Source organism: Pongo abelii, chromosome 21, assembly GCF_028885655.2.
Source record: "Pongo abelii isolate AG06213 chromosome 21, NHGRI_mPonAbe1-v2.0_pri, whole genome shotgun sequence".
NCBI lineage: Eukaryota > Metazoa > Chordata > Mammalia > Primates > Hominidae > Pongo > Pongo abelii.
Window position 1 is genome coordinate 527146 of NC_072006.2, and position 144179 is coordinate 671324.

Sequence of the window (144179 nt, forward strand, 5' to 3'; positions counted from 1 at the left end):
GTTTGCACACGTCAGCTAGGAGATCAAGCAGAGGAAGATCCGTCAGCCATGGGCTAGCTTGGGAGTGGCAAAGACACCATTAACCAGGCCGTGGCCATGAGGTCACTGCTCCATATCCCTCATCACTGCAGATGTGTATTCCTGCCCCAGCTCTCTGTGCTGACCAGTAGATCTCTGAGTCACCACCCAGGCTCCAGGGGAAGGGTCTCTCTATTACTAGCTGGGGATGAAGGCAGTGAGAAAGATCCTGGAACCTGAAGTCAGGAGCGTGTGCATCCAGCAGTGTGTCATGCTTACCTGGAAGTGGTCCTTTTGGAGTGTGGCTCCTCTGGATGCACCTCTGAAGTTCTCAGTTTTGTTTTATAGATTCTAGGGACCACTGATTTGGACAGCAACTCAGCTATGAACTCCAGAGGGAGGCCTGTCTTCCAGCTGCCTCTCTCCCACAATCCACTGAGAAGGCCTGAGATACTCCAGTCTTTCCCATTGCTCCTCCTTTCCCATCAAGATGCTGTTGTCTTTAGCCAACACCCTCATTGCTCAGCTCCCTCCTCTCCTGCTAGGGCCTGCCCCTGGCCCTTTCCAGGCCTGGCACCTCCTCCTAGCCCTCCCCATCTTTACCTCTCGGAACACTACCTTTCCCAGGCTGGAGAAATGAAAGGAGTCAGCGGTGAGGGCTAGTGGAGTGCAGTGAGGCAGAGCAGCGCTGTCACCTCTTAGGAATTTGATCCTTCCTGCCAGGTGGCTCCCATTTTCTGGGATGGCTGGAAGACAATTCTCCCAAAGGAAGGAAGGAATCCGAGTCTAGAGGAAGCTTGCAGGGATTTCCAGGAAAAAGTGGCAGGAGAGAGGATCTTCAGAAGGGTCTTGGGCAGGAACAGGCTCAAACCAGACCCAAGAGGCCCCGAGGAGAGTTTGTTTGGTGGCTCTGGGACCCCACTCAATGACAGTGTGGACATTTGTCTCTCGTAAGGAGTGAGAATAAACAGAGGGCAGAAATGCAGAAAGAACATTCCCGCTGCATGCCTGGGAGAACGGGTCCTGATTACCAGCCCCAGGTCTCTCAAAGATGTGATGCTTGAGTGAGCTTTGTTTAGAGCACTTTTGTTTAGAGCAGACAGCACCTCTCTCCCCCAGAGTCCCAAGGCAGAGCTCGGTCATTTCCTCTGAGGGCCTTTGATCTGCATCCTCCCCCAATCCCGCCTAGCCTGGTCTGAGAGTTCATCAGGGTTAATGAGCCGCAGCTTTGCGTGACAGACCCTGAGACCAGAACTTTACGTATTTTTCCTCCTGTCAGTCCTTATCTGGGCAGCTCTGAGGAACTCCAGGATACCTCAGAAACTGGCCTATTAGGATTGATTGGTTAATTGGAAGTTCCCGAGGATCTCCACTGAGGGCTTCTCCACTCACAGCCTGAAGAAGACCTTCCAGTCTCAGTGCCAGCTAGGACCCTGCTGCTCAGAAGCATTGCTCCCCTTCCCGAGCGGGGCAGGGAGAGGCCGCTCTGTGCTCCCCAGCCTGGGGCTCATGCAGTCACCTCCCAGGGAGCCTGGGCCCAGGCTCCAGAGGTAGAAACACATGCCATGGAGACACAGGAGGCCAGGTGGGAAGAAGTCAGAGAGAGGTGGGTTCAGCTTAGAGGTGGGGTCAGCGTGCAGACCAGTGGGCAGCCTGCTTCCTCTTTGCCTTTGCACGGAGAGCTCCACGCCCAAGAATTAAAACATTCAGCCAGGCATGGTGGCTTACGCCCGTAATCCCAGCATGTTGGGAGGCTGAGGCAGGAGGGCAGGAGTTCAAGACAGACCTGGGCGACATAGCAAGACCTCGTCTCTATCAAACAAACAAACAAAAAGAATTAGAACATCATGTTTCCCTCAGAGTTAAACCAGCCAGGTCCACCCATGTAAGGCGACTGACCATGCTGAGGCCAGCAGGGGTTTGGGGAGTCCAGGCAGGGCCTTCCCAGATGAGAGGGAGCCAAATCCATGGAAACACGCCTGGATTGAACAGAGACCCTGAGGAAGAAGGGAGCTGGTTCACCACGGAGGCCTATAAAACAGGACCTTGGGGAGCCATGTCGGGGCGCTACTCCTCTGTGCACCAGTAGGCAAGGGTTCTGGAGTGGGCCTGGCTGAGGAATCCCCTTGAGGGCATCATCCTGTGGTTGCCTGGAGCCCCAGGCCCTCTGAGTCAACTTCTTGCCACTGCTGCTTGATGGCCAGTTTGCTAGTGGTGGCAAGGGCCTGGCCTGGCCAGGCTGACCTGAAGTTGGCCCTCTGGACTGTCCTGTTTCCCTGGTCATACTCAGCCCTAGCACACACGTGCTTGGCAGGCTGTCCCGTGCGGCTTCTGAGCTGGGGAGGCTGATGGCAGACCGTACATGGTAGGGTTTGCTTATCGGTCTTTCTGGGGCAGTGGGTTGGCCTTGCCCCAGTGGGTAGTACACTCTGCTTGGCATCATCATCCCCTTTTTAAAAACTGAGCAGTTACTATAGTCAGAGCCTAATGCCATATGCATAGTCTCATCTAATCCTCCCCAGGTACTTACTATTATACTTATATTACAGACGAAGAAACTGAGGCTCACAAAGGTTTTTGTGCTCTAGATTCTGGAGCACATATGGAGTGAGCTATGTGATTTAACCATGTCTTTTTTTTTTTTTTTTTTTGAGACAGAGTCTCCCTCTGTCACCCGGGCTGGAGTGCAGTGGCGCAGTTGTGGCTCACTGCAACCTCCACCTCCCAGGTTCAAGTGATTCTCATGCCTCAGCCTCCCAAGTAGCTGGGATTACAGGCATGCGCCATCACGCCCGGCTAATTTTAGGGGCTATTTTTACTAGAGACGGGGTTTTGCCATGTCGACCAGGCTGATCTTGAACTCCTGGCCTCAAGTGATCCACCTGCCTTGGCCTCCCAAAGTGCTGGGATTACAGGCGTGAGCCACCACGCCCGGCCAAACCACTGTCTTATATTGCCTTCCACAGACCTCAGCATCTGATACTATAATATGCCCTTAAGCACAAGAGAATCTTCTCCAAATACTTAGACCCAAATTGTGTGAGAAGCCAAGACACTGGGAAATTTCCTTCCATAGTTGAGCAGCTCATTCTCAAAATACACAGGGCTGACTTCTTGGGTCACTATGGACCCAAGACTGAGGAGGATGACTGGGTAGGGCCTACCAGGCACCTCTCAGGGAGGCTCAGCCCTCTTTTCCAGCCTTTTCTCCTCTTCTAGCACTTCTTGGAGGTCAGGACAAGAGGACTAAAGTGTTTGTCCTCTCCAGAGAAGAATGCTAAGGTCTTGCATCACAATCCTGGAACCAACAAATATGCGTCCTTCAAATGCCACACCAAGTGCTGTGCCATGCTTGCCCTCCATGGCTTTACTGTAGCTGTTCCTCTACCTGGATGCCCCCCACTTAATTGCCTTAGTCTCCATTTCAGCTAATTTTTTTTTATAACTAGCGTGGGTCCTCTTGAAAGGAGACCCTGAAATACAGACCTGGGTGCCATACCCATAATTTATTTGGGAGGCGATCTCAAGGAGTGTGGAGATGGAATAAGGAAGTGAGACGGAAGGAAAGGCGCTGATGATGTGTTGATGAGCAGAGACTGCCGTGGACAACTGGGGCTCCATCTTGCTGGGGGGCCTCTGCGAGACTGTGTAGAGCATATCTCAGGATTGTTCCATTAAGTGGCAAGGAAGAGGGGATATCTATCCGCCAGCTTCTGCTTTTTGTTTTTTTGAGTGTTCTTTCTGTGGCTTTTAACTTCCTGGCGCATAGATCAAGCAACTCCACGAAGGGCTAAGGGGATAGAGTGGGCACTGACAGCACCTGCTACAGCATCCTTCAAGATTTCACCCAAGCGAATGCTCCCAAGCGAATTAAGTGCCTTCCTTGGTGTTCTTTCCTAGGTAACATTGGCTACCTGTCATCAAGCAGATTGACGTAGCTCTTCTGTAGTTTAGGACTAAACTTGCTGATAACAGAGCCGCATGGTTTATTTCCTAGCCCTAGTGCCTGGGGTGGCGTCTGGCACACAGGAGAAATGTTCTGACAAATTAATGGGAAAAGGTATGACAGTGTACCAGGAGGATCATGGTGTTCTTCACAATTCCCAGGGGTGGATGGGGCAGGACTCAAAACAGTAAAAATCAAATTCAAATTCCTGAAATTCACAGCTCAAGTCCTCCAGCATCCCAGCATTGAGAAGGGCTAAGGTGAGAGTTGAGACGGAGAAGTGAGCAGAAGTGGAGGTAGAAAATTGAGCCCCAGAAAACCTTCCAATTCAGATTCCCCACACTCTTAGGATCTTTGAGAGAAAAAATCTGTTGGAAGAAGATTACAAGGTTAGACAGTAAAACTATAGCAGCAGGGGGAAAAAAAGAGCCAGTAATTATATACTTGGCCACACTTTTATGGATTTAGATAAAAATCAGAGTCATGGATCTTTGGCCTTAGAAGGAACTTTAGAACTTGTCTGGTCCCATCCCTCCTTGTCCATTTTAGGAGAAAACTGAGCTCCAGAGAGAGAAATTGGCTTGTCTGAGGTCACACAGTGTTGAGTTCCTAATTACCCAGTGAAAAGGAAAGGTGATCTAATTCTCACTGTTTCACTCTGGCTCTGGGCTTATTTGCACAGCTGACCAGGTCTCACCTGCCCTGATAGCAATGTGAGTCTTTCCCTGAAGGTATGGCTAAGTAAACACACCTGGTAAGCATCAAGCCACTGAGCAGTTTCAGGGGCTGTGACTCCAGCTGTTCCCATCTTACCCCCAGAACTCCAGGAATAATTATTCCCAATACAGACTGCCCCAGAGACCCAGAATTGGTATCTTCTAAGTGAGTCCTGTCCAGCTCTCTTTACAACTCTTGCAGCCTGCAATGGGGTGATGAGGGCTGGCCCAGGTGACAGGTGACTGCTCAGCCAGCTGCCCCTGCCCTGCCCTCCAGATGCCAGTCAGCTACGCTGAGGGGTCTTCCTCAAAATATGGGAGTCAGAATGTACAAGCCTAAAGATTACATTCTTCTCTGACACCAGAGATAAGCCAGAAGAATGGGAGGGTGATTGTGGGAGGAGACGGTACCAGGTTGTCAAGTCTCCGGGAAGAGCCAGCTCTCCCGAAATGGAATGTAGAAAAGAGGCTTCCAAGTGGTAGAAACCAAGATATCTGAGTGGGCTCACTGACGTGGCTGACCTGCCTGTGAGGAAATGATCTGGAGGAAATAAAGTAGTAATGGGTTGAGACTCATGTTTATTTTCTTTTTGAAGTGTCACTCACCAAGTCAGATTTCAGCATGAGGATTGATAGAATGCTTAGAATTTTAGAAGATACCATTTGAGATCCTTTTAAAATCCATAGTGGAAAAGATTCAAACAGAAATGCGAGGTCAGACTCTAATCTGCCACTTTATTTCGCATGTGACTTTAGGAAGTGGGATGGGACAGTGGATAGGAAAATTTACAAATTATATTCTGGAATTTACCACAGCCAGAGGCCGCATACTAAGGGAAAAGGACCTTAACTGGGACACAAGACGCTGGATTCTTATTCCAACACCACTACCATCTTTCTGGGTACAGTGTCTGTGTTCTTAAGCTTCTGTCTATCTTATATTTTTCATCTGTAAAGTAAATGAATTGGCTTAGCAGTTCAGCACATGTATCTTGAGACCATGCTAGTGCATGACCCAGGTGCTCAGTATATAACACGAGGGCTCAGAGATGAACAAGGCTTGGACCCTTCCCTCAAGCAGTTCCCAGCCTAGAAGGGATGGAAGACAGAAAGAAATCATGCACAGTGTGAGCACACTATCACATCACAAAAAGTTGAACTGTGAACTCTGTTCATCCAGGAATTATGTCTAGCTTGTTCACTGCTGCATCTAAGTATCTGGCAGCAACAGCACACAATAGATGCTTAAGAGAGATTTACTGGGCTGGGCACGGTGGCTCACACCTGCAATCCTAGCACTTTGGGAGGCCGAGGCGGGTAGATCACCTGATGTCAGGAGTTGGAGACGAGCCTGGCCAGCATGGTGAAACCTCATCTCTACTAAAATGCAAAAAATTGGCTGGGTGTGGTGGCACACACCTGTAATCCCAGCTACTCAGGAGGCTGAGGCAGGAGAATCACTTGAACCCAGGAGGTGGAGGTTGCAGTGAGCTGAGATTGCGCCGTTGCACTCCAGCCGGATAACAAGAGCAAAACTCCGTCTCACACACACACAAAAAAAAAAAAAAAAGAGAGAGAGAGAGAGACAGATTTACTGAATGAATGAGTGTGACTGTGCCCTCTCCTTCTCCTGTTTCTGATCAGTTACATTTCCTTATTTGGAGTTTTCTTCGGAAGAGCAGTCGGGGTTTGTCTGTGCATTTATTTAGATTTCTAATATGTTAAAGAAAATTCTTTCAAAAATAGAAGTGCTTGACAAACAAAGCAATGATTTGGAATCTTGTGCAGCTCGAGTGTTATTTATTCCCCATTGCTATAGAAACATGCAGATGCATTGTGGATGTTGAGTAACATTTTGTTGAATGAAAAAATGCATGGTGTTCAGTAAGTATAGGAGCATATGCTCAACATCATTATTTACCACTGAAATGCAAATTTAAGCCACAATGAGATACTATATTGCACCCACCAGAATGGCCAAAATTCAAAAGATTGACAATATCAAGTGTTGCCAAGGTTGTGGAGCAAATGTAACTTTTTTTGAGATGGGGTCCCACTATGTTGTCCAGGCTAAGCTCAAACTCCTGGGCTTAAATGATGCCTGGCTAGAACTCATATGCTGCTAGTGGGAATGTCAAATGGTATAGCTACTTTGGAAAACTTCTTGGCAGTATCTATGAATGCTAGGCATATGTCTACCCTATTACTCAGAAATTACACTCCTGGGTTTATACTCAAGAAAAATGAGTGTGTATAGCCACCAAAAGAATGTTTATAGCAACTTTATAAACGCTCCAAAATGGAAACAACCCAAAAGGCTATCAATAGAAAAACTGATACATAAATCATGGTATAGTCATACAACGGGTTACTATACAGCCACAAAAAAGAATGAACTGTGCCATGCTTAACAACACAGATGAATCTCTTAGCCAAACACAAAAGAGTACATACTATATGGGTTTATTTTTATGAAATTCAAGAACAGGCAAAACTAATCAATGGTCAGAATAAAGGTTACCTCTTAACAGCATCCCAGGCAGAGGGAATTCCCGTTCTGAATCAATGGTCAGAATAATGGTTCTCTTTTAAGAGCATCCCAGGCAGAGGGCCCAGTGTGTGAAAGAAATGGAGGCTTGACAAGGCGTGGTGTGTTGAGCAAATAGGTAGTTCAGTATGGTGGGAGGGTGGGAGGATGGTAGGGGCCATGGAGGAGGAGTGTAAGGAGGAGAGATTGGAAAGGGTATTTGGGGTCATTTTGTGGAAGGCTCTGTGGTAGTCATCAGGGCTATTGCCCATATAGTTCAGGTTTTGCCTCATTTGGCTACTGGTAGGATTGTACTGCCTGGCCCTTTGTGGGTGGGTGGGGCCATGTTTCCACGTTTTGTTCTGGCCAACGATTTGCAACAGGAAGTGATGTGCGTCACTTCCAGACAATGCCATCCAATTGTTAGTATGAGGCCCTCCAGAGCTCTTTCTTCCTCACTGGCATGCCAGTTGCCACTATTTGATGGTGGCCTCTCCATCAGCCCCGATCCCTAGAAAGACCCGAGCTCCCCCAGGGCTGATCACATTGCATAGATAGTATGAGAAATAAACCTTTGTGGTTTTAGGTTGCTTGTTACCACAGCATAACCTGTTTATTTGGACTGACACAGGCCTTGATTACAGTGTCACGTTCATTAGTTCATTCATTCATTCACTCATCATGTTGAATGCCACTCTGTGCTAGATACTGTTCTAAATGCCAGAGCAGGCATAGTCCCTCCTCTCAAGGAGCTTTCATTCTGTTGGGGAACACAGACAATATGCAAATAAATGAACAAGGTCATTATGGATTTTAAAATTTTTATTTATTTTAAATTTTTTAATTTCTGTGGGTGCATAGTACATAATTATAGATTGCAATAGGAGTTATAAAGGAAATAAACAGGGTGATGTGACGTAAAGGAATTGGAAAGGAGAGTGGAGATGGTCATCAAGAAGGGTGACTTTATTTGAACTGAGACCTGAGGATGAGAGGGAGCTGTCATGCACAGGGCCATGGGAATTATGTTCCAGGCAATAGCAAGAAAGAGCCTGCTATATTTGAGATGCCCTTGTTGCTGTGTGGATTGCAGGCAAAAGCAAAGCTGGAGAGTTACATTAGGAAGCTGTTGAAAATGCCCATGGGGGAGGTGGTGATGTTGCCCTGAGAGTAATGACAGTAAAGGCGAAGACAAGTACACAGATTTGAAATATGTTTTGAAAGTAGAATCAATAGGATCTGTTGGTGGATTGGAAGTGAGGTGTGTTAGGCTGAATAATAGTCCCCAAAGATATCCATGTGTTAGTCCCTGGAACACGTAAATGTTCTCTTATATAGTAAAAGGAACTTTGTGTATATGATTAAAGTAAAGACCTTGAGATAAGGTGATTATCCCTGTGGGGCCTGAATGTAATCACTACCGTTCTTTTTTTTTTTTTTTTTTTTGAGACAGAGTTTTGCTCTTGTTGCCCAGGCTGGAGTGCAATGGCGCAATCTCGGCTCACCACAACCTCCACCTTCCAGGTTCAAGCGATTCTCCTGCCACAGCCGCCTGAGTAGCTGGGATTACAGGCATACACCACCACACCCAGCTAATTTTGTATTTTTAATAGAGACAGAGCTTCTCCATGTTGGTCAGGCTGGTCTTGAACTCCTGACCTCAGGTGATCCGCCCACATCAGCCTCCCAAAGTGCTGGGATTACAGGTGTGAGCCACCCCGCCTGTCCTATAATCACTGCTATTCTTATAAGAGGGAGGAAGAGGGAGAACTTACTACAGAGAAGGCAATGTGAAGACAGAAGGAAGGCCAGGCATGGTAGCTCATGCCTGTAATCCCAATACTTGGGGAGGCCAAAGTGGGAGGATCACTTGAGTCCAGGAGTTTAAGACCAGCCTGGGTAAGATAGTGAGACCCTGTCTGTACAAAAAGTTTAAAAATCAGCCAGGCATGGTGGTACATGCCTGTGGTTTCAGCTACTTGGGGGGCTGAGGTGGGAGGTTGAAGCTGCAGCGAGCTGTGATTGTACTGCACTCCCAGCCTGGGTGATGCAGCGAGACCCTGTCTCAGAAAAGCAAAACAACAACAACAACAACAAACCAAAGGAAGACATTACGTGGATGACTTTGAAGATAGAGAAAAGGACCACAGAATGCAAGGAATGCAGTTCTCAAACTGGAAAAAGCAAGGAAGTGGATGGGGTCCTCCGGAGGATGTGTGGTCCTGGTGACACCTTGACTTTGGTCCAGTGACACTGATTTCAGGATTCTCCCCTCCAGAACTTAGAGACAATAAATGTGTATGTTGTTGTTGTTACTTTTATTGTGGTAAAATATATATGACATAATATTTATCATTTAAACCATTTGTCAAGTGTGCACTCCAGTGGCATTAAATATATTCACAATGATATTGGGTAACCATCACCACTATCTATACCTGAAACATTTTCATCATCCCCAACAAAATCTCTGTACCCGTGAAACAATAACTCCCTCTTCCCCCAACCCTTCGTAACCTCTGTTCTACTTTCTGTCTCTATATTTGCCTATTCTAGGTAACTCCTATAAGTGGAATCATACAATATTTGTCCTTTGGTCTCTGGCTTGACTAAGCATAATTTTCAAGGTTGATCCATGTGGCAGCACGTATCAAGATGTTATTCCTTTTTAAGGCTCAACAATATTGTGTTGGTTCATTCTCACACTGCTATAAAGACATACCTGAGACTGGGTAATTTACGAAAAAAAGAGGTTTAGTGGCTCATGGTTCCACAGGCTGTACAGGAAGCATGACTGAGGAGACCTCAGAGAGCTTTTACTCAAGATGGAAGGCAAAGGCGGAGCAACCATCTTCACACGGCTGGAGCAGGAGGAAGAGAGAGAGCGGGGAGGTGTCATACACCTCCAAACAACCAGATCTCGTGAGAACTCGATCATGAGAACAGCACCAAAGAGGGAAATCCGCTCCCATGATCCAATCACCTCCCACCAGGTCCCACCTCCAATATTAAGGATTACAACTTGACATGAGATTTGGGTGGGGACACAAATCCAAACCATATCAAATATTGTGGGTTGGTTTCAGCCACCAAATTTGTGATAATTTGTTACAGCAGCCACATGAGGGATGAGAGGAAAGAAGGTATGAAAGAGGATCCCCAGGCTTTTGGCTGAGAACTGGCTGGATTGAGATGCCATTTCCTGGGATAGAGGGATCTGAGAGAGCAACCTATGAGGGGTAGGGAAACCACAGGCTCGTTCTGGCCATGTGAAGTTTGAGATGTCTGTCAGGCCTCCAAAGGAAATGTTGAGGAGACAATTGGCCATCCAGCTCTGGAATTCAGGGGAGAGCTGGGGCTACATTTGGGAGGCATCAGCGTGAGATGGTGCTTAGAGCCAATAGATGGGTTGAGGTCACCTAGGGAACATGAGTAGAGACAGAAGAGGTGATTAAGCTATCATTCTATCCTTTGAAGGTGGGCAGAGGAGGAGGAATGAGCTGAGGGGGATGAGACAGAGCAGTCAGGGAGGTAGAAGAAAACTGACGAAAGTTTGGTATCGCGAAAGGGGAGAGGCCTGTGTTTCATTGAGGAGAGCATGGCTGATCAGGTTTTTAGAGACTAAATAAGAGGAGACATTTATGACCTGGACAAGGGCAGGGTCTACTGAGGGGCTGAAACTGAAGCAGGAGAGGAGTGAGTTAGAACACGGGAAAGTGTGTGTTAGCCTTCTTAACTCTCTGGAGAAGTTTTACGGTGAGATGGAGCAGAAAAATAGGGCAAGGTAGAGTTTAAAAACTGGTTAAGGTGGGGGATGTTGTTGTGGTTATTTCTTGCTGACAAGTATCCCAAAACTTAGTGGCTTGAAACAAGTCATTATTCAGTACATCGTCACTTAACGTTGTTGATAGGTTCTTGGAAACTGTGACTTTAAATGAAGCCAGGTATCATGAAACCAATTTTACTATAGGTGAATTGATATAAACAAGAGTTAAGTTCCTGTGGCATACTTATGGTCACAAAAACATTACCAAGCCTTATAAATAAAGACCAAAACACTTCTAATGTTAAATATTAAAATAAATGGCCTGGTGTGGTGGTTCACGCCTGTAATCCCAGCACTTTGGGAGGCCGAGGTGGGCAGATCATGAGGTCAGGAGTTTGAGACCAGCCCGGTCAACATAGTGAAACCCCATCTCTACTAAAAATACAAGAAATTACCTGGGTGTGGTGGCATGCACCTGTAATCCTGGCTACTTGGGAGGCTGAGGCAGGAGAATCACTTGAACCTGGGAGGCGGAGGTTGCAGTGAGCCAAGATCGTGCCACTGCACTCCAGCTCGGGTGACAGGGCGAGACTCTGTCTCACAATAAATAAATAAAATAAAATAAATGTGAGCTATACATATATTTTATATTTAAGAAAGATTAATAAAAACAAGTAAGATCATTATTTACCTGCTTATTCCAGTTCAGGGTAGCAGGTGGCCGGAGTCTATCCTAGCAGCTCAGGGTGCAAGTCTGGAACCAGCCCTGGGCCGGACACCATCCCATTGCAGGGTGTGTTCACACATGCATACACACTCACTCAGACTTGAACCATGTAGACACACCAATGAACTTGATATACACAGCTTTGAGATGTGGAAGGAAACCAGAATGCCTGGAGAAAACCCACGTAAACATGGGGAGAACCTGCAAACTTCACAGAGACAGTAGACCAATTTTTTTTTTCTCATCAACATTATAAGAAAATGATATTGAATAAAACAATATGATTTGAGGACCTGCTGTATTTGATTCCATTATTTCGTGGGTTAGGCATTTGGTTAGCGCCCCCCTAGATGATTGTTTTGCTCCAAGCAGCATTGACTGGGGTCATTGGTGGTATTCAGCTGTTGAAAGGGCTGGTTTTGAGGGTTCAAGGTGGCTTCACTCACATGCCTGGCACCTTGATGGGGACGACCAGAAGGCTAGGCTCCACCAGGACTATCGACTGGAGTGCAGACATGTGACTTCTTTAGCATGGCGGCCTCAGAGTAATTGAAGTTCTTGCAAAGTGGTCTCAGGGCTCTGCGAGGGAGTGCTCCAGCACAGGACAGAGGCTGCTTGGCCCTTCATGACCTATGCATGGAGGTCACATAGTATCCCTTTTGCTGTACTCTATTGGTCAATCTAGCCACAAACCTCCCCCCAGATTTAATTAGTGGGGACGTAGATACCTCCTTTTTTTTTGACAGAGTCTTGCTCTGTCACCCAGTCTGGAGTGCAGTGGTGCAATCTCGGCTCACTGCAACATCAGCCTCCCGGGTTCAAACGATTCTCCCACCTAAGCCTCCCTCGTAGCTGGGATTACAGGTGCACGCCACCATGCCCAGCTAATTTTTTGTATTTTTAGTAGAGACGGGGTATTGCCATGTTGGCCAGGCTGGGCTCGAAATCCTGACCTCAAGTGATCCACCTGCCTCGGCCTCCCAAAGTGCTGGCTTTACAGGCATGAGCCACCGTGCCCTGCCAGATCCTTCCTCTTGATGGGAAGACTGTCAAGGAATTTGCAGCCGTGTTTAAACTCCCCACAGATAAAGAACATGTTTACAGATTAGATGAGAAGGCACCGGGGAGTAGGGAGAGGTGAATGATGCAGAAGAGAGAAGAGGAAACTGCAGGAATAAAGTCCTTCAGAGGCCACAAGGGGACAATACTCTGAAGGCACTCCTCACTGGGACAGGAGGAAATAAGGTATGGTGAGGACAGGTGCACAGTGAAAAGATGAGGCTGTTCCCATATGATGACTTCACGTTGCTCGATAATGTGCAGGTGAGCTCAACAGCTGAGGGGCGGATGTGCAGGGTTGAGAAGAAAAGAGGGTAGGACAGTAATCTCGGAGAATTGGAACATTAGGTATTTTTTTGAAGCAGATTTTAATAGTGATGACATTTTGTCATTTCTGGAAAGATTATAATACATGATTATTAATCCTCAATAATATATTAATAACACAATCTCTTTACTAGCAATTATTAATTATGCCAAGTATTTATGGAACCCATGAGAGATACTCCAAATTCTAGGTGTTGCTGACCAACTCTTGTTCACCACATTTCTTTAGGAGGGAGGCAAATGCTATTATTTCCATTTTATTGCTGCAGAAATTATATTCAATTTCATAAAGTAAATCTGATAAAGGACCCAAGATGAGAACTCTGAGACCATTTTTGACAGAGGAGTATTGAGAACATGGAGGACACTTGCTTGTTTTACTTGAGAGAATGTTTGGATTGCCAACTCTTAAGAGAGATAAAAAAGATTATTTGGCAAAAGTGAGTCTTCAGCAAAATTACTCAGTAAGTGAAATCTTTTTGCAAATGATGCTTCCAGTGTTAAAAACATGTTTGTAATTCATGTTCTAGAATTGCTTTCAGGAGGAGTTTCTGATACACGCACACACACACACACTCTACAATTATCAGGATTATGTTTATTTATTAAATCACTCACCCAAATATTTTATTTATCCTAATCTCATAATGCACCTTACTTAGTCTCAGATATTTCCAAAAATCAAACCCCCATGAAACTACTGAAAAATCATCGACAGTGAGGAAATTACAGAGGTGAATCAGGCTTTGCTGAGAATTTCCAAAGGGGGGTTCCAAGGATGTTCTGAGCAGCTCCATTGCAAAGGTCCACACATATACATCACAGAATCCCATTACGTCAGGCATGACTGAGGTCGTAGAGTCACCCAAATAAAACTTATCTATGTGCTCTGACCTCTCCTCCTTCTGACATTCTTTATATTTACCTACCAATTGGGTTTCCAGTCATTCAATTAGTCAGACTAAAGATTGCAGGGTCAAGTTGACCCTCTGCTCCATTACTCTAAAATTCACTTGATCATTGCTCACCATGATCAGTTAGAAATGCGTTCAGCTATAAGGTACAGAAACCCCACCTAACGATGGCTTAAATACATTCATTTATTTTTCTTACATAACAAAAAGCCACATCCACATTCAAGGCAGGAAGAATAGGAAGGTGAAGGGTGAAGCCAGCTGACTTTCCCTTTTGTTGGGATAGAAAAAGCTTTCCCAGAAATCTCCACAGCATACTTCCCCTTAGGCCTCATTGGTCAGAGTTGGATCCCATGGCCCCTCCCCGGCCCCGCCAACCTACAAAGGAAGCTGATAAGTTAGGGAATAAGATTGTCATAATTGGCCTAGACCAGTGTAGATCTATCACTGATCTGGACACATTGATTCAGCCCAAATCAAGTTCTGTTAGCAAGAAAGATGGGAAAATGGTTTTGGGTAAAAAATGGTGTTGGCCACAATTGCAATCTGCTCATTTTAGTTCTGAGGCAGCTGATTTTAGGTATGGCATAGTGGCTTATGCCATATATAAATGGCCGGGTGCGGTGACTCACGCCTGTAACCCTAGCACCTTGGGAGGCTGAGGCCAGTGGATTGCCTGAGCTCAGGAGTTCAAGACCAGTCTGGGCAACATGGCAAAACCCTGTCTCCACCAAAAACACAAAAAATTAGCTGGGTGTGGTGGTGCGTGCCTGTGGTCTCAGCTACTTGGGAGGCTGAGGTGGGAGGATCGCTTGAGCCTAGGAGGTGGAGGTTGCAGTGAGCTGAGATGGCACTACTGCACTCCAGCCTGGGTGACAGAGTGGGACTCCATCTCAAACAAAACAAAACAAAACAAAACAAAAACCATAATCACGAATACTAAGGGCATGCCTCACAAATCCCTGTGGTCTCATATCTGACCAACTGTGCCCATGTATGTTTCTCGCCCCCACACAGAGTAACATGTGCAGCCCCTTATCTTAAAAGGGTGAACTTTGCTTGAGTTACATGCAATGGATTCAGCAGGTTCTTGCCAAGTGTTGGCTGCCTGTTTGCTCTCCTGATGTCTACCTGATTAAAAGAACCTTATAAAAGGAGGAAAAGGTCAGGGTAAAAATATTTCATGCAGCCTCTAGAAACAGAACTCAGTCTCTAAGGAAAAGTCACCTCTCTCTGGTAGGACTTGGCACCAACGATTGCCATGCACTAGTGAGAGTTGGGCCAACCAGTTGTAGGGGTGGAAAGGTCTCTGGTTTGGTGTTGTCTTTGTCGGGAAAAAGGCAGAACTCTTCCCTCCCCTTCTTAACTCCACCTCTCACCCAGATTTGCAAGCAAAGGTCGTATTGGACCAACAGTGGGAATCTGAGAACTTTTTAGCAGAAATTTTCACTATTTTGGCATTTGAAACCTAGTGTAAAGTAATTGGAAGAAAAAAGTGTCTATGGAGTTCTGTAGGTCTTACTGAAACATGTTCTGAGAAAAATCAACTCAAGGACATTGTCACGAGTAAAGACTATCTATGGTCCTTGGCTCGGGAGGCCTTGCCATTCTCATGGGAAATCAAGAGTAGTGCTAAGGAGCATGCTCAAGTCAGAAGATTTTCATACAAATCCTTGCTTCCCACATACTAGCTGAGTGACTTTGACAAGTTGCTTGACCTCTCTATGCACAGTTCCGGTGTGTGCTGTAGCTGGTTTATCCCCACTGGAAAGACAGATGTTTCCATCTCTTCCCAACTCCGTGTTCACTGACATCATGTTGGCTGTGGTGGGAATCTTTACACCATGAGAATTGGCAAATCAGTGTTTCCCCAGTCCACAGAGTTGTAAACATTTACCGGTGCACCACTGCATGTTTCCTTCTTTGTACAGTGGGCTGATAATATCTTCCTCACCTGGGGGATGAATTGAGAGAACTCATAGGAGACAAAAGTGATAGCCCTTAATACACACGAGCTTTCTAATTCTTTTAGCCATGTGAATGTTTGCTATATTATTGTCGAGACTGCTTTTTGGAGAGGTGGGAGCTGATTTCACTTGCTCTATCATTGGTTTGCAAAGCCACTTACCCTTTTGGTATCCCTGTTGCTCCTGGGGCCTATTTGACTGCTATGGCAACCTGTCAACCTACCCTGAAATTCAGCAAATTATTTAACTTGATGGTCTGGCCAGAATAATGGCGTTGTGTTGGCAGAGAGACACTGGAGTCTCTGAAGGAAAGCAGATACATGGTACAAAGGTCCCAGATTATTACACCTGAGTGGGGGATATATCTTGACCTGATTGTGGTGGAGATGGACTATAATCAATGGAAGACTGCAATGGCGTGATCTCGGCTCACTGCAACCTCCGCCTCCCAGGTTCAAGTGATTCTCCTGTCTTAGCCTCCCAAGTAGCTGGAATTACAGGCGTGCTCCACTTCGCCCAGCTAATTTTTGTATTTTTAGTAGAGATGGGGTTTCTCCATGTTGGTCAGGCTGGTCTCGAACTCCTGACCTCAGGTGATCCACCTTCCTTGGCCTCCGAAAGTGCTGGGATTACAGGCGTGAGCCACCGCACCTGGCCAATTTCCATGAATTTCAAATGGCTTAATAGATAGCTTATTAAAATATAAAAACAAAAACCAGGAGACAGGATGGTATAAAGATGAGAAAGACACACTGAAATGCCATCAGCTGTGTCTCAGGACACTGCTAGAATGGGATAGATTTCTTATTCTCCTTTTTGGGGATATCTCATCCTGCATTAGTCAGCTATTCCACAATGATGCTGCTTAACACACTGCTCCAGAACTTAGTGGCTTACAATAACAAGAACTTGTTCCCACACAAATTGTCTGTGGGTCAGCTGATCTAACTCGGCTTGGCTCCAGGCTGTGGACTCCACTTAGATCTGCTGCATGGATTCCATTCAGTGGCTCAGGTGATGACCTGGGGAATCCTGTTCTCACAGTGGAGGCAGGAGTGCAAAAGGATTGCAAAAGCACAGTGGCAGACTCTGCTCACATCACGCCCGCTAACATCCCATTGGCCAAAGGAAGTCAAACGGCCAAGCCCAACAGCAAGCGGGCAGGTAGTATATGCTACCCATGGTGGGAGAGGAGAGGGGAGAAAATATTTGTTGAACAATGATCCAAACTGTCACACAAACCATCACACTTATTTGAAAATAAGCTGATAAACTATTTTTCTAATTAAAAATATGTTCTTGTTAAAAATAACACTTTACATTTGTATTGCATATTATGGTTTTAAAAGCATTTTTGCATCATTCTCTCATACATTTCTTCCAGTGATAGAGTGGAAATGTAGCATCCCCATTTTTAAAGATGTGAAGATTCTGGCTGCATTATTTTCCTAGAACTGGTGTAACAAAATTACCATAAGCCTTGTGGGTTGAAACAGAAATTTATTCTCCCACAGTTCTGGAGCCTGGAAGTCCAAAATCAAGATGGCGGCAGGGCCATGCTGTCTCTGAAGGGCGCAGGAAGGAATCTGTCCTTGCCTCTTCCTGGCTTCTGGTGTTTGCTGGCAGTCTTTGGGACTCCTTGGCCTGCGCCTGCATCACCCCTGTCTCTGTCTCCATCATCACATGGCCTTTCCTGCTCTTTTCCTTTGTTAGTTAGTTTGTTTGTTTAAGACAGAGTTCTGTTCTTGTTGCCCAGGCTGGAGTGCAATGGCACGGTCTTGGGTCACTGCAACCTCTGCCTCCCAGGTTCAAGCGATTCCTCTGCCTCAGCCTCCCAGTAGCTGGGATTACAAGCGCCCATCACCACGCCTGGCTAAGTTTTGTACTTTTAGTAGAGATGGGGTTTCACCATGTTGGTCAGGCTGGCCTCTAACTCCTGACCTCAGGTGCTCTGCCTGCCTCAGCCTCCCAAAGTGCTGGGATTACAGGCGTGAGCCACTGCGCCCAGCCTACCTTTTCCTTTTTTTAAGGACACCAGTCATATTGAATTTAGGACTCACCTTAATCCAGTATGACCTCATCTTTACTTGATTACATCTGCAAAGACCCTATTTTATAAGGTCACATTCACAGGTTCTGCGCAGATGTGAATGTGGGGGGACACCATTAACTCAGTACACTGGCTCGCAGAATTTATGGCATCTACACTCTTTCTTGACAATTCCTCTGGTGTCTGGTATCCTCCCTGCCAAATCCATGCCACATCTCTAAGGCCAGAGCTTCTTAAACTTCTCTGGGCATACATATCGCTGAAAGTCTTGTTAAAGGGCAGACTCTGACTCAGAAAGTTCTGGGTGGACCTCGGAGCTGGGACTAGGGTGAGCCGAGGAGGTGCCCTGTACGACCCTGACAGTGAGGGCCTCCTTAAATGCTGTGCCCGGGATGCCTCACCTGTGCCACCCTAGTCCTGGCCCTGTGAGATTCTGCCTTTCTGACAAATGCTGCTGGGCCAAGGACCACACTTTGAGTTGCAGTCCACGTGGGTTTCATGCGTGGTATCTCACCCTCAACAGCAATGAGGGTGTTTCCATTTTGAAGTTGGATGTCTGTAACTCCTAGAAAGGTAACAGTGGTTCTGCTACAATTTTCTTTTTTTTTTTTTTAAATAACATTGGGTCACATGGGCTGGGCTGGCTGCCAATAATGTTGGTTCTTTAGTGACATTTCAGGAAATTAAGTTGGTAGCACAGAGATTCAGGGCCCCTTTGTAAGCACCTGGTCAGATCTTCATCCCCAACCCTCCTGGCTTCCCAGAATATCCCACCGTTAGTTCTGCCTCCTGACCTCTGTAGCACTGCCTGGAAGAGGTCTTTGCTCTCTTCCGATAGCCTCCCCTACCAGCCAGGGGCTGGGCCCAAACCAGCTACCCCATCACCAGCAATAGAGCCTGTGCACTGAGCCCTGACCCAGGCCTTGCTGCAAGCCCTACTCTTTCCTTACAGTTTTATATACATGTATTTTTTATTTATATTATATATATATTTATATATTTATTTTAAAAATTTATTTTTAGAGAATAAAATTATCTCAGGGTCGTGCTTTGTCACCTGGGCTGGAGTGCAGTGGTGCAGTCATAGCTGTCTATATTTTTGAACTTCATTTGCCTTCCCTGTTACCGGCCCCATTTATGTCCATCAACACATCTCTTGAGTCAGAGGGCATAGGCTTGGGGTGTTGGGCCCTCCCCTCCCCCAGGTCTCCTGCTCCTCTCACACAGGACTCTGCCTTCTCCCCACAGCCCACTTTTGCAACTGAGGGATGTCAGAGAGCAGCCAGAGGCCTCCCTGCCCAACTTCCATGGGTGAAGAAGAGAGACACTATCCTGTTAAGTCCCCATGCAGCGTTTGTCATTTGCAGTGGCTGGGGAGAAGCGGTTATAGGATTTTTCCTCTGTGATGACTGAAGACACTGCGGCACATGGGGAATTATGGGTGTTTTTGGAGCTCACAGAGTAAGTTGGAGAAAGGAGGTATATCCTTTTAGTGGAAAGAATCTTTCCCACAGATGTTAGTCAGGAGCATTCTCATTCAGGTTTTTTTAAAATTGGGACTCCTCTGAGATAACTGAGCCTTTACAAAAATTATTATGATTATTTTAAATAGAGACAGGGTCTTGCTATTGCCCAGGCTGGTTTTGAACTCTCAGGCTCAAGCAATCCTCCCGCCTTGGCTTCCCAAAATGCTGGGATTATAGATGTGAGCCACCACACCCGGCCAATCACTGAGTCTTGATGCAACATGAGATGTGTGTGCAAATGTCAGGATAGCTTTTTCTTTTCTTTTTGTTTGTTTGGTTTTTGTTTGTTTGGTTTTTGTTTTTTTGAGATGGAGTCTCACTCTTTCGCCCAAACTGGAGTGCAATGGTGTGATCTCGGCTCACCGCAACCTCTGCCTCCTGGGCTCAAGTGATTCTCCTGCCTCAGCCTCCCGAGCAGCTAGGATTACAGGCAGGTGCCAGAACACCTGGCTAATTTTGTATTTTTGGTAGAGATGGGGTTTTCCATTTTGGTCAGGCTGGTCTCGAAGTCCTGACCTAATGTGATCGGCCTGCCTCAGCCTCCCAAAGTGCTGGGATTACAGGCGTGAGCCACCGTGCCCAGCCTCCCCTCTTTCTGATAGCACTCAATATTTCCACACAACTCCAGTGAGGTTCAAGGAATTGGAAAAACTTCGACGCAAATGAGGGCCAAGGGCTTCACTTTTTCAGCTTTTCAGATTTTCCAGCTATGACTTCCTGGACTCAAGAGTCCTTGGCTGTAGGGTGCATGAGAAGGAAAGATGGGTAAAATAACAAAGAGGAATGCTCCCCTTCTTTCCCCTACCACTGAGAGATTCTGGGGTGACAGGGTGGAAAGGGAGGAGGCAGGAAAGTCACGCTGTGTGAGAAAATAATGAAAATGAATATAGAGATACTAAATGTAGAAGCCAATTTTTTTTTTTTTTTTTGAGACAGGGTCACTGAGGCTGGAGTGTGATGTCATGATCATAGCTCACTGCCACCTTGAACTCCTGGGGCTCAAGGGATCCTCTCATCTCAGCTTCCCAAGTAGCTGGGACTACAGGCATGTGCCACCACGCCCAGCTAATTTTTAAAAATCTTTGTAGAGATGGGGTCTTGCTATGTTGCCCAAGCTGGTCTTGAACTCCTGGTCTCGGGTGAGCCTCCTGCCTTGGCCTCCCAAAGTGCTGGGATTACAAGGTGAGCCACTATGGCCAGCCCCAAAAAAGAAATCTTAGAAGTTAAAAAAAAATTTTAAAGTGATTTTAGAAGACAGATATTACAAAATATCTTGACTTCTTGTATTAAATGAGTTTTCCAATTAAAGCTTCCTCATTTCCTTACTTTTCTGACCGTGGGACTAAAAATGAAACTTTCCCAAAATTAAGCATGGTGGCTCACCCCTGTAATCCCAGCATTTTGGGAGGCCAAGGCCGGAGGATCATCTGAGGTCAGGAGTTCAAGACTAGCTGACCAACATGGAGAAACCTTGTCTCTACTAAAAAAAATAGAAAATTAGCCAGGCGTGGTGGTGCATGCCTGTAGTCCCAGCTACTCGGGAGGCTGAGGCAGGAGAATCGCTTGAACCTGTGAGGTGGAGGTTGTGGTTAGCTGAGATCATGCCATTGTTCTCCAGCCTGGGCAACAAGAGCGAAACTCCATCTCAAAAAACAAAAACAAAAATCAAAACAAAGAAAAAAAAAACAACACTCTAAGCACCTCATTTCTCTGGCTCCCAGACCTTTTTGGTCCAGCCTCTCCTCCCACAACTAACTGCTCTTAATGCCCCTGGTTCTCTCTTACTGGTGTGAGCCTGAGCTCAGGAACCCCTGCTCTGGAGCTGGGGTAAGGGGCATTTCAAGGCTGAGCAAGGCTGGGGAAGGAAGGGTGGGGTTTGCTGGGTTAAGCTTAGTGGCTTCTGGAGTCAAGACAAACACTGCTCATTGGCAGTGTGACCCTGGGCAAGTTCACCTTCTGAGCCTTTCTCCTTTGTGGAGGAAGCCATTTCTACCCTCTATGGGCTGACGTGAGAATTGCACAAAGGGATATCTATAAACTGCATGTCACTAAAGCAAAGTGCCCTCAACACTCAGCCATCAGAATCAGAGGCTTCTGCTGTTCTATTGCCGCTGGGGATCTTTGCTTGCTGGTGTGTGTGTGTGTGTGTGTGTGTGTGTGTTTTAATATAGAACTGGAAAGAGACAAAAGAGCTCACGATAAGGCAGGATATGCCAGGAAATCTGTGACCAAGTCAGTGAGAAAGGAGTTGAAACCAGTGGGTAAGTGAGGTTTCTAAGGGGCTCTCTGAGGACCCCTGGAATCTGCCACTCCCCACACCATGGGAGGGAATGACCTGGAATCTTGGCGCTGTGAGGAGAGACACATGTTAGACCTCAGAGTTGCAGTCCCTTTTAATAATAGAGGAAACAGTCACCTTTTTGGAGACAGTAGGTTGGAGAGGACACAACAGGACCGTACTCAAATTCATATAAATCTTTTACTTAAAAGCCATATAAAAGAATAAAAAATGCAGATTTCTGAATCAACTGTAGATAAGGAAGCAAATGATGTTGAAAGATGCCCATTAATTTAAAATTTCATCATAGGAAGTTGGGTGACCTTTTGCACTCAATATTAAAAAAAAAACATCAAGTTGCTCTTTGGAACAGTAGCATTTAGGGTTTTTTTTTTTTTTGGTCACACTTGTTTATTTCTTTGGGATGTTGCTGTGTGTCACGGAAGAAATGCTCCCCTGAAAACTGTAACCAAACAAAGTTTGGTTAAAACCAGTTAGTTCCTTTGTTTTCATGGAAATGTCAGACAACTATGAAAAGCTAAGGAAGCATGTTGAACTGAAGGTCTGGCTTTGGTAAATTAGGCAGAGATGTTCTCAGCAGCAAACAGGTAAAATATGACATCAAGAAGCATTATTTTAATGTAGGACCAGTTATAATCTTAAAGAACTGACTAGGTTCTAAAATAATAGAATTGAGAAATAGGACTGAGAAATGACCAACATCAAGTGTAATACAGTACACTTAGCACTTGTTTCTATAGAAAACATTTCAAATCAAGTTCTTTATGATGTGAACCAGATTTTCCAAATGCCTAAACCACTTCCGAGCTTTAAGCAAGGCCTCAGAAATTCAGCGGGTGCCTGGGAGGCTTCATTCACATTCACCTCTAAGGAGAGGCTAAAAGAGGAATTTCCAGATGGCAGCTACTGGCTCAGAACCAGGGGGGTCCCTTGCCAAGTCTGTCTCCATGTGGCTCCCGGAATTGCTGAGGTCTCACTTCTCAGAGGGCTTTGATGGAAAATAAAGCAACAGCTGACGCTCACGGGCCTCGGAACTCTGGCCAGGCTCCCTGAGGGGTGCATCCTAGGAGAACTGAAAAATGGGATTGGAGCTTTTGCTTATGCTTGCAGCCCAAGTTCTTTGTGTGGCAGAACATCTATGAAAAAATGATAAAATATTGTCTGATATTTCCTTTTATTTCTGGTATTGCTTTTGACCTTCTCAAAACCCACCCCTCCCACCTCTAACAAACCAAAATGGAAAATGACAATTCAGGCAGCTGTTAATTGGCTCACTCTCTCAAGGCGAGCACTGTCTCAAGGCAGTCTTAAGGCAGAGATGACACAGCAAAAAACAGAAGGGGAGAAAAAAGTCTATTATTGGCTTGTGATTTACAAAAGCCAAAGGCCTTTAGAGAAAAGGCCAGGAGTCATACCAACATAGATACCAAATCCAGGAGAACATAGACCAGCAGTAAGAGGGACGCTTCCCCACGACCCAGACCAGCCTAAAGCCCCTGTGGGGGCAGCCAGTGGGGAGCCGTCAGACCTTGGACATGGTGGTCTTTGAGAAAAGGTCTGCCCTTCTCTCCCTGACCAGTTGGGATAGAGACCTGACTGGAATCCTTGATGCCGGCAGGTGTTTCTACGGACAGAGAGGACTGTGCCTGTCTTCCGGAATCCCAACCCAGAGTAGAAGCAGTGGAGACATGGATCTGGGTTGAGAAATGGGTTTTCCTGTCCCCCTGTGTCACCCACGTCTTCACAAAGGACTTACAGGTGGCTGAGAGATCTGTAGGAATGGAATGGGGCTTGCAGGTGGCCCCAGAAATCTGAGGAGACCAATGACTAAGACCAGATGTGGGTCAGTGGTCATCTTGGCAGGTATCACTGTGGACAGATGACACTGAGGGCCACTCCTCTGACCTTGGGTCATCAACTGCTACCTGGTAGCCCCACCCCTCCCCTTTCTACCCCTAGACCTTGGCCTCCAGGGAAAAAGTGTGTGTAGGAACTCCCTCTGTCATTTTGAAAAGACAGGAGCTAAAAGCAGTTCCATGAAGGATAGGCGTTTCGTTTCATACCTGAGTTTGTGAAATAAGAGTTGTTCTTGCTACATGTGATTTTTACCTTTCTGTCTTCTCCATTGACTTAGTAATGAGAGATCAGCACAAGGATAACTTGCAGCCATACACCTGGCAGGTTCTGCAAGTCACAGAACTGTAACCACATGTTGGGCCTTAGAGCAATGTTAGGGTACCTCCTTTTCTCCTGCTCACCCATTTTATAGAAAAAACGAGAGGCTCCTTCCATGGCTGGTAGCACAGGGCAAAGTAAGGAAAGGGATATGCCAGCAGTGGGTTTGAATGAAGTGAGGGTCTGGGTGACCAACGGTGAATGTATGTTGTCTGTTAGTCCAGAATCTACATGCTGGGCAAGTTATGGATCCCTCTGGGGAGGGGCGCCTTTGGCTTGCCCTGTTGGTGTGAGCCGAGCACATGTGCTTGTTTCAATCCTGACCGCCGGTCAATTTGTGGAACAAGTCCTCGTCGAGTGTTTCATTCTGGTCCTTGGAACGGGTGGACAAGAAAATGTAGCCGCCAATGTACTCGTGCACAATCTTGCAATCTGCACTCAGGCAGGTGAAAGCAGTAAAGACGTTTTGGTCAAACTCGATGACCACCTGGAAGAGGAAGGCACAGAGAAGCTTAAACTCTGAAAAGGAATGATGAGATAGAAGTGCTTTGCTGGACTGGCCCCTGGAGCTGAGGGCTGCTGAGGTGGATGACAGATGGATATCCTTCTAAAACACACAGAAAACCATCACTTCCATTAAACACTTCCAGAAAACATCTTTGCTCTCTTTGCGCCCTCTGGTGGTGTCGACTTTGCTGCATGTCTGGTTAAAAAAACTCCCAACACATTTTCTGTCTATAGTTTAGATATAAGGATTTTGCCCAAGCACTCCCTGTCTCCCTGTGTTGAGGGGCAGGGTGCTTCGCAGGCACTTTATTTTTATTTTATTTTTTTTTGAGATGGAGTCTCTCTTTGTCACCCAGGCTGGGGTACAGTGGCACGATCTCAGGCCACTGCAACCTCTGCCTCCCAGGTTCAAGCGATTCTCATGCCTCAGCCTCCCAAGTAGTTGGGATTACAGGTATGTGCTACCACACCTGGCTAATTTTTGTATTTTCAGTAGAGAAGGGGGTTTCACCATGTTGGCCAGGCTGGTCTTGAACGCCTGACCTCAAGTGATCCATGCCTCAGACTCCCAAAGTGTTGGGATTATAGACGTGAGCCAGTGCACCCAGCCTGCAGGCTCTTTAATGAATAAAAGTCTGCCTGAATTTTCCTACAGCCACTGCCCGGAACCCCTTCCTAGCTGAAAGTCATAAACTCTAAGCACTAGAAGAAAGACTTAGAGACTTTGCTGGTTCACAGCCTTGGCTGCCCATTGAAATCACTTGTGGACCTTTAAAAATTACTAATGGTTCGCTCCTCCTCCCAGAGATTCAGATTTAACTGGCCTTGGGTGTGGTCTAGGCAGTGGTGTTTTAAAGCTCCCCAGGTGATCCTAATATGCATCAAGGCTTTAGAGCTGCCGCCTTAGAGGTCATCTAATCTCTGAACTTGATTTTACAAATAAGCACCCAGATGATTATCAACACTGCTGAGAGGAAGTCAGGGTTCTTAACAAATGTGTGGGTCTCTTACCATCCCTCTACGTCAATGACTTTCTATTGGAAAATGAGAATGCCAAAGGAATGAGGGAAGGCTGAGTCTGTATCAGCAACATCGGAATGTTTTAATTAATTCAAGAATGAATGAAACAGGGTCTTGCTTTGTTACCCAGGCTGGAGTACAGTGGCACAATCATAGCTCACTGTAACCTCGAACCTCAACTGATCATCCCTGGCTGCGTAGCTAAAACTACAGGTGCACACCATCACACCTGGCTAGTTCAGCTTTTTTTTTTTTTTTTTTTTTTTTTTTTTTAAATTTTCTGTAGAGACAGGTTCTCATTATGTTGCCCAGGCTGGTCTCGAACTCCCGGCCTCAAGTGATCCTCCCACCTCGGCCTCCCAAAGCACTGGGCAGAATGTTTTAAATTAGCGGCAGGATGCTAAGGTGCCTCTAACTTCATCTAGAATTTTCCATGATACAGGCTTGGCCTGAACTTAGCTCCTAGGATGGGAGATGATGGGAGGCTGTAACATAGGCTAAGGGTTTGAGGGCTCCTGGTTTTAAGAGGTGAAGCTTTTCTCAGTCATCACTATGGACCTCACTTGCTTCTTCAGCAGTTTTTCCCTTTTGGGCCTGGAATGCTCTCCAGGTGAGCGACTGAATCTTCGAGTCCTCAATCGGGTTTCTTGGCAGCCAGTCAGATGAGGCCTTTTTTGGATTTATTTTGCATAGCAGTTACATCTCCAGTAGTTTCTGGTAAGTAAGTATCAAGCTAAATCCTATATAATCCTATGCTGAGTCAATGAAAATTAATGAAACTGCTCAGCAATTTTAGAACCTGTCTATATTGAAAGTCTGCATGGAGACTAAGCCAACTTGCAGTGCTAATGCAAGAGCATTTGGCCTGAGCTTGTTAGGAAGCTGCCCAGAATTGCATATGATTATTTTAGCAGACAGTTACCACATGCTTGTGGTTTCTTAGCTCTAAATAGAAGAACACCTTTTAAAAATCAGAATAATCTGCAATTCTGAGGGAACACACATTTATAGGCTCAACACCGAAGAGCAAAAACTTTCACTTTACCTGCCGGGTTTCCCAGTTTACATTCCACTGTTTGATATTTGTGAATCTCCATGTTGTCACTGGAATCCCAGTGGCTGCATCAATTTTAATCAACCTGTTATATGAAACTCCCAGAATGTCATCTTTCTTGCTTCCTTTAAATCTGAAAAGAATCATAATATTAGTTGAGAAGCAACTGCTTCCTATAATACAATGTTCACTCACATATAACTTCTTAAAAATACTACCAGTATTTCTAAATCATTTCAGAGGAATGGACAATGAAGAATTAACTTTCTGCAGGGGGGCATTTTTATTGGGATATAGACAGCATGAAAAAAGAATGAAGGCTATCCTGCAGATGGTCTTTAAGTAAAACTGACATCAGAGAGAAGAAAAATAAGACGGAATCAAATAAATTTATTCAAAATGCTTACTGACTCTGTGTTGGGCACCCTTCTAGGCACGGGAGATATAGTAGTAAACTAAATGGATGGAAAATTTCTGACTGTGGGAGGGAGAAGATCATAAGTATGAGGTACATATGCCAGATAAGATGAAGGAAAATAAAGTTGGAAGGGCTACAGGGAATCCTGGCAATGAGGTGGTTACAGTTTAAAACAGGGAGGTCAGTGAAAAGGTGATATTTGATCAAAAAATGGATATGCGTGCGGATGTGAGCCACGTGGATATCTGGGGAAAGAGTATTCCAGGCAGAGGGCACAGCCACTTAAAAAAATTTTTTTTTAACGTGCTTAAGGACTTGCCAGGAGGCCCACGTGGCTGACACAGTGAAGGAGGGGAGAGAAATGTGAGTTCAAGAGCAAAGGTCTTGTAGGCCACTGTAAGGATCTGGCTTTTACTCTGAGTGAGATAAGAAATCCTTCAGATTTTGTGTGTGTGTGTGTCTTGTAGAGACAGGGTCTTGTTATGTTGCCCAGGCTAGTCTTGAACTCCCGAACTCAGGCAATCCTCCTGCCTTTGCCTCTCAAAGTGCTGGGATTACAGGCATGAGCCACCACACCTGTGCCAGATGGTTTTGAGCAGAGGCTTCACAAAATCTGATTTAGATTTTAAAAGGATCCCTGTGGCTGCTAAGTTGAAAACTTAGTGGGACTAGGGTAGAGGCAGGAACAACAAGCAGGATCACTCTGGACCGGCTCTGTGATGGTGGTGGAGGAGGAGGCGGAAGAAGTGGTCGGATTCTGTGTGTACTTTGAAGGTACAGTCACTAGGAGTTGCCTATGGGCAGGATGTTGGTGTAAGAGAAAGAGCAGAGTCAAGAGTGACTCCAAAGGATTTGGCCTGAACATCTAGGGGGAGGAGTTGCCTTCTACTGAGACGAAGAAGAATGTAGTGGGGAGCCAGTTTAGGGGGAAGATCTGGAACTTCGGACATGTTAAGATGAGATGCTCATTAGATATCCAAGGATCACTGGATTTATGAATCTCCAGTTCAAGAGACAGTTCTGGGCTCAAGATATACATTTCAAAGTAATTGGCATATAAATGAAGTCAAAAGAATGGCTGAACCCAAGAGGGTGAGTAGAGATTGAGAAGAGGAATGTTTTAAGAACTGAGGCCTGGCTGGGTGCAGTGGTTCACATCTGAAATCCCAGCACTCTGGGAGGCCGAGGCAAGAGGATTACTTGAAGCCAAGAGATTGAGAGCAGCCTGGGTAACACAGTGAGATCCCATCTCCTAAAAGAAAGCTAGGTGTGGTGGCTCACAGGTCACAGCTACTTGGGAGGCTGGGGTGAGAGGATCACAGGAGCCCAGGAGTTTGAGGTTACAGTGAGCCATGATTGTGCCACTGTGACAGAGTGAGATCCTGCCTCTAATTAAAAAAAAAAAAAAAAACCAAAAAACTGTGGACTGTGCACTCCGGTATTATAAGAGATTGGAAAGATAAGAAAGAACCAGCCAAGGAGACCAAAAGAACTGGTCAGTGAGGGAGGAGAAAAGCCAGGAAAGTCAGCTGTGTTGGAAGGCAAGTGATGCAAGTTGGCAAAGGGTAAGGGGTGACTCACTGTGTCAAATGCTGCGGAGAGGGTAGCTGGTGCAAGGACTGAGAGTCGACCATGGACTCAGCAATGTGAAGGTCATGGGTGGCCAAGAGGTGACCTTGATGACAGAAAGTAGCAGGGGCAGTGGGGTAGGGAGGGAGAGAAAACCTAACTGGAGTGGTTTCAAGAGAGAATGGAAGCAAGGAATTGGAGGTAGTAGGTACGTACAACACATTCAAAAAGTTTTACTGCAAAGTAGGGCAGAGAATGGGGAGAGCAGCTGGAGGGGGATGCAAGAAGGGGAAACTGATGTGAAAATTGATGTTGCAGGAGACAGAAAAGCATAATTTTAAAAGAATTCCTAGCTGAATATGCCACTTTTCACATCATTCTTATCTTCTGCATGTCACCCTTGGTTAAAATTTACTCCACTTTTCTGGAATGTTTTCCACATTATTCCTTCATTTCACCACCTTAATGCTTAATATCACAAGTTAACCCACTTACTCCACCCGCTTCTCTCTAACCTATGGGAATTCTCTGGGCTGCTCTCCATCATCCAGGGATCGGTGAAGCAAAGACCTAGGTTTCTCGGGTGTGGGCAGATCCCGATTCTGCCAGCCATCCTACACACAGCATGGCTGCTCCAGGCTTTGACTCTGACTGGCCTTGGAAAAAGCAGATCTTTGCTACACCTGGGCCGGCTGCTGCAAAGCCTCACCTCCATAAACAGGTGTTAGAGATAGAGGGAGGTGAAGGGGGAAATAGCTGGTAAAGGAGGAGTTGTCACCGGAAACTTGTTCAGGCCCACACCACGCTTCAGCACGTATCAGGCACTTTGCTTGCAGGCTGCACTGGACTATCTCAACACAGTAGGTTTGGAGTGCCCACTAAACACATGGAGAAGCTGCGGCTTGGGGAGGGCAACAAAAACGCCCGGGTCACAGAGCTAGCAGAGGCAGAGATGGGACTGAAAGCTGGGCCTGGTCAGTTCAAGTATTTATGTGGTTTTCACTATGCGGGGTTGACTTCAGGGTTACAGGTGAGTGTGTGTGTGTCTGCACATGGACACGTATGCACACACATAGTGGGTATCCAGTACAACTCCGCCCTTCCTCACTCCTTTGTTGGGGTAAGTAAAGCAGAAGGAGTTACTTGTTTGGGACAAGTGTTGGGGACTGATGATGTTCAATGAGATATTTCAGTGAATAGGAAAGTCTGTTTTTTCTGTTGTTTTGCTTTTGTTTTAGATACAGTCTCACTGTGTCACCTAGGCTGGAGGGCAGTGGCGCGATCTCAGCTCGCTGCAACCTCCACCTCCCAGATTCAAGTAATTCTAGTGCCTCAGCCTCCTGAGTAGCTGGGACTACAGCTGCACACCACCACGCCCAGCTAATTTTTTTTGTATTTTTAGTAGAGATGGGGTTTCGCTACGTTGCCCGGGGTGGTCTTGAACTCTTGAGCTCAGGCAATCTGTCCACTTTGGCCTCCCAAAGTGCTAGGATTACAGGTGTGAGCCACCGCGCCCAGCTGGAAAGTCTTAATAGCCTCCCCTGTTAGAAATAATGGAGAAATGGATCTTTGGAAAGGGCCAAGAAAACAAAAACTGTCAATGCTTAAAAATACAAACCAATTTTCCCACCCCCAAATTATAAGATGAGAAAGTAACAGTACTTGCTGTACTGCAGGATTGGGTGTAGATTTTGCTTAAGCATCAGTCTCCTTTAATGAACTGAAGAATGTAATTTGATTTACAAGCATGCTTGTGGATATGTTTTGGGAAACCATCCATTGTATACAGTGGGGCAGAGCCATAGTGCTAGGCGGGGATAACAAATGAGGACACAAGGCTTTATGCCAAGTGTGCCCTGGACTAGGGGGTGAACTTGGACAAGTCACTTAAGCTGTCTTTCTGGGGGCAATAGATGGGCCTCCTGTGCATCCTTCAGATCCAGAAATCTTCAGAGACCAGTGAGAACAGGGTTGCTACCTGATAAAGCTGGGTAGAAATAAAACAGAGCTTGCTGGGACCTCTCTAAAAACCTAAAAATTCTGCAAAGCCACACCATGAGACAGTATGAGACACACAAAGGAGGAAGCTGACATGAAAGAAAGTCGTAGCCAGGTGTGGTGGCTCATGCCTGTAAACTCAGCACTTTGGGAGGCTGAGGTGGGAGGATTGCTTGAGATCAGGAGTTCGAGACCAGCCTGGGCGGCAAAGTGAGACACCTCGCCCCCAACCCTCCCCGCACCTGATCTCTTAAAAAAAAACACACACACACACAAAAAGAAAAGAAGTTACAGATTTCATAAAATCAATATGTGATGTTTACCCTCTGGTTTTGGAAATGTAGTTATCCTAAAAAAAACCCTCCTTTTAAAATTTCCTTTCCCATATTTAGCTGAGTTTCAGGGGTGTCGGAACTTAGAAGGTATGGAAAATGTTTATGAGCAGCCCAAAGTGTCAGGGCTATTTATAAAAGGGCAATATTCTCAAAAACCATTCCATATTCTATGCTAAATGAGAAAACTGGGGCTCTCCAAAAGCCACTTAAAATTGAATGGAAAGTGTGAGAAACAAGTGAACGTTGTAATCACCTGACAAGGTAGTAGGTGAGGCCGAACTCAGGCAGTGACTGCCATGCCTGGATGAACCGCAGCTTGGCTTCGACCAGGGGCATCTGGGCCACGTTCTGGTGCGCCTCCAGGATCCGGGCGGCCAGCTGAACAGAAACAGACATCAACCTCTCCTCACATGCACCGGCTGCTCTGTGATCACCCTGTTAGCTCCAGATCCCCGTAAGAACAATATACTCAAGGCCCGACTGCAGCTCTACAAAGACAATCCATTTTCATCCATTCATTCTCTCTCTTTTTCTACAAGATACAACAATCACTGGAAGAAGCAGGAAAAGGGTCACCCAACACATAAACTTCTAAACTTGGTGCAGTTGGAGAGCTCTGGGGTCCCTCTTTCTGAGGTCCATGGAGTGTCCACAGACAATGGTTCTACATGAATCAGCTCATCTGTGCAACTTTTAACCTTCTCCTATAGAAGCATAATTTTAATTATTAATTTGTGAGAACTAAACAATTAAGTTCAATCTGGGAATACCTACATGTTTAGTCAGCAGTACAGTCACCTCTAACAAAATTAACAATAATTTCATAACATCATCTAATATTCAGGACGTAGTTAAATTTCACCATCAACTGATTTTTTCATGATGATACTCTTAATCAGATGGAATTACTCCTTTTTTTTTTTTGAGACAGAGTCTTTCTTTGTCGCCCTGGCTAGAGTGCAGTGGTGCAATCTCAGCTCACTGCAGCCTCTACCTCCCGGGCTCGAGCAATTCTCCTGCCTTAGCCTCCCAAGTAGCTGGGATTACAGGTGTGCACCACCACGTCTGACTAATTTTGTATTTTTAGTATAGAAGGGATTTTACCATGTTGGCCAGGCTGGTCTCGAACTCCTGACTTCAAGTGATCCACCCACCTTGGCCTCCCAAAGTTCTGGGATTACAGGTGTGAGCCACCATGCCCAGCCGGAAATCCTCCTTTTATTTTTGTTTGCGTAAAGAATTTACTGTAAACAATTGCCCTAAGAAGATTAACAGTACCTGTTTGGATTTGTGTTTTTTTGCACACCGTGGTGACACAAAACATTCTGGGTTCATATCCATGTTTTCAGGACTGGAAGCCACCTGAGATGCAGAGTTCCTGTTTTTCATCCTCAGAAATGAAAGGATGTTGAGGACCTCTGGCTGGTAGGAGCTGTCTGCCATGGTTTTGCCCTTCGATGCCAACATGCAGGCAGCCATCCATTGGGCGTATTGATTCTCCTGCAGCAAACAGAAGGTTGAGAAGCAAGCTCAAGTGCAAAGCCCTGTGCTGCACACAGAGAGGGACTTGGGCTTTCTTCCCCGTTACAGTGCAAAACCATCACCTTCCATGCAAGATGTGAAGTGGCACACGTTTTGAGTGGCTGCTCATCAGCTAATGTAACAACTGACAGTAGTTTTTGAGTCCTGTGTTGAGTTTCTAGATGCTGGGAGGCTAGAGGATAGGAATGTCAACTTTGATAAATTGCATGCAGGGAATTTTGCATTTAAAGATGATCCAAGGGCCGGGTGCGGTGGCTCATGCCTGTAATCCTCAACTTTGGGAGGTTGAGGCGGGTGGATCACCTGAGGTCAGGAGTTCGAGACCAGTCTGGCCAACATGGTGAAACCCTGTGTCTATTAAAAATACAAAAATTAGCTGTGCGTAGTGGCAGATGCCTGCTACTCGGGAGGCTGAAGCAGGAGATCTCTTGAACTCAGGGGATGGAGGTTGCAGTGAGCCAAGATTGCACCAACACACTCGAGCCCGGGCAACAGAAAATACTTTGTCAAAAAAAAAAAAAAAAAAAACAACCAGGTGTGGTGGCTCACACTTGTAATTCCAGCACTTTGGGAGGCCGAGGTGGGTGGATGACGAGGTCAGGAGATCAAGACCATCCTGGCTAACATGGTGAAACCCCATCTCTACCAAAAAATACAAAAAAATTAGCCAGGCGTGGTGGCAGGCACTTGTAGTCCCAGCTACTTGGGAGGCTGAGGCAGGAGAATCACTTGAACCTGAGAGGTGGAGGTTACAGTGAGTCGAGATTGCACCACTGCACTCCAGCCTGGTGACAGAGCGAGACTCCATCTCAAAAAAAAAAAAAAAAAAAAAAAGATCCAAGGACACAAAGAAGTGCCATGGGGGCACAGATAGGTGGTGAAACCGTAAACTGTCAGAGAGCTTTCCTTGATATCTATTTCTGTTTTCATATCACATCTGGTCTCTATGACAAAAGAAAATGATGAAAAAAATTAGCTGATTTCCTATATTATTTGTACCCTGGTCTATCCTTGGTAAAGACTCTAACTCTAAGGTAGCAATCATGGCCATTATGGGATCTTAACAAGTCAGTGGTGGGTTCTATTGCTGTTTAATGTCTGTGTTTTATTTCTGACTTCAGGGAGTGAACAGGGGTGGTCCTCAGAAGTGCAAGGGATGCAGTTAAAGAGGGGCATTCTTCAGTGCAACAGTGGGTGAGGAACGTTGAATTACTGGCCTCAATCTTCACTGTCCTTGATAAGGTTTGGCTCTGTGTCCCCACCCAAATCTCATGTTGAACCAAGTGCTGGGGGAGGGACTTGGTGGGAAGTCATTGGATCATGGGAGCAGATACACCTCTTGCTGTTCTTGTGATATTGAGTGAGTTCTCATGAGATCTGACGGTTTAAAAGTGTATGGCACTTCCCCCTTCACTCTCTCCCTCTCCTGTCACAATGTGAAGATGTGCTTGCTTCCCCTTCACCTTCCACTAATATTGTAAGTTTCCTGAGGCCTCCCCAGCCATGCCTCCTGTATAGCCTGTGGAACTAGGAGTCAATTAAACCTCTTTTCTCTCCCAGTCTCAGGTAGTTCTTTATAGCAATGTGAGAATGGACTAATACACCCCCCACCACTGCCATCCCACAACCTTCGCCATATAACTTTACTGTTCCTCTCACCAGGGACAGTGCAATTCCCATCCCTTGACTGCAGGCTCAGTCATGTCATCTGCTTTGGCCAATGGAATGTGGGTGGAAGTGACAGTGTGCCAACTTCATGCCTAAGCTTCAGGAGGTGCATGTGTTGTCACGTGCCCTCTCACACTTCTGCCCTCACCTAGAGGAGACCTTCCCTAGGCAGCCTGGGACCCAGAATAAATAAAATCAGCTCAACCAGAGGCACAGTCCCACCAAACCTGTGTCTCCAAACCCATATGACCAGCTGACACCATCCTGGATCATCCAATCCCCAGCCTACCTTCCAGCACATCTTTCAGAAAACAATGTTTATTGTTTTTATTTTTCTGGGGGAACAGAGTCTCGCTCTGTCACCCAGGCTGGAGTGCGGTGGTGCCATCTCGACTCACTGCAAATTCTGCATCCTGGATTCAAGTGATTCTCCTACCTCAGCCTCCCAAGTAGCTGGGATTACAGGGACCCGCGACCATGCCTGGCTAATTTTTGTATTTTTAGTAGGGATGGGGTTTCACCATGTTGGCCAGGCTGGTCTTGAACTCTTGACCTCAGGTTATCTGCCCGCCTTGGCCTCCCAAAGTGCTGGGATTACAGGCGTGAGCCACCGCATGGCAAATGTTTATTGTTGAATGTCATTGTGATTTTGTTACACTGTGATTGTTTGTTACAAAGCAATAGCTGAGTGACACAATAGTGCTCTAAATTTGTGAAAACATTTTTGGGTTTTGCTCTTAGGCTTAGTAGAGGTGAAGTGACTTAACATTTTTGGGGTTTTACTCACATGGTCACATCTCAAATACATTTCATTCATACCATCGGCAACAGGGATTAGTAACTTGATTCCAAATTTTCTCTCTGCTACATTTACATTGGGCACAACTTCGCAGCCTGAAGGACAAAGATCAGAGACAAAACTGAGTTCTGAGGCATCTGTTAGATAAACATCAGGTGTGTATCTGAAATAAAGACTTTGAATACAAGCCCCTCAGATTTGGTTTGGTTTTGAAAAATGGAGGAGCAAGCTGATAACATTAATTAATGCATAATTAGATACATCTTATGAACAATTAACATAGATAAAGAAAAATGCTTTTCTTTTACAGTTTTCTTAAATCAAAAAGTCAATTTAGTTCATTTACAGGTTAATGTTGGCTCTCCAAACTCATAGAAAAAATTGTGTATATGAACTTTAAAATAAATCAAAGCAGAAGGAATTCTCTGATTGCCACAATAATGTGAGTTGAGTGTACTGGTTAATTAAATATTTCAATTAATAGATGGTTATCAGGACGCTCACAGTGACCTTCAGAAATTAGAATAGGCATTAAAGTGACACTGAATTAAATATAACTTTCTAGAATACAGAAAGCTTTTCAGGATCTTACAGCACCTCAGGTGCTATACTCTTGGACATGAATTACCACCACATCATAAACTCTGGACACACTGAGAAAGATGGAACAGCAGAATGCAAATAACCATGTTTACTAGACCGCATTCAAGGCCCATGCTCTGAAGAGCAGCTGCAGCCAGGCTGTCATTTGGAAAACAGTGACATTTGTTCTGGTGGTTCCTCTAGAAGTAAGTAAACCATGCCTCATTGTGTAGAAACCCTGACTTTAATCTGCTCATCCCCCTTTTTTTTTTTTTTTTTTGAGACAGAGTCTCACTCTATCACCCAGGCTGGAGTGCAGTGGCATGATCTCGGCTCACTGCAGCCTTCACCTCTTCAAGTGATCCTCCTGCCTCAGCCTCCCAAGTAGCTGGGACTACAGGCGTGTGCCACCACGCCTGGCTAATTTTGGTATTTTTAGTAGAGACGGGGTTTCACCATGTTGGCCAGGCTGGTCTTGAACTCCTGACCTCAGGTGATCTGCCCGCCTCAACCTCCCAAAGTGCTGGGATTACAGGTTTGAGCCACCGCGTCTGCCCTGACTTATGATGAGCCACAGCAAGATATAGGGTACTCTTACCTCTAAGATTTAGTTTTTCTAGTGGTTCTCCTTGTTCAAGTTCCTTATTTTTAAAGTAGGCTATGGATGTGTCTTTAAACACAAACCAATATTGTTTGAAAGCTTTTAGTAGTAACTTCTTGGGCCTGCAAATTAAAAGATAGTGAATGTTTAAACCACCACCCAGAAATGTGGAACACACTGCGAATTTCAAGCAGATCAGATCAGACGTTTGTGTCAAACAAAACACACTTTGTTTTTTCAAAAATAATTCCAAATTGCTAATTTCTAAACACTGGAAATGAAATGCTGATAGGAGATGTAGATTTTAACACCAAGGCTCCACCTGGGGCCACACCTGGCTCTGCTACTGTCTACACGTGTGTCCTGGGAAAGATCCTGCACTTACCTGGGCTGCATGCACTGCCTCTGTGTGATGGGGACAGCCGTAGTCTGGGAACCCAGGGCTTTTGTGAGGACAGAATGAGTTCATCTACATGAAGAGCTTATCACAGCGTCTGACTCAACTGAAGTGCTAAACTGTGATGGTGTATGTGAGAAACCGACATGAATCTGGTGACATTTGGAATCTTGGCATACTTTTTGCATTTGAAAAAGCTGTCGATATGGACAGCCCAAGCTTCAGGTTATCATACGTACAAGTCAGATATAAACATGAGCAGCATTTTCTGTAGTTTCCTCTTGACTCTTAAGAGAAACTATGGGAGAATTCTCAGTGAGCCATGGAAATCAGCGATATCTACAGCTAGTCAATATAGACTCTAATGTTATTAAAAACTATTTTGCAGGAAGGTATCCAACTGTGGTGTTGGTATCTGTTGGGGCCAGAAAACTACACAGTGGACTAGACAAGGTTGGTGGTGCCAATGGCAGGCCTAAAGGTTGGGTCATTCAAACTAGGAAACGTGAGAATGAGCTAGTGGGAGGACGGGGGTTGGAGATAGGCAGAGAAAAGAAATTATTAGTATGTGGTTCCATGGAAGAAACCTGGCCTTGGGGGCAGATCAGGGTATCTCATGCCAGAGGGGTGGACTTCTGCATCAAGAATGGGAGAAGAAAGGAACCTTGGTGTTCCTCTTGGAGAAGAGAGGAACCATTCATATGTAATTTGGGGCAATTTTTTTTAACATGTCAGTACTAGTCTTTCCTTAGCTAAACATATGTTATCCTTAACACAAAGATATGAAAGAAGGTGCACATTAAAAAAAAAAAGTATATGTCGGGTGCAGTGCCATCATCTCAGCACTTTGGGAAGCGGAAGTGAGAGAACTACCTGAGGCCAGGAGTTTAGGACCAGCCTGGGCAACACAGCAAGATCACATCTCTACACAAAAAGAAAAATCAGCCAGGTGTGGTGGTGTGTCTATAGTCCCAGCTACGTGGGAGGATTGCTTAAGCCTGGGAGGTTGAGGCTGCAGTGAGCTATGATCACACTGGGTGACAGAGTGAGGACTTGTTTCTAAAAAATAAATAAAACTTAAAAACCCAACAAAACCCCCTCAGTGTATTACAGAAGAATATTACATTACAATTTATAAAATAAATTTGAAAAACATTATATGAAGTTAACATTTCCAGGATTAAGAAAAAACACTGTATTAAAATAGTATTTATTTGCTGGGTGTGGTGGCTTGTGTTTGTAATCCAGCACTTTGGGAGGCCGAGGAGGGCAGATCACTTGAGCTCAGGAGGTTGAGACCAGTCTGGCCAACATGGTGAAACCCTGGCTCTACTAAAAATACAAAAATTAGCTGGCTGTGGTGGCGTGCACCTGTAGTCCCAGCTACCTGGGAGGCTGAGGCACAAGGATTGCTTGAATCCGGGAGGCAGAGGCTGCAGTGAGCCTAGATCATGCCACTGCGCTCCAGCCTGGGTGACAGAACAAGACTTTGTCTCAAAAAAAAACAAAAAACAAAAAAAAAACACCAACCAAACAAAAAAAACTAGTATTTATCATGTTGAGAGCTGTAGGCTGGAGCGCAGTGGCACGATCTTGGCTCACTGCAGCCTCTGCCTCCTGGGTTCAAGCAGTCCTCATGCCTCAGCCTCCCAGGTAGCTGGGATTACAGGCGCGTGCCACCACAGCTGGCTAATTTTTGTATTTTTAGTAGAGCTGGGGGTTTCATCATGTTGGCTAGACTGGTCTTGAACTCCTGAGAGCTCAAGTGATCCGCCCGCCTTGGCCCCAAAGTGCTGGGTTTACAGGCATGAGCCTCCATGCTTAGGCAGTTCTAAGGAACATATTGTTTAATACTCAGATTCTCCAAAATGAATAGTATTTTCAGAACAATAAAGACACCACCTTTAACCAAAAGATACAGGTAATAAGGTCTTGGTTTAATCTTCAGCATCTAAATATTTCTCTTTAGGATTAAGAATGAGGCCCTACTTCTGTTTTACCTGGACCTTAAGAATATCAAGAGATCTCAAGTTCCTCCTTCTATCTCCTGCCTGGAAGTTTGGTTCATCTTTCAGGATGCTTCTGACATATTAACAAAGCTAATCATTGCTGCTGTTCTATGCATCAAAGCCTGGGGCAGGGTAGGGGAAGGGGGAGTGGAGGCGATGCTGGGTGGTGAATGATGTGCATAAGAACGAGCGAGACAGGCTCTCTAGGCTCTCATTAGAATTTTTTTTTTTTTTTTTTTTTGACAGGGTTTCACTCTGTTGCCCAGACTGGGTGGAGTGCAGTGGTGCAATCTCGGCTCACTGCAACCTCTGCTTCCCAGGCTCAAGCGATTCTCCTGCCTCAGCCTCCCCAGTAGCTGGGATTACAGGCATGTGCCACTACCACCTGGCTAATTTTTGTAGGTGGTTGTGGATATTCCCCTGTAGGTATTTTTGCAACTACATACATTAGGGCTTCATAGGTTTTGTCATCCCGGATCAGTTTCTATTTTATGTTTTCAGGATTCCCTTATTACATAAACACATAAGACATTTAAATTTGTATCTAGGCTGGGCATGGTGGCTCATGCCTGTAATCCCAGGACTTTGGGAGGCCAAGAAGGGCAGATCTTGAGTCCAGGAGTTTGAGACCAGCTTGGGCAACATGGTGAAACTGTCTCTACAAAAAATACAAAAATTAACCAGGCGTGGTGGCACATGCCTGTAGTCCCAGCTACTCAGAGGGTTGAGGTGGGAGGACCGCTGGAGCCTGTGAGGTCGATGCTGCAGTGAGCTGTGATCACATCACTGCACTCCATCTTAGGTGACAGAACGAGACTTTGTCTCAAAAAAAAAAAAAAAATTATATCTACATCTGTGTGTGACACAGCCTTGGCTCTGATTTCTTAAGAGAGACTTTTCATTTCCACACAGAACCCCATGCAAGGATGAACTTCCTTACTGCTTTCTTTGGCTAATGGGTAGTTTTTCTATTTTTCATTCAACAGAAGGGCAGCCTTTGCACATTTCCACCTTTAGGCAGGCGCTTCAGTTCTCACTTCCTGCTTCACACAGGTCTGAAAGGTTCATCTTCTATCCCTACATGGGAATTAAAATCCTAGCCTCAAACCATGACAACCTGTCTCTATTCCCTAAATCCCTCTGTGTGGCTGATGCTGTGTTTGTAGAACTAGATTCCTGCCTCATTTCCTGTAAGTTGGCATTTCTGTTTCACTTCATGATTAATTCTGTATTTATAATTCTTTTACTTTATCTAGCATGCATATGTATTCATAGTAAGATAAGAGTTTGCATTAGAGCTGATACCCTGTTGCTAGAAACTGAAGTCCACTATTTACATAATAAATTTAATAGATTTTTTTTTAAAAGAGCTTCACTGTAAAAGAAAAAACTTAAAAATCAAAAGATTAGTTCAATGCTCTCGTACTGATGAGGAAAGGAGGTCTAGGGAAATGAAGGGCCTATTAGAGGTCCCACCATACCAGGAATAGAGTTCCACTCTCAAATCTCTCTCCCCTCTTCCCTCCTACGTGCACTCTCTCCTTCCTTCATTTGTTTCTTCCTTCCATGAACTATATTATATATTCAATGCAACATCTTGAGACCTTAGATAGTATCCATTGGCCAAATATGAGGGCAATTTTGAGAGTATAAGTCACACCAAAAGCCTGTGACAGTTCAGGGTAGCATAAGTGATGTGGATTCAACTCCAGAATCACTTTCTTCATCAGAAACATCTAAAGGAAGGCTACAGTCACCATTTGGTTTGTGAAGGGCTTGATTTGCCCTCTACAGAGAATGTGGCAACTCATTTTTTTGTGGAACAATTATGAATACTTTATTAAGATGTATTGGTGGATTCAAATCGTTACTTTTTTCCTGTAGCTCTGACTATAACAATATGAGTGAAAAGTGGTTACAACCATTTATGCCAGGGAAATTAAATGAATGACTCTGACCGGGCGTGGTGGCTCACGCCTGTAATCCCAGCACTTTGGGAGGCCGAGGCAGGCGGATCACCTGAGGTCAGGAGTTCAAAACCACCCTGGCCAACATGGTGAAACTCTGTCTCTACAAAAATACAAAATTTAGCCAGGCATGATGATAGGCACCTGTAATCCCAGCTACTCGGGAGGCTGAGGAGGGAGAATTGCTTCAACCCAGGAGGTGGAGGTTGCAGTGAGCTGAGATCATGCCATTGCACTCTAGCCTGGGTAACAGAGTGAGACTCTGTCTCAAAAAAAGAAGAAGAAGAAAAAAGAATGACTCTATTGTTTGTGACCACATCCTACAATCACAGTAAGAAACCCCCAAAACCAAACCTGTAGAAACTCAGTGACAAATATTGTTACCTTTGGACACTTGTTTGTCATTTATACCTGCTTCATTGTTCATTCTTTCTAATTCTTTCTTTGCATCATGTGTTATCAAAAGTGACTTGTGTTTCCTTTAAAACCAACTGCCCAGTGAAGTGCCCGTTGGTTAAGAGAAGTCAACAAACCATAAAGTGAAATAAGGAACTGACGGGACTTCAAAGAGCCTTGTTTCTTTCATCCTAACATACCCTGGCACCATTGCAGAGGTGGCAGTCCATTATTTCCATGAAAAAAAAACTCCTTCTCTGCCTTTTTAGCAGTTTCAGGTCAACCTGAGGTGATAGGGGAGTTTATCGGAAGTACTTAAACAGGTAGATAAACTAAGGTGACTACTCTCTGTAAGCCCAGGATCAAAGTTCTAGAGAGAAGTGACTTTTAAATTATAAGAGAGCCATCAAATGGTATCAGCATACTGAGCCTCTCAGACGGAACCTACTAGAAGCTCTAGTATGGCAGATGTGTTTATTATTGCTGACGTGAACCCAGCCATTCACTGAGGGTTCACGCTGCCATTCACTGAGCATGTACTATGAACCAGGTACCACGCTCAGTGCTTCATAGGCATTATTTCATCGAATCCTCCCAACAAGCCCAAGGGGAGGTATATTCCCATTGTATAGATTGGAAAATGGAGGCTCAGAGACATAATATATTGCTCAAGGTCACCTAGCTGGTGTGTGTGGTAGAGCTAGGACTCAACCCCCATTGTCTGTCTGATGGCAAAGCGCACATTTTACCTTTGAACCATGAACCTGCCTCAGGGATACACAATTTAAACTCCTGCACTCTTTATCTTCAAGACTTTGTTATGAGTAACTTCTTTTCCCCATGAAAGGTTACTTACCTAAATAATTTGAGATTATCTGCAAGTTTAGGGATATCAGTAATGTCCTCCTAAGAAAAAACAAATAATGTTTCAAAAGCAGGAACTTCATAAGTGATGCTGATACTCAACCTGCACTGTCTAATATGGCAGTCCCTTGCTATATGTGCCTATTTAAATTTGAATTAATTCAAATTAAATAAAATGAAAAACTCAGTTCTTCAGTTACACTCGCCACATTTCCGATAGTTAACTGGGTGTGGGGGTAAGGAGGGTTGGGAGGAGAATGGGGGCCCTATTGAGGTCCCCTAGGTGGCTGGCAAAGTTCTGTTTCTTGATTTCGGTGGTGACTTGAGTGACAATTGAATACCAATTTGTTAAGCTGTACATATGTGTATTTTTCACTTTTCTGTTTGTGTCATAGATTACAAAAATGAAAAACGAGAGATGAAAAAAATGAAAAAATGGATCAAGTACTCCCTACAACTATCATTCAAGTTAAAAATCTGAATTAGAAATGACTACTATATGCAAACAAAAGATTTTATAATTTTTATATTAGAGTGGGTAACTCCTGCTACACCTAGGTCACTGATTAAACTTTCAAAGTGAACCTCGTTCAAAGTTCATTCTGTAATGTAGGCTGGTGCCTGTTTTCAAACTGAAAAGCCTATTGTTAGCATCATGTAAAACTATTAAGGGAGGGAGGACATAACTTTTTATTTATTCAAAAAAGAATTACTTTCCTGTTGTATTTATTCAGTGGAGAAAGTAGACAACAGAGAACTCCAAGTTCATGGGGCCTATGTCTTCTATAAACACAGGGCCCTGCATCTCTACAGAATCTTGGTGTTTAGTTTGCATTAAGTATTTGCTCCTGAATGAGACCAGTTTCTTATTTTAGGACATTTAATGATAAGAGAACATACATTGAACGCAGAAGAATATAGTAACTAATTCTAATCCATGATTACGGCTTACATCCAATTATGGTGGACCCACCTCTCTGATTCAATGTGATTAATAATTATTCCCATGGCCGAAGTTAAACAAAAGCGTGGCACCTCATGAGTGAATTAAACAGGAGGGGCATTTCTGTTATAAAGCTGACATTCACCTTTCATGGATAAGGAGAAAGAGATGACAAAATAGTTTTCTTTGTTTTATTGGAGGGTTTTTGTTTATCTCCTGAAGTCAAAAGCATTCAGAAACTTTTTGCGATGTTCCAGAAAAAGCCACAACTTTGGTCAAGCTTGTCTAGTTGAAATGGATGACAAAGTAAATAGAAATAAGGTTTTTATCTATAAAGAATTTTCTTGGCCGGTCACAGTGGCTCATGCCTGTAATCTCAACATTTTGGGATGCTGAGGTGGGACAGTCACTTGAGCCCTGGAGTCAGAGACCAGCCTGGGGAATATGGCAAACCTTGTCTCTACAAAAAATACAAAAATTAGCCAGGCACGGTAGTGTGTGTCTGTAGTCCCAGCTACTCAGGAGGCTGAGATGGGAGGACTGCTTGAGCCCAGGAGGCTGAGGCTGCAGTGAGCCTTGATTGCACTACTGCACTTCAGCTTGTCTCAGAAAAAAGAAAAAAAGAAACAATTTTCTCTATTCTATTCTCACAGCTGCTCCATGTAATAGACAGGGTGTTTTCTAGACTTAAGTTTCTAGACTTAAGTTTAGGGACCAAGTCCACATTCCATGCTAGTGAAGTGGAGCCCTCAGCAGTGGCTCCTTCACACCATGCCAACTTATCTCTAGGAAGAAATATAACACAAAGTATTGTCTTTAGTAGAAATGAAAATATAGTCCCTTACGGAGCTAACCTGTGAAAAGTTAGTTAGTTCACTAGGTTGAAGCTTGTTAGGCGAAGAGCATCTTTTTTTTTTTTTCAAAATCAGATGAAATATTCTGTTACTTCTAATAAAGAAAAGTTCATTTATACTTGCCAATCAGTTAGAAGAAAGCCACAGTTCTAGGTGATCAGAAAAAGTGCATACCAAAAGGCTGTCTGCTTTTCCACCTTCTAGGGTTACTTCCAAATTAGAAAGCGCTGCTTCTATTTCATCAACCTCGGACTCGCTGGTAAAATCCTGTGTTTCAGCAGACAGCGACAGTTTGCTAATGTGGTACTAAAATGAAAACAGAGGTTTTAGAAATGTTATAAACAGAAACGTTATAAATATAAATGAATCCATTAGCCATTTTTTTCTTTGAGGACTATTCCCTTGGAATACTGAACATCTCCTAAAAGGAGGTCTCCTTCCTGTGTGGGGAAAATGACATTTTAACCTGAATCGTTCTGAGGTTCATGGTTAGTCATGTTACAACTGGTTCTTTCTCATCACTGATTGTGCTTTCAGTAGGGAAGGGATAATAATTGCAAGACTAGTGTCTTACATAGGATGTGAGCATGTGTGGATTATGAGGAGCATTTTAAATTAAAAATTTGTTCTGGTCTGAAGAAGAAGGCAAAATAAAAAATAGAGAAAAAATTGCTCTCCTTATTTTCAGATATTTCTTCAAAGAAAAAAAAAACTAGTATGAAGCATATGAAACTTTAAGCAGAACAAACTTGGTTTGTCTCCTTCCAGAGAAAAGGTACTGAAGTTCCCATACCTGTAGAGCTGCAAAGATCAACATTTCTTCCTCTGTGCAATCAATTTCTTCTAAGAGAATGGCCCACCTGGCTTGTTCATAGAGTTGGTTTATTCGGACAGCATCATACTAGAGACAAAAACAGAAGTGTGTGTGTAATGAGTTATATTTATATCCCACAATACAAAAATTCTGAAACAACTGAGGCCATTCTCTGTCAATCAGATGCAGCAAACTTCAGCTCAGGTAAATGAAAGGAATACTTCTATTGTGCCATATACTCAGCCCTTTTTTTCTTTAAGTTTTTTTTTTTATATTTTTTTGAGACAGGGTCTCACTCTGTCGCCTAGGCTGGAGTACAGTGGTGCAATCAAAGCTCACTGCAATGTCCGCCTCCTGGGTTCATGCAATTCTTGTGCCCCAGCCTCCCAAGTAGCTGGGACTACAGGCGTGTGCCACCACACCTGGCTAATGTTTGTATTTTTTTGTAGAGACAGGGTTTCGCCATGTTGCCCAGGCTGGTCTCGAACTCCTGTGATCAAACGATCTACCCATCTCAGCCCCAGAAAGTGCTGGGATTACCGGCGTGAGCCACTGCGCCTGGCCCTCCAGCCCATTTTACTTCTGAATTCAGAACTAACTTTTTCCAAATATTTTCCACAGCTGCTGCTGCTTCTTCACAACCCAACTTTGATTCCATTATTTTGTCTCTCTTTTATTACTACATATTGGTAGTAATAGATAGTAAAAATGGTTTATATGATAAACAGTGTAATAGGTAAACAGTGTAATAGAAGGGATCCCCATGCTGATCTGCAAGCCCAGTGCAATCCCAAGCAGAATCTGATAGGATTTTTTAAATGAAACTTTATACAAGCGGATTCTTAAGTTAAGTTGGAAGACACAATGTTCAAACATTGCCAAGAAATTGAGAAAGAACAATGTTGAGTAAAACACTTGTTGTCCCAGACATTAAAACCTATTATAAAGTTACAGTAATTAAAATGGTATGGTACTGGTGTAGTGATTGATAAAGTGTCAATAAAACCTTATCTAGAAAGGCATTTTTATATTAAAATATAAAAGTGACATTTTATATCAGCAGGAGAAGGAAGAATCCAACACTATAAACAGTGTTGAAAATGCCTAGCCACTTGGAACACAAATTAAAAAAATAACTTTACACTATCCAAAAATATAAATTACAGATGGATTAAATAATCTAAACATATAAAACCACAATAAGATACTACTTCACATGTACTAGAATGGCTCTTATCTAAAAGACAGGTAATAACCAGTGTTGGTGAGGCTGTGGAGAAATTGGAACCCTTGTGCACTGCTAGGTGTAAAATGATGCAGCCTCTGTAGAAAAGTTTTGCAGTTCTTTAAAAAGTTAAACATAGAATATAATCCATCAATCCTACTCCTAGGTGTACACCCAAACAAACTGAAAGTGGCATCCAAACATGTACTTGTACAACAATGTTTACAGCAACAATATTCATAATAGCCAAGAGGTAGAAACAGCCCAGATGTACATCAACAGCTGAATGGATAAATAAAATGTGCTGTACACATACAATAGAACACTATTCAGCCTTAAAAAGGAATGAAATTCTGACTGGGCACGGTGGCTCACACCTGTAATCCCAGCACTTTGGGAGGCAGAGGTGGGCAGATCACTTGAGGTCAGAGACCTGCCTGGCCAACATGGTGAAACCCCATCTCTACTAAAAATACAAAAATTAGCCAGGCATGGTGGCAGGCACATGTAATCCCAGCTACTTGGGAGGCTGAGGTGGGAGAATCACTTGAACCTGGGAAGCAGAGGTTGCAGTGAGCCGAGATTGCACCACTGCACTCTAGCCTGGGCAACAAGAGTGAGACTGTCTTGAGGAAAAAAAAAAAAAAAAAAAAAGGAATGAAATTCTGATATGTGATATAATGTGAATGAAGCTTGAAGATTTGAAGATACTATGCTAAGTGAAATAAGCCAAATACAAAAAAACAAATACTGGATGACTTCACTTATATGAAGTATCTAGAATAGGCAAATTCATAGAGACAGAAAGTAGAATAGAGGGGCAGAGAGAGAAGGCAATGGAGAATTATTGTTTAATGGGTACAGACTTTCCTTTTGGGATGATAAGAAAGTTTTGAAAATGGACAGTGGCCCAACCTGGGCAACGTAGCAAGACTCTTGTCTCTATATTTTTTTTAAAAGTGGCTCTTGCCTATAGTCCCAGTTACTTGGGAAGTTGAGGCAGGAGGATTGCCTGAGGCCAGGAATTCAAGACCACCCTAGGCAACATGATGAGTCCCTGTTTCTACAAAAAAAAAGAAAAGAAAAAAAAAATTATCCAGGCATGGTGGCATGCACCTGTTCCAGCTACTCAGGAGGCTGAGGTGGGAGGATTGCTTGAGCCCGGGAGTTTGAGGCTGCAGGGAGCTATGATCACAGCTTGGGTGACAGAGAGAGACTCTATCTCAAAAAAAAAAAAAAAAAAAAGAGAGAGAGAAAATGGATGGTGGTAATAGTTGCACAAAACTGTGAATATCCTTAATGCTACTGAATTGTACATCTAAAAATGGTTAAAATGATAAATATTATGTATGTTTTACAATAAAAATCCCAAATGTATACATGAATATTCATGGCAGTATTATTCATAATAGTCAAACCATGAAAACAATCCAAATGTTCATTAATTGATGAATGAATATAGTCTACATAAACAAGGAAATATTAGTTAGCATTAAAAAGATATAAAATATGATACATGCTACAATAGGAACGAATGCATGAATTCTGAAAATACTACGCTAAGTGAAAAAAATTATTCCTAAAGTACCACATTTTGTGTAATTCCACTTATAGGAAGTTTCCAGAATAGGCAGATCCACAGAGACAGAAAACAGACTGATGATTACCCAGGGCTGGGAGGGTAGGAGGGAACTGGGGAGTGATCGCTAATGGGTGTGGAGTTTCTTACTGCGGTGATGAAAATGTTCTGAAATTAGATGGTGGTTAATGGTTGCACAACTCTGTGAATATACTAAAAACCACTGAATTGTACATGTTAAACAGGTAAATGTATGGCATGTAAATTGTATCTCAAAAAGCTATTATAAAACAGCTAAACAGAAAAACCATGACTATTATTAGATGGACACATGAGGGAATACTTTCTGTAATCTTTAAATGGGGAAGTCTATTCTAAGCAAGACGAGAGGCCTAAAAGTTATGATGCATAAGGCTGACTTGACAACCTAAAATTAAACATTTTTAATGGTAAAAAATATCCTAAAGAAGGTTACAAATTTATAAAATATAGGATACAGATTGAAAAAATATTTGAAATATTTGAATAATTTAAAAAATTTGTAATAAATATAAAAAATGATGTCCATCATATGCAAAGTACTCTTATAAATCATATGAAAAATATAAATAATTTAATAGAGTTTGTGGCAAATATATAAACAGGCAATTCACAGAAGAAAGCAAAATGGCCATAAAAACATTGGAAAAGATGCTCAATCTCACTAATTACTAGAGAATTCAAACTAAAACAAGATGACCTAATTTCCATTTTCCTATCACATCTACCTACATTACAAATACTGATAATGTTTGATGTTGGTGAGGATGTGGGGCTATCAGCCCTTTCACAGATGCTGTTAGTAGAAAGGTAATTTGGTGATATAAAGTTTTTAGTATCATTTTGCTCTTTGATAAGCACATCCAGTGTTACCGTTCCAAAGAAATGCAAGCACTTGTGAGATACTTTTACAAGAATGTTCAGCACATTTAAGTCCTGATAAACTATAGTTTAGCCTTTCCTTTGATTTTTTTTCAGTGGTTAAAAAAAGTGAGTCTGACTTAATTATACTGACATGAAAGACAGCCATGATATGTTATGAAGTAAAAAGAAGCAAGCTACAGAGAAAACAAATGATCCTACTTATCTAGGGAACACAAAGTCTTGAAAATCTATTAAAAAATATGTTTGTAAACATGTCTAAAAAAGTTTGCAAGGATGGTTGGTCATGAAGCTGTTAACTGTGGCTGCCTCTTAGGAGAATGGTCATGATACAGAACTGTTTTCCATTTTTACTCTAACTAATTTCTTTCTTATTATGTTTGTTTGTTTATTTATTTTTGAGATGGAGTCTTGCTCTGTTGCCCAGGCTGGAGTGCAATGGCACGATCTCAGCTCACTGCAACCTCTGCCTCCCAGGTTCAAGTGATTCTCCTGCCTCAGCTTCCCAAGTAGCTGGGATAACACGAGCCCGCCTCCATGCTCCGCTAATTTTTTTTTGTATTTTTAGTAGAGACAGGATTTCACCATTGCTGCCAAGGCTGGTCTCAAACTCCCGACCTCAGGCAATCCACCCACCTCAGGCTCCCAAAGTGCTGGGATTACAGGCGTGAGCCACTGTGCCTGCCCTATGTTTGAGTTTTAAAAAATTAATTGTGGTAAAATATATGTAACATAATATTTACCATCTTAACCATCCCCCCACTGTTTTTTAGAGATAGGGTCTCACCCTGTCATGCAGGGTGTAGTGCAGTGGTGCAATCATAGCTCACTGCAGCCTCGAACTCCTGGGCTCCAGCAATATTCCTGCCTCAGCCTCCCTAGTAGCTGGGAGTTTCCTCTCTGGAGGCCTGTTCCCATTTCTCCAGAGACAATGCTGCATCACAATGTTCCAGATCTTTCACGGGTCATTAACATGCATCCTATAGGACTTCTCCCCGACACCCCCGCCCTGAGAACTCTTTCAGTGGGTTCTCCAGTGACTTAGAAACCAATATTTTCCTTGGTGGGGTTGGCTACTCATACCCTCTCCTTGGCCCTTTTCTTTGCTTAATTGAAGATAGAGACGGGCACGGTGGCTCACGCCTGTAATCCCAGCACTTTGGGAGGCTGAGGTGGGAGGATATCTTGAGGTCAGGAGTTCGGGACCAGCCTGGCCAACATGGTGAAACCCCATCTCTACTAAAAATACAAAAATTAGCTGGGCGTGGTAGTGCGTGCCTGCAGTCCCAGCTACTCGGGAGGCTGAGGCAGGAGAATCGCTTGAACCTGGGAGGCAGAGGTTGCAGTGAGCCAAGATCGTGCCACTGTACCCTAGCCTGGGCGACAGAGTGAAACTGTATCTCAGGAAAAAAAAAAAAAAGAAAAGAAAATAGAAACCCCAAGCTGGAATCCACATGGGTTCTGCCACCTCTCCACTCCTTGAATCCCTGTTTCTCCCTGTCTAGTCAGTTCAGTAAACCCTCCACCCTTGTCCGTCATTCCAACAACCAACAATAAAAATAAATAACAAAACCTACTTATCATAGTTTTCCTGCTCTTTCTTAAGAAGGGGTTACTATTTAGATCTAATTACTTAAGATTCTCTATTGGCCTAGGAGCAGCTTTCAGTATCCTCCAGGCCTCTTTTTAGAACAGATGTGCTTTTCCTGTACTGAACACTAAAATACTATGAACTATCAGGGTTCTAAAATGTGTGTTTTTTTAATTCACAAATTTTGAACACATTTAAAAAGGGGCAAAAGAGTATATGATAAATGAATTCATTATGAATGAATTTGAAAGGGACAAAAGAGTGTTCAATAAAAAGTTAGTCCCCCTCTCTACCTTGTCCCCGGAAATGGTAGCTTCTCTATGGGCTATTTTGCATCTTTTAATAATACACCTGGAGTCTGTTTCATATCAAAAAAGAGCTGATTAATTCTTTTTAAAAACAATATGGTGTGAATGTATTGTAATGTATTTAACCAAATCTCTAGCTATGGACATTTAGGTGGTTTCCAATCTTTTCCTAAAACAATATAATAACCGCCCTTGTATACCTACATGTCAGTTTGCATGTGTGAGTATAACTGTGCTATAAACACCTAGGAGTGGATTTGCTGAATCAAAGCTATGTAGAACTGTAATTCTGATACTGCCAAATTGCCCTCCATAGACTAATTTATACTTTGACCTACAAGCAGTCTATCAGAGAGCCCATTTCCTGACACTCTTGCCAAGACAGTATGTGAAACTTTTTGATCTTTGCCACTGTAAAGCATTGTAGTTCATTTTCTGTGAACTATATATTTACATCCTTTGCTCATTAATCTACTGGGTTGTTGGTCTTCTTATTATTGATTTTTAGGAGCTCTTTACATATTAGAGAAATTTGTCTTTTGTTTGTAGTATGTGTTGTAAAGACTTTTACTTTGTTATAGTTTGTTTTTTTTTTTTTTGGCCAGGTGTAAAATTTTCATTTTTTATTAAAATGTACTAATCTTTTCTGGATTTTTCATTTTTTGAGTCTCTTATTATTATTATTATTATTTTATTTATTTATTTTTTGAGACAGAGTTTTGCTCTCGTTGCCCAGGCTGTAGTGCAACGGCGTGATCTCGGCTCACTGCAACCTCTGCCTCCCGGGTTCAAGTGATTCTCCTGCCTCGGTCTCCCAAGTAGCTGGGATTACAGGCACATGACACCATGCCTGGCTAATTTTTGTGTTTTTAGTAGAGATGGGGTTTCACCATGTTGGCCAGGCTGGTCTCGAACTTCTAACCTCAGGCGATCCACCTGCCTCAGCCTCCCAAAGTACTGTGATTACAGGCATGAGCCTCTGCGCCCGGTTGAGTCTATTATTTTTGAAATGTTGAATTCTAGCATTTTACATATCTGAGATTTTAATCAGCACCTGTTACTAAGGACCTGTGGCCAGTATGAATCTCTCTGAAAGCCAGAGAAGCTCCCTAGTCCTCACTGTAGATTTTAGTTTCTACTTGTAGGGTGCCTTGTAAATTTGCAGTGGCTTATGGGTGCTCTTTCCTCTTCTTAGATTTGATTATAGCTGCCATGAGAACACAAATTACATCTTAAATGTCTACATCCCCCTATATTTATGCAGCACAGAGTAGTAGTCTTAAACTTGATTTTATCTATAGCACTCATAATTTTAAGAGAGGGGGAAGGGAATACTGCCATAAGTACTAAAGTGGTTGAGGATCACAGTGTCCTCCAAAGCCATGTCCCACTATCCTGAGTCTTCCTGTCACCTTTGGGTTGACAGTTTCTGTGTGGCTGTTAGATTCAAATAGGTTTCACTTTTTAGGCTATGAAGAAGGAGCTCCTCACCAATTAAGCAAGCAGAGGCTGGAGGCCAAAGAGCCAGAGACAACAGCCCTTGTGACCCTCAGCTTCAGTGTCCTTGACCCCTTCTGGAGTACGATTCGTTTGATTTCTTCCACTTTTTAGATAAATACATATTCAACCCTGCTCCTCTGTATTTATACCAATGATCTGCCATTATCTGGCTTATTTGACTGTGAAGTCACTTACATGTTCCTAACTGTTTTTCAGGGGGCAGATGACTCAGCTGCATTCTTTTTAGCTCAAGCTTAGTTCTGAAGCAGGGGATTGAACGGGGGAGTCTCTTGGCAAAGAAACTGCTGGAAGGGTCCCCAAAGACCCTATGAGTCCTTGGGCTGAGTGATCCTGTCATCCATCAGGTGCCTGAACTGGGAAAGCCTGACTCACAGCATGTGGGGTGAGGGGCAAAGAAAGTACCAGATGTGGTCTCTGTCTCCAAGGACTTGGTTGTCTATATTTAGGAAAAAATCCACAGATATGGTATGATTTGAGGTGTGAGTCCTAAAATTGTACAGTACTCAGCTATGGCTCAGAGAAGTCAAAGCCCCACGTGACCGAGAGTAGAGAAAAGCTCCTTTCTGGAAAGAGTGGAACCTGAATGTGGTCTCAGAGCAGCGTTCTGATACTGGGGTTCTCGGACTTGGAAGTTTGATTATCAGGTGGTCCATAAGCTCGTATGAGGAAACGCACCAACTTCGTTCCAATTGCACCAACTTCGAATGGAAATTTAGCATTTCCTCCAGGATGAGCGTGAGCCATAAACCACAGCATTGCAGAGTACTTGTCACTCTGTGACCACCAGAATCAAGATTTTTTTTCCTTCTGTATGCCAGTTGTTGCTGCTGTCTTCAAGCAATTCTCATCCACATCACTACTTTGAAATTATGGTAGTTATCAGAACTACCACCAGATCTTCTTTATTCAATTAACTAAAAATATATTACTATATACATTTTCGAAAAGGGTTTGGCCACTACAGTTTAATATAACTGTTTCATTTTATAGTCCTATGTATTTTAACTTATTAATTTGAAAACATTATTTTAATATACAACAGTTTTGAGTTCTCAGTACCCAGCTTAGTTCTTGGCCTACAGTAGTTGCTCAGTAAATAAACACATAAACAAACAACAGATGGGGCACAGATTTGAAAAGATAAGACGGGACCAAATTACTGACTTAGTAATTGGAAAATGCATGGGCATATTTTATTTATGTGTTACCTATTTTCAGAAAAAAATGTAAGGCAACTTATTAGAACACATGGCATACAACAAGATGGCTTAAATTAAGAGTTAAGCAAGGAAACACTAAAGCTGAGTCATGAATGAGGCTTAAAAATAAAATCACAAAAAAGTATGGATTTGGTTTTAGCAGGCAATGCAAAAACAAAAACAAAAACAAAAAACCTGGACAGTTGCATAATTCACAGTCCAGTTAAAAAAAAAAAGCCAAGCCAATTATGTAGGAGAAGAAGTACAGTAATTTCTTCTGGAGATTTTATCGAAGAAAAGCCAAAATTTGCCCTTTTACCATGATTCACTTATGCATTCCAAACACAAGCTTGGTCCACGGGATAAAAATCAAGGACTGAGCAGGAACCTCTCCTTAGAAATGACAAAGGACAAGGTTTGTTTTGAAGACGCCATTTGGGGAAACAGTGGAAACTGAGGTGAGCCTTTGCAGACCAGACCTAAAGTGAGGACCAAGGAGAAGACAGTGCCTCTTACAAGAGGTGGAAATGCTGCTGCACATGAGAAAGGGTCTGTACAGAAAGGCTGACCAAGGCAAGCTCCTGCAAGTGTCTGGTAGTAAATGGAAAAGAGCAATAAGCACAAAACAGTGATGGGAGCATGCGACACGGTGACCCTGGGCACTCAGAGGACCAGTCATCCAGTTTATATCGTCGACACTGGGCCATTGTACTGCTGACTCTCAGCTCTTCAAACAGGCTCATCAGGAGCAAGGAAGAGGAAGAAGTTCAAAGGACTTATCATTAGTTATTCTAATAGACTTCAGGGGGAGATGTACAGTGAAAATAGAATTGGTGACCAGCTGGGTCACCAGGCGAGAAAAAGGGATTACATAGATGATCCCTTTCCCCCAATTCCAAAGAGTAAGCAAGCACTGGAGTGCGGAGTCCTGTGTGCACCATCATGTGGTCCTAGCTTGTTCATGGGAACCTGCCTTTAAACCTGACCTCTGACAACTCCTTTCCTTCCTCAGCATTAAGAACTCCAGCTCTGGCTAGATGCGGTGGCTCATGCCTGTAATCCCAGCACTCTGGGAGGCCGAGACGGGAGGATCATGAGGTCAGTAGTTCGAGACCAACCTGGCCAATATAGTGAAACCCTGTCTTTATTAAAAACACAAAAATTAGCTGGGCGTGGTTGCATGAGCCTGTAGTTCCAGCTACTGGGGAGGCTGAGGCAAAAGAATTTCTTGAACCCGGGAGGTGGAGGTTGCAGTGAGCCAAGATCGTGCCACTGCACTCCAGCCTGGGTGACAGAGCAAGACTCTGTCTCAATTAAAAAAAAAAAAAAAAAAGAACTCCAGCTCTGTGAGCCGCTCTCGTCTTATTTGACCATTCCTGTGAATGGAGGGGGGCAGTGCATGCCACGCTAGGCACAAAGATCCCTAGAGACTCTGGCTAATCTGGTAGCAGCTTACTGTGCTCAGTAGAAACCAAAGGATAAAAATTCAGAGACCGAGGTCCATGTATCAGTCTCACCCTGCAGGGCTAAACAGGCGATCACACAAATAAATTCATCCTCATTTTCATAAACAAATGCCTCACCTTTATCCTTTCATGCATTCGTATTAAAAAGAGAAAGACAAAAGAGAAAAAGTTGCTTACTTTAGGATTCAAGTCAAAGAAAGAGTAGTATTTAAATCGTAACAGCAGCTGCTCATCCTCTTGGATGCCTTGTTCCATAAGGGAGCGCGAGGAGTCTAGCCAACTAGAAAACAATAGCATGAGTTTTAGAAGCCAATCAATTTTACATATATATCCATTATGATATTATGTCATATATTATATACTACATATATATATCCTTGAACAAAATCAGGGTATGTAATACAGATAGAGTATCCCTAATTTGAAAATCTGAAATGCTCCAAAATCTGACACTTTTTGAGCACTGACCTGAGGCTCAAAGGAAATGCTCACTGAAGCATTTTTGTTTTGTTTTGTTTTGTTTTGTTTTCGAGCCAGAGTCTTGCTGTGTCACCTAGGCTGGAGTGCAGTGGTGCAGTCTCGGCTCACTGCAGCCTCCGCCTCCGAGGTTCAAGCAATTCTCCTGCCTCAGCCTCACGAGTAGCTGGGACTACAGGTTCATGCCACCATTCCCGGCTAAATTTTGTATTTTCAGTAGAGAGGGGGTTTCGCCATGTTGGCCAGGCTAGTCTTGAACTCCTGACCTCAGGTGATCCGCCTGCCTTAGCCTCCCAATGTGCTGGGATTACAGGTGTGAGCCACTGCACTCGGTCTCGCTGAAGCATTTTGAATTTCAGAATTTTGGATTAGGGATGCTCAACTGGTGAGTACAATGCAAATATCCCCAAACCTGAAAAAGTGTAAAAAACAAATTCTGAAATCCGAAACACTTCTGGTCTCAAGCATTTTGGATAAGGGATACTCAACCTGTATAATAAAAACCAGTAAGCACATAATAATAGCTTATATTTGCATTTTATCTTATAGTCTTCAAAGTGCTGTATAGATTTTTTTCTCATGGATACTCTAAAGTAATCCAATGAAGGGGACAGGGAAGTTCTTATTATCTCAGCTTTGTAGACAAACAGACTTAGTCTGAGTGACGTTAGATCATCCTTAAAGGTTACAGGCCTCAGCCAGGTGCGGGGACTCATACCTGTAATTCCAGCACCTTGGGAGGCCAAGGTGGGCAAATCACCTGAAGTCAGGAGTTTGAGACCAGCCTGGGCAACATGGTGAAACCCTGTCTCTACTAAAAATGCAAAAATTAGCCAGGTGTTGTGGCACATGCCTGTAATCTCAGCTACTTGGGAGGCTGAGGCAGGCAGGAAAATTGTTTGAACCTGGAAGGTGGAGGTTGCAGTGAGCCGAGATCATTCCATTGCACTCCAGCCTAGGCAACAGAGACTCTGTCTCAAAAAAAAAAAAAAAAAAAAGTCACAGGCTTGGTTATGGGGCCAGCTTGAGAATCCATATGTCCTGACCACCCGTTACCACTTCTCCTTTTACCAGATGGTTTGCCCCAATGCCAGCTCTGTATTACTGTCTAGAACTTTCTGCAATGAGAGAAATATTCATATCTGTGCTGTCTGATGCATTAGCCCCAGCTGAATGTGGCTGTTAGTGCCACATTTTAATTTTAATTAAAATCCAGTCCACATTTAGATATCCACATGTGGCTAGGGGTTCCTGTACAATACATAGTAGAGTTCTAGAGTTGAGAAATAAAACTGGGGAAAGAGGATGACCAAGTCGAAATCACCATCCTAAAGGAGTTGACAGTCTGCTGGGGGAGACCAAGCCTCATAATAAAGGGACAATGTGATGTTGGAGTGAGCAAAGTGTCAGGATGGAGCTACAAGGAGGGGGCTGATCTTGAAGGTAATACTTGAGCAGGAGACAGTATGTGGTTGGGCCTTAAAGGACAGGTAGGGACTGACCAGTTGGTAAAGGGGAATGGTCCTGGAGGTGAGGCAGTGACAGAGTGAGTGTGCACCTGGGTGGCACGGGGCCATGGGAGCACGGGAGGACATGGAGACACCTGCTAGGGCCAGATCTTCTAGGAAGTTGAATGCTGTTGACAAGTTTGACTTTATCTGGTAGGCAATGGGGAACAACAGAAATGGCAGTTTCAGAAATAGTTTGGGTATATTTTCTGAGACCATTTCAAACAGAGCTCAAGGAACTTGCTAATTAGAATGCCTAAAGAGAAGAGCGACGGCTGGGCGCGGTGGCTGTAATCCCAGTGCTGTAATCCCAGCACTTTGGGAAGCCGAGGTGGGCCGATTACCTGAGGTCGGGAGTTCGAGACCAGCCTGACCAACATGGAGAAACCCAATGTCTACTAAAAAAATACAAATTTAGCCGGGCATGGTGGCGCATGCCTGTAGTCCCAGCTACTCGGAAAGCTGAGGCAGGAGAATTGCTTGAACCCGGGGGGGCAGAGGTTGTGGTGAGCTGAGATTGTGCCATTGCACTCCAGCCTGGGCAACAAGAGCAAAACTCCATCTCAAAAAAAAAAAAAGAAAGAAAAAGAAAAAAGAGAAGAGTGACATTCTACAAAAGACAACGTAAGCCTGGTGGGTCACCTTGGATTTCCCCCACTGTCCCATGGGGACCAACACACTTATTAACTACCCTACATCCCATAAAATATACTTTGCATATCTGTAGTGGTAAAGAATTACTATTCACAGATAGTAAATCTATTGAGTTACCCAAACATGTAAATTTAGGCACACTTTAAATATACTGAAATGACCAAAGGCTGAATTTTTCCCCTTTGTTGCTAAAATCAGCACTAACTTTTGCAAATAAAGTACAATCCCTAGGCCTACCAACTTGAAAATGAAACATGACATCCCATCTCTTACTGTGTCGGCACTAGCTCAGGGAGAAGTAAAAGGAGCCGTGTTCTTACCCTGCATTGAGCTTGGCTTTATCAACCAGAGACCGAGGCTGGTACATATCCGCAAGTGCTTCTGAGGACTGGGGGGGTTGGCTGAATGCGAGGATGCTGCAGTTTTGTTCCGTCAAAGGGCTGTCACTGAACCAAGTCATGGTGGATGACGCTGGTGTTCCATTGATGGGGTCATATATAGGGGTCATGGTTTTACTGTATAAACCAGGACTTACTGCAAGGCAAGGGGAGCAAGAACTATGATATGAGAATCCAGGGATAGAAATCTTCAGGAAAATATTAACATTACTTACACTAAAATGAGTTTTGACTTTAAATTTGGCACCATTTAAAATAATATAAGTCAAGCTGGGCACTGTGGCCCACGTCTATAACCCTAGCTACTTGGGAGGCTGAGGTTGGAAGATTGCTTGAGCCTAGGAGTTTGAGACCAGCCAGGGCAACATAGCAAGACTTCATCTCAAAAAACAAACAAACAAAACCCAAAAAATAATATGGATCATGATGGCAGAGAGATTAGTAATACACAGGTAATGGTCTTATCTGTAAATTCAGCTCCTCAAAAGCCTTGGAACTTAAATATGTAAAAGCCTCCAAAAATCAACATGGACAAACATTGGGGACCACCTCTTTTCTTTCTTTTGTTTTTTAGACGGAGTCTCACTCTGTCGCCCAGGCTGGAGTGCTGTGGTGTGATCCTGGCTCACTGCAACCTCAACCTCCCGGGTTCAAGTGATTCTCCTGTCTCAGCCTCCTGAGTAGCTGGGATTATAGGCATGAGCCACCACACCTGGCTAATGGAGACCACCTCTTTTCTAATAATTCACAGTTTTCCTATTTCAGTAGGAGTCTTGGTATTATCAGAGAACTGGAGACCTCATAGAATGCATGTACCCAATATGTTTCAGATAGCCCCTTAAACAAATAGCAGGACTTGCCAATTTTAAGAATTCAGTAGGCTGATGATTTATAAATCAGCTGGCTCTAATTTGTACAATTTGTTCTTTTCATTGGAATATACTATGCAAGAAAGCCCTCAATCTTGGCCGGGTGTGGTGGCTCATGCCTGTAATCCCAGCATTTTGGGTGGCTGAGGCAGGCGGATCACTTGAGGCCAGGAGTTTGAGACCAGCCTGGCCAACGTGGCAAAACCCTGTCTCTACTAAAAATACAAAAATTATCCAAGTGTGATGGTGCACACCTGTAATTCCAGCTACTCAAGAGGCTGAGGCATGAGAATTGCTTGAGCCCGGGAGGCAGAGGCTGCAATGAGCTGAGATTGTGCCACTGCACTCCAGCTTGGGTGACAGAGCGAGACTCTCTCTAAAAAACAAAACAAAACAAAACAAACAAACAAAAAATGAAGAAAGAAAGCCCTCAATCTTGCAAGCAAGCTAGAGATTTGATTGTTTTGATATAAAAAGAAAAGGATGCTTCTCCTCCAGAATTTTCACCTGCTCTCCTCTTGCATGCCCCATAAAAAACTGAATTCAGGAAAGAATCACACAATGATACAATCATGAAGAGAGAAGTGTATTTGAGTGATTTAACTTATCTTTTTTCTTTTATTTATTTTTTTGAGACAGGGTCGTGCTCTGTCACCCAGGCTGAGTGCAGTGGCACAATCTTTGTGCACTGCAACTTCCACCCTCAGGGCTCAAGCAATCCTCCCATCTCAGCCTTCTGAGTAGCTGGGACCACAAGCGTGCACCACCATGCCCAGGTTATTTATTTATTTATTTATTGTATATTTTTAATGGAGATGGGGTCTCACCATATTGCCCAGGCTGGTCTCAAACTTCTGAGCTCAAGTGATCCACCCACCTCAGCCTCCCAAAGTGCTGGGATTACAGGCATGAGGCACTGTGACCAGCCACTTACCTTTTTTCTAAATATCACTATTTTATCCCAAATTTGCAGTCAGTGGTTCTAAAATTTTGCATTCATCGGCAACATCAGATATACAATTAAAATAATGAGTTATTAAACATGCTTGATGAAAAAAGTCTGAAACACATTTCTGTTAATTCTAAACTTAACTAGATAGGCTTTCCTCATCACATCAGTTCTGCAATTTTATTTCTCCTTTGTTTGGTGGGGGTGGGAGGAGAGCTATATTTCTCTCTTGAGTTTTACTGTATGTCCAAACAACAAAACACCTGTCAAAAGTCTTACCTGATGAAACTGAAGCTGTTGGAGAACTCTCCAGGTTTAGAATATCTTCAGTTATGGGTTCCTTATTATTTTTGTCTTTTTTCTTCTTCTTCTTAAAATAGTCACCACATGGCTTTAACAAGGAAAGCTCTTCTGATCTTCTAATATCTAGAAATAAATTTTTTTAAAAATGAAGAAAAAGTAAAAACAAAAATCCTTCTAAGACTCAGAGTCATTTTGTGCATTTAAAATCATTTCTCAGGAAATTTCTGAAAAGTAAATGGGACTAAACTGCATCCTTTTTGAAGAAATAGAAGGGGAAAGGGGAACAGAGACCTCCAAAGTAGGTGGGGGGAGAAAACAGTGGAGGGAGATTCAGTCTAGTGAAATTTCTAGTTAGAAAAATTATTATAAAAATATTTCAAATGTATCTAAAGCAAAGGGAATGGTACAATGTTCCCTTCATGTGCTCCCCAGCTTCAGTCATTACTAGCTTTATGACATTCTTGTTACCTATTTACCACCAACTTTACCTCCCTCTCCCCTTTCTTCCTGATATGGTTTGGATGTGTCTCCACCCAAATCTCATCTTGAATTCCCACGTGTTGTCGGAGGGGCCCAGTGGGAGGTAATTGAATCATGGGGGCAGGTCTTTCCTGTGCTGTTCTCGTGATAGTGAATAAGTCTCACGAGATCTGATGGTTTTATAAGGAGTTTCCCCGCACAAGCTCTCTGTTTGCCTGCTGCCATCCACGTAAGACGTGACTTGCTCCTCCTTGCCTTCCACCATGATTGTGAGGCCTCCCCAGCCATGTGGAACTGTAAGTCCATTAAACTTCTTCCTTTTGTAAATTGTCCAGTCTCAGGTGTGTCTTTATCAGCAGCACGAAAACGAACTAATAGACCTCCCTTCCTTGCTCCCTCTCCCTTTCCTTTTTCCAGTTTTTTAAACAACCAACAAAGGTACTGCTTCCTTTTTTCTTTATAGACCACAGATCTTGAAAGTCTTTCTTTTACACATTTCCCATCAGCTCATTTTATCCCTGTGGCGACACCCTCATGCCCTGCCCATTTCTTCTTGGTCCTCACCATGTCAGCACACCTGACTTCTGGTGGAATCTAGACCATGCGTCTTTCTGCCAGAGGCTTTGCTCTGATGGCTTGCCAGGGTCTGCACTGCAACAGCTCACACATTCAGGGAATTAACGCTCCCCAAGAGCGACCTCCAGTGACTGTCCAGGGTGCTGCATAAACATCCTTACCCTGAGGCTGTGTCTACACTGTCTTCCAGAGGTCGCCAGCTGCTGAAGTGTAACCTGATTGGTGACACTCTTCTCTTTTCAGTCTTACTTCCCTGTCTCCAACAGTATTTCCTGGCATCACCTCCCAAATAAACTATTTGTACTTGAATCCTTTTCTCAGGGTCTTCTTCTGGGAACTGAAACTATGATAATCTCCATTTCTCCCATTAATCAAATATATTTATAATTGCTGATCAGAATTGCTGATAACCTTTAACTACACTAGTGGCTATCATTCCAGGTAAAAACCAATTAATTTAGACTTTTAGTCTCTGAGCAGCTTTGTTGAAGGTAAGTGCACTGATTCCATTAAATTCTGTCATCATTTCGTTCATATACTGCTCAGTGCTGAGACTGAGCCTAGCAGTTTAGCTTGACTCTCCCCAGCAGCCAAGGATTGTCAGGTTGCAACACACCTGTGACCATTCCAAATGCATAATTTATACACAAACCTGGTCATGAATAAAAAATTTCACTGTGAGCACTAAAAGCAAAACAATGAAACAGAAACACCTGTATCTTCAAGGTCAAGATTTGTGTCTTTTCTGTTCTTCAAGGGAAAAACCACTAAACTGCTGCATTTGATTTCACTTCAATGGATAAGATATAAAATGCAATTATTACAAATGCCAAGCTGAGCCTTTAAAACTATTACAAAGAGATAATCAGGAAAAGAGAACATCTGACTGCTTCTGTTTACTTGAAAACTAAGTTTTTGGTCTCAGCTGTGATGTGTGCTTCCAGTCCACTGTGGTGTATACAATATACTATTTTATGTAATCATTTACTTTGCTTTCAATTCCTTATTAGAATATAACCAAAAACACAAGGTGTCCTCATGTTTGCCATTTGCACACCAGGGACAAGACTGCAACTTACATTCTGTAATGAAAGTTTCCATTCATTTGTTCACTCAACAGTTATTGTGTGCCAGGCATTGTGACTGGAGTGAGGAATGCAGAGATGCTCAGGAAACGATTTCTGCCTTTACCCTACTTCATATACCATACCAGCCCCCACTGCCCAACCCTGGTATTCCCAATCCTGTTCATACTTTTTCTCTTTTTTTTGGGTACTATCCATCCCATTTTAACCTCTTATATTCTTTTTTAACTTGTTACATTTATATTTTAAAATCTGTTACATTTATATTTATTGGTTAGTGTCTGCCTCCGCCTGCTAAAATGCAAGCTCCAGATGGCAGGGATTTTAGCTTTGTATTGCCCCTAGCACTCACCGCAATGCCTGGGACACAGTAGGTGCTCAATAAATATTTGCTGAATGAGTGAACAGTTTATGGTTTAATGGGAAAAATAGATTACTCACTATATATCACTATATATTATCTATTCTGGGTTCAAATGTTGATTTTTGGTTTTGGAACCAATGAATATGCCTATAATACTTTCAAAAATTATAAAATGAGAATACCTTCATGGGGTGTTTCCTTCCCTTTATGGAGTTTTATAAAGAAAAATTGGTTTGGGTAGTGTTGTCTTTATGACTGTTAAATTATAGGATACCAAATCTATAAATAATTAGGTTTAAATTCACAATTAAGTGTACTTTTCTGCTTAATCACTTCATAAGTGATTTTTGTGGGCATAATTATTTACTTGAGCCAGGTCTTAAGCAATTAAGACTTTGGAACACCATTATCTCAAAAACAATAAACACACATAGCTCTATGGTGATTAAGTATTTAGTACAACTCTTTTTAAATCTTAAATACTGTACAATAATGTTTGAGTATAGCTTGGATCAATAAATTTGGGGGGGCAATCTTAATGGTTTATCTTGTCTATTAACAAATCTCTTTTGGAATAGTTTTAAGCTTTGTGGAGATGCACCTGATTTATGCCAATAATGTTCCACTTGGCTTAACTCCATCCACTTAAATGGCTGCAATACCCAGAAGGGCTTAAACATGTGCTTCCTAATAGGTGAGTGTTCTGTAGCCAATTGCTTGAAGTAGGCAGAATGCACACATAATTTTCCTGTCTACCTTTGCAAGAGTCTACAGGGCACAGGGGCCCTTCCTGGGTACTTACTCAGGGTTTTGCAGATATCACTGACAGCTTTAAAAACCACAGCTGAGAAGCTGACTCGCAACCTCACCATCTTCAAATTCGGCAGGCGAAGGCGCAGCATTTTATGCTGAGGGGTGAAGAGAAGCTTTGCGTCTGCCTGGACCCCATATTTGTCCAGGGTCCAGTGGGTTTTCAGAAGCCAGCAATGCTTCTGTTCCCACCAAAGAGCAAAGTCTGACCAGTCTTGGGATATGTCTGCAAAAATGAAAACACAATTAAGTAAAATAAGAGAGGGCCTAGCTTGGAGGGTCCTGGAACTGCAGAGTCAATTTCATTGTGTGCGAAAATGGAAGCCAACAACTGGTCTCCAGCTCCCCATGGCCTTTTACAATTCAAGGCTCAACAACTTTTGGCTTCTTTCCAAAGTCTCCAGGGAAAAAATATGGACTGGGATAGCATTAGGAGAAATACCTAATGTAGATGACAGGGTTGATGGGACAGCAAACCATCATGGCACATGTATACGTATATAACACACCTGCATGTTCTGCACATGTATCCCAGAACTTAAAGTAAAATAAAAAAACATTTAAAAAATTAAATCAAATAAAAAAATTTAAAGATAAAATAATTAAAAAAGACAAAAAAATAATAGGGTCGGGTGCTGTAGCTCATGCCTGTAATCTCAGCACTTTGGGAGGCTGATGCAAGCAATCACCTGAGGTCAGGAGTTCGAGACCAGCCTGGCCTACATGGCGAAACCCTGTCTCTACTAAAAATACAAAAATTAGCCGGGTGTGGTGGTGGGCACCTGTTAATCCCAGCTACTCCAGAGGCTGAGGCAGGAGAATCACTTGAACCTGGGAGGTGGAGATTGTAATGATCCAAGGTCGCACCATTACATTACAGCCTGGGCAACAAGAGCAAAACTCCATCTCAAAAAAAAAAAAAAAAAAAAAGAAAAAAGAAAAATAGGGACTAAACCTTACTATCATTTACATTTAGATACTGTGGAGGAAAAGAAACATAAAAATGTGTTCACAATGAATGCTAAAGTTCTCTTCGCTAAAATCTCTCTGTGCCATGGCCTTTTCTGAGAAAGCATCTGACTTTGTTTAATCAAGATTATTTCTCTTATAGAAATGTATCCTTATACCACTGTGTCACAAGGGAGTAGCAATAGCCTCCAATCAAAGTCCACACAGAAGTATGGTACAACTGACATTTCATTCTTCTCAGTAACGTCCAACTCTTTATCAGTACCACCATATCCAAAGTGTCTAAAATGAAGTCAGAGTTAAAATATTTTCTCCCTCTCAATGTTAGCACCAATGCCAATCTTTCCCTTCCTTTAACGTTGGCATTAAAATAGAATCTTTACCCTTCATCAATATTGGAGTCAATTTTCAATCTTTTATTTTGCAAAATGAAGAGCTACCAGTATCTTTGTTTTCTTATTTTTCTTTAAATGATTTTTTCTTTCTCTTTTTAAATTAGAAACCCTTTTTTTTTTTTGTTTGAGACATAGTCTCACCTGTTGCCCAGGCTGGAGTGCAGTGGCATGATCTTGGCTCACTGCAACTTCTGCCTCCTGGGTTCAAGCGATTCTCCTGCCTCAGCCTCCCAAGTAGCTGGGATTACAGGTGCACACCACCATGTCAGGCTAATTTTTTTTTTTTTTTGAGATGGAGTCTCACTCTGTTGCCCAGGCTGGAGTGCAGTGGTGTAATCTCAGCTCACTGCAACCTCTGCCTCCCGTGTTCAAGCGATTCTCCTGCCTCAGCCTCCTGAGTAGCTGGGATTGTAGGCACGCACCACCATGCCCAGCTAATTTTTGTATTTTTTGTAGAGACGTGGTTTCACCATGTTGGTCAGGCTGGTCTTGAACTCCTGACCTCGTGATCCACCCACCTCAGCCTTCCAAAGTACTGGGATTACAGGAAATTTTTGTATTTTTAGTAGAGATGGGGTTTCACCATGTTGGCCAGGCTGGTCTTGAACTCCTGACCTCAGGTGATCCACCCACCTCAGCCTCCCAAAGTGCTGGGATTACAGGCATGAGCCACCGCTCCCAGCCAGAAAACGCTCCTCTTAATGCTGTTAGTAGAAGCATAAATTGGCACAACTATTTTGGAAAACCTTCTGAATCAGCATTTTTTTTCTCTGAACTATACCACCCAACAGAAATGATCACTGAAAGACAGGTGTTATAGCAGCTCTTTCTGTAAGTGCATGAAAATGGAAACAACCCAAATGTCCATTAAGAGGTAAGTGGATAAATAATTGTGGCATATTCATACAATGGAATATTATATGGCAATGAAAACGAACAAAAACAATATGCAACAGTATGGATAAATCTCACAGACATAATGTTGAGTGAAAGAAAATCAATGTGTAAGAGTATATCCTTTATAATCTCATTTGTGTAAAGTTCAAAATCAAGCAAATGATTCCTGTGGTGTTAGAAGTCAGGACAGTGGTTACCTTTGGTAGTGGTGACTGGGAGGGGTCGGGGTATGGGGCTTGGGTGGGGAACAGTTGATGTTCTATTTCTTGATCTGAGTGGTTACAAGTCTTTGTGAAAATCCATTGAACTGTTTATAATAAGTGAAGCCTTGTTTATAATAAGTGAATTTTTCTGTATGTATATTATATGTCAATAAGGACTTACTGACAAAAAAAAACTATCTCGCTAGAGCAAATGAAAAGCCAGCATCTAAGGCCTTAAATAGAAGGTAAAAGAAGCACAAAGAAAATAGAATGTTATTAAATTCTAGGTTGATAATGTTGACTCCTGATGTGAAGAGTGTAACCCTGAAAATTTCCTTCTTTGTTTAAACAGGGAGCGTAGTAAACGGTGGATAAGTGTTAAAAGACTCCTCAGCACCAATTTATCACTAAGCTATCAAGTATTAACAGAGAATTAACATAGTAGTCTAATGCCAAGCTACTTAAAGTCACATTAGATGTCACCAGTGGAATGGGTCCCATCCCTGTTGAAGTCCAACATTATACCTAATGGGAACTTTAGCTTGCCACCAAAGACTCAAGGTTTTTTTTTTCCCCCGAGACCGAGTCTTGCTCTGCTGCCCAAGCTGGAGTGCAGTGGCACGATCTTGGCTCACTGCAACCTCCGCCTCCCGGGTTCAAGTGATTCTGCTGCCTCAGGCTTCCCAGTAGCTGGGATTACGTGCTCCCACCACCATGCCCGGCTAATTTTTGTGTTTTTAGTAGAGATGGGGTTTTGCCATGTTGGCCAGCCTGTTCTCGATCTCCTGACTTCAGGTGATCCACCCACCTCGGCCTCCCAAAGTGCTGAGATTACAGGTGTGAGCCACGGCACCTGGCCTGGGCCATTTCTTTCTCTCCTCTGGGATGAGGGGTGGGGGATTGCTCTCCAGGCCATTACAAGATAAATGATCAGAAAAACCTAGACCAGTCATTAGTGGTGATGCAACAGACAGGGTTTCCAATACAGAGAAACCATAAAGCGAGAGAAACTTACTGATCTGTTCTACTAACTGGAGCATCACTCCCCCGACATGAAGGTCTCCAGATACTCTCAGTGTGACGTCTTTCTGCTGCTCTTCATTGGGATGGTCAACACGGACCACAAGCTCCCAGGAAGCAGATGTGAAGTCAGTGGATGACAGCATTGTGGCAAATGCTGGTGTCTGCTGAACACAAAGGCAGACATAGATTGGAATGTGGGAAGGAAACGGGACGTGTCAGTAGACTTGCAGAGCAAAATTTCTTTTTTGTTCTGTTTTTCATTGTAACCTCCTCTTCAAAACACTCTGCAAGGTTCCCGGTGCTCCAGATATTAAATTCAGCATCTTAACTTTAAAGACAAAAAGTTTTATAAAAATGGTCTCAAATCATCTAAATTTACATACTTCATTTTTCCATTCACCCACTTCTCCAAGACCACTTGGCTATGTATTTCCTTTGTCCACCCAATGCTTCAATCCTCATTTTCTCTCTATTGACTTCTTTTGACCTTCTCTCAACTATTCCGGCAATAGGCAATCTTCCATGTTATCTTTTAAAAAAATCAGTTTTATTAAGGTATAATTTGCATGTAATAAAATGCGCAGATTTTATAGTTCAACATATTTTGTTGTATGCAAATTATACTTTAATAAAGTTGATGTTTAAAAAGGATGCCATTAAAGCCTCTTACCTTTAATATCTTTAATATATGTATATTATTACATTCCTCCTACAAAAATTTATATCTTCCCATAATAAAGCTCAAAAAATAAAAAAAGCAAAATAATTCCTATTTCAGTCATTATAATATATAGTTTTACCTTAAATGCATATAGATACACATCATTAATAATTATTGCCATGTATTTGATTTACTTATTGTTCTATATCATGTAAAAATTGATTATAAATGCACCAATTAAAAATTTGGATGCATCTTTGGCAAAAGATTTAAAAACAGGAGTAACAGATATAAAAAGCTCGCTCTTCAAAGTACAGATAGGGGTGTGAATTTCAAACCCATAGTTTTCCCCTCATTGGAGAAGCTAGCAGGAAAGAACGTTCACAACTGAAATATTTCAGGGGGTAACTGGAACACTGGAATCCAAATTGGCAGAACTGAAACAAAACTTGAGATGTCAGCTCTCTCTTACTTTTAAACAGAAAGAAATAATGCTACAGCTCCTGGCTGTTTTAAACATTTAAAGTAAAAATTATTTAAATGATAATGAGTCTTTTTCACTTTACTATGTAAAGCCAGCTTATGAGAAATTCATGTTTTCATAAGGCCTATTTTTGAGAAACATCAATGCACTCAAAATCCTAAGAAAGGGCCTCTCTGAGGGTGTACATAAATCCCCCAGGGATCCTATTAAAATGCAGATTCTATTCAGCAGGTCTAGGGAGGGGCCATACATTTCTTAACAGGCTCCAGATGTTGCTGGTCTGTGGGTATACTCATTTCTTCCCTTCAACCTACTTAGATCAATATTAAACCAGGGATGACGGTAATATCCGAGGAACATTACTTTTAATAATAATTAAACAACCAGTGTCATATCTGTTCTGCGTGTTCATTTGAAACGACTCATTTGTAAGCATGAGAGAATCTCAAAATATGCTACACAGATAAATTAAATACTGCAAATATGAACAGATTTAGGACAGATTTTATGGGTGAGGATGAAATTTAAGAGTTCAGAAGTAGCTCCTTATGTTTTCATTTTTGTTTTTTTTGAGATGGAGTCTTGCTCTGTCGCCCAGGCTGGAGTACAGTGACACGATCTTAGCTCACTGCAACCTCTGCCTCCCGGGTTCAAGCAATTCTCTGCCTCAGCCTCCCAAGTAGCTGAGATTACAGGTGTGTGCCACAATGCCCAGTTAATTTTTGTATTTTTAGTAGAGACAGGGTTTCACCATGCTGGCCAGGCTAGTCTTGAACTCCTGACCTCGTGATCCACCCGCTTTGGCCTCCCAAAGTGCTGGCATTACAGGCGTGGGCCACCACGCCCAGCCGCTCCTTATGTTTTTATATCAGAAGCATGCAATAATGCAATGCATCTCTTCCCCAGGCACAGAGATCCACACAGAACCCTCTTCATGAGGAGTGCCATTCAGTGACTGCATTAGGCCTAACTGCTTGCCTCTGTCGTCATCAACTTCAGGTATCATTTATTACCTACTGACTGTATGATGTGCTCTGTGTTAACTCCTGTCTTCTGTTATCCCTTTTTCATCCTCCCAGCAATCTCATTTAGAAATGAGGAAACAGCCTCAGAGAGATGAAGCAACTTGCCTGAGGTCACACAGCAAGTTAGATGCTGAAGCCCAGATGGAAATCCAGGTCTGCCTTTCTATTTCAAACTCTTATCCACCACACTGGGAAACCACTTTGATAATGTTGCAATGCCAAAATGAAAGAAAACTCCTCAAACTACATGAACTAAATTCTCAGTAGCCTTTACTAAGCATTTCTATCAACACAAATCTTGCCCAGTGAGGAGACAAAAGATGCCCATTCATCGTCAAACTCATAACTTGGCATTGAACTGTTCGACTTTAAGATCCTTACAATTTCTTAAATGCTATGATTGTGAGGTCTAGTTATTTAAAATGTTTTGTATATAAAGAAAATAACTTTTAAAGGTGATTCCTTATTGCTTATTTCACTGGGCAATCCGATATAAGGTCTTTTCCTAACTTGGGTGATTAAAACACTACTTATTCAGGCAATAGATGCTGATTCCCCTTACAACAAAATGCAGGCTAAAATTAGCCAAGCTGGTTTTCCTGCATTCCTTTCCTATCTTTCTGCGCCTTCATTTTTGAGTGAACGTCTAGTCTGCAGCAAGCTGTTACTTGTCAAGGATAGCAGCAAACTTCAGCCGGGAAAACGCATCTAAGGAGACCAAACAAGAAGCAAAGTTACTGGCAGAGTGCTCAACAGCCCTTCGCAGAAAATCAAGGAAACGAAAGCAGGGAAGGAGGGATGGAGGGATGGAGAGCGGAAGGAGGAAAGATGAGGGGGAAACAGTCCCCAACCCTTCCCCTGGAATATCTGAAGGTACTTGGTGTTCGAAGGCCACCCGACCTGTCTTTTGCCAGCTCTGCAGGATCCTGGGGCGGATGTTGGGTGGATAAAGCATGCCCCTTACTCCCATTAAGGCAGCACCTGCGGCTCAACTGAAAGTATTTTGCGGGCAGATGCGTAGGGCCGGAGAAGGTGGTCACATCCAGACGAAATTATTTTCAATCAACAGCTATTTAAGTACAAGAGGCTGCAGAAAGAAAGGGAGTAAGGGGGTTCAGGAGCCACTGGTGCCCATCAAAGCCTCCCAACCTCTAGCTCCCCAGCCCTAGCTCCAGAGCACCCACCTCCTTTCCAGGAGCCTGTAGCGTCCAGCCTCGCAGTCGCGCACGTGGAGAGCTGCGTCCCTACAAAGTACCCCGGGCCCAGCCGAGGAGCGGGCGCTGGCGAAGTGGACGCCCAGTGGCGGCGGCTGCTCAGCTAAGGCTGCGGCAGGTGAGGGCTGGAGCCAGGGCGAGCAGGCGAAGCTGCCTCGGGACCTCCCACGGAGGCTGGGTGCCGGCCCCCAGCCTGGCGCGGCGTGCCCGGGGCACTGCACGGCCCCCAGCGGCCCGGCTGAGGGCAGCGCGCGGCGGGGCAGGCGAGGGCACGCCCAGCCCCGGGCCTGCTAGGTCTCGCTCCCGCGGAGAGGAGGCGCAGTCTGCAGATTTTTAAGGGCAAAGGGTGGCCGAAGGGCTGCTCTGCGGAGAGAAGGCGGCGAGAACCCGGGGCGCACGCTTAGTATCTGCAGCTCCTCTTGCGATGTCTCATCCTGCCGCTTTAAGGCCGCCTCCAGTTTCCCTGTTCCCCCAGGCCCGCCGGGGACTAGCCCAGATGATTAAAGCCGCGCCACTTCCCCTCCTTTCAGGCATGCCCATCACTCACACCCCGGAGTGCGTCCAGGCCCAGGAGACTCCAGCCTCCCGGCTAGAACAGCTGCCTCCCTTAGAAAGAGCCCCGGAGCACTTGTGGTCAGCGAGGTGGCGGCAACAACAAAACGATTCGTCTCTGAGTAAGAGGGTGGTGTCAGTCTCCAGAAGGCTGAGGCTCCCGACCAGGGGAGACTCCAGGAGACCCAAAGGCAGGCTGCATGCGGAAGTCTGGGCCACACCTGGCGTGGCTCACCTCAGGATCACCACCGGTCCCGCCAGTCGCCTTCCTGTTAGATTTATTTTCAAAGAGGGCTGGGGCCACCCAGGAAGGGTGGGTGACCTCGGCAGTTTACACAACCTCCCCAAGCCTCCTTTGTTCATTTAATCACATTTGTTGAGTGCTTACTGCTCTACAGTCCTCCCGACGGGCCTGGGCTCCGAGAATACAGTGGTTAATAAAACAAACATGGAAATGACATTCCACGGAGGGATTTCATGCAAGATAATACAGGCTTTAGCGATTTGCATTAAAAGGCTTGTGAACACTTAAATTTTAATAAAGAAGTTATAAAACTTAGAAGTTGAATCTGTTTTTGCTTAAACATTACCATATTCAGGAATTATTATGGGTTTGAAAGTACATTTAATTTAAAAAGGTTAGTTGAACATTGTTGGCAAATATAGGATATTATAATTGAAATAAAATCATTAAAAACTTGAAACAGAATGTCTTCATTTGGTACCGTTTGTCAATGATGGGAAGGGTCGTCTGGTCCCACTTCCCTACCTCTTAACACCATGAGCAAATCTGCTCTCATCCTGGGTAGAAAGTATTTAACCTTCGCTCTCTGGAAACCCTGCTCATGGCCCATTAGAACTTAGACTGTGGTCAGTGCACACACACACACACACACACACACACACACACACACACACACACACATATATATTTTTTAGATGGAGTCTTGCTCTGTCCCCAGGCAGGAGTGCAGTGGCGCGATCTTAACTCACTGCTGCAACCTCCGCCTCCCGTGTTCAAGTGATTCTCCTGCCTCAGTCTCCCGAGTAGCTGGGACTACAATTTTTGTATTTTTAGTAGAGACCAGGTTTCATCATGTTGGCCAGGATGGTCTTGATCTCTCGACCTTGTGATCCACCTGCCTCGGCCTTCCAAAGTGTTAAGATTACAGGTGTGACCCACCGTGCCCAGCCTGTGGTCAAGATTTTATGTGTGACCTTGAATTATGGCTCTATCTATTTATACCAATATGGTTTTTCTCTTTTCAGTTGAAAATATCTGCATTGTGCTAAAGAATTCAACTGGTTTTAAGCGTTCTTCTTGGCCTAGGTTAATTTTTAAACTTGTAATTATATGTAGTGACTTGTGTGTATATAAATGTGTATCATATATATACACACCCATATACACAATATATATAGATAAGAGCACAAATCATGAATGCATAGCTGAGTTTTCGCAAACTGAACACACCTGTATACAGAGTATATAGACAGTAGCATATAAAGAGTGCCCAGTTGAAGAAACAGGACATCACCAGTCCTTGGAAGCCCCTTAGTGACCCCTTTTAGTTATTCCTTTCAGTTATGATCACTGCCACTGCCTGCCCCACTACCCCTGACCCCAGGCCCAGGATAACCATTATCTTATCTTCTAACTCCTTAGAAGGGTTTTGCCTGTCTTTGTACTTTATATAAATGGAATCAGACCATGTGCATTATTTTGTGTCTGGCTTCTTTTGTTCAACATTATGTTTGTGAGTTTCATCCATATTATGTGTCCTAGGCTTTTTTTTTTTTTTTTTTTGAGAAAGGGTCTTGCTCTCCCCTAGGTCAGAGTGCAGTGGCATGATCATGGCTCACTGCAGCCTTGATGTCTCAGGCTCCCAAGCTGGGACTACAGGTGTGCACCACCATGCCTGGCTAATTTTTAAATTTATCTTTTGTGGAGACAGAGTCTCACTTTGTTGCTCAGGCTGGTCTTGAACTCCTGGGCTCAAGCCATCCTCCCATCTTAGCCTTCTAAATTGTTGGGATTGCAGGTGTGAGTCACCATGCCCGGCTGTCCTAGGCTTTTAATTTAACTTTATGTTTTACTTATTACACGGTTACTGTCGTTCGTGTGACACAGGTCCAACCCATCCCCCAAGGTCCTGGGTTAGAAGTGGGTTAAAAAGTGTATTCTGAACTTCAAAATTTTGTACATATATATTAAAAAAATGCACACCCTTTGCCCCCTTAAAAAACAAGCAGAATCAATTCACTGAGTCTGTTATTTAATTAATTCATACATATTAATCAGCAATGGATTATTTATTCACTAGTCACTGTATTACTGTGAGCTAGACATTGTAATATAAGTTGAAAATACTCAGATTAACTGGGCACACACTTTGTCTTCAGATGATAAGAGGGATGCTAAGGAATACAGAAGAATGTGTCTACTTCTGCCAGGTGTTTGGAGTGGCAGGTAATATGAGAAAAGGCTTCAGAAAGGAGGTGATTTTTGAGATGGAATTTGAAACATTGGATAAGAGCTTCATAGTTGCTCATAATAACCTGAGGTTTCTAGAGAACTGTTTTAAGGTATTAATATATCTTTTTTTAGTTAGCAGATAGTTGTGCTTCAGGTAGCAGAAGGGTGGAAGATAAAGAGAAGCTCTATCTCTTGACTTTGAAATCTTATACGTTCAAGTTGCAAATATTGAAAAAAAAATCTGTTGTCAATTACCCATACACTGATAAACTCACCTTTGAACTAGTACCTTCAAAAAGGTAAATCAACTGGGTGTGGTGGTTCAGGCCTGTAATCTCAACACCTAGGAGGCCAAGACAGTAGGATTGCTTGAGCTCAGGAGTTGAAGACCAGCTCAGGCAGCATAAGGAGACCCACATCTCCACCCCCCCAAAAAAAATAATAAAAATTATGCGATGATCTGTGCAGCAAACCACCATGGCACATGTTTACTATGTAACAAACCTGCACATGTGCCCCTGAACTTAAAATAAAAGTTGAAGAAAAAAATTTTTTAAAATAATAGAAATTAGCTGGGTGTGGTGGTATGTGCCTGTGATCCTAGCTACTTGGGAGGCTGAAGTGGGAGGATCGCTTGAGCCTGGGAGATCAAGGCTGCAGTAAGCCATGATTGCACCACTGCACTCTAACCTGGGTAACAGAGCAAGACCCTGTCTCAGTTAAAAAAAAAAAAAAAAGTAAGTCATGTCATGTCTGGGGTATGCATAGATTAGACTGAACGAGAGATGTGGCCATATTCCATATTCACTGAACACAAAAGGGAAATAAATGAGTAGAGGACTTTGAAAGTCTCAGCTACTTTAACTTGTTAAACACAAGTGATTTTTTCCTCTAGCACCTTTTCACTAAAAATTCTATAGAGTTAATTTAGGTAGAATAAGAAAGCTGCTTGAAGGAGAAAAGTGGATTTTTTTTTCTGATTGATGATTTTGATAAATATTTACCCAATATAAAGTTCTCTGTTAAGTTTTCAGCTTATAAACCTGCCAGAAGTCTGATGACTTCGAAATGGCAACAGACACCTAAAATATATTTTTATTTGCACTGAGTCCTTGGCACATACAAAATGGCAGCTGTGTTCACGGGTGCAGAGAACACATTTTGCTCAGTGCGAAGAAGCAGAATGTGCCTATTATTGCTACACCCTCCTCCCCAACTGGATGGGTAATGAGCACTTTCTATGCCCAGGCAAGTTCTAAAGTATTCTCCTTGCCAGGGTGGAAAGGGTGTGTCTCAATGTACTTACAGGGCTGAATGAGAAAGAGCAAAGAAGAGTAAAAATGGCTTTGCTGGGGGCCATGCTGGAGCCCACCTTTCAGACTGAGAGAAGCAAGAAACACAGTGCTTCCCTCCTTCCATCCCTCTTCTCCTCCATCCCCTGTTCTCCTTCCTTACATTGCATCCTTCTTAATCAAAGAGTACAAGAGAGTATACAGTGATAATTAAATCTTCCTCCCATCCTTGATTATTGAGTTCCCTTCCCTGGAGATAATAGTTACCTGTTTCCCCTGAAACCTTCCAGAGACAGTCTGTGCATGTAGACAATTTCTGCTTCTTATGCAAGTGATAGTAGTCTATACATATTGTTTTGCATTTTGCTTTTCTAACTTGAAAATATCTTGATGATTGTAGCAAATATCAGTCATACTCATGGCTGCCCATCATCCTTGGAATGGCCTCCTTAATATTTGTGGAAATCTTTATGTTTTAATCCCAGTCTAGAAGTCAGAACTCAAATTCCCAACCTCACTTGCAGCGAGGGTACAGGCCTATGACCTAGGCTGTGTCATTCAGATACTCAGGCATGACTTTAATTTGGAAGTGAGTGAGGTGCAGAGACAGGATGTACTTGGAGCTTCCATCTTTTCTGATGTGAGTGGTGTCAGGAATGACTATGGTGGTGGTAGTGGCAGTGGAGATGGTTTTCTGGAGGCTGAAAGGTTAAAGTCCCAATGCAGAAGTGATGTCAGTGCTAGTGGGTGGCAGTAGCAGGTGCAGTAAAGTCAAGTTCAGATGCTTCAATGGTGATTCCCTTCTCGTGTTAGTCCTACAGCATCATTTCAGACTTTGTTCTTGGTGCTTAGCTCCAAGCCTCTTTCTCCTGCTGTCCTGTCAGGTTGTGTCCACTATGATGGAGCAAGACCCTGTCATCTATGATGATGATGATGATGATGATGATGACTTGCCTAATTATTTTTCTGTTTAAGCTAGCCATAGTGGATTCTGTTATTTGTGCCTAAGAGCTCTTACTGACAAAGAATATGTTACCGGAAGTGGGATGCTACAAGTAACAACACTAAAAGTATAATTGACTAAGTGCAGCAGGCAGGGCTTTGAGCAAGGAGGGGACACACGTTACAGGCTGGAAAGCTGGTGACTCTTGTAATGCAGTGGCAAAATTTTGCTTCAACTACTATATACAATACTCGAAGATGCACACTGCAAGCTGAGTGAGGCTGTGATAAGCGGGGAAATAGTGGGGAGCATTCAGAATGTTGGTTTACACTGATGACTTCTTGCTCTTTCAGCAGTCTTGATAGAGCAGCTATACCCACACCAGAGTCCTCCAGCTGACAAGAGAGGTAAGGAGAGAAACTGCTTTGCCAGGAGAGGCCCTCTGCTGCAGCTGGAGGTCCAAGTTGACCGAGAGCCCAAAATTTGGGCTGAGAAAACAAACTACCACTTTATTCAAACCAAAGCTGGCATAAGTAGCTATTGAAGGGAAATGAATAAAACCCTTATTATAACAGCACTATTATGAGAGTAAATGAAAGAGCCCGTGTATGTGTCACATGCCTTCAAAATGCTATTGTGATTTATATTAATAAATTATTATAATTATTATGGGTGTCTGCTGCTGTCTATATTTCTACCTGACTACTGGGTTTAGAATATGGATACAACTGCTAGCATGGTTGCTTTGAGGGCAACTCAGGTTTATACTTTTTGTAGCCCAGCAAATAGTTCAGTATGCTTTAAATAAAGGCCGGGAAGTAAGGGGAAACTGAGAGATAGGAATGTTGTTCCCCACTTTGTCACACCTTCTAAACTGGAATTACACATTCATACCTTTCACCATGGGACTCTGCAGTTCCCCCCATTGGAGTGGAGTGGATTTCTCTGCACCTTGATTTTGGTCTTGGCCATGTCTTTTGCTTTGGCCAATGAGCAGGTGTGATACAAGCAGAGGCTTGAAATGGATTTGCTTGTGGTTTTGGTTTGCTCTTCTGTACTCAGCCTTTCACCACGGGAAGATTGCTCTGCCTTGAGGAGATGGTTGATTCTAGAAGTGGGATGGAAAAGCACAAGATGAGTCTGGAACACCTTGTGATGCCAGACAATGAAGACATCCTCGAAAACCCATGGGGGCATGTCAGAAGGACACAGGAGTCACCTGAAAGGAGCTCCTAAGGGCCAGTCTGGGACAATGGGAGCAGCAAAATATATAATGGTAGTAATGGATTATACCCCATAGAATAAAATATTCACCAGCCCCCCTAACATAAACAAAAATGGGATCCCAGTTAGGTTTTATTTAAACATTTTTTCCATGTTTAGAAATGCTAAGTGACTGGCTTGAGGCCATCCCGCTAACAGATGCCAGATTTGGGATTCAAACTCTGCCTAGTGGCTCCCGTGCTGGAGCTTCTTGTACTAAGCTGCCCTCAGTCTCCATCCTCCGGGCATCTCTGTATGAGAGCAGGAATAAGAAGACAGAATGTTGCCTTGCTCCACCTCCACTGGGCACATCCACGTTAGAGGTGACTCAGTGTTTTTGCTACCAACTACAAAAGCACTGTGAGTACTGATTTTGGAGTTACAAATAAATTTTACCTAGTAGGTGAATTCACAAATATGAAATTTTGAGTTACGAGGATGGACTGTATGGAGATATAGATTTAACACCCAGAAGATAGAGCGAAAAGAATTAGAAATAGTTGCCTCTGGGGAATGGGAGGCTGGATGGGAAGGAGAGGGGTGTGGCACTCTTCAGAATGAATAATTTTTCAAAAATATTTGATATCCACTCCTTCTCCCAGCCCTCCTCCCCTCCCCACAGTGGGCTGGTGAGAAATGTAATTTGTCATTACTGGATCTTGCTTGCCCAATCTCCAGTATCTCAGGAAGATCCCAACTTTACTTTAGAAAAGTCAGAGCTTCCTGGAAGGGCTCTGTAGATTCCAGTTCCCACTGGTCTCTGAAAGTCTTCATTTTCTAAGCACTTACTTGAAGGAAGTGTCTGTTTTTCCTTCTGAGTCCAGTTTGGGCCTGAGTCTTGCCCTGTGGCTCCCAAGGCCACCTCCTTGGCATCATTGTTCTCGGAAGGGGATGGTTCCTGGAGTGGGGCAACCCCAACTACATAGTAGGAATTGCAGATGGCACAGTTCTTGATCTGTAGGGGGTGGGTGCAGGGGTGGAGGTGGGGGTGGAGTGAGGTTGATGAGCTCAAACTTGCAGTTTTCTGTCTCACCCAGGCAGCCTTCAGCAATTACTGCTTGTAAGCACTCTCTATGTCCCAGGTACAGTGCCTAGTTCTTTGCATACATTATCTCATTTAATCCTCATAACCTAGGAGTATTTCCTCACCTTACAGGTGAGGAAACTGAAGCTTAGGGAGTTTAAGCAAATTGCCCAAGATCACCCAGTTACTAAATGGCAAAGTTAGGATTTGAATTTACCCTCATTTAACTTCCAAACCATTGCCCTCAATGGCTTACAAGACTTTACACACACATAGACTCTTTTGCATATTTCCAGTTCTATTAGTTTTGATAGGTTGAGTTTCTGGCAGCTTCTGAAACTGTGTTGCCATTGTGAGGGCATCCCCTCCCCTCAGCATCACTAAGGATGGTGTGCCCTTTGTTGTCTTCCTCCTTGTTTGGACTGTTCATTCTTCCATCTGGACTGCCCTCCCCCTTCCTTTCCTCTTGTAGAATTCCTACCCATCCTTTAGCAACTAGCACTGCAGGGAGGCTGTGGCAACAACAGCTGAAGGAAGGAGAAATTTTAACTTTGAGTAAAGATTGATATTTTAATGATTACATTGAACTGGACTAACCATTACCAAACTGATTTTTTTTTCTTTTTTCTTTCTTTTTTTTTAATGACCAGCAGTGTCTGGAGCACTTTTCATGATCTAAGAGAGCCCAGATGTCTCATGAAAACCATCCTGGTTTTCATCCAAGGAGAGGAAAATAAATACCCTTTCTCCTGTCTCAAAAGGCAGAAGGGTAAACAAAATAGTTTTTTTTTTTTTTAATAACACTGCAGGAGTGTTCCCTGGCCAGTGTACTGGTGATAAATATATTTCCATAATACCTAATGCAATGTGAGCTTTGTCTTGTTTGGCTACAAATGATTTATCTTACTTCCATTGAGCCTATTTTTTTGAATTATCTCCATTCCTCTCCCCCCGCCCAGTATAAGTCTGTGCTAAATCTTTGTGCATGTGCTTAATTACTTCCTTAAGACAAATTCTTATGAGTGGAATTACTTGGTTAAAGATTATGTGTATTTAAGAAGTTTTGGTATAATTGCCACATTTCTTGCCAAAAAGATTGTACCTATTAATATTCTCTCCAGCCATGGGTCAGAGCTCCTCTAAGATTAGTATTTATTGTTAGCAGACACTGCCTTGTATTAAATATTTGGACTGTGCCAAGTGCTCTACCAGGCCCTTGGGATACTGCTTTTGACACGTAAGTGAAATTGGGCAGGAAGATATAGCAAACAACTGAAAATAAAGTATCGATAATGTATGTGTTTATTACTTTACAGCTTACAAAACATGTTCAGGTACCATAGTTCAAGCCTTTTCAAACTATAATGTGCATATGAAGCCCTGGGGGAGCTTTGTAGGTTTATGTGGCCGACTCTGTCTTAAGAAGGTGAAAAAACAAAATGAAAAGGAGCTTGTGATAAGGATATGGAGATATAGCTCACAGAATCAAGGAAAATCTCCCAAGTAGACTTTGAAAAGCACAGGAACCAAGGCAAGTTGAAAATCAAGGGAGTTCCCTCCAGGGACCTCTTTTGGGATGAAGGGGCTCCACATGGTTTCAGGATTCATGTCTGTTATTAGTTGAATTTTGTCCCACAGAAAGATATGTTGAAATCTTAACCCCCAGTACCTGTGAATAAGACCTTATTTGGAAATAGGGTCTTTGCAGATATAATTAGGTTAAGATGAGGTCATATTGGAGGAGGGTGGATGCCAATCCAATATGACTGGCATCCTTATGACAGGAGAAGAGACTGAGACACACAGGGCAAAGCCAGCCACGTGGTGACAGAGGCAGAGACTGGGGTGATACCTCTGTAACTCAAGTAACTCCAGGGACTGGCTGAAAACGTCAGAAGCTACAAGATGGAGGAAGGTGTTTTACCCAGCTTGGGCTGGTGTAAAAAATATAAACTGGATGGCTTATAAACAACAGAAATTTATTTCTCACATTTCTGGAGACTTGGAAGTCCAAGATTAGGGTGCCAGCAGGGCTGGGTTCTGGTGAGGGCTGTCTTCCAGGTTGCAGATGCTGCCTTCTTGCTGCATCTTCACATGATGGAAAGGCAGTGAATTAGGCCTCTGGATTCTTTTTTTTTTTTGTGAGACGGAGTCTCGCTCTGTTGCCCAGGCTGGAGTGCAGGGTGCGATCTCAACCCACTGCAACCTCCGCCTCCCGGGTTCAAGCGATTCTCCTGCCTCAGCCTCCTGAGTAGCTGGGACCACAGGCATGCACTGCCACGCCCGGCTAATTTTTGTATTTTTAGTAGAGACGGGGTTTCACCATGTTGGCTAAGCCAGTCTCGAACTCCTGACCTCAGGTGATCCACCTGCCTTGGCCTCCCAAAGTCCTGGGATTACAGGTGTGAGCCACCATGCCCAGCCTGGATTCTTTTTATAAGGGCACTGATCCCATTCATAAGGGCTCTGCCCACATTACCTTCCACTTCCAAATACCATCCCATTAGGGATTAGATTTCAACACATGATAGCAAACATTCAGTCACTAAGAGAAGAATTTTCCCCTACAGGTTTCAGAGGGAGCAGGGCCCTGCTGACAACTCGATCTTGCAGTTTCACCCTCCCAAAGTTTCTGTTGTTTGGAGCCACCCAGTCCGTGGTCTTTGTTACAGCATCTCTGGAGACAAACAGTATCCCTCTGCTCCAGGTTCAAATTCCAAGGAGCAGACATCTGAGGGGCTCAGCTTGTGTTATGTTCTCATGCACAGGATCATATTTGCAGGTGTGAGTGGTTCTCCAAAGGGTAAAGAGAGGCTGTGGCCAGGATTAGGGAGAATAGGTGACAGCTGCAAGAACAGGAGATGCCCCAGCACCAACCCACCAACCCACGTGTGCTGCTGGAGCCTCACGACCTGGGATGATGATTGGGAAATACGCAGTCTCTTTCTGCTCCATGGGGTACTTTTTGGTCCAAGTCCCACGTGGCTGGAAGTGCCAGTGGGTGAATGGTTGTTCTGTGCCTTTGAAGCCCTTTCTGGCTCCTTCTCAACTGCCCTAACACAGGCCTGCTCTATAATGAGGAGGTTTCCCTCCCCCACTCCTCATCCTGACTCCTGGATCCCTCTCATCCTGCACCTGTATCACCAACTAAGGTGTCTGAATGAAGAAGATAGTGTGGTGTGTCACCTGCAGGGATACATGGGTGAGTGTGGTAGACCATGTTCCCATGGCACCCCCATTCCCTCATCCTACGGCTGTCAATGGCACATATTTGCAGCTCTCTGTCTGAAGGGGCCTCTAGCTAGGAAGTTTCTTGGCTTAAAGGCAGAGTAGGCCAAAATACTGGAGAAATTAACACCCCCAAAATACTGGAGAAATTAACACCCCCAAGATACTGGAGAAATTAAGCAGCCCTTAGCCAATGAGATACAGCAGTTGGTGAATCAATACCCTAGCATCCTTGTCCACAGGGTGAACAATTCTGAAATTAATTCTTCACAGTTCCCCAGAGTTTCCTGGAGACTGGACCCCAGCTGTCCACTGCAATAATCTGCTCATGAACACACCTGTAACTGGCTTCTTCCTTTCCCTATCTCATTTACCCACCTGCTTCAGGTGCTCCCTGTGATATGGTTAGGCTTTGAGCCCCTACCCAAATCTCGTCGTGAATTGTAATCCCCATAATCACCATGTGTCCTGGGAGAGACCAGGTGGGAGGTAATGGAATCATGGGGGCGTTTTCCTTGATGCTGTTCTCGTGATAGGGAGTGAGTTCTCACGAGAGCTGGTGGTTTTATAAGGAGCTTTTCCCCTTCACGTAGCACTTTTCCTGCTGCCTCGTGAGAAAGGTGCCTTGCTTCCCCTTCACCTTCTGCCGTGATTGTAAGTTTCCTGAGGCCTCCCCAGCTATGTTGAACCGTGAGTCAATTAAGTCTCTTTCCTTTATAAATTACCCAGTCTTGGGCAGTTCTTTATAGCAGTATGAAAATGAACTAATATACCCTGGGATGGATCACCTCCTAAATACGCTTTAAATTCTTGTCTCAGGGTCTGTGTATGGGTGGTCTACCAGACAGTAACCCTGCAGTGGTACTGATGTGCTTTGCCACAACTGCTGAAAAGCATAGAGAAAGTACTCGTCTGTATGAATGTGGCCAGTAAAGGCTTCAGAACGCCCTGCCCCCTCCACACCCCCACACTGACTTTTCCAAGAGATAGGCCAGCATAGCAATGGTGCTGGATATGAGGTAGCATGGACCCTTTGTTTTGACAGCCCCCAGCTAAATTGGGGTTCCAGTACCAGAGCAGCTAGCAGCCCTGCCAGGAAATGGAGGGGAGCTGAGCATGGGTGTTTACATGGGCTGCGCACCGGATACTTCTTTTACGTGGTGGATAGCCTAATGCTTAGTTGTCTCGACTGACCAGGGAGTCCCTCACGTGGAAAACTTGTTTATACTGGCAGATGTCCTTGCAGCTCTTGCTGACCTGTGTCCAGTTTCTGCCTGACTGACGATTGCTGTGGCCTGGGAGCCTGCCCTTGTGTTCTCCCTGGCATTCTGGGAAAAACCTGGCCTGGAGTAGCCCCTGGTTCAGACGGAAGGTGCAAATTCAGTACACCATCGCGAAAGGAAATAAATCCAAAGATATATTACTTACTGGCCCTGAAGGCCCTTCATCCTCAGGTCATGAGAAGCAGAAATGAAGAGGAAGAGTCAGGCAGAAAGAGATAGAGAAAGAGTGAGTGAGTGAGCACATACAGCAATGAACAATATATATTAGGGAATAGGATGTGGCTCACTTGAAATTCACAGGCAAATGTCTGAATGGTCCATTTAATGGAAGTGTCAGGAAAGCGGGGAGTCTATTCTGCTAGGTTGGAAAGATATGGTGAAGTTCTTATCCCCGGCTACTGGCTTGGGCCATCTGGGTGTGGTTTTCTACTTCTAATGCCCAGGCAGCAACCTTTGCTGTGTCATTCCGTTACACCCCTCCTGAAAACATCCCAGCCTGGAACCCTTGGTGATGTTGCTGTCGCAGGAGAGAGAAATGGGGCCCCTGGTTAGAGCATAAGGATAGCAACAAAGGCCTGAGCTTTACTCTGTGTCTGGAAAACGTTATGCAGATCATGGTAATGGGGTTAAAGAACTGCCTTAGGTCAGGCTCCCTAGAGGCAGAGCTTGAGACAGGGATCCAGGGGCATGTGGTTTATTGATGGCTCTCAAGGGAGAGTTGGCAAGGAAAGCAGGACAGGCAGGGGAAGGAACCAAGCCAGGGTGTGACTCCTGCAAAGTCTAGCTTGGGCTTGTAGAGCAACCTCTCCTTGAGATGAATGGGCTGCACTTCTGTACCCCTGCATCAGTCAGTCAGTGGTTGTGGCCACCTCGAGGAGAGAGGAAAGTTATAGCCTTTTGGGGGAGGTGGTGCCCATCTGTCAAGGGGTCTTGTTAGATAAAGGATGCAGCTCTGAAAAGATGCAGACACAGAAGCATATAAAGCGGAAGGGAAGGGCGTGTCAGCCTGGTGAAGGGGGCCTGGGCAGGCTGCAGTCGGTGTTTATGATAGTGGGTGTGTGTGTGTGTGATCTGGCAATTGGTGGATTCTTTTTATTTAAAAAGTTTTAATTTTTAAGTTGACATACACTAATTGTACACAATTATGAGGTACATAGTGATGTTTTGATACATATGATGTATAGTGATCAGATCAGGGTAATTAGCATATCCATAATCATAAACACATCATATCTTTGTGTTGGGAACACTCAATATCGGTCTTATAGCTATTTGAAATTATGGAATATATTCTTGTCTTTATAGTTACTTTTTTTTGTTTTTAAAAATGTTGCTGAAGACCATTCTACAGTGCTATATGACACTAACACTTACTCCGTCTATTAGTTGGTGCAAAAGTAATTGTTCATTTTGCCATTACTTTTAATAACAAAAACCACAATTACTTTGGCACCAACCGAATAACTAGCTGTAATTTTGTATTCTCTAACAAATCTCTCCCTATCCTTTCCTTCCCCTTCCCAGCCTCTAGTATCCTCTGTTCTGTGCCTGGCTTATTTCCACTTAACATTATATCCTCCAGTTCTATCCATGTTGCTGTGAATGAGAGGATTTCATTTTTTTTTTTTTTTGGTGGCTGAATAGTACTCCATTGTGTATACATACCACGTTTTTAAAAACCCATTCATCTGATGTTAGATACCCAGGTTGATTCCATGTCTTAGGTATTGTGGACAGCACTGCAATTAATCATGAGGGTGCAGCTGGTTGGTGGTTTCTATGATAATCTGCTATTGAGGACACAACTGCCTTAATTATTCCCTTCTCTCCTCCTTAATCTTATTCATAGTTAAGAAAAATGGATTAAAGAAGAAACACAGAGAAAGTAGTCTCATGATTCAGCTAATTCTTCATTCATTTATTCATTTGCTCTCATTCACCCATTCATTCAGAAAACATTTATTCCACACCTCCTGTGTGCCAGGGACTATGCCATAAACACGTCCAAACCATGGTGGTGCTTCTGTGATTTCTTTCACTGGAAAACATTAAAATTTATTTACTAAATGAACATTATCACAAAGATCCAGATCACTATACTGAGTCTTTCCATTTTTAGAATCACCCCCTCCACACACATCAACCCAACCATCCATCTACTCACCTACCTATTGCCCTATTTACCCTTCTACTATCCCATTCACAATTCACCCATCTCTGCGCTTATCCACTTAATCTATTATATTACCTGTTCATCTACCTAACTATCCACAAATGAACACCTATGGCCTGCCTAGCAATATTCCTAGGCTCATTCACTGATTTGTTCAATCAATCAATATTTGCTGAGTGTCTTCTAAGTGCCAAACACTTTTCTAGGTGCTGGAGATAAAAGTGATGGATAAAAGTGGGGATAAAATGACAAATTGCCCTCATGAACTTTGCAATACATGTGTGAAAGCAGATGTTAAACCAATAATTAGGAAGATAAAATGTGAAGCTGCTTCTCCCTCTCTCCTAATGTCCTTTTCCTTGAAATCCCTCTCTGTTTGGTGTGCTTGAAAGCATTGATTTTGGAAAACGTACAAAGCACTTAGCATAGAAAGATAACTGGGTTGGAGAAAAAGAACATCACTTCTGGAGATGAGTGGGATTTATGTCCACTAGATTCTAAAATCCTGGAGGGCACGAAGAGTGTACGTTTCAATTCATCACTTTATCCCCAGAGCCCGTTACCCAGTAGGCACAAAACAAATGTTTGCTAAATGATAAAGAGGGGTCAGAATCACTTTGTCATTTTCTGAGTTTTGACTCATTGAAATGTTTAAGGAAAATCATTTTCAAAAAGAAGTTAAGGACCAGGCACAGTGGCTCATGCCTATAATCCTAGCACTTTGGGAGGCCGAGGCAGGAGGATCACTTGAAGTCAGGAGTTCGAGGCCAGCCTGGTCAACATGGTGAAACCCGGACTCTACTAAAAAAATACAAAAATTAGCGGGCATAGTGGAGAGTGCCTGTAGTGCCAGCACTCAGGAGGTTGAGGCAGGAGAATCACTTGATTTATCCCGGGAGACTTCTCACTCCTGGGAAAATTCAAGCCAGGGGTGGAGGGTGCAGTGAGCTGAGTTTGTGCCACTGCACTTCAGCCTGGGTGGCAGAGTTAGACTTGGTCTCAAAAAAGAAAAAAAAAAAAGGAAATTAAGACCTTAAGTACTATTTTTACAGATTCTTGCAGCTGTTCTATTCCAGCCATAGCAGAGGTAGAAAATCATTGCAGGAAACAGAGAGGATGTATAGACTGAAGGATCCAGAATTGATAATTTAGAGTTGATTGAATTTTAAGGACTACCAAAGATATATGTACACATACCAGGAAAGGATATAAGAAATACTAGTATATAGGAAACAAATACTAGGAAAAGAATATTCTCAACACCTCCAAGCCTGGCAGGATGGAGACAGTCAAACAATTCGAAGTATATTTTCTAACTATCCACAAATGAGCACCTACAGCCTGCCTGGCAATGTTTTAAAGCAAATATTAAATAAGTATTTGCTTTAAAAATGTATTTTCTTGTATTATAAGATGCATGTTGGCTGAGTATGGTAGCTCTTGCCTGTAATCCCAGCACTTCGGGAGGCTGCGGTGGGAGGATCACTTGAGCCCAGGAGTTCAAGACCAGCCTAAGTGATATAGTGAGACCTCCATCTCTACAAAAAGTAAAAAAAATTAGCCTGGCACAGTGGTGCACCCCTGTAGTCCCAGCTATCTGGGAGGCTGAGGCTTGGTCCAGGGAGGATCGCTTGGTCCAGGGAGGGCAAGGCTGCAGTGAGCTGTGATGGCACCATTGCACTCTAGCCTGGGAGACAGAGTGAGACCCTGTCTCAAGACAAACAAACAAAAAAACTGGTGTGTTGGTGGTGGAAGATTAAGAATGCCCAATGAGAGAGCCCTGTGTGGAAACCCATTCCCGTCTCCTCAGGGGACCACCTGGATTCTTCCACCCACTTTTTGGGAGCACTCCCAAAGGAACCCTAAGCTGTTTCCATGGCCCTCTGACCGTCCTTTACTGAGAAGACACCAAAGGGAAACAAAAGGCAGTTTTATCAGTTTTATGACATGTCTGGAAGGTGGGGGCATTCAGTCCAGCAGCTTAGGACTCAACCGAGAGACACTGGGGCAGGTGGGCATATGTGGAGGTTATGAACAAATACAGACTCTAGCTTCAAGAAGATTCCCTCAGTCTTCCCAGATAAGGTGATTGCTGGGACCCAGACAGCCCTCAGGTAGCAGTGGGGAGGGTGGAGGTCAAAGAAACCTCATACCCCACACTTCCCAGTTGTTGAGTCTTTGGAAGCCTCTTAATTAAAGTCCCTGACATGCAGAAACAAGTTATCCATTGCTCCCTACCCGGAAATGATAACCTTGCTAATGTTTTGATATAAATTCTTTCAGTTATTTTTTCCTGTCTACATGTAGACAAACATACATAGAAAAGTATTTTTGACAATAATGGAGTGTCATGTTTATATTGTTTTGTAAACTGCTCTATTTAAAGGATTAAGGTACACATATTTCTATCCTATTAAATATTATCAGTCAGTGGGTGTCTGTTTACTCTCTAGTGTTATTATGGTACTTGCTAAGGAATTTTAAAGATTTTTTTTTTAAATTTAACTTTAAGTTCTGGGATACATGTACAGAATGTGCAGGTTTGTTAGATAGGTATACATGTGCCATGGTGGTTTACTGCACCCATCATCTAGGCTTTGAGCCCCACATGCATTAGGTATTTGTCTTAATGCTCTCCCTCCCTTTGTCCCCCAGCCCCCAGCAGGCCCCAGTGTGTGATGTCCCCCTCCCTGTGTCCATATGTTCTCATTCTTCAACTTCCACTTATGGGTGAGAACATGTGGTGTTTGGCTTTCTGTTCCTGTGTTAGTTTGCTGAGAATGATGGCTTCCAGCTTCATCCATGTCCCTGCAAAGGACATGAACTCTTTTTTATGGCTGCATAGTATTCCATGGTGTATATGTGCCATATTTATCTAGCCTGTCATTCGTGGGCATTTGGGTTGGCTCCAAGTTAAAGATGTGTTTATCAGAGTTCCTAGTGTTAAGGAGATTATAATTTAGCTAACAAGAGGACATACACATTTAAATTGGTGTAGCAATAAAATAATAAAATAACACAAGACAGCATAATAACAGTCTACATATTACAGCTTGGGGAAGATTGTTGTTAGGAATATAGACTCAGATGACTTGAAATTATCTCAGTGATATTGTTCACTATATGAGTTTGTCACACCATCATTTTTAGTCTGCTCATCGACAAAATAGGAATGAGGATAAAAATAATGCTGATATTGAGGGCTTATTTTGGGGATAAAATAATAACAATAATGATAGTTATAGTAATAGTGGCATTTGCATAGACTTTACCATGAGCTGGGAACTGTTCAAAGATTGTAACACATATTAACTAACCAAACATAGTGGCAGCCCCATGAGTCAGGAGTCACAATTATCGCCGTTTTACAGATGAGGCAGTGCAGGCACAGAGAAGCCAAGTAACCAGCTCAACACTGTATAGCTAAGAAGTGTCAGGCTGGCTATAGCCAATAATAATTTAATTGTACATTTAAAAATAACTAAAAGAGTATAATTGGATTGTTTGTAATACAAAAGATAAATGCTTGAGGGGACAGATACTCCATTGTCTATGATGTAATTATTATACATTGCATGCCTTTATCAAAACATCTCATGTACCCCATAAATACATGGACCTACTATGTAGCTGCAAACATTAAAAAAATTAAAAAGAAGTAGCGAAGATGAAATTTAAACCCAGGCAGCTTAGCTCTTGTCTGGACTATATATTTGAAAAAGGTTTTGAAACTGGAAAATGCTGTATAAGTGGGGTTATGATTTGTCATTGGTGTAAATGAAAAGTTCCAAACAAGGAGACTAAGCAGCAAGAGGGATGGGCTTCAGTGCAGGGGGCTCACTGCTGATGTGAGGGCTTGGGCAGGCTCCTGGGAATGGTGGACCTTAGAATGGGGGCAGGGAGCTTCTCCACTTGGAAATCAGCTTCCATCCTCATCTTTCATTAGATCAAGAGTGAAATCAGAAAGAATGTTCATTGCAAGTGAAGAGATCCATTTCAAACTAGCTCAGGAAGAAAAGGAGTTTATTGGCCATAGCTGGGAAGTCTGGAGGCATGGCTGGATCCAGGGATTCACCCAAGACCTGCCTCTTTCCTGTCATCTTTGGCTCTCTTCTCCTCTGTGGTGGCATCATTCTCAGGCTGGCCCCACCTGGTGGAAACGATGACCTACAGCAGCTCCAGCCCAATAAAACTGCACAGTTGGAGACAATGATTGGTTCTGCAATGTCCTGGGAAGGGGAAGGCTTCTCACAGTCTGGCTTGAGGCACGTGCCCACTCTTGGGGAGGTGGAACCAGCCTCAAATGAACCACACAGACTGAGTGGGCTTTCTGTAGACTAGGAGAGGAGTGAGTTCTCCAAAAAAAAAAAATGGGATGCTGGGCAGACAAAAATCATGTCTACTGCAGCCTTGCCACTGGCCCCTGAGCAGCATCAACCTGGCAGCTGTTAGAAATGAAGGTTTTGGTGCCCCATCCCCAGACCCACTGAACCAGAATCTGCATTCCAAGAAGGTCCCAGGGGATTGCTGTACATAATGAAGTCTAAGACATGTTGGCTGACAGAGGGCTTTTAGAAAGACATGTGTGGTTTGTCTGTCTCTCTCATTCTTATTCCACACACACTACGTACATGTTTAAACAGTTGGCTGCCATCATAAAAATGGTCCCAACCAGGAAATGTGCAAAAAGGCAGGACAGGTAAGAGCAGTACTACCCTTAGATTTTGGCAAGGATCCACAATGTAGAGGCCCCTTGCCGTGGCCTTCTTCTGGCCACATCCGTGCCACTGACTAGGGAGACCATCACGTAGAAGACAGTGTTCACCTGGAGTTCACCTCTGCCCTTCTAAACCTCACTTTGGGTACCTGTACCTGGGACTCGAATTCCCTGGGCAAATGACCCTGAGCATGTTTCCAGGAACTGCACGGGATCTTCTCCAGCCATTTGACTCTGACCACCCAGATTTCAACCTGCCCTTAGGAGCAAGACACAAATGTGTGTACTTCTGGGCCTGAAAGGTGGCCGAGGGGGCCTCACTTTCCTTCAAACACGATCCTTGCTCCTTTCACCTCTCCCCCTTTCTCTCACTGTTGCATTACCTGTAAAGCACGCTGGATTTGGTGAAGGAAGGAAAAATGAATGATCCAAGAGAAGGAGAACGTGGAAGCAGTTTGTGGAACTGAATTGACCCTACCCTAGGTCTCCAATATCATAGCCTACTTCAGTACACATGTTTTTCTTTGTTCTTACGGAAAAATATCCCTTGCCTAGGTTTGGTCATTTAATACCTGCATGACTTTTTACTTTGGCACGGAATCTCCGATTAGTCTGTGTTAGAGAAAACAGCCAGAATAATTTTCTTTACCTACTTTCTATCTGGGACTTGGCTGAGGTGCATGTGCATGAGGCCACTCACGATGTGGGATGCAGCTCGAGGAGAAAAGAACACGGATGGGCTGCCGGAATATTTCATGAACGTGGCTGGCTGTGCGTGCTTCTTTGCAGTAAAACACTAGAGTTGCTTTATCAATGGTTCCCACTAGATGCCGCTGTCGTCACGTTTGTAAATCCTATAACCCTCCTTATCTTCCACCTCGGTTTAATTTCATTAGATTTAGAATTGACATAGAAATATGTCAATTTTTAAGTTGGAGGACAGATTTTCCTATATAGATTCTTAGAATCCTTGCTTTATTTTTATGTTGTCACCGACTTCCCATTACTTTTGTTGTTTTTCTTGCCCATTTTGAGCATACAAAGGTCTCTATACACAGTAGGTGCTTAGTAACATTTGAATTGAGTTGAAAAAGGGGGGTTTCTATGGATTTGAGAAGAATAGTGCCCTTCCATTTTAACTTGCTGGAGTATAATTTATTTATTTATTTTTTGGAGACAGAGTCTCGCTCTGTGGCCCAGGCTGGAGTGCAGCGGTGCCGTCTCAACTTACTGCAGCCCAACCTCTTGGGCTCAAGCAATCCTCCTGCCTTGGCCTCCCAAGTAGCTGGGCTACAGGCATACGCGACCATGCCTGGCTTTTTTTTTTTTTTTTTTTTTGTAGAGGCAGGGTTTCCCTGTGTCGCCTAGGCTGGTCTCGAACTCCTGGGCTCAAGAGATCCATCCACCTTGGCCTCCCAAAATGCTGGGATTACAGGCGTGAGCCACCACACCGCTGTTATTTTTAAAAAATTAAGTAAGTGCCTTTATTACAGGGTTTTAAGTAAGGTCTTAAGCCAAACTCAGTGTGAATTCACATGGGGAAAAATCACTAGCCTCTAACAGAAAATTAGTATTTCCTTTGATTGTAAATGCAGGCAACAAACACAGTAACAGTAGTACCTGGGACTATGCGGCCAATAGAAATTTCAGATTTTTATATTACATTATTGTAAACAATCTTTTTAAACTTTTAAGTTCAGGGGCACATCTGCAGTTTCATTATATAGGTAAACTTGTGCCATGGGGGTTTGTTGTACAGATTATTTTGTCACCCAGGCATTAAGCCTAGTATCCACTAGTTATTTTTCCTGATTCTCTCCCTCCTTCCACCGTCCACGCTCTAATAGGCCCCAATGTGTGTTGTTCCCCTCTATATGTCCATGTGTTCTCATCATTTAGCTTCTATTTATAAGTGAGAACATGAGGTATTTCGTTTTCTGTTCCTGCATTAGTTTTTTAAGGGTGATGACCTCTACCTTCACCCATGTTCCTGCAAAGGACATGATCTCATTTGCTTTTATGGCTGCATAGTATTCCATGGTGTATATGTACCACGTTTTCTTTTTTTTTTTTAATTTTTATTTATTTATTTTTTTGAGATGGAGTCTCACTCTGTCGCCCAGGCTGGAGTGCAGTGGCGTGATCTTGGCTCACCACAAGCTCCGCCTCCCAGGTTCACGCCATTCTCCTGCCTCAGCCTCCTGAATAGCTGGGACTACAGGCACCCACCACCACGCCCAGCTAATTTTTTTTGTATTTTTAGTAGAGACGGGGTTTCACTGTGTTAGCCAGGATGGTCTCGATCTCCTGACCTCGTGATCCGCCCATCTCGGTCTCCCAAAGTGCTGGGATTACGGGCGTGAGCCGCCGCACCCGGCCCCTGCACCATGTTTTCTTTATCCAGTCTGTCACTGATGGGCATTTAGGTTGATTCCATGTCTTTGCTATTGTAAGTTGTGCTGCAGTAAACATATGTGTGCATGTGTCTTTATAATAGAACGATTTATATTCCTTAGAATATATACCCAGTAATGGGATTGCTGGGTCAAATGGTATCTCTGTTTTTAGGTCTTGGAGAAATTGCCACACTGTCTTCCACAATGGTTGAACAAATGTACACTCCCACCACCAGTGTAAAAGAGTTCCTTTTTCTCCACAACCTCACCAGCATCTGTTATTTTTTGGCTTTTTAATAATGGCCATTCTGACCAGTGTGAGATGGTATCTCATTGTGGTTTTGATTTGCATTTCTTTAATGATCAGTGACCTGGACCTTTTTTTCATATGATTGCTGGCTGCATGAATGTCTTCTTTTGAGAAGTGTCTGTTCATGTCCTTTGCCCACTTTTTTTTTGTTGTTGTTAGTTTAAGTTCTTTATAAATGCTGGATATCAGACCTTTATCAGATGCATAGTTTGCAAAATTTTTCTCCCATTCTGTAGGTTGTCTGTTTACTCTGTTGATAGTTTCCTTTGATATGCAGAAACTCTTTAGTTTAATTAGATCCCATTTGTCAATTTTTGCTTTGTTACAATAGCTTTTGGTGTCTTCATCATGAAATCTTTGCCCATTCCTATGTCCTGAATGGTATTGCCTAGGTCATCTTCCAGAGTTTTTATACTTTTGGGTTTTACATTTAAGTCTTTAACGCATCTTGTCTTAATTTTTGTATATGGTGTAATGAAGGGTTCCAGTTTCAGTTTTCTGCATATGGCTAGCCAGTTGCAGCACCATTTATTAAATAGGGAGTCCTTTCCCCATTGCTTGTTTTTGTCAGGGTTGTCAAAGATCAGACGGTTGTACGTGTGTAGGCTTATTTCTGGGTTCTCTATTTTGTTCCATTGGTCTATGTGTCTGTTTTTGTACTAGTATCATGGTGCTTTGGTTACTGTAGCCCTGTAGTGTAATTTGAAGTTGGGTAGCGTGATGCCTCTGGCTTTGTTCTTTTTATTGCAGACAATCTTGAACATTTTTATTGCAGACAATCTTGAATCTTTATATTCATCTCCACTTTGAAATTAAGGTGGTTACAAGTTCAATTATAGATATTTTAGTATGTTAAAAAAGATGCACATGTATTACTACATCCCACATTTGTTTTTCAAGTATTTTAATAACTGTATTAAAATATTTTAGTAACTGTATTCAGTGGAATTAGTTTCCTTTGGAGTCATATGTCTGTGATTTTACGCACTTGAAAGTGTTATCCTGAAAAAGGGTCCACAGGCTTCACCAAACTGACTGTAGGCAGAATAATGGCTACCCAAAGATGTCCCTGTCCTAATCCCAAGAAACCGTGGAATGTTAATGTTATGTGGCAAGGAGGAGTTAGGGTTGCAGCTAGAACTAAGGTGGGTAATTAACTGACCTTAAGATGGAGAGATTAATCCTGGGGCATCAAAGTGTGACCAATGCCACCACAAGGGTCTTTATAAGTGAAAGAGGGAGGCAGGAGAGTTGGGGTCAGAGTCGGAGAAGAAGATGTGGTGATGGAAACAGAGATGGGAATAAAGTGATTGCTGGCTTTGAAGACAGAAGGCGGCCATAAGCCAGGGAGTGTGGCAGCCTCTGAAAGCTGGAAAAGGCAAAGAAACACCTGCTGATAACTTGATTTTGGCCTCACAAGACTTGTTTGGACTTCTAGCCTCTAGAACTGCAAGAAAGTAAATCTGTGTGGCTCTAAGCCATTGAATTTGTGATCACTTGTTATAGCGGCCATAGGAAACCCATGCATCAACAAAGAAGTCAGTGGCACAAAACAGTTAGAAGCCCCCTGTGTTGAGACTAAAGATCGGAGAAGAATATTTCCATGTGTGGTGGAGGTAGAGGAGACAGTGAATTAAGGAGTTGCCTATTGCTGCATGACAAACTGCTCCAACATAGCAGCTCACTAAACATTTATTATCTTACAGTTTCTGTGGGTCAGGAATTTTGGACTGGCTTTGCTGGCTGGCTGTGGTTCTGGGTGTCTCATGATGTTCTAGTCACAATGTCAGCTGGGGCTGCCATTGTTGGAAGGCTGGACCAGGGCTGAAGAATCTACTTCCAAGTTGGCACACTCACATGGCTGTGGGCAGGAGGCTTCTGGTCCATATTGGTGTTTGGCAGGAGGCCTTAGTTCCTCATTACACGGACCTCCTCTCAGGGTGGCTTGAGTGTCCTCACAACATGGCTTCCTCCACCTCTCAAAGGAAGTAGTATTAAAGAAGCTATGGACATATTTTAAAACTACTACACCATTTCCCTGTCTGTTTGCTCCTTTAAAAAAATTTCTGTGAGCAAACTGATACCAGGAGAAGAAACCAAGATCATTTGGATACAGAAAGCAAATGACTGACAAGACTTATATCTAGAAATTTTCATTTTTATTTAATCTACTTAAAGCCTTAATTAAATAAAATTATTTCATAGTAATTGAAATCTTAAAGCAAAGAAATAAAATTCTTCTTTGTGGAAATTCTGTCTCTACCCACTTGGCCTGGAACAGTTTTTTTAAAAATAAGCTTTTAATTTCAGAATATTTCGTAGTTTCAGGTTAACAGAAAAGTTGCCAAGATAGTATAGAGAGATCTTGTATACTTCACACTTAGTTTCCACTCATGTTAATGTCTTACATTACTATGGTACATTTGTGACAACAAGTGGACCAATATTGATATACTACTATTGACTAAAGTTTATTTGGACTTCCTTAATTTTTTTTTTCTCAAGACAGAGTCTTGCTTTGTCACCTAGGCTGGAGTGCAGTGGCATGATTTCAGCTCACTGCAACCTCTGCCTCCTGGGTTCAAGTGATTCTCCTCTCTTAGCCTCCCAAGTAGCTGGAATTACAGGCATGCACCACCAAGCCCAGCTAATTTTTGTATTTTTAGTAGAGATGGGGTTTCACCATGTTGAACTCCTAGCCTCAAGTGATCTGCCCGCCTCTGCCTCCCAAAGTGTTGGGATTACAGACTTGAGCCACCACACCTGGCCAGATTTCCTTAATTTTTACCTAATGTCAGAATAGTGCATTTTTAGAGTGGAGTTTTCTCCAGGTATCTCTGATATCTTAACAGTATCAGCGCTTTTTGAAAAAGCAACAAAACCAAGATGTGCTGTGGCATAGAAGACAACAAACTCTGGGTAGGTTTGAATTTGAATCTTGCCTGTCATTGCCAGCTGCAGGTCCCTAATCAAGTTACTTCTCCTTCCTCACCTCAGTTTCCTCATCCATAAAATGGGACTGAGGATACACGACGGGAATGTTGTGAAGATCAAACAAATTCATGAGTGTAAAGCAGCTTGGGTAATTTTTGACACATTAGCCGGTTGGGGATAGCTAGTACTGTGTGGAACTCAGGGTTTGCTGAGATAATCTGGCCCAGAACAAGATCCTTCCTATACAATGTGGAAAGTGCAGAGTCCCCATCTGGGCCTGGGGATAATGAATAAAGAAGGCCTCCTGCAGAGGTAGCATGAATTGCATCTAGAAGAATGGGTGAGAGTTGGGTGGAGGAAGGGGCCCATGCAATGGGAAGAAGATATCTGGGAAGAGGGACCTGCCTGGCAGAGGTGATGGTGTGAAACAGCCTGGTAGCTTTGGGGCAGGCAGCTCAGTGGTGTGTGGTGGTTGTGATTTCTTTCTAACTCAGATGAGATCTCTCTCTGGAGAGTGGCTATAAACTCTAGCCCTGCCCTGACAGGGATCCTGGGGAGGAGATTGTGGATGTTTAAAGTGTGCCTTTCACAGGATAATTCATCCTAGTGGATGGCCTGGTACATCCGTGCCCAGTTGTGACCAGGTGTCCCTCTTACCTTGCTTATCCTGGCGGTACCTTGTGGCTGTTGTCTGACCTGTGTCCAGTTTATTTCCACCAAGACACCGCACTCTAGGAGAGCTCTAGCTGGGAGGAGAATTCTGTTTGGGTGTGCCGGTCATGTGAGACACAGGGCAGCACAGCACAACATATGCTCTAACAGAAGGCATGTTTACTACTTACAGATGCCAGAGAGGAGGGCAGCAGGCCTCTCCGGGCCAATGGGAAGGAGAGCCAGCTGGGAACCACACCCTCAACCAGAGGGTGGGGAGCGGGCGAGGGAGAGGAATCTGAGGGCTGAAGCCTTTGTTGGGATCCAGGGCATTACCCAGGCAGGTTTCCCGTGGGGAATTCTAATTGGTGGGTTTCGAGCAAGCAGGCATGATTTAGGTGGGGTCACCCTGCAGCTGAGAGGCGGTCACTGTGGTCATAGGCACGCGCTGTGAGGTCTTTGGGGAGAGTCAAGTAGGTGGTATCCTGCTGTCCCCCAGGGAGGTGCTCACCAGGAGGTGGTTGCATAAGGCAGATATCTGGATCAACTGTACTGAGGAAGTGGGAAGAGAACTGGAGACTGTGTCAAGAGTGACAACACTGCTCCTTGTATGAGAAAGTTCAACTTATATTTACAATGGATATGGAGGCCACCAAAAATTATAAGAATTCACTACAGGGCCGGGCGCAGTGGCTCACGCCTGTAATCCCAGCACTTTGGGAGGCCGAGGCGGGTGGATCATAAGGTCAGGAGATCGAGACCATCCTGGCTAACACGGTGAAACCCTGTCTCTACTAAAAAATACAAAAAAATTAGCGGGGCGTGGTGGCAGGAGCCTGTAGTCCCAGCTGCTCTGGAGGCTGAGGCAGAAGAATGGTGTGAACCTGGGAGGCGGAGCTTGCAGTGAGCCGAGATCCCGCCACTGCACTCCAGCCTGGGCGACAGAGTGAGACTCCATCCCAAAAAAAAAAAGAATTCACTACAGAGGTGGTGAGGTGGTGACTGGCCAGGAGCTGGGTTGAGGGGGGGCTTACAGGCTGTGGTGTAATGAACCATCACAAAGGACTTTTAGGGCCCAGGTGTTGAAGGTGGCAGAGAGTGAAGGAGCCTGACTCCTCTGGCCCACCCCCTCATTGTTTGGAGGAGATGCCTAATGAAGGAGAATACTTGTTTGGGAATTTATATGAATGAGATAAACTTGTATTGCATTAAGGCGCTGCTATTTAGGAGTTGTTATGGCCATGAGCCTACCCTGATACAGCCTATATGGGTTGATGATATGGCAGGGAAGAATATCAAACACAAATAGATTTTATGTTTTAAAATTCTGGCCTAAATTTGCAAAACCCAGGGAGATAACTGCCTGTCTGTAATGAAGGTCTATAAAGCAAACTGCAGTTGCTGCTATGTAACAGATCACAGTGGGACGATTCTAAATCATTTCCAAAGCCTAGATGCAGGGAGAAATGAAATGCGGAGGCTTTATATTCAAGCTTAATGTACTTCATTACACAAAGATGAGACTTTAATTACGTTGTTTCCTTGGAAGAAAATTAAATTATAGAAAGAATCTACTTTTTCACAATAGCATAAATAAACTTAAGAAAGACCACATAAAGAGACAGACAAGAAAAGATTTTTATCAGACCAAGTGCCATCTTAATGGTAAATCCTGCATTAGAAGTGGAGAGACACAGGTGTTTTTTTGTTTTTTTTTTTTCCTCCTGAGACAGCGTTTCACTCTTGTTGCCCAGGCTGGAGTGCAGTGGCATGATCTCAGCTCACTGCAACCTCTACCTCCCTGGTTCAAGTGATTCTCCTGCTTCAGCCTCCCAAATAGCTGGGATTACAGGCGTGTGCCACCATGCCTGGCTATTTTTTTTTTTTGTATTTTTAGTAGAAATGGGGTTTTGCCATGTCAGCCAGGCTGGTCTCTAACTCCTGTCCTCAGGTGATCCACCTGCCTTGGCCTCCCAAAGTGCTGGGATTACAGATGTGAGCCACCGCGACTGGCCGAGAGACACAGTTTTATCAGGTATTCTTCAGCAGTCTTTCAAGAGAGCTTACTTGATTACTTATTTTCAAATTTTTTCTCAGAGTAAGGAGACATTTTATTTGTATTTAGAAGTGTCTTAGATTAGCTTAATATTTGATGTGTTAATTTTAATCTTCCCTCTTTTAAATTAAAATATGCCTTTTCCTATCATGCTTTATCAATTCTACATCTTTCCCCTACAATGAGGAAGCTCACTGTAACCCATCATTTCCTATTTATAAACTTTTCAAAGCAGGAAACAAATTTCCTGAAAAAACATATCTATAAAACCTACAAAGACCATATATTACCTTTTTTATTGTATGTAATGGATCTTTTAGAATAACATATATAAAAATCAATGACTAGTGTGAAATTAGAACAAAATTCTTTTTAAAATGTTGCTGCTTGTCAGCTGTCCTATGTTATGTTATTCCCAATCTTTCCTATGCAATTCAAAGTTTTAGTTTCTAATCTTATTGTATAATTTTTTATTTCCTTTCTGAAAATTGATCTTACTAAGAAGGGTTTCAACTAAGCATTCCCTTGAAAAATACTTGGATAAAATGTGTGTTTCCTTTTTAGTATTTTAAACTGTCTGTAATAACTTTATGTGGTAGGAAAAATCTGGAAAACTAAATAATCAGGCATAATGTTGTTCCATGTCATTTTCTGGAAATTATGCCCACTCTGCCTTTCATTCTTTAAAAAAATATAAATAGGGATTACAGATAACTTCAAATGAGTACAATACATGATATTTATGATGTGAAAGTCAAAATAAAAAATAGAGACAGATCTCTAACGTTTTATTTTGGAAATGAAGAATTCCAGTTTGGGACATACACACAGACTAGGTGGCCTTCAGTATGTCTGAAGAACCAAGAGCACACTGGGAGTTTTATTACAAAGAGAAATGTTACATATTGTTTTGAAAGAAAACTCTTTTGCACTACAGAAGCTTTTGGGAGCTGGCAAGCTGATTGGTGAGTGTCTGAGTTCATTTAGTGTTGCTATAAAGGAATACCAGAGGCTGAGTAATTTATGAAGAAAAGAGGTTTATTAGGCTCACCATTCTATAATCTGTACAAGAAGCATGACACTGGCATCTGCTTGACTTCTGGTGAGGCCTCAGGCTGCATCCACTCATGGCAAAAGGGAGCTGCTGTGTGTAGAGATCAAATGGTGAGAGAGGAAGCAAGAGAGAGAGGGGAGGTGCCAGGCTCTTTTTAGCAACCAGCTCTCAAGGGGTCTGATAGTATGAGAACTCACTCACTCTCTCAAGCCCAGGAAGGGCGTTAATCTATTCATGAGGTATCTGCCCTCCTGACCTGAACACTTCTCATTAGGTTCCACCTCTGGCATTGGGGATCAAGTTTCAACATGAGGTTTGGAGGGGACAAATACCTAAACCACAGCAGTGAGTAGCAGTCTTAGAGTCATGGCAGATTGTTTTAGCAGCTAGTAGGTAAAACTGGTCTTAGGGCTGTAGCAGACTGTTTGAGCAGCTGGCCTTATAGAAAATTTAATTCTTGGAGCAGGTGCTATATCCCCCAAATGTTTTTTCCCCTGGCCACTCAACTCTGATTTAGTCAGGTATGACAAAGATGACCCAATTTGTATAATCCACTTTCATAATGAAGACAAACTGAAATGGGACATAGAGGGTGTTATTTTTTTTTTCTGCTTCAACTTTTATTTTAGAATTGGTACATGTGCAAGTTTGTTACAAAGGTATATTGTGTGATGCTGAAATTTGGGATATGACTGAACCCATCACCCAGTGAGCACGTACCCAATAGGTAGTTTTCAACCCTTGCCCCATTTTCTTTCTCCCCACTCTGTAATTCCCAGTGTCTACTGTTACCAACTTTATGTCCAGGTGTACCCAATGTTTAGCTCCCACTTATAAGTGAGATTATGTAGTATTTTGTTTTCTATTTTTGCGTAGTTCACTTAGGATAATGGACACCCAGCTGCATCCATGCGGCTGCAAAGGACATTCATTTGTTCTTTTTTATGACTGCATAGTACTCCATGGTGTACATACACCACATTTTCTTTATTCAGTCCACTGTTGATGGGCCCCAGGGTTGATTCCATGTCTTTGCTATTCTGAATAGTGCTGCAATGAACATGCAAGTGCGTGTCTTTTTGGTAGAATGATTTGCTTTCTTTTGAATATATATCCAGTAATGGGATTGCTGGGTCAAATGGTAGTTCTAAGTTCTTTGAGGAATCTCCAAACTGCTTTCCACAATGGCTGGAATAATTTGTATTCCTACCAACAGTGTATGAGTGTTCCGTTTTCTCCACAGCCTCACCAACATCTGTAATTTTTTACTTTTTAGCAACAGCCATTCTGACTGGTATGAGTTGGTATCTCACTGTGGTTTCGATTTGCATTTTTCTGACAATTTGTGCTGATGAGCATTTTTTTCATACGTTTGTTGGCTGCTTGTATGTCTTCTTTTGAGAAGTGTCTGCTTATGTCCTTTGATCACTTTTTAATGGGGTTGTTTTTTGTTTATTGGTTTAAATTCCTTATAGATTCTTGATATTAGACCTTTGTTGGATGCATAATTTGTGAATATTTTCTCCCATTTTGTGGATTATCTGTTTAATTCCTTGATAATTTCTCTTGCTGTGAGGATGTTCTTTTGTTTAATTAGGTCTCAATTATCAATTTTTGTTTTTGTTGCGATCACTTTTGAGGACTTAGCCATAAATTATTTCCCAAGGCCAATATTGAGAAGGGTATTTCCTAGATTTTCCTCTAGGATTTTTTATAGTTTTAGGTCTTACATTTAAATCGTTAATTTATCTTGAGTTAATTTTTCTATGTGGTGATAGGTAGAGGTCCAGTTTTATTCTTCTGCATATGGCTAGCCAGTTATCCCAGCACAATTTACTGAATAAAGAGTCATTTCCCCATTGCTTATTTTTGTCCAGTTCATCGAAGATCTTGTGGTTGTAAGTGTGCAGCTTTATTTCTGGGTTCTCTATTCTGTTTCATTGGTCGATGTGTCTGTTTTTATACCAGTACCATGTTGTTTTGGTTACTGTAGCTGTGTTAGTCCATTTTCATGCTGCTTTAAATTACCCAAGACTGGGTAATTTATAAACAAAGGAGGCTTAATTGACTCACCATTCTACATGGCTGGAGAGGCCTCAGGAAACTTATGGCAGAAGGTGAAGGAGAGGCAAATACCTTCTTCACAAGGTGTCAGGAAGGAGAGGAGAGAGTGTGTAAAGAAGGAACTGTCAAACACTTGTAAAACCATCAGATCTCATGAGAACTCACTCACTGTCATGAGAATAGCATGGGGGAACCACCCCTATGATCCAGTCACCTCCCATCAGGTCCTTGCCTTGACACATGGGAATTGGGATTACAATTTGTTGTGAGATTTTGGTGGGGACACAGCCAAACCCTATCAGTAGCCTTATAGTATAGTTTGAAGTCAGGTGATGTGATGCCTCCGGCTTTGTTCTTTTTGCTTAGAATTCCTTTGGCTATTTGGGCTCCTTTTTGGTTTCATATAAATTTTAGAATGGCTTTTTCTAATTCAGTGAAAAATGATGTTGGTAGTTTGATACAAATAGCATTAAAACTGTAAATTGCTTTAGGCAGTATGGTCATTTTAATAATATTGATTCTTCCAATCCATGAGCATGGAACATTTTTCCATTTATTTATGTCATCTCTGATTTTTTTTTTTTTCAGCAGTGTTTTGTAGTTCCTCTTAAAGAGATGTTTCACCTCTTCGGTTAGTTGTGTTCCTAGGTATTTCATATTTGGGTGGCTATTGTGAATGGAATTGTGTTCTTGATTTGGCATTCACCTAGAATGTTATTGGTGTATAGAAATGCTACTGATTTTTATTATATGTATTTTGTATCCTGAAACTTTACTGAAGTCACTTATCAGTTCTAGGGGCCTTTGGCAGAGTCTTTAGGGTTTTCTAGGTATACAATCATATTGTCAGTGAAGAGAGTTTAACATCTTCTTTTCCTATTTAGATGCCTTTTATTTCTTTCTTCTGCTTGATTGCTCTGGCTAGGACTTCCAGTACTATGTTGAATAGATATGGTGAGAGTGGGCATCCTTGACTTGTTCCAGTTCTCAAGGGAAATAGTTTCAGCTTTTGCTCATTCAGTATGATGTTGACTGTGGATTTTTCATAGATGGCTCTTATAATTTTGAGGTATGTTCCTATGATGCCTCGTTTGTTGAGGGTTTTTGTTGTGAAGGGATGTTGGCTTTTATTGAAAGCTTTTTCTGCATCTATTGAGATGATCATATAGTTTTTGTTTTTAATTCTGTTTATGTAGTGAATCACATTTATTGATTTGTGTATGTTGAACCCATCTTGTATCCCAAGAAGAAAGCATACTTGTGATGGTGAATTAACTTTCTGATGTGTTGCTGGATTCAGTTTGCTAGTATTTTGTTGAGGATTTTTGTGTCTATGTTCATCAGGGATATTCACCTGAGGTTTTCTTTTTTCATTGCGTCTCTTCCAGATTTTGTTATCAGAATTATGCTGGCTTTGTAGAATTAGCTATGGAGGATTCCTTCCTTTTTGATTTTTTGGAATAGTTTCAGTAGGCTTGGTACCAGTTTGTCTTTGTACATCTGGTAGAATTTGTGAATCCACCTGGTCCGGCTATTTTTAGTTTGGGAGACTTTTTATTTCTGATTCAGTTTTGGAACTCATTATTGGTCTGTTCAGGTTTTCACTTTCTTCCTGGTTCAGTCTTGGGAGGTTGTATGTTTCCAGGTATTTATTCATTTCCTCCAGATTTTCTAATTTGTGTGCATAAATGTGTTCATAATAGTCTCTGAGGTTCTTTTGTATTTCTGTGGAATCGGTTGTAATGTCACCTTTGTCATTTCTGAATGTGGTTGTTTGGATCTTCTCTCTCTTTTCCTTTTTTAATCTATCTATCTATCCATCTTGCTTATTCTTTCAAAAAGCCAAGTTTTGGTGTCACTGATCTTTTATATGGACTTTTGGGTGTCTTAGTTCTGCTGTGATTTTGCTTATTTCTTATCTTCGGCTGGTTTTGAGGATGATTTGTTCTTATTTTTCTAGTTCCCCTAGATATGATGCTAGGTTGTTAATTTGACATTTTTCTGACTTGTTGATGTAGGCATTAGCACTAAAAACTTTTAACACTGCTTTAGCTGTATCCCAAAGATTCTGGTATGTCATGTCTCTGTTTTCATTAGTTTTAAATAATTTTTACTTTTCTGACTTAATTTCATCCTTTTACCCAAAAGTCATTCAGGAGCAAGTTGTCTAATTTCCATGTAATTGTATGGTTTTGAGAGATCTTCTTGGTGTTGATTTGTATTTTTATTGCATTGTGGTCTGAGAATGGTTGGTATGGTTTTGGGTTTTTTTGAATTCATTGAGACTTGCTTTATGGCCAAGCATATGGTTTATCTTAGAACATGTTCCATGTGCAGATGAGAAAAATGTGTATTCTATGGTTGTTGGGTGGAGTATTCTGTAGGTGTTTATTAGGTTCAATTGATCAAATATTCAGTTTAAGTCCAGAATTTCTTTTAGTTTTCTGCCTTGATGATCTGTCTAATGTTGTTTGTGGAGTGTTGAAGCACCCCCCCCCCCCACTATTGTGCAGCTATCTGAATTTTTTTGTAAGTCAAGAAGAACTTGTTTTATATGGGTGATCCAATGTTGAGTGAGTATATATTTAGAATAGTGATGTCTTCTTGTTGAATTGAACCCTTTGTTATTATGTAATGCCCTTCTTTGTTCTTCTTGAGTGTTGTTGGTTTAAAGTCTTTTTTTTTTTTTTTGAGATGGAGTTTTGCTCTTGTTACCTAGGCTTGGAGTGCAATGGCATGATCTCAGCTCACTGCAGCCTCCACCTCCTGGGTTTAAGTGATTCTCTTGCCTCAGCCTTCCAAGTAGCTGGGATTACAGGTGTCCACCACCACACCTGTCTAAATTTTTGTATTTTTATTAGAGGTGAGGTTTCACCATGTTGGCCAGGCTGGTCTCGAACTCCTGACCTCAGGTGATCCATACATCTTGGCTTCCCAAAGTGCTGGGACTACAGGCGTGAGGCACCACACCTGGCCTAAAGTCTGTTTTTTCTTTGATAAGAATAGTGAATCCTGCTCTTTTTGATTTCTATTTACATGATAAATCTTTCTCCACCCTTTTACTTTGAGCCTGTGGATGTTGTTATGTGTGAGGTGGGTCTTTTGAAGACAGCAGACAGTTGGGTCTTGTCTTTTTATCCAATTTGCCACTTTCTGCCTTTTAAGTGGGGGTGTTTAGATGGTTTATATTCAAGGTTAGTATTGATATGTGAGATTTTGATCCTGTCATCATGTTATTGGCTGGTTGTTTTGTAGACTTAATTGTGTAGTTGCCTTATAGTGTCTGTGGAATATGTGCCTAAATGTGTTTCTGGGTAGTGGGTATCATTCTTTCATTTTCATGTTTACTACTCTCTTAAAAATCTCTTGTCAGGCTGGTCTAGTAGTAACAAATTCCCTTAATAATGTTCCTTGTTTGAAAAGAGTTTGGCAGGATATAAAATTTTTGGTGGAAATTTCTTTTAAGGATGCTGAAAATAGTCTCACCAATCTCTTCTGGTTTAAAAGGTTTCTGCTTAGATGTCTGCTGCTAGCCTGATGGGGTTCCTTTTTTAAGTAATTTGATACTTCTCTCTAGCTGCCTTTAGGATTTTTTTTTTTTTTTGCATTTTCCTTGGTGAATCTGATGACTATGTGTCTTGGGGATGGTCGTATTGCATGGTATCTCACAGGGACTCTCTGTATTTATTGAATTTGCACATCAACCTGTCTAGTGAGATTGTGGAAATCTTTGTGAACTATATCCTCAAATATGTTTTCCAAGTTGCTTACTCTTTGTACTTCTCTCTCAAGAATGTCAGTGGGTTGTAGGTTTGGTCTCTTCACATAATCCCATATTTGTCAAAAGTTTTGTCACTTTTAAAAATTCTTTTTCCTTTGTTTTTGTCTGACTGAGTTGATTTGAATAGCTGGTCTTTGAGCTCTGAGATTCTTTCCTTGTCTTTGTCTATTCTTCTGTTAATGCTTTCAACTGTATTATAAAATTCTTGTAGTGAATTTTTCAATTCCAGAAGTTCAGTTTGGTTTTATCTTAAAATTACTATTTAGTCTTTCAGCTTTTTGACCATTTTACTGGATTCCCTGGATTCCTTGGATTGGGTTTCAACTTTCTCCTGACTTTTGTTGAGTTTCCTTGCCATCCAGATTTTGAATTCTATTTCTGTCATTTCAGTCATTTCAATCTGGTTAAGAGCCATTGTTGGGGAATTAGTGTGCTTGTTTGGAGGTAAGGGGACACTGACTTTTTTAATTGTCAGAGTTCTTGCATTGATTCTTAGAAGGCTGGTGTTCCTTTTTCTTTTTGGATTTGCTGTTGTTGGATAGAGCATTTTGTTTATTTTTTTTATTGCCCTTGAGGGTTTAACTGTGGTATAAGTTGAGTATAGTCAAGTGGCTTAATTTCTGGGTGCTTTCAGAGGGCCAAGGCTCTGTACAGGACTTTTATTTGTGGCTAGATTCTTGTCCTAGGTTTCACAGCTGATGTATACTGACAGAATATTTTTCGTGTTGTAATTTGGGATGTGATCCAGTAGATGGTGCTTAAGACTAATGGCTGGCAGATAGGTTGTTACTCAGTGGTAGGGCTATTTTGTATTTCTGTGTGTTCAGTGGTGAGTGGTGGGAAGAGATGACTCCCTTGCCAGGTTCACTCCTGGGCCTTAGTGGAGCCCTCTCTGATCACTGGTATAGTGCATGCATTTCCTTTGTTACATGTTCCTGGCCGTGAGCCTCCCTTGGGCAGAGGTCATGGCAGGTAGACATGGCTTGGCCAGTCTCCCCAACTGGCCTTGTGGAGAGAGGCATGCTCCACTCCCATGCTGGACCATAAACCTGCATCTCACTTGTCTCACAGATCTCAACTCAGCACTCCTGAGCTGTGTGTTGCAACCCTGGGATGTTGGGACTGGGCCCTCAGCTCTATCCTCCAGCCACTTGGGGTCTGGCATTGGCTGCTCTGGGGGATCAAAAGTGCTCCCAGGCCACTGTGAAAGCACTCAAGTGGGGCCACTGGCAAAGCACTCAGTTGGGGCCACTGGCAAAGCACTCAGCTTAGGCAGTGGAGGCTGTGCTATGTACATGCTCCTGTGGGAGCAGCCAGGCAGGGGCCTTGGAAGGCGCTGGCAGGCAGGAGGCCTGCACAATAGATGCTCCCCTGTCCTGTGGGAAAGATGGTATTGCTGTCTCCTGGACCGGTGGTCAGCTGGAGTCAGAGCTACTCAGAGGAAGATGGCCCTAGGGGATGGACATCTATGGCTGTATTCCACTGCAGCTTCCCTGTATGCATACCCTGCCTCTGGCTTAATGCTGGAGCTCTGTCTCTGCCTACTCTCTGGTAAAATCCCTTTGCCAATTCAAATGTCTGTGGAGCTTGTGGGGTCTCTTGTATGTAGGGTCCCAGAGGTCCACAGCAAGAGTGGGCTGCCCTGCCATCACTTCACTCAGTCCTTCCCTAGGAGCTGTTCAGGGCCAGGAACTAGCTGTCATGCTCAGCAACCTTTTGCAGGGTTCTCAGCTTCCTTCCTCTTCAGCCTTGGTGTCTGCATTGTCTCTCTATCAACTCTCAGTGTTTTTTCTCTGAAGATGTGTTTGAAGTATGTTGGTTTACTCCATATTTTCATCTGTCTTGGTGGGAGTGGCACTTCTTGGCTGTGTCTAGCCATCTTGTCCTGCATCCTTAAAAATTACTTACATATTTTTATTTAGAGTCTTCCAGTGAAGTTGACCCTCCAGAAAGATGTACCAAGGATATTCTGCTCTTTGCATCCTCCCTGCACAGAATTGAGTCTGTGCCTACTCCCGTTTCAGAAGCATGTAGTAGTGGAGTACTGAGTTAATCTGGAAAACTTGCTGGTCTGTGAGAAATCAAACTTCAGGCAGACAAGTCAGGAAGCCAACATCATGTGGAGATGTGGTGTCACTGTTACAGGGGAGAACAGCCACCCTGGCCATCCTGGCTCCCCACAGGCAGGAGAGATTTAGGAACCTGTTGGGTGGCTTTTTAAACCATGGTTGTTATCAGGACTTTGGTAGGGGCAGTTCCTGACTTACATCATTCACTGTATTTGAGGATGGTGAGGTGGTATTAAAATATAGAGTAGTTTCAGTTCATGGCATCATTCTAAAACACTTACTGATCTATGGAGTTTGACTCAGAGATACCTGGTCAGGTATAATGAGGTGTCGTCTCTTAGGAAAATGATGAGCACATCAATATATCCCAGTAAATAAATACCCAGGGTCTTTGTTTACCCAGTCCTCCCCACACAGCTCTTGTTTGGGGAGATGTGCAACTGAAAATATGGGATGGATTTGACTATAGAAATGATGTCTAAAATGGAAGTTAGGTGTTGGTAAAAGATAATGCTTCAGGCTCAACTTCCAGTAAAGTGGGTCTGCAACTGAAGAGGCTTTTGTAGAATAGCCTGGAGACCATTTTGTTTCTCACTTTCAGTATTCAATCAATTACATTAGATATTCAACATTTTATTATAAAATAGGCTTTTTGTTAGATGACTTTGCCCAACTTTAGGCTAATTTAAGTGTTCTGGGCACATTTAAGGTAGGCTAGGTTAAGCTATGATGTTCAGTGGGTTAGGTGTATTAGATGCATTTTTGACTTACAATATATTCAACTTATAACGAGTTTATTGGGAGAAAGCTCCATTGTAAGTTGAGGAGCACCTATATGTGTGTGTGTGTGTGCGTGTGTGTATGTGTGTGTTTAAATTTATCTTATGTGGTATTCTCTGAGCTTCTTAGATCTGTGGTTTGGTGTCTGACATTCATTTTGGATAGTTTTTAACCATTATTAATTTGAATTTCTTCTGCTCTATTCTTTAGTTTCCTTTTGGTATTCCAATTGCGTACATGTAATACTTTTGAAATTGTCTCATAGTCCTTGGATGCCTTATATTTTTATTAATTTATTTTTAGGCCAGGTGCATTGGCGCATGCCTGTAATACCATCACTTTGGGAGGCTGAGTGGGGCAGATCACTTCAGGTCAGGAGTTTGAGAGCAGACTGGCCAATATGGTGAAACCCCAGCTCTACTAAAAATGCAAAAATTAGCTGGGCATGGTGGTACACACCTATAGTCCCAGCTATTTGGGAGGCTGATGCAGGAGAATTACTTGAACCCTGGAGGTGGGGCTGGCAGTGAGCTGAGATTCACATCACTGCCCTCTAGCCTGGGCGACAAAGCGAGACTTTGTGTCAAAAAGGAATATATTATTTTTTCTTTTTTCTCTTTGCATTTCAGCTTGAGAAATTTATATTGACTTGTCTTCAAGTTCACTAATTTTTTCTTTGGCTCTGTGAGTCTACTGATGGTATTATCAAAGGCATCCTTCATTTTGATCACTGTGTTTTTCATATTTAGTGCATCCTTTTGACTTTTTCTTAAGAGTTTCCATCTTTCTGCTTACATTATCCATCTTGCATGTTGTTTGCTTTTTCCATTAGAGTCCTTAACATAGTAATCACAGTTATTTAAAATTCTTTATCTGATAATCCCAACATCTGTGTTTTATCTGAGTGTCATTCTCATGATGGCTTTGTCTCTTTAGACAAAGAGTTTTTCCCTTGTGTTTCTTTTGTGTTTTTCCTTGCCTTTGCATGCATTGTAATTTTTGTTGTTGTTGAAAGCTGGATATGTTGCATTTGGTAGTAAGAACTGAAGTAAATTGTCTTTGGTGTGAGATTTTATGTCAATCTGGGTAGGAGTTGGACTGTGCTTAATGTTTGTTGTAACTATAGGTACAGGAGGCTTCATGTTCTTCTGGTGTCTGTTTTTGTCTCTCCTCTTGGCTTTGGAGCTTCTCTGTTTATTCAGAGAGAGTCTGTGTCTTAAACTCTTTTCTCTGTCATCTACTCTTTTTATACTGGAAGCTTGTGGTGGTAGGTTGTGGGGAGGTAAAGTTTTCTATAATGTTGTAAGTCTCTTTCAGTGGGTCTGTGTCTTTGGGCTGTGACCTTTGCAGGTGTTTCCATCTCTCCCCCTGTGGTATTGTTCCTCCACCTACTTACCCCATGGCTGCAGCATTACCAATCTATGTTCCTGGAGCCCTGACCTCTTTTGACCATGTTTTTTTTCCCCCTTAGGTGATACAGGAGCTAGTAGAGGGCCAGAGTGGGAGGAATTTTCTTCTCTCATCTGGGATGAGGCTCTGGCAAAGTTGTTTGTTCCTGGAGAGTAGGTGCTTGTTATGCAGAAGGCTCTGAGTATATTTCTCCATCACTCAGAGCCATCACTCAGGGTCTCTTTCCCCAACCCCTAACCAGGGCCACAAAAAGATCTTTCTCAGGTTCTCAAAAGGAGAACATGGTAGGGTTCCTGGAGGGCAAGTTCATGAAGGTGTGAGGCCTATCATGGTTGCAGCCCCTGAAGTTTCTCTCCCTTTGTGCTAGTCTACACTGTCTTCAGCAATTCATCCAAATTACCATTTAAATGTTCCTCTTAGTTTCTGCCTCCAGCGACTTCTGCTTCAGGTAAATAGATCTTAGTTTCTAAGATTTTTAGTTTCCAGAGATCTGTATTTCTCTGGATACATCAGTCTCTTCATATTTTGAGGTTTTCTCTGTGACCTGTATTCTGATGGGTCCAAGAAAAGCCTTGATTTGTACTTTGTCCAGCTTTGACTTATAAGGGAGGAAGTGATGTATTCTAAACTCTTTACATGTCAGGGCTGAAACTGGAGCCACATTTAGGTTTGTGAAGCACATCAGGGTAGATGTTTATGTCCTAGAATGAGGGTGGTCTAGTGGATCACATGGGCATGATGTTAGAAGATTTAGATCTGGCTTGAGGGAACTGTCACTGACTCAGGAGACATCCTTATTTGTTAGATGGGAGTTGCTGAATCCAACACAGTGTCACGAAAGAACAAATGTGACAATGAGAAGTGTTACAAGGTCTTTCTGTCAGTGTTAAGACAGTCACACTTCACTTCCCTGGAACCAATGCCTCTGGTGTGGCAGAAAGAAGGCTTCAGCTTTCTGTGGCATTTGCTTTCTTGGCTATCCTTCCCGTCTTTTCTGACTTGCTCCCTTGTCATGTCATCAGCTCTACATTTATTAAAAAAGCAGTAGCCTGGTACCAGGATTCTTTCAGGCTGCCTCTCTCTTTCTCTTTCTTTCTTTCTTTCTTTCTTTCTTTCTTTCTTTCTTTCTTCCTTCCTTCCTTCCTTCCTTCCTTCCTTCCTTCCTTCCTTCCTTCCTTCCTTCCTTCCTTCCTTCCTTCCTTCCCTCCCTCCCTCCCTCCCTCCCTCCCTCCCTCCCTCCCTCCCTCCCTCCCTCCCTCCCTCCCTCCCTCCCTCCCTTCCTTCCTTTCTTTCTTTCTTTTCTTTCTTTTCTTTCCTCTCTCTCTCTCTCTCTTACACACACAGACACTCTGTTCAGCATTGGACTCTGGCCATCAGAAACATGCATTCTGTCAGTTTAAAAGGGAGTTGACAGGAATCATTGTGAAAACACACTTGTTCTGGAATCTGGGCTCGTGGAATTTGCTCCTGCTGGACATTCCCTGGACCCGGAGTGATGCCAAAGTAAGGCAAGGCCACAAGCAGCCCCACTTTGCCTGACCTTTCCTCACTCCATGCCTGTGGGGCTTGGAGAGCAGCTGCGGAGGATTGGGTGACTTCCAAAGTCAGCTCCTGAGAGCGGGTTGCCAGGGAATTCTCTTGAACAGGGCCGTCCAAGGGATGGACACATTTCCTGGTCCTGAAGCAGAGAAATTAGAAGCAGAAATAGGCACGGAAAGATGCTCTGCCCAAAAGAAGTCCCCCCTCTCTTCCCCAGGAGTTGAATAACAGTTCTCTTTCATTTGGGTATATTTTACTTTTAAAAGCTTAATTTAGTCATTTTTAACAACAAAGTAGAATAGTTCAGAGATTTATAAAAACAGCAGCAATAACAACAAAAAACTTCGCTGCAGTGTTTGCTTTTCCTGCAGGCCCTCCTGGTGAGGCTGCTCTTTGAAGCACTTACACAGGTTCTCACAACTCTGCTTGGGCCACCTTCCCAAAAGCAATGGCCTTTTAGGCCCCCAGGTGACCCATTGCCCCCACCTTCTTCATTCTCTTGATCTGGGTCATTATCCCACTTACTTCTCCTCAAGGCAGGAAAAGGGCTGTGGGATGAGCTCATTGATATCATTCAGGTGAGCAGCAGACTCCTTTGTGTCCAGGTGAGAACATGGGATGGCTCCTTCACATGGTTTGGGAATAAGTGTATACTCCTTTTCCACTTTTAGGGAACCCTTGCTCAGTTTCCTGGGAAGAGTTGGGATAAGAACAGATCCTAGGGATGCTGATAGAATCCGTCTGCAGTTGGGGCCTTACCAGCTCAGGGCTTGTCTCAGATAAAGCCTCCAGGGAAGGAAGTGTGGTTCTTTTGCTCCCTCTGCTTTAAAGCACATGTCCTGAAAATTCCCATTAGCATCTTCTTCCTTTTCAGTCCCTTTGCCTCTCGTGGACATGAGTTGCCTATGTGTATTTGTTTATGTGATTATTTGTTTAGGGCTTAGGGCTTGCCATTCTCTTGTGCTAGGCTCTAACAGGGGTCTTGATCACTAATCATTACTGTGTCTTTGGGGTCTAGTATACTCCCTAACACATAGTAAATTCCTGAATACCTCAGTGGCATTGTTTTAATTTAATCCTCACATAATTTAATGGAGCCTAGGAATAGCTCTATCACTATTCCCATTTTAGGGATGAGGAAATTAAGACTTTAAACAACTCATTCAAGTCCCCCAAATGGAAATCTAGATCTGAGAGTTTGATTCTTAAGCCTGTGTTTTCAATGGACACCGAAAAATCCTCCTACTAGGTGAGGGAGTGAGAGAGAAAATGAACACAACATATGATCATATGAGAACTCAACAGGAACAGAAAGACAAAATATACCTGAAGGACCAGGAAAAAGGAGGGCTTAAAAATATATTTCAGGCAAGAGCTTTCTGGAAGACCCTTTCAAGTGGCAAGCACCTACTCTGAACCGCTTTTGGTCAGACTGCTCACGTTAATATTCGTTTTGGCGAATCAGAAACTTTTGTCTTTTGGCAATCATTGGAATTTTGAAAAAAAAGTTCTATAAGTGGATCTAAAGATTTGATAGTTTATTTCAATGAAATTTTTTTTTGGCTAAAAATGTGGGTTAACGGTCTATTTCAAATGTATTTGACATTGCAGTCTTTAAGTGATACTTTACCAGCTAGAATTCAATTTGCTTACTTAGGGGAAGGGTAGGCACTATCATTTTTTCAGCATGTATTGTATGCCAGGCCCTTCACATTGAACCATGTTAGGACATCTTTGAAGACAGACCGTATCTCCTCCCTTGCTTGACTATCTCCTACAGTGCTCAATAAGTGGCTGGGGTTGAGAGGTCCAGGAAAAATTCTGACTTCTACCTTTGGTAATCCCAGGCAAATCTTGTGATCTTTGCAGGGCACCATTTTCTTCTGAAATGAAGGAAGGTGGGGGAGGTAAGGTAGATGGATCTTTAAGGATTCTTCTGGGTTAAAAGTTCAGAAACTCTGTGATTCCAGATGGGTGTTCTTGTCCTTCTTTCACAGTCCTTTCTCTTTAGGAATCATGGAAGGGCCAGAGAGGCAAAAGCAGTGTTCGGCTAACACCTGCACAGCCTGGCTGACAGGTGGGCCCTGAGAATGAACAGCGTCTGTGTGCGCTGGCCAAGTGCTGATCCTGCAGCCTGCAGCTGGCCTTCTTGGCTTCTGTCAACCCCTTGGCTGCCTGAGTCTCCGGCAACTGTTCAATCGTTTGCTTTTTCCTCTCTGAAGAGACAGTCAAGGGTACTGGGGGGCTTGTTGCTTTGGGAATTCTGCCACATTTACAAATGCCTTGTAAGCCTTATTGAGTGACAGATTTATTTGACAATTTTTGATAAGTGGGTTGTTTGTGACTTGCTGACGGAGGGAATTATTTGTAATTCCAACTTGAAAGGCTGGCCATCTGAAAGCCATGACTAAGCGAACACATGTATTAAAAGGTCATTCATAGTTGCTTAACATCTTGTCATATATCATCTTCTGATCTCTGTTTTTATTGTTTTGATCTCAAAAAGAAACTTTAAAAAATGTGAGATGTGGAAATTGGGAAGTGACAGAACTATTTATGGTCCCCATAAGCAGCTGACCTACTTCAGTGACAAATGTTATAAACATGTTGTGTTAAAAGCCCAATCTTTTGCTCTCAATTCTAATTACTTGGAATTCACTGAACTTGAGGAACCCTGGATTTTGTTTCCTGCTGGGATTTGGTAATGGCGACATTCTGACTTGGCAGAGTGAGAGCCACTCTGCTGAGTCACGGTCCTCTTAACTTCATCCAGGTCTCTACAAATCTAAGAACTAGAATTTGGTTACTTTGCAGGTGTCTGGAACTGTTCCCAGTGCCTATTGCTGAGTTAGGAGACTGACCATAAGCTTTTTGCTTTAAAGAAATGCAAAGCATGTTCTTGTCTCCCACCAGGGTGCTGCTTCTGAAAATTTAAGTGTTTTATGTCCTGTACTGTTAAAGATTGGTTCTGAGGCTAGTTGATCAGCTGAGCTCTAAGCAGTTTATATGGATTTTTCTCATTTAATCCCCAACATACCCTTTGGAGATAATTGCTATTACTGGTCCCATTTTCAGGTGAAGGCTGGTTAGCTAACTTGGCTTAAGTCGTTCAGCTAGTAAACAATGGAGCCAAGATGTAAAGTCTGGGAGGTCTGATGCCAGGACTTGTATTATTATCCATGATTCATTCTAAGTTAAAATGACTCTAGTTCTTGGCCACTTATACCAGGAAGCCACCTGGGAGATGTGTACAACTGGTCACGGTTAGGGGAGAAGGAACGTGTGGTAAAGACCATCAGATGGAAGAAGGGAGCGACCCAGAGCAGCTTCTTCCAAGTTACAGGAAAACCAACCAACTTACCTACCAACCTAAAACATCAGGGTGAACTCACCAAGATGTAGCATAATTTTTGCAGACAAAGTACATTACTTTGGGGTTCAAAGACCCACAAATAATATGAATATCTTGTTCCTAAAAAAAAAAATGGACAGAAGGAAAGAATAAGATTTCAGAGGTGGAAGCCAGGCTACAGACTAAGAACAAAGTTGTGGGCTAGGCTCATGCCTGTAATCACAGCACTTTGGGAGGCAAAGGTGGGCAGATCACTTGAGGTCAGGAGTTCAAGACCAGCCTGGCCAGTGTGGTGAAACCCCATTTCTACTGAAAATATAAAAATTAGCCAGGCATGGTGGCAGGTGCCTGGAATCCCAGCTACTAAGGATGCTGGAACCCGGGAGGGGGAGGCTGCAGTGAGCCGAGATTGTGCCACTGCACTCCAGCCTGGGTGATAGAGTAAGACTCTGTCTCAAAAAAAAAAAAAAAAAAAAAAAGAACAAAGCTGTGAGGGGCCATTGACGTCAATGGCTGATTCTTTTCCCCTGAAAGATAGAAACTTCTATTGAAATATATTTTCAAAGGCCTCAGTCAAACAGTGCCTGAGAAAAGAAAAATGGAAAAGTAATGATGACAAATCAATTAGCACATCAATTCATGGGTTTACCAAAGACAGCTGAAGAATAATGTCATGTGTGTAAACTTGCTTTTTTTTTTTTTTTTTTGAGACGGAGTCTCGCGTTGTCACCCAGGCTGGAGTGCAGTGGTGCTATCTTGGCTCACTGCAAGCTCCGCCTCCTGGGTTCACGCCATTCTCCTGCCTCAGCCTCCCAAGTAGCTGGGACTACAGGCGCCTCCCACCACGCCCAGCTAATTTTTTTTTTGTATTTTTAGTAGAGATGGGGTTTCACCGTGTTAGCCAGGATGGTCTCGATCTCCTGACCTCATGATCCACCTGCCTTGTGTCATCGAAAGGAATAATGCTTTTTGTAATTAAACCAGGTTTGTTTGTTGTCACAGAAAAAAGAGAAGAATTCTGCAATTTCTTTTGTTATTTTCACTCAATGATGTCTTGGATATCTGTTCAGGTTAGCACATATAGATGTAGCTGGTTCCTTTTAACTGCTTTTTAATATTCTACAATGTGGACATGTAGTTATTTTGTTACCTCTTTACCACTTGACCATTGAGGTTGTTTACTCCTTTGCTGGTACAGCCAATGTTGCAAAGAACGTTCTTTTTTTTTTTTTTTTTTTCATTTTACTAAGTTCTAGGATACATGTGCAGAAAGTGAAGGTTCGTTACATTGGTATACATGTGCCACGGTGGTTTGCTGCACCCATCAACCCGTCATCCAGGTTTCAAGCCCTGTATGCATTAGGTATTTGTCCTAATGCTCTCCCTCCTCTTGTCCCCAACCCCCTGACAGGCCCCGGTGTGTGATATTCCCCTCCCTGTGTTCATGTGTTCTCATTGGCAAAGAACATTCTTAGTGCATGCCTCCAGGGGTGGCCATTGCCCTTGGAGAGACCCTGCTGTGGGAACAGAGCTGATTGATGTTCCAGCTGCCACACCTCTGGATCCATTACAGCCAGGCCACATTTCTACCATGCTGCTCCCAGTCAGTGACAGCATGGCAGTGGTACTGTAACTGGGACCGATGTGTGATTCCGAGGCAACTTTGGCTGAACTATTCCCCATCAACTTGGCTTAAATTTTCTCAAAATTGTTCTCTGCTCTGAAGCACTTCCTACTTAATGTTTCCTTCTCTCTCTCATAGATATCAGATCTTTATCATAGCCTGAAGGGTCTTCCTGCTTTCTTCTGCTCCTTTTCCCTTTATTCTGCATAGACATTTCTCCCAATAAATCATTTGCATGTCCAGTCTTGGCACCTACTTCTCAGAGGACTTGCACTGAGCTACCCCCGAACATGTTGGTCAGCATTTCTCTAGAATGAAACTTGGAGAAATAAAGTTTTGGGGCCATAAAGTATATAAGCATTATCTGTCACATATTTCCTTTACATATATATGAAGTGCACATATCATTAATAAGCAGCTCAACAAATTTCACAAACTGAACATATCCATGAAGCTAGCACCCAGATTATGAAACAGAACATTATCAGCCTCTCAGAATCAGGAACCACCTTATACCCCTTTCTGATTCAGGACAGGCAGGCCTCCAAACTGGGACTTAGCCTGGGAGGGTTCTTGGCTTTGCCCAGGAAAATATTCAAAGGTGAGCCAGTGGTGTTAGGCAGGAATCTTTTATTTTATGGCACTGCTCCTTGTGGAGCACAGATAACTCATAGGCAATGCACCCAGAGTCAGCAAGGTATGGGCTCTTGACAACTGCATTTATACCCACTTTTAATTGTATGCAAATTAAGAAGTAGTTTAATGCAAATTGAAAATACGGGTAGAATTTTCTTGGAAAGGGGCAGTAACTTCCAGATTGTTGCCATGGAAAGGTGTAACTCCCAGGTTGTTGCCATGGCATTTGTAAACTGTCATGGTGCTGGTGGGAGTGTCCCATGCTAATGAACAGTGAGGGATGCTGGGCATTACTGTCATTGCCATCTGCTGATTTTGCCCAGTTTCTTCACATTATCCTGTCTGGACCAGATCCTCCTTTGGTCAACAGGGTTGTGACTAGAAAACAAGTCTCCTACCTCACTTCCAGTCATTTCTCACCTCCCCAAGGCTACATCTGACTCTTAACACCATAGATTAGTTTTGTCTGTTCTTGAGCAAGTTATACAATCATAGAATCTGTTTTAAAATAATACAAGATGTATTCTTTAGTGCTGGCTTCTTTTGCTTAACATTATGAATGTTCATTTATTATCATCGCTGTGTAATATTCTATTGTGTGATATGACTAAACAACAGTTTATTCATTCATTTTTTACTATTGTAATTTCCAGTTTTTGGCTTCTAAAAACAGTGCTGAAATGAACAATCTTATACAAGTCTTGGTGAACATATGCATGCATTTCTGTTGGATGTGTGCTTAGAAGTGGAATTGCAGGATGTGCTTTAAATCTAGCTGGGTATAGTGGCAAATGCCAGTAATCCTAGCTGCCTGGGAGGCTGAGCTGGGAGGATTGCTTGAGCCCAGGAGTTCAAGGCTACAGTGAGCTATGATCATACCACTGCAATTCAGCCTATGTGACAGAGGAAGACACTATCTCTTAAAAAATCAAAGCCTTTCTTGCCCAAAGTTTAGTGTTAAATACTTGAAAACAAACCCAAACTATTGTATCAACCAGGATCCAACCAAGAGATAGAAAGCACACAGTAATTTGAACCTGGAAAGTTTTGTATGAAAAATTATTAACTATAACAGAGGGTTGTTGTAATGAGGATTGTCTAGTAAAAAGTAAAGAGAACTGTAAAGAATGCAAGAAGCAGATATGAGAAGTAGCTTCTACCCATAGATAGCACTCCCAAGAATGTTCCTTCCTCTCCTCAGGGAGGATCCAACCTTATTGGGCAGACAAGGCCATGGCTTTCTGCATGGTGAGTAAGTTGGCTGAGATGACATGACGGTGGAATTTACTGGAAATCGTCCCTCCAAGATGCTGGGTGTCCATAGAGAGGTCCCTGGTAGTGTTGAATAAACTGCCAGCCACTGGGTGCTGCTATTGCTACATGCTGAAGAAATCATTCACTTCAGAAGCCAGACACTGGAGCAGCCTCACACCATAGAAGCTGGGTAGGGGGAGAACATAAGACCTGAAAGAGAAAAACCCCTTCCTCTTATGTCCCCTTCTCTCCCATTCCCTCTACTGACAAGACTTAATATCATGCCAGCTGGTAAAGGAGAAATATTTTCAGGGTCTAGCTCAATTTTTGCAGAGCAGGCAATGAAAGTTGAATTTAGAGCTGAGAGACCTCAAACTGTTAATTGGCACACTATTATCTATGGTAAACAGATATACAATAGAAATAGTGAAATACCATTTCTGTTAAATATTGTCCATTGTCAATAAATATGCTACAGTATGTTTTGAGGAATAGCTTTCCAGAAAGTATTGATGTTATTGTATGTGGTCCGGGTGTGGGATTTGGGATACTGGACAAATGGTTATTATGACTTACTTTCAAAGGCCCTCTGCTTATTTGCTTCACCAGCTTTGAATTTCTTGGCAAATCCTAATGGAAACTCACCTATGTAATGGGCTGAATTTGACTACACAAACTCAGGTGTGCAAGACATGCATGTCATGTTATTTTTCAAGAATAAATTTAAATCTGTATCTGAGTCCTAATCTTTCTGAGCTGCTGGGATAGTACATCTCATTCATTGTTGGAGTTTCCTGTCTGCCCCCATCCCAAGTCAGGTATAAGCCTCAGAGCAGACATTTGCAGAGAATCCCATGGTATCCATTAACAAGCTCATGGTTTAAGTGCACATTATCTTTTAAGAGTGGACATCCTTTCTGTGGAAATGAGAATCTTTGTGGAACCCTGGTGCTTTGGTCCAGTTGTACTGGGGGCATCAAGTAGTCATTTCTCCTGAGATCCTGCCTCTAGCTTGAGGTGTGGCAAAGAAACACCAACTAATTTCTCATTCCAAAGCTTGGATAACCTCACTCCTTTTCTCTCTGCTTCTGCTATACTGTATCAAAGGCACTTGTTTCTCCCCCATTTCTCCAGTAACCTCAGGCTTTTAAAAACAGAGGGCAAACAGGGAGATGTTCTTATATACCTTTTTGTGTTGCGTCCAGAAAATACATCCTATCTGATTCTTCTATAAAGAAAACACAATATCTAAATACTTTTTCCTAGCACACTTATTTCTATGTTTAGTTCCTCTTACAGGATAGCAGATGTGATATGTGTAACCCCTTACTTCTTTAAGCTTCAACAACATACCAAGAAAGATGAAGAGGTATGAAGAGCCATTATACCAGGCAGGGTTCTTAGTTGCTATATCAGTTAGTTTAGTTGCTATGTAACAAATTACTCTAAAACTTAGTGGCTTTGCATAACAATCATTTATTATTCTTAAAAAATGTATTGACTAGCTGAGAGATTATTCTAGTTTAGCTGAAATCACTCCCATGCCTGAAGTCAGTTGTGTTTCTGATGGCAATCTCTTCTGGTTTGGGCTGGACTTTCTTTACATGTTTGGAGTCAACTAGCAGGTTGATCTTGATTGAGCCAACAGGCTATCTTGCATATGGTCTCTCATCCCCAAGCAGGATAACTTTGGCTAGTTCTATGGTAGGAGCAGGGACCCAAGAATGAGAGAAGTATGAAAGCCTATTGAGGCCTAGGCTTGGAGCAAGCACACCACTACTTTCACCACATTCTACTGGATAAAGCAAGTCACAGGGTGAGGGAAAACAGACTCCCTCTCTTGACGGGAAGAGCTTCAAAATCATATTGCAAAGGGTATGGATTTAAGAATTAATTGGAGCCACCAGTGCAATCAATGTACCACAGCTGCCAACAACAGAATTCACTCTGCCTAGTTCAAGCAGAAAAGGGTGTTTGCCTCCATATTTCCTTTTCTTTTTCTTTTCTTTTTTTTTTTTTTTTTTTTTGAGACAGAGTCTCACTCTGTTGCCCAGGCTGGAGTGCAGTGATGTGATCTTGGCTGACTGCAACCTCTGCCTCCCAGATTCAAGTGATTCTCCTGCCTCAGCCTCCTGAGTAGCTGGGATTACAGGTGCCTGCCATTGCACCTGGCTAATTTTGTATTTTTAGTAGAGATGGGGTTTCACCATGTTGCCTCCATATTTCTAAATATCAAGGATATACAGCTCCATCTTGATTTGTTTTTTTAGTTGTAGTTATTGTCTGCTCATTTTCTACTGTGGAATATGATTATTTAAGCTGTCAAAGTCTCTCTTACATGCACTCTTTTATACATATGCACATGTGTGCACACAAACATTTTCCTCTCTTCTTCAAATACATATAACATAATTTTTGGTTAGCTCAATAGTATTTATATTATTGATACCCAAGTGTTATGGGTTGAATTGTGTCTCTCTAAAACTCAGATGTTGAATTCCTAACCCTCAGTACTCACAATGTAACCTTCTTTGGAAATAGTCTTAACAGAGGCGATGAGGTTAAAATGAGGTCATTTGGGCGGACCCTAATCCAATATGACCAGTGTCCTTATGGAAATTAGACATTTTAGGAAATTTAGAGACAGGCATGCACACAGGGTGAATGTCACATGAAGACTAAGGCAGAGATTGGAGTGATGCTTCTACAAGCCAAGGAATGCCAAGGATTGCCAGCGAACATCAGAAGCCAAGAGAGAGGAATGGAAGAGATTCTCTCTCATAGTCCTCAGAAGGAACCAGCCCTGCTGACACTTTAATATTAGACTTTTAGCCTCCAGGAATGTGAGACAAGACATTTTTGTTGTTTAAGCTACTCAATTTATGGTACTTTGTTATGGCATTCCTAGCAAACTAATACATAGAGCCATATAGTATATGCTATTATTATGCTTCCTTTCTTAAACTACTTTTTTTTTGTTTTTCTGGATATTAATCATTCTTTCTCTGTCTCTTCCCTTACTTTTCTATATATCTATTACCAATGCACCCCAAACTCCCACCTGAAGTGTATATCTCTTTTCAATTTATTAGAAAAAGATTAGATCACCACTTAATGTCCTCTTCTTCCCTTGGATCTGTCCCTTCTGGAGTTCTTTATCTTTGTGCTCCACCTCGAACCTTGTTGATTTCTAGAACTGTCACTCAGCTGATGTTCTGGAATCTCCCCTTTTAAACTCATCTTGGGGATTCCCTTTCCCTGTCTCTTGTGTTGGCTCCCATGTTTTCATAATTCCATGTGTTTGTTTCTAAGAAAAAATAGAGCAAGGGAGGTAAATTCTTTGAAACGTTGAATATTTGAAATTGTCTTTATTTTAACTATACATTTGATTGATAGTTGTGTTTTGTGCATAATAAATTACCCCCCAAACTTGAAGTAGCTAAAAATAACAAGCATTTATTGTTTTCTAGTTTCTGTGATCAGGAATCTGGCTGTGTTCTCTGGCTGAGAGTGTCACACAGGCTGCGATCAGAGACAGCAAGGGCTGCAGTCATCTCAATACTGGATTGAGGGAGGATCTTCTTCCAAGTTCACTCGTGGCAGTTTTCAGGACTCCTTTCTTCATAGGTGGTTGGTATGAGGGCCTTAGTTTCTCACTGGCTGTTAGTTGGAGGTCTCTCTCCGTTCCTTGCCACATGGGCCTCTCCATAGGGCAGTGAATAACATGGCAGCTGGCTTCCTTCGGAGTGAGCAAGTGAGAGAGAGGGGACCAGCAAGAGGAAGCCAGAGCCTTTTTGTAGCCTAATCTCAGAAGTTACAGTCCAACACTTTTGCTGTCCCCAATTCATTAGTGAGTCACTAGATGTCACAATAAGCCTGGGCTGCCATACCAAAACACCACGTACTGGGAGGCTTAAATAACAGATTTTATTTACTCAAAGTTCTGGAGGCTGGAAGTCCGAGATCAGGGTGCCAGCATGGTTGGGCTCTGGTCTGGGCTCTCTTCCTGGCTTGCAGACAGCTGCTTTCTTGGGAGAGAATTCTCTAGTGTCTTTTATTATAGGGACTTAATCCTATCATATCAGGGTCTCTTATGACTTCATTTAAATGTAATTACTTTTTTCTTTTTTGGAGACTGAGTCTTGCCCTATCTCCCAGGCTGGAGTGCAATGGCTTGATCTTGGCTCACTGCAACCTCTGCCTCCCAGGCTCAAGCAACTCTCTTGCCTCAGCCTCCCAAGAAGCTAGGTCTACAGGTGTGCACCATCACACATGGCTATTTTTTGTATTTTTAAGTAGAGATGGGGTTTTGCTGTGTTGGCCAGGCTGGTCTTGAACTTGTGACCTCAGGTCATCCACCAGCCTCGGCCCCTCAAAGTGCTGGGATTATAGGCATGAGCCATGGTGCCTGGCCTAAGCTTAATACTTCTTACTCCAAATATAGCCACACTAGGGGGTTAGAGCTTTAACATGTGAGTTTGTGGGGATGCATTTCAGTCCATAGCACTAGGGTCCTGCCTATATTTCAAGGGAAAGAGATTGTACATGGTCATGAATACCAGGAGGCAAAGAATAACGAAGGCCATTTTAGAGGATGCCCACCGCAACTGGAGTATAAAATTCTAGATAGAAAAACACTGTTTTTTAGAGTTCATTGTTGCTATTGATAAATCTAATGCCATGCTGTCTTTATTCTTTCAATATGACCATCTCTTTTTCTCTTTTGGAAATTTCTTTGTCCACAAAGTTCTGAAAATTTGTGGTGATGCACCTTGGTGTGGGTCTATTTTCTTCCATTTTACTTGATGCTCAGGGGACCTTTTCCATGTGGAAACTCATATCTCTCTGTTCTGGGAAATTTCCTGAATAATCAGGAAATATTTGATTATTTTCTTTCCCCTGAACAGATAAATTCTCTTATTTTTTATCTACGTTTTTCTATCTTTTTGTTTGGTTTTCTGGCAGATTTTCTCATCTTTATTTTTCAAATACTTTATTGATTTTTAAAATTTCTGCTTAGTTTTAATTTCTAAGATATCTTTTATTTTACTCCCAAGTGTTTCTTCTTATAGATTCCTGTCTATTATGGATGCTATAATAGCTTCTCTTATTTATGAGAATTTTCAAGACAGTTCATAGAAAAACATTTTTTTTCCTGAACCCCATCCTACTTTGTCCATGTTTCCTCCAGTGTTCTCTTATTCTGTTAGTTTATTTTAATCTCATTTTCATGGTGGAAGTTTCCCTCAAAGGTGACTCTTGGTTGTATTGAGAGTGAGGCTGGGCATGGTAAGGATTGTTGATTGGTGGCCTTCACTGTGGGGTGATCTGATTGGGCTATTTCACTGAAAAATCTCTATATCTCAGTATCTCTAGGTTTGTTTTTTCTCATTAGTTGGTTTATTTTCTAAAAATTCTGTTGATTTTTTAAATCAATACATTTAAATCTGCTTTCTTCAGTAAATAAATTTCAATTCTCCTGCTGAAGAGGGTATAGACAGGCCTGCCTGTATCCTCGTTGCTGAGAAGGGAAGGGGAGCCAGGACTTTTACTATTTTCTCTGTGGACTTTTCACTCAATGACTCTGTTTTCAACATGGCACCTCACCTTTGGCTGTGCATGGGCTCTACCAACTTTATGCTCTTTAGAAACTGAACCACTAATTATCTGCTATAATCTCTTCTGTTTTCTTTGTCCCTTTGGATGTATGCCTTAGAAATCCTGTTACTACTGTTTTAGGGAGGTTGTGGCCAGCAGCCTCAACATCAGCCTCACTTTCCTGCTAGTAGGTACTTTGACCTCATGCAACCAGCTCTTCTGTAGGCCCATCTTGGTTTTCAGAAGTCTTAAGCTGGGATTTCCATTTTTGTATCAATTACAGAAACCCTTTATACTTAAGTTTAGCCAAACTGTACCTCATTATCTCTGCCTCTTGCTAAACTAATGCCAAAACAAGAATGAAAGTGGTTTGGGCGTCTTCAGGTAGTGACTAGAACTAACCCTGGGTCCAAATGAAACCCACCACAATCAACCATTTGCTTAAACAAGTAGATGACAAATGTTCTTAGGCAGTGTGATCTTTAAATCATAAGCTACTCAGAAACAACTAAGAATCTCAGGACACAAAGTTAGTGTTTTCCAAAATTGTGTTTATCTTCAGATTCTTTTCCTGTAAGCATTGGAACTCATGTTATGAATAGCTATGTCTTATGCCACGGAGCCATTTCACTCTCTATAACCTGAAAGCCCTTATACAGCATCTAAACATGTAAGAGTCTGTGGAACCCAGGTATGAGATATTAACTACCTCTCTTCTGAGACTTGCTCTGGAGCAGTATGAGAACAAAAAAGTCCAAATTTTAGCCTCTCAGCTGCTCATTGCCTGCTGTCCCTGTAAATATATGTGAAAATGTTTGCCAGATCATTATGGTGGCTAATCAAATACCACCCTCCCTGTAATTTAATGATTTTCTGTATATCTGTAATATTTCTTCTACATTGAAAAATGCTTTATTTTTGTTAATTTTATGGGTAATATATCCTTGGAAACATTAAAACAACATGCAAACCACAGTTTTCTGAGGCTTATTCACTTCCCTGGGATGATACCCTGGGAAACTTTGTAAATGTACAAAGGCCAATCCTCTTCTACATCAAACAGCCAGGGCTTCTGTGCACTGTGTCAGCTCTCCAGGTGATTCTGATGTACATCACTGTGTGGGAGCCACAGCTTTAGCCCACTGACTTGTATTCTGGTTCTGTTTGAAAGACTCTTTCTCCAGGGAGGACACAGCAGGCTATAAGTACAGTTGATTCTTCTAACTCCCTTTATGCTAATTTCAGCCCCAGTAAATCATCTTCTGATTATGATTCAGCTCCCACATATATCCAGACAGGTAAAGAATGCAATGATCCTATGGATTCATGCCTTTCCTTTCCCATGACAATGATTTCTCATTGTCAACTGAGAAGATGTCCTTGAGCTTGATTAATGTGAGTCTATCTCATGGGCCATTAGAATGAGAATCCCATTAGAATCACCTGGGAAAGCTTCTAAACACCCAAATGGAAGGCCACCCCCAGACCAATTAGATGAGAATCTCTGATGGTGTGATTCAGATGTCATACTTTTTGGAGCTCCCCAAGTGATTCCCAGGTGGATCCATTCCCAGTGTGCTGACAAAACCCAGTACTGAGACTGAAGGGGCTGAGGGCCAGGCTTCACTTTCATATACTCACAAAGGCAATCCGTGTGTCCCTATGAGACCTTTGGATGGACATCCAGCTGGCCTTTTCTGGAGAGGAACAATATACTACCCAGATAATCCTGTTGACCAGTCCCCAGAAAGGCTCTGTACTATTTTATGCAATGTTAACCCAAACCAGATGTATTGGTCAGAGTTCTCTAGAGGGACAGAACTAATGAAATATATATATATATGAAGGGGAGTTTATTAAGAATTAACTTGCACAATCACAAGGTCTCACAATAGGCCATCTATAAGCTGAGAAGAAAGGAAAGTCAGTCTGAGTCCCAAAACTGAAGAACTTGGAGGCCAATATTTGAGGGCAGGAATCCAGCATGAGAGAAAGATGTAGGCTGGGAGGCTGGGCCAGTCTAGTCTTTTCATGTTTTTCTGCTTGCTTTATATTCTAGCCACGCTGGCAGCTGATTAGACGGTGCCTACCGAGATTAAGGGTGGGTCTGCCTTTCCCAGCCCACTGACTCAAATATTAATCTCCTGTGGCAACACCCTCACAGACACATCCAGGATCAATACTTTTCATCCTTCAATCCAATCAAGCTGACACTCAGTGTTAGCCATCACACCAGCTTAGCTAAACTAAAATTTGAACACCTTCTCTGTGAGATTTGCCAGCAACTCTGGGGTTTACTTTCCCAAGGAACTGGACTGAGGGGGATTGGTGGGTGGGCTAGAGTCAGAGCATCCGCAGGAGGAAGATTCCGAGGGATAGGAGATGAGAGAGATGGGAAAAAGGGCACTTGAGTTCTTGTATTACGGACCCTCTTTTTTCCTAGAAGGGTACTCCTGAGGCACTATTCCCATCCTAAAGACTAGCTGACTATTCTTCAGTTGTTTGCTCCAATCCAAATTGCAAAGGTGAAAATGAGAGTTTTAACTGAACCTCAGAACCTGTTTCCAAGTAAGAAATTATCCATTCCAGCCACTTCTGAGATGTCCATGTCAGCACTTCCTGTGGTTCCTGCCCCCCACTCTTTTGGTTAGTGCTATGGCTGCTGGGCTGTTGGTTTTAACCCTTCATATGCTACTGATGTCAAAGTCTAATAGGAGAGAATTTCTGAGTGTCCTTGCAGAACAGTAAAAGATGAACAGCTTCCCCAAAGGAGGCTTCCTAGAAACATTAATTTATGGGACATAAAACATTCAACTAGAATACAGAGACACAGAAGGAGGATGGAGAAGAGAGGGAGAACAAGAAATAAAGGAGCTATCTAGACTTTAAAACTCAATAATTAGTCTGCTTTTAGCATTACTAAGATCAGGTTGGGCCAGGAAGTGAGCAATCTCCTTTTCAGTTGAAATGTAAGGAAAAATATCAGGATATAATTTCTGTAGATGACATTCAATCAAGAGACTGGACTTAGTGCTTCTGATCCTAAACAAATCCTGAAAAACAGTCTCAGAAGGCAGGATTGATGGGATAAAATTGAGCACATATGAAATGCTCTGAGTGCTAGGACCTGAACACCTTTCTGAAGTTTATCTTTTAAGATTTCTTTCTTCTTGTGCCTTACTTTGAAATGACTCTACCTAAAATGAAAACAATGGCATTCTAAGATTACTCCTCAGTGTTTAGAAGCCTTTTGACACATTAGGGTTTCAGATTTAGGCTCTGTGGGCCTTTTTCTCCTTTGGTAAGGAAATGTGAAGTGTAGGTGAACCCATGAAGCAAGTTTGTCCTTTGTGCTTCATGGAAAAGTGTTTTCCAGCAGAGGGCATCCTTATGTAATGAATTTCTCTACCCTCAGAATTATTTGCAGATATTGAAGTGCGTTAGGAAACAGATTTTGCTTTTGAGGTCTTTGCAGTTCAGTTTGTTTTTGGCAAGTCATTTATACATAAGGTGCTAAAGTGTTAAGAGGACTTGTTCCAATTTTTTTTAAAGTTGGGTAAGTGATAAGTTGTGCTATTAATGATGATGGTAGCAGATCATAAAATGGTTTAACTAAATTTCTGCTGATTTTATTTACTCATAAATTCAACAAATACTGATTGAGTGCCTTCTGTGTGCAAGACACAGGGGTGGAAGTGGGTATATGAAAGTGAGCCTGAATCAAACCTTCCTGGAAGAAAGCTTACAATATATAAAAGGGATAGGACACAAATGCAGGAAAATAAAATACAAGACTCTCTCTCTCTCTCTCTCTCTCTCTCTCTCTCTCTATATATATATATATATATAGTATGTGTATTCTTATTAGAAGCACTGACTTCTCTAATATTAATTGGTCGTAGGCCTTCACACTTTTTCCATTTCCTGTTAGATGGCAGCTAGAATATTCAAGTTGTTTTCAAATGTTTTAACTTCTGCCAAAATTGATTTGTTTAGGCTTCCTTTCTTCCTATTTTCAAGCTCCATCTATATTTTAAAAGGAAATTAATCTGTACATTGCAATTCTGCCTGCAATTTTAAAAATAGATTATTTGGAAAGACTTGTTCATTGTCTCGGTATTCTCTAAACTCTTTCCATTTCTAGTGAAAAGGAGGAATTACTGTAACTTGGCCCTCTTCAACCCAGAGGAAATTGGAGTGAAATTTGAAAGCGGCAGACTTGCTTAACCTTTTCCTATCAGATTGCTGGCAGTGGAAAGTTTGTTAAAAGTGTATGGGTTGAGTGATACACCATGGGTCTCAGACTGGGCCACAGGTTCTGGGAGATGCATCTTGACCTCACTTCAGCCTGACACCACTGGATGAAAGCAAGCAACACTCCAAGTTCAGTTGCTTTTGTCCCAAGGATGAGACCACTCAGACCCACAAAGGCTCCGTCAGAACCAGCAGTTTCAGGGGCTTGTTAGCTTGACTGTGTGGCTTGCAGCACCTTCCAGAGAGTGCAGCAGGGCAGGTATGAATATGTGATGCTTTTCATCTTGGGTTCCACGTCCGGTAAAAGCTCTAGAAGCTCTATCTGAAACTCAGGCTGCACCATGGGAGCTAACTGCTGGATCTTAGAACATAGTAGTAGATTTGGGCTCCTTCAGAGGAAACACAGATATTTTGCTCAGTGGCGTGGGTTGACCACACTTTCTGTACTTGTCCTGCTATAGGAGAGACCAGAATGGCTCAGTGTGCCAAGCATCTTGGGGAGAGTGTCATTCTAGAAGCCGGTTAAGTTTTTCAGTCCTCAGGTCTATTTTCAGTGAGAACATCTATGGCAGATACTCTTAGTGCTCCACCCAGATCCCTTCTACTGGACTGGGGCACACATCCCCGTATGTACAAGTTGATGCCTAATGACTCATAGTTGCATCTTTCTCCAGAGAATTGTCCCCCATTGAAGACAGTCACCTCATCTTTTTTTTTAGGCAGAAACCAAAATTGGTGCATCCAGCAATTCAGATAATGACAGACTGAAAATGGGATACAAAATGTTGGTCCTTTGCCCAAAGGTAGAAACAATTTTGTGATATTACGCACACTCCAAGGTTCCCCATGAAATCAGGCTGAAGGTAAAGTCCAGCTGAGACCACCTTCTCCTTGCATAACACCATTCCTACTCCATCCTGCTTTTCCCACTCCCCTTTCCCTGAGAGCCCACCTGCAATAGATCAAGTCTCAGACTGCTTCTAGAAACCTTACCCGAGACAGCACCTCTTTTCACTTGGTAGGGCAAATAGTCCTCTTTACTTTACTTAATGTGTTTGTTGCCCATCAGCAGTTGCCACTTCCTCTCTTTTTTAAGAGAACACACTTTATGCATGTATCAGGTGGCTATGGGCTTCAGTCCATTCTGGTCCCCAGGGGTGAATCTTGTTAAATTCAAGCCAATTGTGATAGTTTTATTCTCATTTCTAGTGAGTGATTTAAGAATAGAATGTGACCCAATTCTTGTCAATGGCACTGAAAGGAAGTCAGCTGGAGAGCATCTGGACATGTTTTCTTTGATCTTAAAAGGGGAGCAGAGAAAAAGATATGCTTATATTCCTATCTCTGGATATTGTCAAGTGGGAATGTGTTAGCAGAGCTTCAGCAGCCATTTTGTGACTATGAGGGAAATCCAAGATAATCTCAGACTTTGAGAGTTATGATGTGATTGAGCCTTGAATTAACTGATCCTGCAGCTGCTCCACTTCAGTTATGTAAAATAATGAAAGTTGTATTTGTTTAAACAAACTAGTTGAGTCTGTTGCTATTTGTAAATGACAGTGTACTAGATATCTACAAAGCTAGCCTCAAGAAAAGTAACTTTCTAAAGGCCAAGTGATATTGAGAATATAGAACAGAAAAAAGTAATTTATATTCTCCATTCTATTTTCCTATCATAAAGAGAAGAATGGGCTGGTAAGAATTTGTATGACATTTTGTTTTGGCTTATATAGCTGGTTTATTGAATGGGCTTAACTTGATGGAAGCAAAACAGGAAATAGGCTTATTTTCTATCCATTACTGACCTTAAAATTCTCTGTTGCATTTTCCTTGCCTCTCCTTCTCCTAATGACAGCTTTTTGTTCACTTTTAGCTGAAAGAACAATCTCATTTTTGTTTTATAAAATGTAGTCTCAGCTAAACCAGTACGTTCAATGTTGCATTTAGTTAAAAATGTTATTTTTCTATAGCTCAGGCCTCAAGACTCATGGCTCAGGGTCTAGAAAAAGGAAAGGAATGATGGTTGATTCTTTTAATATCCCATTCCTGTATCCCATTTCCTGAGTCTTTTTTCCTCTTTTAGTGGGTGCTCCGTGTAGTTCTCTTACCCGTCGGCCCCCATTTTCACTGTGATGGCTGGTGCCCAAATGCTGACTCTTTTGTGGGACACATTTATGGGTTCGTTGGGTACCTTCACTGGGGAACTCCTGTGCTTTGCATACCTGAGGCTAGTGATTCACCCTTTGCTTGATCTTCTGGAACCCCTCCTTAACTCCACTACGAGGCACATGGATGGCTAAAATTCCCCGTCTCCTTTGAGTTAGGCATGGCAATGTGACTGTTTCTGAAATATGAATAATAACCATACATTTCACTTCTGAATGGAAGTGTTTAATTGCCAGTGCTTGACTCCCCAGACCATCTTTTTCCTTAATGGCAAACTGTGAAGACTTGCTTTAGAGATATTGGAGTTCTAAGAAAATAGTCCCTGAGTGACATGGCCCAGAGCCTTCCACAAACCTACCTTAGACATGCCATATAAGCAAAACCCCAAATCTTTATTTTAAACCACTGAGATTTTGAGGCTGTTTGTTACTGCAGATTTACCTTGCCCATCTTGACTGATATGGTTCTTTGCTTTGGGATTTAACTGAAATTTTGAGACATGAGAAAAAGTCTCATTCAACAGGCTGTCACTCCTATAACTGAAGGGTTTTTTTTTTTTTTTTGGAATATTTTTATATGGTTCCTGAGAGTACCTAGGTCTTAATCTCATAATGCTAAAATAACTTTAATAAATTAATTACTTTTAGCTGTTCTACAAAGAAATCCCATGAGAAAACATCTGAGGATTTCATGGGGGAAGACCGTCATCATAAAAATCTAGTCTCATGTGGTCTACCTAGGTGTTCAGCTTTGACTGCCCCTCTCTCCAGCCTGTAACCTCCAGACCAAGAAAATCTCAGCATCCACTTGCTCATTTTTGCCTCTGGAAATTTATTCTAACATTTGTCTTTCTTTCTTGGAGTTTTCTGTTTCTTTTTGGTCTCATCTCTTCCATGAATTTAAGTCATCTAACCAAATGTTGATATTTATTCAGCATTGTCTTAGACTGAATTCCTCTAGACAGACTCCAAAACAAGGATTCCAGAGCAGGTATTTATTTGAGGGATGATTTTGGGAAATGCCAACAAAAATGTAGAGAAGTAAGAATGAGCTGGGAAGAGGGCTAATACAGGGTTCATTAATGAGCAGGTTATTGCTCAAGACAACTAGGGCTCAAATCTGGTGGGGACCTCTCAGAGACTGTGTAGAACATGCACCTCAGCGTTGTTCTGCCAAAGAGACAAGGGAGCTTCGGGTATTAATCCACCAGTCCATGACTATAATTGGCTGAGGGATGTTCCCAAGGGCACTTATTCCATAGTTTTTATTTTTTTCTGCCCGGGCAAGCACAATCTAGTCACAAGACAAAGCCCCCGAGGCAGGTCCACAGGCACTTACAGTAGAAAGTCTGGATCTGAAGGAGAATGGTGAGTTCAGAGAACCCAGCAGCATCTACTACCAGCCATGTCCTGAGTTCAGAGTGCTGGTTCTTTGCCTCAAGTAACTTAAGATTGAGGCAGGCAGGCAGGCACCTGTTTACCATACCATAAGGCAGGATGTTATATGTTAACAGAATGACTAAAAAGAAACATAATAAGCATGAAGGAAGGAGAAATTAATTTTACTTTGAGAAAGCAGAGAAGATGGATTTTGATTTGGCTTTAAAGGGTGGAAAGGATTCAGTAAGAGGAGTTTCTTTCAAGTCTAGGGACTAATGTTAGCACAGGCTTGGCTGCTGCAGCATCAGTTTATGTTTTGGGAAAATCGTAAGCAGTGGGTTTGACTAGACAAAAAGTGGTTAAGATGGAATAGGAAATTGAGGTGGAAGAACGTAGGGCCAGATGATGAAGGGCCAAGAGTTCAATTTGTGATATTTTTTATGATAGAAAGTACAACATTTGTAAAACTTGCAGGTAGATTTAAACTCTTGCCTGTGAATCCTTCAGACAATGCCGGTTCCTTCTATTTGTCTCTTCCACTTCCTCCTCTTAGAGCTCTGGGTTTGCCTTTTCTGGTCCCTCTATCTGAATATTTCTTTCTAAATTCATTTAGCCGATTCCCCCTTAGCTCATTCCAGGTCCAGTGTTCTGGGTGTTCGTCTTTTGCTGGCTTTGTCTCCCAGAGTTGGAGGCAGTGGTGGCCATCTTTGATCTGGCAGGCCAAGGGTCCCATTGTCTTTCAGCCCGCACTTGTGTTTTGTCTTCTTCCTGCTCCAAAATGCTCTGTCCTGACATTCTCATTTCCTTTTCCTGTCATGCCATAGCATGACATAGTCCTTTTATGCCCTAGCATGTATTAAACTCTTATTTAATAATGAGAGTGTATAAGTGATTTTAAAGAACACTTTTGATTCTGTTGTAGCTACAGACTTAGGACAAAATCTGCTTATACCTTCTGGAATATGTTCTTAGTCACAGAAAATTATGTTATTCTCTCATTTTTGAAATGGGAAATGTTTCCTTATCCTCCTTGCACTGTGTGTCATGGGGATGTGGCTCACTTCTTTGGTGCCCTGCTGCTCAAACCTCTAGGGGGAGCATGCAGACGGACAGGTTGTGGGGCGTGTGGGCTCTGACCCCAGGGCAGCATCTAGGGGTGATATTTACAGCTCCTGAAGCCCCAGTGGGCGTGTGTTACAGGGTGCTCTTTTAGTTTTGCTCTCTGTAGGGGGCTTGTGTTAACTAGCTCAGTTAGACCCTCTGTCTTATCACAATAACAGAGGGCTTTCTGTATTTCGGGGTTCTTGCCTTAGTGTACCAGAAAAATCAGATCACATGTGAGTTTGGAGAATGAGTGCAAGGTTTTATTGAGTGGAAGTAGCTTTCAGCAGATGGATGGGGAGCCAGAAAGGAGGATGGAGCTGGAAGGTGGTTTTCCCCTGGAGTTGGGCAGCTCAGCGGCTGGACTGTCCTCTGACTTCCCCCCGCCAAATTCCCCTCTGTGTCCATGTCATTCTGCTGGTCGATGGCCTGCTGGTGTCTGCTGGTGTCGGCCAGTGTGTTCTTCTGCTCCTCTGCTCCTCTCGATGTCCAGCTGCCTGTGTGCCCTTCTGCCAGTGTGTTCCTCTTGACATCCAGCAGCTTGTGGTATGTGCCTGCTAGGGTCTCGAGGATTTTTAATAGGCATAGATGGGGACGTGGTGGGCCAGGGTGGTCTTGGAAAATGCAACATTTGGGCGTGAAGGCAGGAGTGCCTTTTCTCACCTAGGTCCGTGGGCACAGGCCTAAGGGTCGAACCCTCGCCAGGGAACCTGCCCTTCTCTCAGCACTTCCCTGCTCATCTCCTGTATCAATTTGATGGATTATTGTTTTATGTGTAGTATTTGCAAACAAGATTGATACTTGTATTTACAATAAAATAACTGAAAAAATAAGTAAATAATATGGATTAATTATGCTGGGTAAAGCTACTACAAAAATAAACTTTTTGTTTTTAACATGCTTTGGCATTAATGGCTGACATTAAGAGAGCTTTTCTAATTTGCTAAGCACTGTTCTGTGCCATTTAGATAAACTAACATTTTAAATAATTATGACAATTCTAAGAGATAGCCCTGCTATTGCCCTCATTTTACAAATAAAGAAATGGAGACAAAGAGAGGTGAAGTAACCTGTCTAAGGTCACACATTTTGGAAGAAGCAGAGTTGAGATTTCAACCATGACACTGGCTCAGAGTTCCAGCTCCTTAACACTAGGCTGTAGTGTTGCTCTTTGTGCTGTACTGCAGTGGTTCTCAACGTGTGGTCCTGGGACCAGTAGCATCAGCATCACCTGGGGACCTTTTAGGAAGGCAAGTTCTCTGGCTACAGCCCAACTTACTAAGTCAGAAATTCTGGGGATAGGGGCCAGGAAGCTGTGTTGAAACAAGCCCTCCAGGGAATCAGATGGATGCCAGCATTTGACAATACCTGTTACACTGCCATCTATGTTGCAAGAGTTTTTGGATTTACCTTTTAAGTTATGCATCCTTTTGGGAAAGTAGTAGAAACTTATACTATCCCAGCAGCTATATGGGGCATGGGTTCTACTACCCTCTTTTGAGGTAAGAAGATGCTACGAGTAGTCTCCCTAGAACTTTATTTTCTCATGTATAGATTGATAGGACACTCTCTTCCCACCTTCCTGGAAGTCTTGTGGAGGAAAGAGGAAATGCCATATGTGATTGGCTTTTAAAATAACAGATGGCATTGATAAAATTTAAAGTCCCTAGGTAAGTCATAAAGCTGGCCATCTTTAACTGTGCATTAATTATAATTATACTACTGATAACTGAACAGGGCAAAAGTAAGTTCTGTTCCCTCCCTTTTAAGTTGTTAACTTTTACTGGCATGTTATTTACTGTAGACAGATAAGGCTAGAATAAAGCAGTTTTTCACATTCCTTTCACAAAACCTCCAAAGTCATACAGTGAATATAGAGTTACCCCTGGCCTCAAACTGATGAGAAGCAATTTTGCTGTCTTGTTTGATTTTTTTGTCTTTTAAGGCAGGCCTTTTCTGACACCCTAATTTTTACTGATCGCCCCCTGGAGTTCTTTATTTCTCTTTGACACAGAAAAAAGTTATTTGTTCTCTTCTGCTTTTATCACCTGTCTCTTCAAGTTTTCTTTCTTCCTATCTTTTTGGCCTTTTGAAGAACCACTGTATAAAATATTAAGCTTAGGTTTTTCTCTATGCACTCAATTTCAGTTCCTGCAGCAAATACCATATGTGCCAACCTGTTTGATGTTCAGCTGCTGCCCATTACCAGGTATAGCCTGAGGTAGGGATTACAGTAGTGCTTCTCAAACTTTAATGTTATAAAAGGTACCTGGGCAATTTTGTTGGAATACAAATTCTGCTTCTAACAAGTTCCTGGGCCCACACTTGGAGTAGCAAAGCTCTGTCTTTGGCTTTCGACCCCGGCTGCACATTGGAATCATTTGGGCAGGAAGCCGGGGTGGGGGGGGGAACGTTGTTTAAAGACTACAATGCTTGGGTAGCACCTCATAGATTGTGCCTCAGTTGATCTTGAGTGAGGCTGGGTATTGGTAAAAGTTTTCTATGTGACCCTAAAATGCAGCCAGAATAAGAGGAAGCCTTCTTTCCTTCAGTGACTCTCTGAGCTGTCCTCCATGCTACCCCCAGAAATGTGTTCTAACCTATCTGAGATAGAGCAGTGTAGTGGTTGAGAGCAAGACTCTGGATCCTAGCCTAATGGGTTTGAATCTCTATTCCTATGCTTACTGGATGTGTGACCATAAACAACTTAATTAGCCTCTCTGTCTTGGTTTCCCCATCTATAAAATGCGGATAAGATGGTAGGTCCCATTAAAGGGTTATCGTGAGTTAAAGTATGCAAAGTGCTTAGAATAGTATATTAGCTATTTATTGCCATGTAACTAATTACTCAAAAACTTAATGGCTTAAAACAAGCATTTATTATCTTACCATTTCTTTTTTTATTATTATTATTTTGACTCTGCTTGATATTATCTTACCATTTCTATGGGTCAGGAATTTGGGAATAACTTTGGTTCAGGGTCTTTCATGAAGTTGCAGTCAAGATGTTAGCTGGGGATGCACTGATCTCAACAGGAACGGGAGGATTATCTACTTCTAAAATAGTTCAATCACATAGCTGTTGACTGGAGCCTAGTTTCTCACAGCATAGGCACCTTCACAGGGCTGCTTAAAATGTCTTTACAACATGGCCGCTGGCTTCCCTCAGAGCGAGTGACCCCAGGGAGAGAGAGCAAGGAGAAAGCCACAATAGCTTTTTATGACTGAGATTTGAAAGTCACACCATCACATCTGTCACATTTTACATATTTTGTTCATTAGAAATGAGGCTCTACCTCTTAAAGGGATGAGTATAAAAGAATTTATGGACAAATTTTAAAACTACCACAAACGTTTTTTGGCTCGTGGCAAGCAATGTGTTAAAATAGTTGCTATTTTCACTAGCTGGTATTATATCCCTTTCTGAATGTACTTAATGGTGCTGTGTTGTCCTCTAGAATCAATGGAACTTTCACTATAACCTCTAGAATCAATGGAACTTTCACTAGAATCAGTGGAACTGTCTGTGATGATCAGAATGTTTTATTTCTGCATTGTCCAATATAGCAACCACTAGCCTCATGTGGCTGTTGAGCATTTGAAGTGTGTTTAGTGTGAAATGTGTTTAGTGTGATTGAGGAACTAGGCTTTAAGTTTTTGTTTTTGTTTTTTTGAGACAGAGTCTCACTCTGTCACCCAGGCTGCAGTGAAGTGGCGCGGTCTCGGCTCACTGCACTTCAACCGTTGGCTCCCAGGTTCAGGTGAGTCTCGTTAGGCTTTAACTTTAATTTTAAATAGTAATAATTTAAATTTAACTAGCACATGTGGCTGGTGATTACTGTACTTGGTAGCTCAGTTCTAGTACCTTGTTTTCAAAAGTGTGCTGCTGAGACCAGCAACATCTGTGTCGCTTGGGAGCTTATTAGAAATGCAGAATCTCTGGCCATATCACAGAACTCTTGAATCCAAATCATAACAAGATTGCCTAGTGATTCTAATATTCATTAAAGTTTCAGAACTACCGGGTTATAGTCCAAAATCTTTAAATTGCAAGACTCTTAAGAACCTGGAGCTTCCCACGTTTCAAGTCCCTTTCTAGTACCCTTTCCCATACATTCCTTTCAATGTCTCCTAAAATAAGGGCTTTGTCTAAGTCATTGCCTATGGCTGGAGGGTCTCAACCTGGAAAACCCTACTCATTCTCCAAGACCTGGCTAAAATGCCACCTCTTCCATGACTTTCCCCTTCATCTCACTCAAGAAATAATTGCTCCCTCATTTGTATTCCTGGAGAACTTGATCCGCCTTCCACAAGATTTCCATGATGTAATATAGTTATTTGTGTATGTGGGCTGAGGTTTGGGACCACATCTTGATTTGTTTTTCTGTTGTATGCACCTAGCATAATGCCTCTTTTATCCAACACCCTTGAATTTTAGAAACTGATCATGGTAAATATATTGCATACTTCTTAACACTGAAGCAGAAATCTGCAATCCAATACATGTCTACATCTATAGAGAAATTTATGGATACTCGCACTAAGTGAGTAGTTGGCCTGGTCTCTTTCTAGCTTGTTGACAACTGGATGCCACCATACAACTGTATTGTATGCTGAGACCTGGTGGTGGCTGACAGGAGCATTTTGAAGCATTAGCCCTCACTTCTTCAGAATCTATAGAATTGAGTCACTCGAGAAACAGAATGAGATTTTCCAGGTCAAGGACAAGTTGCATTTTGTCAGATGAATGGCAACATCCAATTCCTTTTTCTTGCCTATCTCCATATGTAGAAAATGCACATTAGTGATGCTTGTGCATCAGGGACAGAAGCTGGAGAACTGGGGAGGCCTGAACTGTCAGCCAAGAAACTGGGACCTTACCCAAGGCTGACATTGTTCTTCTGAATAAGTTTCCTTTTGAATGAAATCCTGAATCCTCTCTTGTTTAGGAGGCAGGTGGTTGAGATGTTACTTTTGTTTTCACTTGACCCTAAAAGGAGACAGCTGACATAGGTAGTTCAAAGTGGAGATTTAATTCCAAGTCTTAGAAACCAGGCAAAGGTAGGGAAGTTGTGTGGTGCTTTTAAACATAATATCCTTTATTGGTCCCAATGTCCACATGAATAACATCAATTTTAATATTATTTTATTAGCCCGAAATTATTACCTTTTATTCTTCAAGCACTGTCCCTACAATGCTAGAATTTGCTGAAAAGTTTATATTTGCCCTGCTCAGCTCCAAAATTAAGCATGTCCCATTCACTAAATCTTAATCCTGAATCCAAATCAAATTCTTTTTCCACTACCCCTTTTCTTATTGCATACCAAACAGAGGCCAAAACTTTAATAAGAATGGCATCAAAGTAAGAAGATGTAGCATTCTATACTTTGTCAGTTACTGATTTAACCCTATATTGGTCCTGTAATATGCAGGTAGCATAACAGGCTATTTGCAAAAGTCCATAAAATTCTCTTAGAAGGAAATCTGATATATTGTATCCAATGCATGAGATTTTGAATGAGTACAGAAGAATAATTAATATACATTGTAGTCTATTTTCTCAGGTCATGGGAGTAATAATAATTTTTTTTTTTTTTGAGACATTCTCTCTGTGTTGCCCAAGCTGGACATAGTGGTGTGACCTCGGCTTACTGCAACCTCCACCTCCCAGGTTCAAGTGATTCTCCTGCCTCAGCCTGCCAAGTAGCTGGGACTACAGGCATGAACCACAATGCCTGGCTATATATATAAAATATATATTTACATATATTTATATTATATATAATACATATTTATATAATATATATATTCATATTATATATAAAATATATATTTATATTATATATAAAAATATATATAATATAAATATATATTTATATAATATAAATATATATAAAATATATATTTATATAATATAAATATATAATTATATTATATATAAAATATATATTTATATAATATAAATATATAATTTATATTATATATAAAATATATATAATGTAAAAATATATTTATATTATATAAAAATATATATTTATATTATATAAAAATATATATTTATATTATATAAAAATATATATTTATATTATATATAAAATATATATTTATATTACATATTATATATTATATATTATTTATATTACATATTATATATTATATAATATTTATATTATATATATTATATAATATATATTTATATTATATGTATTATATTTATATATATTATATTTATATAATATATAATATATATTATATATTACATATATTACATATATTACATATAACATATATATTACATATTATATATTACATATACATATATGTATATATAACATATATAATGTATGTAATATATGTAATATATATTATATATTACATATTATATATAATATATAATATATATATTTTATATATGTAATATATACATTTTATATATATATATAGTATTTTTAGTAGAGATGAGGTTTCACCATGTTGGCCAGGCTGGTCTTGAACTCCTGACCTCAGGTAATCCACCTGACTTGGCCTCCCAAAGTGCTGGGATTACAGGCGTGAGTCACTGTGCCCAGCCGAGAGTATTATAAAATTAAATGTTCAAGTCCAAGCACTTGGGGTCACCTGGTGGTCTAAACAGATGCATGACTCCTTATATCACCCACATCAGAATTCCCAACTTTACCCCAAGCAGGTGAAACAAGTGTGTTTAAATCAGCAGGAGCCAATAGTGACTTAGCTTAATACCTGTCTTTAAAGATATTGCACGTGTGAAACAAATGCATTCTCAGGCATTTAGGCTCATGATCGTCCATTTTATGTTTCCTTCAGCCTACACACTAAAGACCCCAAATCTTTGTCCACGGTACAGACATCTTCCCTCAGTTCCAGAAACATGTTCATCCGCCTGTTGGTATCAACGGCTGAATGTTCTACAGGTATCTGAAACTCGATCTGTCTCATGCTGTCTCCGTTTTTCTCATTATACTTCCTCTACTCTTCCTTTAACTTACGGAAAGTTGGAAATCCTGTCAGATGCCCCCATCTCCCTAAGACTCCATAATTATTAAGTGATCATAGAGGAATGCAGGAAGTAGTCTTGTACGACATTTTGCCAAATTGTTTTCCAAAAATAGTTTTACTGGTTTATATTCCTATCAGCAGTATATACAAACTTCTGTTTTTCTGAATTCTGCTGAACATTTGAAATATTAGGTTGACATTTTTTCCGATTTGATGAGTGTGGAGATGGTAACTCATTTTGGTTTTATTTTGAATTTCCCTGATTATTCTCAGTGAGACTGAGAATACCTTCATATATTTATTGTATATTTATTTTTTTCCTTCTGTGAATTGCCTATTAATACCTTTTGCCCATTTTCTATTGGATTGCTTCTCTTTTTTCAGTAAAAGTGCTACATATATTCTGAGTACTAATCCTTTGCTGGTATTATATATGGAAAAGAACTTTTTCTAGATTGTGGCTTGTCATTTCTTTTCCTATGTTGATTTTCATGAGAGATGAATTAAATTAGTGCAGTAAATTTTTCAATCTTTTATTATGTGTATTTTGCTTTTGCATGTCTTATTTAAAGAGATCCTTCCCTACTTCAAGGTCATAGACATTCTCCTACACATTTTATTTTAATTTTTAAAAAGTTTTGAGTTTTGTATTTATGTCTTAAACTCAGCTGGAATTCATTTTGTATGAGGTGAAAATCTAATGTGCTTAAAAAATGTGGACAACTAATTATCCCAGGAATTATCAAATAGCCTGTTTTTATAGGTCTGCAATGCCCTTTCTATCAAATATTAAGTGTCTATGTATGTTTGGGTCAGTTTTTGGGTTCTCTGTTTTGAGCAATAATCAGTTTATCCATCTTTGTATCAAATACTTTCTAGATTTCTGTAGCTTTAAAATAAACCTTTATATTTGGTAAGGCAAGTTTCTCTACTTATATTTAAATATTTCTTGATTTTTTTGCCTTTTCTATGAAATTTAGAATCAGTGTATCAAGTATGACAAAAATTTATAGATTAATTTGACTTTAAAAAATCTTATCTTCTTATTAATTTTGTATCTTGTTTAAAAAATCCCATTTCCTAACTCTCATGGCTGCATAAAAATACGATTGATTTTATATATTGATTCTGTTTTTGGCAACCTTACTAAACTTTCTAATTAATTATGATAAATTATATGCATATTCTTTTGGATTCTCTACCTCGGTAGTTGCACTGATTTTAAAAAGTCCACAAATTTTTTGATACTTCTCCATTCAAGAGGTGGAGCCTAATCACTCTCCCTTGAGTGTGGGTTAGATTTAGGAACACAATTTTAACAAATAGAAAACGTGGAAATGATGGTATGTCACTTCTGAGACTTAGTTGTAAAAGACACTGCAGCTTCCGTTTGGCCCTCTGTCTCTGTCTCTTTGTCTAATGGCTCACTCAGCAAGGAGCCAGCTGCCATGTCATGAGGACACTCAGGCAGCCTTCTGGAAAGCCTCATGTGGCAAGGAACTGAGGCCACCTGCCAAAAGTGGGAGGAAGTGAGGTGTTCTGCCAACAGCCATGGGAGGGAGCCGTCTTGAAAATGCATCCTCCCGTCCCAGTCAACCTTTCAGGAGACTGCAGCCTCAGCAGACATTTCGACTACAACCTCCTGAGAGACCTGGAGCCTTTAAGCTGCTTCTAGATTCCTGACCCTCAGAAACCATTTGAAGTAATAAAGATCTTTTTTTGAGCAGGAAAAAATTCAACATATATTTATTCTAACTATATAAATATTATTCACAGCCAAGTCACATAGTGTACTAAGAAGAAACTTATTTTCCTATGTAACCTTTCACTTTTCCTAGAGCTAATAATTGTTTCCTCTGTTTTCTGTTTTATTTGCTTGTTTCCTTTGAGGCTCTTAGCAATTCTTTCATCTTTCATGTCTCAATTACTCTCCATCCTCAGGCCAAGACTTAGATTTGCAAACACAGTAACAACTTTTAACTTTCTTTCAAGTTTATAGGAAGCTCACTTTACACTCAGTGAGATATAATTCTAGAAAAAAATTATTGACCAAAGAAAGCCTATTTTTTCCTCATTTGTTTGGTTTTCTCTCTCTTTCAATAGCTTTATTGGAATATTATTGACATAAAATTTTATGTACTTAAGCTGTACAATTCGATGTATTTATATATGCATACATCGTGAAATGATCCCTGCCTTCCAGCCAATTAGTCACCTCTACTGTTGCCATTTTTGTTTTGTGTATGTGTGTGTTAAGATTTACTTTAAAATCTATCAGTTTAGCAAATTTCAAGTATGCAGTACAGTATTACTGCCTATTGTCACCATGATGTACATTAAATATCCAAAACTTACTCATCTTGCATAACTGAAGCTTTGTACACTTTGGGCAACATAACCCCATTTTGCCCTCCCCCAAGTCTCTGGCAACCACCACCCTACTTTCAGCTTGTACGAGTTTATTTTAGATTCCAAATGTAAGTGAGGTCATATAGTATTTCTCTTTCTATATCTCACTTAGTTCGCTTGGCATAATGTTCTTCAGTTCCATCTATGTTGTTGCAAATGGTAGGATTTCATTCTTTTTTCAGGTAGAATCACATTTCATTGTGTATATAAACCACATTTTCCTTATCCACTCATTTGTCAAAGAACATTTAGGTTGTTTCTATGTTATGGTTATTGTGACTAATGCTGCAATGAACATTGGAGTGCAGATAGCTCTTTGACATACTGATTTTATTTCCTTTAGTTATATACCCAGAAGTGGGATTGCTGGAACATATGGCAATTCTACTTTTAATTTTTTGAGGGATCTCCATACTGTTTTTCATAATGGCTGTACTAGTTTACATTCTCCTCAACAGTGTACAAAGGTTCCTTTTTCTCCACATCCTTACTAACGCTTGTTATCTTTTTGTTTTTTTTGAAAACAGATATCCTAAGAGGTGTTATACGATACCTCACTGTAGTTTTGATTTGCATTTCCATGATGATTAGAGATGTCCAGCACCTTTTCATATACCTGTTGGCTACTTGAATTTCTTTTTTTGAGAAATATCTATTTTGGTCCTTTGCTTATTGTTTACTCAGGTTATTTGTATGTTTGCTATTGAGTTGTAGGCGCTCCTTATATATATTGGACATCAACCCCTTATCAGATATATAGTTTGTAAATATTTCCTCTAGTTCTGTAGGTTGCCTTTTCACTCTGTTGGTTGTTTCCTTTGCTGTGCAGAAGTTTTTTGGTTTGATGTTGTCCTTGTCTAGTCTTGCTTTTGTTGCCTGTGCTTTAGGTGTCACATTTAAAAAATTATTACCAGGACTAATGTCAAAAAGGTTTCTCCCCATTTTTTTTTTTTTTGAGACAGAGTTTTGCTCTTGTTGCCCAGGCTGGAGTGCAATGGTGCAATCTCGGCTCACTGCAACCTCTGCCTCCTGAGTTCAAGCGATTCTCCTGCCTCAGCCTCCCAAGTAGCTGGGATTACAGGTGCCCACAACCACACCCAGCTAATTTTTTTTTTTTTTTGTATTTTTAGTAGAGACGGGGTTTCACCATGTTGGCCAGGCTGATCTCAAACTCCTGACCTCAGGTGATCCTCCTGCCTTGGCCTCCCAAAGTGCTGGGATTACAGGCATGAGCCACCATGCCTGGACTTTTCCCCATTTTTTAAAAAAGGGTTTTATGGTATCAAACTTTACACTTAAGTCTTTAATCCATTGATTTGATCTTTGTGTATAGTGTAAGATAAGGGTGCATTGTCATTCTTTTGCATGTTGATATCCAGTTTTCCCAACATTTTGGAGGAGACTATTATTTTCCCCATTGTGTGTTCTTGGAACCCTTGTTGAAGATCATTTGACCATAAATGTGTAGGTTTATTTCTGAGTTCTCTCTTCTGATTCATTAGTTGATATGTCTGCTTTATGCCAGTCCCATACTATTTCAATTACTATAGCTTTGTAATATAATTGATGTCAGGAAGTGTGATGCCTCCAGCTTTTTTCTTTCCCCTCAAGATTGCTTTGTGTGTTCATCCGTTTTTGTTGCCATTAAGGAATGCCTGAGACTAGGTAATTCATAAAGAAAGAAGTTTAATTGGCTTACAGTTCTGCAGGCTGTAGAGGAAGCATAGCAGCATCTGCTCCTGGTGGAGGCCTCAGGAATCCTACAATCATGGTAGAAAGCAAAGGGGGAGCCAGGGTATCACATGGTGAGAGTGGGAGTAAGACAGAAGGGAGTAGGGGGGCTGGAGGTGTCATACTCTTTTATTATTTTATATTTTTTTCAGCTATAATGTTGATTTATTATCACTTTATGCACCAGATCTGTGAAAACACACAACCTATGTTCTATGCTCTCCAGAAAAGGACAATCATCATTAGGATCATATAAAACATGTACAATCAAAATACAATTTCACGATTGACTATACCATTGGAAACACATATGACATACCAGTTGGTGATATCACTGAGATCACTAGAGCCAGGTGAGATAATCTACGTAAGTTTCTCCATAGAATTAAATTTTGAGGGAGATTCGCTGGGATTGAAGATAAACAGAAACTGAGGAAGAATTTCAGGCAATTACCTGGTCCAGCCCCCAACAAGTGCAAATAAAGACCTGGCTCTCAAGGAAAATCAATACATCAGTTCCCTCTTAGATGTCAAAATCAGAATCTCCAAATGCACTGATTTAATAAAACAGGTTTTATCAACCTAATGATCAATATGTTCTCACGTATTCGTAGAATAGCCTTTAAGTCCTTTTTAACTTTTGTGGTACTCTGAAGATGTGAGAAGTTAATTAGTATCATTTTCATAAAATCTAATACATAAGATAGGAGGCTTATATAGTCAGTGACCGTCAGTATTGTGTCACCTAATGGCCAAAAATAACCCAAATCATTGAACCTTTCATCACATATCCTGTTTTGATCCTGATAATCATTTTTAAAAATTGAAATCAGCTTTATTTAAGAATTTCCAGCATTGACAGCTCTTATAAAAAGCATCCAAGCACAGGACACAGAACTGTAGCAAACAGCATTCTTATGGGTAGCTAACAGACATTAGAACTTCCACCCTTCTTTGAGACACCTGAGCTCACAGTGAACTCTGCTTCCAAGTACTCCTTCAAAGCACACCACAAGCTCAGTTTATATTCTCAACTCATCAGCTTCAGCTCACATTACCACACTTATGTATCAGTAACAGAAGAGAATACACACTATACAGCATTCACAGCAGTTGACAAAAGGGTAGGAAAATACAAGTATCGTTTCACTTAACACATTGAACTAATGTGGGTTGCCTAAGAACAAAGCTCACTGAAAGTCTTCCAACACATGTGGATGTCCTTTGAATATAAAAGACATTTGTACATCATTTATTATTGCTGTCTGTATACTCTCTCACCAAAATTACAGGATTGAGAGACACATCTCAACACGTTAAAAAATATGATGCACCATCAACTCTCTACCTGCACTCTCTCCTTCTCTTGCTCATACTAGCCTTCCATGCCTTGGCAGCACCACCAATCCCACACAAAGTTTCAAAAGTTCAGACAGCCTCTGGTTCCATATCACAGCCTTGTGTTCATGACGTTGATATGACTCCATGAAATAAAGAGTAGTGAATCAAAATGGGAACACCCACTGTCAAAGACGCAGCCTGTGAAGTGTGATGATGAATTCTTGAATGAGAAAGCATGTAGACAGAAGTATTTCTATGGCAGGATATTTACAGCACTACTTTCAATGAAGTGCTTCTGTAAACATTTGAAATGAGACGCACTGCAGAGATTAAATGAAGCCTTCATATTGTACTTTTGTATATCAGGTGGGGGGAGTGACAAGTGTTAACAAAAGAATCAAACACTGTGACACCATGATCTCCCAAAAGGAGATTTTATTAAGGAAAAAAAATCATATGGTGGGGTTCAAATGAAGACAAGGAGAAAAGAATGTAGTTCTAATCAATGTTTTCCATTTTGAGCATGCAAAGAGTTCACTTGAGAAGTCCAGGGATAAAATATTACAGATATCAATTGTAATGTGTTGATTTTCCAACAGACAAACAGCCATTTACTTTCAACCACTCAATATTTCAACTCTTTATTTATTCAACTCTTTGTGTAACTCAACTCTTAATGTATTCAACTCATTATGTAACTCTTTACATCACAAAACTTATACAATTCCTTTATCTCTTCCTCTTTTTCTAAAGAAAAATGTCAAAAATACTGCTGAATATACTCCACACTGAACAAACCAATTTGAAAATTTT

General features: G+C 42.2%; 1 protein-coding gene across 2 annotated transcripts; it reads right to left on the reverse strand.

Moving 5' to 3' along the window:
* Window positions 1-22199: 22199 nt before the first annotated feature.
* FERMT1 (FERM domain containing kindlin 1) lies at window positions 22200-70269 on the reverse strand. 2 transcript variants are annotated; one of them, XM_054541544.2, is made up of 15 exons: window positions 69479-70269; window positions 66117-66288; window positions 62630-62863; window positions 59299-59445; window positions 57124-57337; window positions 54342-54444; window positions 44334-44441; window positions 43715-43846; window positions 41736-41785; window positions 36108-36232; window positions 34916-35022; window positions 32197-32418; window positions 31172-31296; window positions 26590-26731; window positions 22200-24504 (listed from the first exon to the last, which is right to left on the reverse strand). In XM_054541544.2, the coding sequence occupies exons 2-15, from the start codon at window positions 66265-66267 to the stop codon at window positions 24331-24333; spliced, it is 2034 nt and encodes a 677-aa protein (XP_054397519.1). In that variant the 5' UTR covers window positions 66268-66288; window positions 69479-70269; the 3' UTR covers window positions 22200-24330.
* Window positions 70270-144179: the final 73910 nt, after the last annotated feature.

Coding starts and splice junctions, on each gene's coding strand:
- FERMT1 (XM_054541544.2), bottom strand. CDS start 66,267: ATGCTGTCATCCACTGACTTCACATCTGCTTCCTGGGAGCTTGTGGTC. Junction 32,419..34,915: donor TGTATTTGAGATGTGACCAT/GTGAGTAAAACC, acceptor TGTTTGCTGCAG/GAGAATCAATACGCCCAATG. Junction 31,297..32,196: donor AAAAACACAAATCCAAACAG/GTACTGTTAATC, acceptor GTTTCTGTTCAG/CTGGCCGCCCGGATCCTGGA.